The sequence below is a fragment of the Amblyomma mixtum genome, chromosome 4, assembly GCF_055824585.1.
Source record: "Amblyomma mixtum isolate Tamu chromosome 4, ASM5582458v1, whole genome shotgun sequence".
In the NCBI taxonomy this organism is placed as follows: domain Eukaryota; kingdom Metazoa; phylum Arthropoda; class Arachnida; order Ixodida; family Ixodidae; genus Amblyomma; species Amblyomma mixtum.
The window spans coordinates 124,270,123-124,413,944 of NC_143015.1; the positions used below are offsets into that span (position 1 = coordinate 124,270,123).

Here is a 143,822-nt window from a genome sequence, read left to right on the forward strand (position 1 = left end):
GCGTTGGCGTTCAACAGTTTATTGAAAGTTGTGAAAAATTTCGGTTAAAAATTTGTGAAAATATTTATCTAACGGCGATTCAGCGCTGTCAAAATTTTAGTGGTGACCTTTTTTTTTGCACTACTTCACAGTTTGCCGGAAAACAAGGCATGCAAGTGTACGTATAACGTCGCATCCGTGCACTGCGTCCATGTGCAATAGTACCTGTAACTAAAGGCATACTTAAAAAAAAAAGGCGTTGTCAAGATGACAGAGACGTTTCGACTTCCACACGGAAGCCTTGTTCACTCCGAGTGAACAAGGTTTCCGTGTGGAAGTCGAAACGTCTCTGTCATCTTGACAACACCTTTTTTGGTCGGCGCGCTTTTTTATTTATATTTCGCATGTATTCACCCGACCAGACGATATTTCGTCAAACCTTAGATTTCTTCAGGGAATACTTAATCTACGAAAAGTAAGCTGTAGGGAATAGAAAATCAATAATTACTGCAAATGCGGATTCCTAAAGGGCTTTCAAGAAGCATTGATTACATTCAACGGCATTGCGCAACACAAGCTGCCCACCAAGTATGTAGTCGGAAATCTTTTGCGGGAGGGGCCCAAGACGATTTTTTGTTCCGGTCCGAGGAGTCCTTGCCCCCCCCCCCCCCCCCCCACACACACACACACCTCTTGGATACGTACCTGCTGCCCGCGTTTATTATAAATCCTTAATTAAAAGAAAAGTTAGTAGAGTATAGAATGAAGGTTGTCTGAAGGCTCACAGACATCGGTGCTATCGTTCCACCCATTTACGTAACACTCTGACCAGTATACTATAGAAGTTGACTGGATGTCAACGTTGCTTTTAGCTATAGCAACGGCACAATATATACCTTCGTACCTCTCGGTCTAGTGCCTTTGCCCTCGCCTTTGTAGTGCCTTGCATCGACACTTTTTAGACAACTTTTTGGAGAAGTACTGCTAAACTGCTTTGCGTCGTTGCCTATTTGCCTTTACTGCTAGTGAGCGCCAGGGGCCTTTTACGGCAATCTTGCGCATGCAGTACGGGACCGCACAAATCGCGGTTACGAGAGAGCTAGCATAGACTTTAGTAACGGTATGCGGACAGAAAACCTCACCGACCGTAGTCTTTTTCTCTGAGACAGATGACTATTTACATTTTAGATTATGATGCTCGCTTTTTACAAACGCAAATAAACTTTAGAACTTGCTCTGTTGCTCGCGAGAAGCGAGTGAACGCACAAGAATTCTCTCGCTTGCATTGTGCAGGTCAACTCCTATCACTTCTGTGCAATAATTGAATGCCCGGCCATCATAATGCCAATAATATTTTCTCAAAAAAGAAAGAAAGGAACGAGTCAACAAACAATAAATTAAACAACGGGGCGAAACGTTTGTCAGCGTTTTCTTTTTCAGGCAGTACAATATGGACCATGCTTCGGGATTCTGACTTTTCCCCTGTGTTTCTTAACGAGAATAGGAAAAGGTTTGCTGCCTTTATGCCCTAGCGCACTAGTGGAATTTACTTGCTTAAGTATCAAACAGCGACGTAACGCGTCAGAAGAGCTGGACTGTCGAAAAGTGGTCCATATTCCTCGACTGTCACTTTTTTCGCTGCCATCAGGTGCAGCCATAGCTGTACGCTACTTCCTGCACGCCGTTTCCTGTACACCTTTTAGCATACAGTCTACCAAGTTACCGTTGCCGGAGTACTGGGACCCCGACAACCCCAGTGCGCACGGGTTGATTGGTCCCGACGCTGCAGCCTTGAGCGCAGCTGCCGGGTACGTGGCGCCACCTGGCGCCTTCAAGGCGATCTGCGCATGCGCGCTGATGGCGTGCTGGCTCCTGGTAACAGTACCGGTAGCACTCTACACGGTATGCTAAATGTGTCTATCAAGTTTATCCAACGGCTGTCTGTATTCTGGCTGATCATTAACTATGCTTAGTGTTAGGACTGAAAGATCAAACAGTATGGCGGGTGCCTTCAGGCAAGCGGTGACCGTTCTGGCGCAGAACACTCAGCATTTGTTCTGGGCCTGCACGGAAAGTATCACTTTTTTTTTGTCTTGGTACGAAAAGTGATGTCCTCGACGCCTTACTTCCCATCGATGTACTGCCCTGATGGATAATCGTAAAAGAGAGTACTAAAAATTCCTCGTATCCATTTGGAGAGTGTTTTGAGAGCGTTTTGGGGGGTTCATCTTAACGGGAGTACATTGGGAGTATTCGATACTAAAAGCCCTCTTTTTTTTGTCAAAGGGTGCTTGCAGATTCATAAATAACAAGGAGTCTGCGGCCGAAACTTTCTTCGTAAAATTTTTATCTTTAGTTTGGTTAAGTGCGTGTTCCCCGAAAGCGCTTGCTTATTCTCGCACTGCCTCTAGAAAGCTCGGCGTTTGAACTGAACAACAAACAAAAATAAACAGGTTTTTCCCACCACGCGACGTTTCGGCAGGGAAACTGTTCTCCGCCCTGCTTTCTAGACGTGTTATAAATTGTCCGTTCCAGGTGATCTGAGTATTATTAAGTCATCGTTGAACTCCAATTGTTCAGTGCCGACTATCCGTTTAATCCAAGAAAATCTGTATGGAGGTATTTCGATGTTGGTAACGAAAACGAAATGCCGCCCCTGTGTCGTGACACCACATCAGGTGGCATCACGGCGGCCACAAGCACACGCATGCGTCATGACGATGGACCTGGAGTCACATGATGTTTTGACGAAAGAGTACGTGGCATAAGGCTGGCGTAATGTGAAAACTATTGCGAGAGAATGGTGCAGCCGTTGTTTCTTTCTTCTTCGCCCACTGAGGGCGAAAGGGTGTGAAAATTTTTAAGGTCGTCTGCACTTGCCGGCTTTATGGCGAATAAAATGTTTTTCTTGCAAAATGCCTTGTTTTTTTTTTAGTGCGTTCATTCGCGCTCTGTAAACCGGGCGTCCTCCCACGAGTGTGTTAGAAATGTAGCTTGACGATGTTTTGAGAAGACATGTCGGTTTAGCAGAACCACAGCAGAGACAAGTGAGGATTAGAACAGAAAGACTGGATGCATACGTTACGTGAGAACTTTTGTCGACGGTAACGAAATCCGCCAGCCTCAGAAACTCTAGCTCGGAGGAGGGCTGAGAGATCTCACTGAGGTGTACAATAGTTTTGCGAATATATCGCATTATTTTTGTCTGGAAGCATAGTAGACACAGTGAGAAATTTGGTAGGTTACTATGTGGCCGAGGAATTGCACCCTGTGATTTATGTGCGCAGTCTTTTCCAGCATATTCTCTTTTCTGAAGGTGCAGAGCCTACCCCTATGGACTGCGGGACGGTCTCAGGTTAGTGACGCACAACCGTCTGCCCTGTGCACGGCACGACGGCTGTTCCAGCTAAAATCCTTGGAATTAAGACTCTGCGTACTTAGTAAAACACGTTGCGGGGCTAGTTAGTTATGCATTTTCTTTCGTTAAAATTTAAGCAGCGCTAACTTTTGGGACGAATACACAGAGGACATGACAGGACGGGCGCTGACTCCAACTATGTTTATTGAACACGTTTTTCGTAGAACATACAAGAAAAGACGACCGTGAGCGCATGCGCATCTGCTACAGACCACAGAAGGAAAGGCCAAGATGACAAAGATGACAGCAAAGGTAGATTAAAGTGAGCGGAACGCATTTCGTCCCTTATTTTCAAGCAATCTGAATTCGCTGGCATGCAGGGAAACAGAAGTGGTGCTGACACACATGTCGCCTCTTGCCTTGATGAAAAATGCTTCGGATAATTCCCGAGCTAATCTATCTTTGCTCCTGGTTAGAATTTTGATTTTGTCAAGCCGTGGCTCACAGTTCTGATCGTTTTGGTTCTTGCAAGAACAGCAATGAGCGGGTAGATTCAGGCATGCGTCTGATGCGTTTCACAAACTTCGTTCATGTTCCCTGGCACGTTCGTTAACACAACGCCCTGTCTGGCCAACGTACACTTTGCCACAAGAAAGGGGGATCTCATAGACCACACCCGTGGCACAAAGTTAGCGCTGCTTAAATTTGAACGAAAGAAAATAGGACTCTGCAAACAGCTCCGGGCGTGCATGTGAGCTGCTCCTGCCCATGCAACGAGTGCAAGCAGCCATTCTGGATCTTGACGCGGCTTGACTACTCAGGTATCAACCGCTGCGAGCACTACAGATGCTGCAAGCTTCTGATGGCGCATTTAGCGTGCGCGCGCTCACGGGCATTTTGAATTTTGTTACGGCTGCTGATGCAATTCCATCGCCGCTGTCACGAAAGCTCGAAAACGAAACTATGCCGCGAGAGAGAATGCGCGTTGTCTTGAGGCTTTTGTTTCTAGCGTCCAGTTTTTCCTCATCACGCGTACAGGGGCGGATTGACCCACGTGTTTCCTCGACCTTTTTTTCGTAGAAAAAAAAAATTGCCTGTGGCTTAGGTACGGTTAAGCCTGGATATCTCGAAGCGAAAAGCTCTTGCTGCTTTTCAGCCAACTACCAAGCTACCACTTCTGGATCGGTGTTTCTGATGATGATGATGATGTCCTCGGGCTGAATGGCACATATCCACGGCGGGGGATTGGCCAGGGTGCATAGCGGATACAAAGGCACTCATGTACAGGGAACGGAGTATATTTAAATCTAAAATTTTGGGACGCAGAGCTAGAATTTGTACAAAACAAAAAATACGGAGAAAGAAAAGTTGTGAATTCACATTCTAGCAGAGGAATCTACCAGATGAAATTATATAATCGTGAATAGAATCGAACACTGGTTTCAGGGCATATCCCTTGGCGCTTGCCCCGAAGGATAAGAGAATCGGAATAGATAGAGGAAGCCCAAGCCGAGCGCCGTCCGACTGTTGCTTCTTCTTCTCCTTCCATGGCGAGTGTCTGCGCCTGTTCTGTGGGCAAGCGCGCCTTATATACCCCTCCTTTTAAAGTCGAACTGCGCACGGCTAGAGTGTACTAGAACTCTAGCACGGCTGCGGCGAAAGGTCAAACGGTGGCGAGGAGGAGAAGCGGCGGCGCACATGCGCAGTAGCGCGCGGCGGCGGCGGAAGGTCAGGCGACGGATTCAGCGGCGACGGCGGCCACCTGCGCCGTGCGTGACGTCGTTCGGTTTCGCGCATGCGCAGCTGTGGCAAATCTGTAGTGTGGCTCACGCGAAGCGCGCTGTTGACGAGCCTAGTGAAGCTTTTCGCTTCAAAAAACGGGGTTCTGCATGATTTTCCTATGCAAAGTTTCTCACTTGGGGTGGGTAGTTCTGTTGCAGCTGTCGCCAGACAGGGAGGGCACTTTCAGTCGGCCGGTATCGCTGGGGATACCACTCGTCAAAGGGATTCGCTACTTGTTCATACTTGTTGAGGCACACTGGCTGCCACAGAGAGTAAGGCCTCATATATTCGGTATCAGTTTAATGGAAATCACAGTCTATTGAAAATGCAGTCTGCTGGAAAACTTCCTCTAGCGGTCCGAAACTTTACTAACGCTAATATCACCGAATAATTTAAGCAGCCAGCGCGTTACGGACTAGACTATTCGCAGACTTGTAAATACCGCGCCGATTCAACGCCGCTGCTCAACTCGAATATACTTACGGCGGTCCACTAATTACCATTCAACTTTCACCAGAGCATTCGCACAGCGGTACAGTTATTGTGCAGAAAATGCCACAGTACTAACCCTGATTTAAAGCCGATCTGAAGGTATGCCTAAGAAGCTGTTGGAAGTCATGTGCGATCGAAAACGCAACACTGTGAGCAGCATATTCTTCACTGAATACCTCGATCCTCCAGACGGCGTCACACGGGCCGCAGCGCCCTCTAACGAGCGGTGACAAGGCTTGCCGATAGTTTGAGTTACATCAAAGGAGCTGCGCGAACGTGTTCTGCCGACCAATCGTCCTAACCGAAATTCTGAAACGGTTTTCGTAAAATTCAAAGACCGGCTGAAGAAATTCACTTTGGCACACTTTTGGTAATTTTAATCAGGGTAGCGCGGCAAATCCCGTGGGCCGCAATTTTGGAGATGTTCATCAGGGCGGCGCAGAGTGGCGGAAGCACTGCCGGCGGGAGGGCAAAAGGTACGAAAGCCTCTGCCGGCGCGGGCTGGGCACTTATCTTTTTCTTGCCCTTCCCAATATATGTCACTGGCTCAAGCAACACCAGGTAGTTACAATCGCCAGGAACTGCCAGCTGGCATGGCGGATGCTAAGAATGGATGGAGTGGAAAGAATGGCTATATTACATTGGCCCAGTACTCACCTCGTGTAGTCTGCTGCATGTGGAGCAGGGAAAGTTGTACTGTTGCTGTGCCTGCTACTCGCTGGTACAGAATGCTCAATTTCTGCATTGTTTGTTGCAAGTTAAATAGCACGCAGGATAAAACATCCTGGACTCTGAATGGTGGCACTTGTTGCCTTTTAGTGGTCACAAAAATTTCAGCGCAAAATCTTGCCTCACTTTAATGTGGCAAAGGGCTGTGCAAAATCACTTCATGCTTGCACTGTATGACACTATGAGTGTATCGGATTCTGCAAAAGTATCGCTGCATTTCCGATCAAGTTTCTAGAAAAGCAAACAGACATCTGCAAAATTTTTTTTTTTTGCTGTTATGCAACTCTTTATTCTAGAAACAAACACAAGGTTCTTCAGCAACACTGCTATAAAGTACTTTGTGCAGGTACTATTATGCTACAGAAAATAGGGCAAACTAGACTCTTGACTAGAGAAAAAGGTGTGTGAACTAAATGGCCTGTGCACGGCAAGAAGCTTTGTGAAAAGGCACTTTCATGTTTCCTTGGAATGGTGCTTCCTGCAGGAACTTGTCTTGGCTTGTATTTTTGTTCTACGAGATTTCCACCTATAAGTGGTCATGACTATGTTCATGTGATTGTGCCCACTTGTAAAACACAATTTGTTCTACTCATCTGGATTGCTTGCCCACAGCATTAGTGCATTGTTTTAAATGTAGCCATTGCTGTACAGAACTCAAGCTTAACACTGCAAGTTTCACAGTATACAGCTTTGTTCAGAGTTATTTGGCTCAACAGGCATCTTAGAGATCAAGACAAAACCACAACTACGTCACATGAGAGGAAATGCTGACCCCACAATAACAGCTCAAAGCCTGTCACGGCGGGCAAAACCAAGATTTCACCTTCACACAGATTAAATTATTCTCAGACTATTGTGAGGACAAACTACATTAGAGGAAATGCTTATTATGCTGCAACAGTCATAAAAGTGATAGACCCGTGAGGAAAAAAGCATGGGCTGCAAACCTACGCATTTGAATGCCCGAGTTCACTTAACAGCCTCAGACAACATATCACAAACTGCACACGTCTGAGGAATAAATGCCTGAATGAGAGAAAACACTGTGGATTTCAAGACAGCCTCAAAACAGATAATGTGCTTCTTGGCAAAGATAACGGCTGACTCCTCAAAAGTCTTTGAAAACCATATCCTTAACAAGCTCTATACATGGCTGAAATGTCAGAAAGCTTGAAAGTAGGGGTTTTTAAATAGGAGGCCTAACTTTAGGACCCTTATTTCCATTGCATATGGCACCCTTACGGGAGGTGTAATAGCTAGACTTTTACGCGGTGGCTGGCTGCATGAAATTGCCACAATTTTCACTTAGCCCAGTGAGGATAAAGAAAGCATTCCAATACTTTTGCTTGGCCACAGTATTCCAGCTCTGGGAATGTACAACTTATTTCATAAGCCTCATGAACAGACAATGAGATCACTGTTTGGCAAAAATTTTCTGGCATCGAGGTAGCACACACGTTTGAAAATAACCACCCAGTGAATTTTACACAGTGGTGCCGCAAACTGGAAAAGTTGAAGAGCTGGTTCAGAAATGCAGTGCGATGAATATAAAGCACAGATTTTACCACAGCGAACGGCGAAACTGTCTTCCAGGCTCGCCGGACTTAAAAAACCTGCGTCACAGTCTCATATATGCACATAACACACACTGACGGCACATCCGACGTCCACTCCTTCGAAGGCCGTCGACTAGCGCCTGTGGCAAAATCCACTGAATGCGATCACGACGCCACCGGCGATGTCGGCAGAACCGCTGGCATGGCCGCACCCGCGTCACCGCCAGGTTTGTACTCTTCCTCAGAATCGCTGTCCGAATTGGGGCTCGTCGGGTCCCACAACAGCCGGTCGTAACTGGGCGGCCGGGTCGCCACGAACCGGCTCGCGGCCAACATGGCCAGTCCTCCGATGAGCCCCACCACGGCGGCCACGCCCAGCGTGGAGCGCACGCCGAGCCACGCGGCGACGCCGCCACCGGAGAGCGCACCGACACAGAAGCCGAGGCCGTTGTGGCAGCACCGCATGATGATCAGCAGACCACGCTTGGTGCTCAGTCTCGTCGAAGAGCGGCGCGCCCAGCGCTCACAGGCGACCCACATGAGCACGGTGGAAGGCGGCGACAGCAGCTGGGCCACGGCCGCCAACTCCCAGCCGGACTGCACGTAGCAGGCGCAGCGGGCCGACACGCAGATGATCCCGAAGGCCAGCCAGGCCAACAGACGGCTCGGCAAGCCGCCGGCGCAAAGGAGGAACATGGAAGCGACGTTCGAGACGGCCCTCGCCATAAGGACGACGCCCAGCTCGACCTTCTTGCCGGTCTCTTCGAGGTGCCACATGAAGAAGGTCTGCTCAAGGCCCGCCAGCGTTCCCAGGAAGAAGAGACCTCCGGTGACGAGACCTCCCTCCACGTTCTTGAGAGCGGTGCCGACCCCGCGAAACGCTCCCGACGTCGCCTGGCGACGCAGCGGCTGGTGCGGCTCGGGAAAGAAGGCCGCCAGTGGAAGCGATGCGAAGACGAGCGTACCGAACGCCGCCAGGTACACCTCCTGGTACCCCCACGTCGGGAGCGGAAGGCAGGGCGTCTGCGCCGCCAAGATGGCGACGGCGCCCAGGACCAGGGCCGTCACGACCGCCGCGTACGTCTCGTGACTCCGCGACTTCTCGGTGGCATCGATCTCGTCCAGGAAGCCGAAGTACGACTCGTCGGCCACAAACTTGGCCAGGGCGAATGTAGAACTCCCCAGGATGACGGCAGACGCGAGAAGCAGCAGCAGCGCGGTGTTCTCGAAGGGCGGGTCGATGCTCTGCGACCCGGCGTCGCCTTCATCCACGTGGCTCACCAAGCAGTCCGGGCTGGCCTGTTCTCCTTGGCAGTCCTGGTCCGCCGCTACGGGAGCAATGCCCTTCTTGTCCTTGATAGGTATGACCCCGGCGGGAAGCGTGGTTTCGTTCGAAAGGGTCCTGACTAGAGGAGACGACGCCGACGCATTCGCAGGAACCATAGCTGACTTTGCTGGCGTCGCAGGCACCACCGTCTCGCTTCCCTGAGGCACCGTCGCTTCCCTGCGTGCTCTCGAATTTCGTACTTCAGACATCGCATCTAAGGGCGCCAGATTGGCCAGAGGGGCGACTTGCGGCACCGCCGTCGGCAGCTGCTCGTACGTTGAAGACAGCATCGGTTGCGGCGTGCCGTTTTTCGCGCCCTCTTGACCCGCTTGAACGCGAGTTGGTACCGCGCCTGGAACGTCTTGACCGTCGACGTTTCCACCCGGTACGGGTTCGGGCGTGACATCACTGGACGGTTCGAAGACGTCAGCGTGCGACTCACGTGTGTCGGCCATGCACGGCGACACCCACTCACTTCCGCCGGAAGTCGGCGGTATCGCGAGCACCGACATGAAACAGACGATAGACACGATGCTGCTGGCGAGGAGCACGCTCCGCCAGCTGTTCCGACGCCATTTCGGGATCCACAGCGCGGCGGGAACGAACAGCCCGGACAAGATGGCGGCCACAGAGAGGACAGTGCCGGTCTGCAGGGCGTTCAAGCCGTGGTGTCGCATGAAGACGGGCACGAAAGGGTCCAGGCAGGCCCACGCGGCTGCATCCAGGCTGAAGAAAGCGGTGGCCACCGTCTGGGCCGACCGCACGTTGTAGACGCTCATGGCTTGCGCTGACGGGCGCCAGTATACTCTGACGCGTCTCCGATGAAGGTCTCTCTGCTACCAGGGCCCTCCCCGCTACAGCTGCAAAAGAGGAGTACATCGCAGCTATTGCATACGGCTGTACTTGTCAAACTCTCGCCCTGCCATGTTGAGCAACCAACACGTGTCACATGACGGGGTACACGCAGCGTCCGGCCGCTGTTTTCAGTAAAAATGCCTAACGCTGTTCGCTCTTATACTCCAGCAGTTGCCTATAGTGTGCTGTGCTCGAAAAGGGCGACCAATCATATTACTGAGCAGTTCTGAGATATAACCACGTGTCGGAGTTTGCGATTTACACAGAAAAAAGGATAAGCGCACGCGGAATTCATTTTTTTAATACTTGGTTCAGATCGAGAAAGCTCCGTCATAATCCGTCAAGTCGTACAGATACCTAGGTGTTCACATTTCACGTAACCTGTCATGGCATATGCACGTCGAGCATGTCACTAATAACGATAACCGGGCTCTTGGATACTTACGTCGAAATTTCTCTGCTGCGCCTCTGCCAATAAAATTAACACTTTACAAAACATTAGTGCGGCCGAAGCTAGAATATGCTTGCGCAGTATGGGATCCCAGTCAAATCACATTAATCAACACACTTGAATCCATTCAAAATCGCGCAGCACGTTTCATCTTATCTAACTATTCCCGTCACGCCAGCATTACTTCCATGAAAAACACCCTTACTCTGCCAGACCTTTCTTCACGCCGTAAATGTTTTCGACTCTGTCTTTTCCATAGGATGTATCATCACAACCCTGTATTAAAGGATCATCTTTTTGCTCGACCATCATACATATCGTCCCGTTATGACCACATGTTTAAAGTTGCTATTCCATTTTCCAGAACAAAAACGTGTCATAATTCATTGGCTATGGTGCTCGGCTGCTGGCCCGAAAGACGCGGGTTCGATCCCGGCCGCGGCGGCTGAATTTCTTTGGAGGAGAAATTCGAGGCCCGTGTACTGTGCGATGTCAGTGCACGTTAAAGAACCCCAGGTGGTCGAAATTTCCGGAGCCCTCCACTACGGCGTCTCTCATAGCCTTAGTCGCTTTGGGACGTTAAACCCTATAAACCAAACCAAACCATCATTTATTCCCAAAACGAGCGCAGACTGGAACGACCTTCCTCCCTCCATCGCTGCCATTTCTGACATCTGCAATTTCAAGACAACTGTATTTTCTGCCGTTTTGTAAATAATATTGTATAATATGCACTGTTCATTTTATGTACCTTACCACTCCTTTCTGTAATGCCTTCGGGCCTGAAAAGTATCCGAAATAAATAAATAAATAAAAGCTGAGCATCACGCCGATGTACGCAATTGCTAGCTGGTTGCTGGGTACTAATTACATTTGGTAAAAAGACAGAATTAACAAAGTGCGGAAGTCAATAGCGCGGTGAGCCAACGGGATCGTTGGATTAAGCAGTGCAGCTGTATGCTTCGAGGAACTGCTCCACTATCTCGTCAAGTTTCGTTTACAGCGTAGCGCTTTACTGCCATCGCTTTATCAGAGCCGTTATACTTGGTCAAGAAGTTTTCTGACGACGACAGGTAAGGACATACTGACAACGTTTGTAACCGCAACAACTACCGTCAACTCGAAACCATGCACAAGCGTCAGGAAAAAATGTCCTGTTGTACCAAACATAACAGCGAAAGGCGGTATACCGTAAAAACCCGCGTATAATACGAGGTTTTTTCCCATAATTAGCGTCCTAAATTTCCGCCTCGTACTATTTGCGGATCCGAACAAAAATTTTCGAAGTTGCTCGATGTTTTGGTTTCGTTTTTGCGGCGTGGCTATGGCTTCGCTTCGCTATTGGCGCGTGGCTACGGCTTGGCTTCGTTACTCTCGACAAACGACGTCACGACGTCGTTTCTTTGTTGATCCGTTGGGTGCGCCGGGGGGTCACGGTGTGCCGTGCGCCTGTTGACAACACACGTGCTAGCATGTAAGGCACGCTTCGTGAAGTGGATATTGTTTTAGAGAGCACGATGTCACGGTCTCGAAAACAGTACTCGGCTACTTTCAAGCGATTTTGGCTGCGGAGAACATCGGCAACGGTGCGGCCGGGAGGCAGTTTGGTGTCGTCGAAGGAAGCATTCGTGGATGGCCACAACAGAAAGAAGCCCTTTTCGCGTGCAGCGGAATGCGACAAAGCTTTCGCGGCCGTTTGATGGTTGTGTAAACAAACCGTTCAAGGACGCAGTCAGGCGGTGCTACGCAGAGTGGATGCGCTCAGGTGAGCCTGCAGTGACGCCAACCGGGCGGCTGAAGCGGGCTTAAGAAGTGCGGCATCTCGAACGCCCTCGATGGCACGGAAGATGAGTACATTTGGGATGATTTGTCGGACAAAGAAATGTTCGAAGAAAGCGCTACTGAAGAACAAAGTAATTGAAGTGAAGTGCGGGATGCGATTTGAATAAATGTCTTCTATGAGCTTGTGTTACTCGTATTATACGCGGGTGAAACTTTTTTTCCCATTTCGCGTCTCTAAATCTTAGCCCCGTATTATATTCGGGTTCGTATTATACGCGGGTTTTTACGGTAGTTGGTGACTAGTGTTAGAGTGCACCTTGAAACCGCGCAAAAAGACAAGGGACGAGGAAGAAACCAACAAGACAGAGCGCGGATTTCGTAGCTTCCGCGTAACTATTGTAACTTCGTGTTTTGTAACTTTTTCCCGTTTTTGTAGCTTCTGTAACTTCCTGTTGTAGCTTCCGCGACTGTTTAGCGGCTCCATCACTGCCGTCATCGTGCGGACTGCATGATCGGAGGCGCTGTGGCTCCTTGTGGATTCCTGCAGGATCCCTTTTTATGGTAATTTTCAGTATCAGTGCGAAACCTTGTTCTTCTGAAACGTTCGCTGCTTTCACAGTATCGTTCTATGAGTGAAAGAGTGAGCAGTACGTCGCGAGCAGCAAATACACAAGCATTGATCGCAACCAAATAACGTTATTCTGACATTAAGGCGACTAGACAGAAAGGCCTGATTCCAACTGCCTTAGTCGAATGCTTTCGCTTTTTTTCTTTCCTTATTTATTTGGGTTCTTGCGCAACCTAGCTCTCAGAAATAAACTTCTATTTGCGCATTTGTCTTACGGTTCGATCACTTAAACGACTGTAGATACCAAATTTTTATTGCGCATTTTCTAATTTAAAATGATGTGTTAGAAATCATTATACATGCATCACCGCGTGATATTCGCCTACGATCGCTGAATAATTTATAACTGAATTTCTTCTTAACGCAGTTTCAGTTTCATCAACCGAACGATCGCTGCGACGTGCAGGAAACAAACGGCAACATGCATAACTGCTGACACGTCGTTTGTTGTCACTCCCAACTCTTGAAGAAGGTTGTTTAAGTGTTGCAGTAAATTAAAATTGCGTATCATCATTTATGTTGCAAGTTTTTTCGAGCCATATGTGACCTAAGGGCCAGCTACACGTCACAGCCATCGTTTGGCTATGTAACCGAAACAGCGTGATGGAAGAAGTACAATAACAAATTATTTAGCCATCGCAGGCAAATACTACGCGGTGATCCATGTATTCTAATGTCTAATGCATCACTTGAAAGAAGAAAACATGTAACTAAAATTAGGCGTCTATAGTGTTTCATAATGGAACTGCTCTAAACATGACCATTTCTGCGCTAGTTACTGGTACATAAACTACACTTGATAACAAACAAGCAAGAATAAACTATGCGCGAATTTCGAGCGCACAGGGATGCCAATATATTACAGAAAAAAAACGGTATTTTATTTCGTGTATGCTCAAAAAGAAAACCGAAAACTGTGTAGTGAAACAAACACCGAAGAAAGTCCATCGAACTTTCAGAAAATAAAAACCGAAAAGTCCAACCCATAGACATAATATATACGAAGAGGACCACGCGCTAAGAAACTTGCAAAGTGATATGCTATGCTAAATTGAAATAAAAACTGTCAGGGCCGCGTGGCACTCAAACTCAGGAGGTGATTATTCACCAAGACAGTCTATGAACGTGTGATTATGCTAGATGTAGGTAATAGCTAGTTAATATGGCACTCTATACAGAAAAAGTAAAACATCAAACAATTAGGTTAGCCCTTTGACACGCCATTCTTTGTTTTCATCGAAACGAAATATTACTCGGCCTAAACACTATATTCCGACCAAAACAAAGAAAAACGGTAGGTTTTACAACGCAAAATACTAGTGGTTGATTTTTTGCAGGGACGAGCAAAATTTTGTACAAAGCGTTATAATTGATGGAAACGGCGACATCGAAATGGCGCGACTTACGAAGTACACACGCGAAGGACCGTGGAAATAATTTCTACTTTGAAGGCGCACATTACGCTTGAAATTGCGAAGAAATGAAGGACGTTATTACTGGTGGCAATATATGTCATCGCAAATATGACGACGTGCTAGCCCGCTCACTGTTTCGCGAAATATTATTTACTGCGTTCGCTATATCCTATTAAGGCATAAAAAGTAATATTATTTGCAGCATGGAGGTTTCGAAATTAACCTCAAAGAAAAATCACTGCCAGGTGCCGCCCACTCTCAGAAAATGCTTCGAGTTCGCTTTGTACACAATTGTGTACACGGCGCGTCAAACGGTTACACAAGGAAAACGTAACACAGACCATGGGCACATGCTGCAGACTAATCTCGTCACAGAGGCCATACACACAGACTTGGTTATAGGTTTGTTTATGGTTTATTAGGGTTCAACGTTCCAAAGCGACTCAGGCTATGAGGGACGCCGTAGTGAAGGGCTCCAGAAATTTCGGCCGCCTGGGGTTCATTAACGTGCACTGACATCGCACAATACGCGGGCCTCTAGCATACCCCCTAGATCGAAATTCGACCGCCGCGGCCGGGACTGAACCCGCGTCTTTAGAATCAGCAGCCGAATGCCATAACCACTGGGCCACCGCGGCGGCTAAAGAGTTTGTTATAGTTTTCGGAGATTGAACCCACCGGAAACAGTTTCTGCCAGATTGTTCAGCGGTTAAGGCGCTCGGCTACTAAGTCGGAGTTCCCGGGTTCGCACCTGGCCGCTGCGGCCGCGTTTCAATGAAGGTGAAACAAAAAGGCGACCGTGTGCTGTGAGATGTCAGTGCGCGTTAAACATACCCAGGTGGTCGAAATTATTGCCGATCCCTCCACTACGGCACCTCTTTCTCCCTTTATTCTCTCACTCCCACCTCCCTCCCTTACCTTACGGCGCGGTTCATGTGTCCACCGTGATACGTGAGACAGTTACTGCGCCATTTCCTTTCCTCAAAAACCAATCTTCATTTCCGACAATACCAGAAATTCCTTACCAGGAATCTTGGCGCGCCGCTGTCTCCATCAGAAACCGGAAGGGGGGGGGGGGGGGGGGGGGGGCAAACATCAAAACCGTCTGTAGGGGCCTTTCGCGGAGGTAAACGTTAACCATGCATGAGGAAGAAAAAAAAGCTGGAACAGCAACCTTTGGGGTTACGCCGTTTTGGCCTTTCCGTCTCTTATAACGACAAGCCCGCCTTTTTTCGTCCTCTACCGCCTCTTCCCATTGGAGGCAATAAAGCGTGCTATAGTGCCGCCAAGTACCATCGCCGCGTGGATTTAAAGAAAGAATGACAGGGCGATCATGAAACCTGATGCGGGAAAGGTTTCATGATCGCCCTGTCATTCTTTTCCCATTCCCATTCTGCAATGGGAGGAGGGGGCGGCGGAGGAAAAAAAAACAACAAGAAGGCGGGTTTGCCGTAAGAGACAGAAAGGACAAAACGGCCTAACCACAAAGGTTGTCGCCAGAGGCAATATACGGCTCTTGTCGTTATAGGCGCCACTTCTGACATTGCGCCGGCTCAGACGCGACCGCGCTTGAAGCCTCCCTCTTTCGCATATCTCCCTGAAATGCCGTGGGAATATTCCAAGCAGCAGTGTGAGGCACACACAGACATGCACACACTGCAGCTTTGCACGTTTTAGGGCACTTGAGCAATAAATGACCAACTGACCACGACGAGAGCAAACCTGCAGTCTCCTCTTTGGACACCTCAACCACGCCGAGGGAACGAATGAATCAGGGAGTGGAGGAAAGAAAAGGCGCCTTATCCAAGGGATCCGATTAATTTCTGCCATCTGAGGTTCATTAACGTCCTCTGACTTCGCAAAGCACTAGCTCACAGGCATCTTTTGTATTTCGCCTCCCCCCCCCCCCCCCCCCCCCCCCCCCACACACACACACACACACACACACACACACACACACACACACACACACACACACACACACACAAGAAAAAAGCAACCGCCGCGGGTGGGATCAGATCCCGAGTCCTGCATGTATGCAAACCCGACTACCCAATCTCCTTCATTCGTTAAGGCGGAGGAGGTTACGAAGCAAACTCGTCTCACACCTGTTGGACACATGAACCGCTTCGTGAGGGAAGATAGGAAGGGGGAAAAGAAGGAAAAAAATGCAACTACAGACGCGCATGAGCACCATATGAGGGAACAAAGTTTCAGCATTAATTTACTGATTATTTCATAATCATGCGTGACAAGCACAATTTCTTTTTCTCTCTTTTCTAAGTGTTGTCACTTTGGCGTATAACATTCAAACGTTCTTATCAAGTTTAGTAAAGAACCAGAAAAATCTAGCAAAAAGTTCTTTCCCCCTCACACTGCTCACGACGTCTATGCAGGAGGAAAGAGCCTTCCACAGCGGTTGTGCACGACGGCTCCTACCACGTTCGCATACATCGGCAGCGCAGGAAACGAGTGTCACTCAAAGCTAACACGCCAACATGACAGAACGCTAGCGAAGTCGCCGCCAACGGATGCAGCTGCCGCGAGGCGATATAGGTGTATATACTATTGCCAGAAGAGTCGGCAGCGCAAGTTATATTAGATTCCGGTGCCGTGTGTGTATAGCATATAGTTTTACAGACAAACTGCATGCTGATATGCGTTGGGCTCAGCGGCGCATAACCAGCAAAGGCTGCCAATAGTAGAATATAATAGTGCACACTAGTGTTTGGTTTTAACGCTACAGTTCATTTAAAACGTCTACCTCGTACATAAACTGTGAAACGAATGAGAAACTTACATCTTTCCAAAGAATCAACTGTAGTGTATGTTTTTCTAGACAAGATTGCCAGAAATAACTATTTCAAACCTTTATGTTTCGATAAATATATAATATAATGTGAACAAAGTTGTCTCCTCCTTCTACAGCTTCATATACTGGTTTTTACAAGCCTCCCGTCCGTCCTAGAGATGCGGTTGCAGCTCGCATGATATGACGTCATCACACAACCACATGACCGATCGTCATCGGTCACATGACATACTGGCCACATTAGACGCGTTTACACGAATTCGACAGCAACGTATAAACGCTCAGGCGTATCACACTCATGTAGGCGGGGATAATGGGAAAGCACAGAGCGTCGCGATCGAAAACGGCATGCAATAGACTACCGCGGTGCACCTCCTTGCCAACTGCTGTGGCCATAGTCCCTCGGCTTCTACTATCCGACTGCCGGATAGTAAACCCTTATAAGCGGCCGAATAACGATGGAGGCGGAATTATAGAGGCCCATGTACTGTGCGATGTCAGTGCACGTTAAATAACCCCTGGGGGCCCGCCGCGGTGGCTCAGTGGTTACAGCGCTCGGCTGCTGACCCGAAAGACGCGGGTTCGATCCCGGCCGCGGCGGCCGAAATTTTGATGAAGGCGAAATTCTAGAGGCCCGTCTGCTGTGCGATGTCAGTGCACGTTAAAAAACCCCAGGTGGTCGAAATTCCCGGAGCCCTTCACTACGGCGTCCCTCATAGCCCGAGTCACTTTGGGATGTTAAACTCCAATCAATCAAACCTAAAGAACCGCTGGTGGTCGAAATTTCCGGAGCCCTTCACTACGGCGTCCCTCATAGCCTGAGTTGCTTCGGGACGTTAAACCCCAGTAAAGAAACCAAAACCAAACCAGCAAACCCTTGTAAACCCGTTCTAAATGGATATCTCGCAGCAAAGTAGAAAAATATACCACATGTGTGTTCACGTTTAATTGCAGCCTGACTGTACTTCTCAGAATAAAAAAACTGGAGAAGGGCCGTTACGATTACGCAATGGACAACGAGCCGTTGAGAATTCAATGCATATATGCTATGCGATATTAGTCTCAAGAGTCCAGAGACCGAGCAGCCCACGACATTCCTCCTTACCACGTCTTTCCTTGCGAAACAAACTTTTGCCCGCGAACTTTTGCTACAGAGAATAAGCATGTAGCGATCAACACTGCATTTATGCATGAGCACGTACAGATGTCTCACGCGGGAGACTCGCAAACATGCGATGCCCGAAACCTTGCCGCTGCCTGGCATGGCAAACGGGAATTTCAAGTCAGCCTCGAGCCTGCTTTTACATAATCTGTCTGCGGCACAGTCGCACTTCTAACATTCCCCCTACACTGAAGATGTGGCCTGACAAGTGTATACTATATAACTACGGATCCGAGTCATCGGGATTTGCCGGCAAATGCAGAAGGAGACAAGCAGAATTCAAAACTGCGATTCCTTAGCGAAACATTTAGGATTAAGCGCGTTTTTTTTTAAATCGTAATCTCTGCACATTCGCGCTCTCATATCCTCACGCCAGCGAGTGATGGAAGGCGCAAAAACTCAATGATTTGAAGATAAAAAAGAAAAACAAGAAATTAGACCCTCTGCGCAGACGCCAAACGGGCACGAAAAGTGACTTTGTAAAATGCGATTATTTTCAGAGCTAGTCTCACACTTTCACCAAATAGGTGACTGTATGAAGTGGGACAGCGTCGAATAGGAACCCCCTTGAACGTGCCAGCTCATCCGTTGTAAAGAGAAGACACTTTCTTAACGCTGCCTGCAGCGAAAGTTCGTCAAAAACGAACTTTCAGAGCGGTGTCTAGCCCGTTTATTTTTGAAGAACACGCCGTTCACACTGCCCAGACAACGCAAAGACGTCCTGAGTATGACCTCGGGATGTCCGCGTCAGGATGTTCAAAAGTCCTCAGGTTGTCTCTAACCGGTCCTCAACCAGTCCAACTGGGATCCATATATCCATCCGTTGAGCATACTCAGGATGTCTTGAGGATAATGTTTGGGGGCGTTTTCAGTACTACTTCAGGGTTTGTATCAAGAGCTTTTTTTTTTTTTTCATGGGAGTGCCGCCGTATTCAAAGATAACGTAAGCGAAAGCATGGCGAAAGTAACCAGAAAAAAAAAAAGGAACAGCTCGGGATTACCATGGCCACAGAGAGCTGTACCTCTCTGGAGTTGAATTCTGCTGCCTGAATGGAAAAGATGAGTGGCCCAAAAATGTAAACAGTCCAATCCCATCAGAAGCATGCGATACAAAAGAACATGTGTAAAAGCACAATAAGGGCTTCCTTCAATAAATCACTATTGTAACACATCGCTTAATAAACCTGCACTTTTTAATTAATGAGAGGACATAGTAGTAGCGCTTAAAAACAAGGACCAGAGGGTAGAGAAAGACAGCACAGGCGCTAGTCCCAGCACAGGCACTAGAGCCCAGCACAGGCGCTAGAGCCCAGTGCAAGATATAAAGCTGGCTTTATCTCAGTTTGGTTCCACAGTATTATCCTGCCATAGGACAATTGTAGGACATTTGAGGAGTTTTCATCCTCGAGCAGTCCAGCAAAGTACAAACTGAGGACACCCTCATGAAGACATTTAGCCATCAATGCACTCAAAATGTACTCAGAATGTCCTGTTTTGGATGAGGACATTCTGATCATTTGAGGACGTCCTCAGGACGTTTGGCGTTGTCTGGGTTGCCACGTCTTTTTCACGTAGTTGTGCGTGTGTGCGAGCGTGCGCTAAAATACTTTTACATTAAAAAAGGCGTTTTTACAGCTTCAAAGGGTACACTGCGCGCCCGATATGCCAACACGAGGAAAGTTCTGCACATTTATTAAGAGTGCGTCTAAAAAAGCGGAGTCTCCATTCTTTTGAACACAGGTGCACTTATCTTTCGCGTCAGCTCTCGTTGCCCGACGCATATATACTGTGTATTTATTATTCCCCTCGTATGCACAAACCGCACACCTTATGCGCGACAGCAACAGCAAGCTGTAAGTACACAAGCTGAAGGCTCAGACATTTACAAACAGCTGCGAAACAGGCCGGATAAGCACGAAAGAAAAGAGACAGGCGGTAGACGAACAACCCAGTACACGTGTGTACGAGCATATGCCGCACTGGCTTCGGCGAATGCGACGACTGGAATGCTCAGGGCCAGCCCCCCATCAACGGTTCCGCTACCTAGCCTTTAGCTAGAGCAAAGGACACGGGCACACTGTATAACAGCTAAAAAATGCGCCGACTTGTACGTCGTTTCCGTGATCACCTCGAATCGCGGCACTTCGACAGCATGCGAAGAGGCCGCAGGGACGACCCAAGAGCAGAAAACCACTTGAGCTGAGATCAAGATAGCTCGCTCCGGTGCGGTTCCGTTCGGTGAACATATACAAATCACAGTCACTGAACACTACAAACGTACTCACCGCCGAAAGTGCGGTCGTTTCTTCGACGTTTCCCTCAGCAGGTGTGCCGCAACGGTGAAGTGCGTAGCAGCGGCGCGCAGTTCTGTCCAGCGGAACGAGTACCATGTTCGCGCAGTCTCCACAGAAACACGCGAAGCCGCGAGGAAAAAAACAAACAGAACGCCAGGCTGCGCTGAACACTAGACTGCTAGCAGTCACGATTTCACGAAGAGCTAGCGGTTTCGGCAAAAGCTAGACACAGCACGGCAAGTGCACCGAACAGTACTATACGCGCCCACCACAGCTGGCATCTCGGAGGGACGACATCGGCGTCTTGGGCGGTTGATTCGAGCGGAAATGTGAATGAAGGAATAAACGTTGAAAAAAAACAGCGACTGGCTCATGGCTCCGAAACAAAGATAGACGTGCCACTTGCTCCATCTCTCTTGGATTTCGTTTCCGAAAAGTTTCAATTACTTTGCATACTACCACTGAAATTTTGTCATTTCCTTTCTCGTTGCCGGCTTTGTTTTTGTGCATCTCAAATGCGAGTTTTTGAGCCCTTTTGTTCTTAGAATACAATTTATCGGTTAGATAATTTGCTCCAAGTAAGTTGGAGTGGGCGCACTACAACCCAAGCGAGTCCACCGTTTCCTGCATCGTCTCCATAGCAACGAACGCGACGGAAGTTGACATCGGAAGTGACGTCTCGGATGCCAGCGTGCCAGCGTGTCTCGGGGGTAGCAATGGCGGACAGCAGCGGCGATCGTGTCGTCGTAGCTTCTAACGTCGCTTCGGCCGACTCTCCTTCACGCGGCGGCACCCAAGACGCGACCAAGTCGCACGAGCCGGACATGGGAGACGTGAGTGAGACGTCTCCTTCGTTTGTGGGCTCGGCCTTCTCGCCCGAAAACGACACGCTTTGGGGCCCACGATCGTCGGTGGGTTGTCAGCGGCGTTCTATTCTACGCGTTCGAACGCGTCTTACGTTATCCCTTGAAAGAGTGACTTTTGCCCTGTTTGCTTCGAGCAGCGGACTCCGGCTCGGAGGACCGACGTATGGACAAGCGTCGCCGGTTTTAACTGATCGTTCGGGGCTTAGCTGCGTGTATTTATACGTTTTTTCTTCTCTCCTGGGTGATGCGCTTCCGCAAACGAACACGCCTCTTTCTGGTTTTGCGCGTGTCGTGGCGTGTGCAAACAGCGCGTCTGTGGGTTTCGCGTTGGTTTTTTCTCAGCTCGTCATGGGCCTCCGTAGTCCTGGATGGCCTTCGCCTGGTTTCGCACGCGTGCTCGCGCGCTCTCCCCCGCTTACAAAGTGATCGGCGTGGCGCGGTGTACCGTCAGAACGGAGGTGCCGGCATGCCTCTGTAGGTCAAGCAAAGCATGAGCTCCCTGTCGACCATCTACTCGTTCTTCTTGCCTCATGCCATAATTTATTGCAAAGGTTCGTGGCAGCTTGCGTTATTCGTGGCAGGCGCGTTATACAAGTCGTCTCGGAATGCTCACGCGGTACCTCCGTCGCGACCCTTTGGGGCGACGCGCAAGTTGGAGCCGCGAAAACGAAACCAGATCAATTTTTCCACGCCGCGTGTAGCTCGACCCCACGCTTGATATGCTTGATGCGCTTGCTGCAGTTGGCCGCGGAGTTTTCGCCTCAAGCATGATTTGTGTGACGTTCTCATCGTTTAATTTACAGGCAGTTGGATGGTTTCTTATTCGTGCATAAAAGGTTTCGGTTTTTCAGTCGCCAGCTGTAGCTGAGTGGAGCAGTTATTTCTCGAGGGCAGGTGGTTAGCGCAGACGTAACGTGACCGGATGGCCGTGTTTTTTTGTGACGCTTGTAAATTATGCGACTTACCCGCTCACCTTGCGAGCAGTCCGTGTGTCAAGTTGGGGGAAAAGATTTTGAAGCACAGATTGACGTCCTCTCCTTATGCAAGAGGTCCAGTGTACCATGCTGGTCTGAGCCCCAATCAATCAAAGCCATCAGATACTGGTATCTTGAATGCAGAGTGGTTGCATTTAAGGATTTGTTGCTGACTGGGTGCTGGAACACCGTGTGAACATGCCTTTAAGACTCTGTACACAGTTGTGTGAGCTTTGCCAAGGGTGCAGATTTCATGTGCAGCGTCTAGTTGCACGGAGAATTTCTTTCAGGTTAACAATCCAGGCAGATATTAGGTAAACAGCCCAAGTGTAAATCTAGCACAGCTGGCATGCAGTGTCAGTTGACTAGATGGCTTAGGAGATATCTTGTGTTCTTTCTTGTGTTGCTGGCATGAACCCAGTGACAACAATGACGTCCAAGGGACATTCGTGTGATATATTGTCAGGGCATGCGGATATTTTCAGCAGATCCCGAAATCATCTGGGGACATCCCCTAAACATCACTTTGGCCGGGGTTTCTGTATCCCACGGAGGTCCGTGGTATGTCCTTCGTGATCTACAGGGGACCAGATAGGGATGTGAAGGCCATGGTTAATTTTGCTCTTTTATAGGTATTTCGATGTTATAAAATAGCACACGACAGGGTAAAATGGACAACATTCTTACGCAACTGAAACTTTATTGGACATCTCTGAAAATCACATTTGCAGGCAGTCCTCTGCAATACGACCAGCCTGTTTAAAATTGTAAAGGCCGGCAATAATTTGGCACAAATCGGAGAAATTTGAATACGCAGCCTTCAACATCACTAGGTTACAGCACAAACAGGGATGACTACGAAGAAAACTCATGACAGCGTGCGTCCTGTGCTTTCTTGCCAGCCTTTGTTGTGCGGCTAGAATGTAATATGTCACTGACCGGGCGAACACTGTCCAAGCGTTGGTGAGCACCGCATACAAGCACGTTTTGAGCCCATATTGGGATGCACGTGCCACGAAAACGTATGCTAAAAGCGATGAAATGTTGAAAATATAGTGACGAAACTCCAGCATTTCTTCTGTGGAGTCCACATCAGACTCTGGTCCAGAGCTCATGGTACGACGCCGAAGAGGCGATTCCGAAATGACCACCCATGAATCGCCAAGATTGATGGACCCCGTGCCTGCATAGAACAGCCGTAACTTGAGACATGTCATGTAAAGGGGCTCTCTTTGGGTGTATGCACAAGATGTGGAGAAATGCTTACCTGTTGATGTACTCATTGTCACACTTCTACTTTTGCTACTCCCAACTGCATTCCACGACGACGCAGAAACATTCGGAGACAGCGTCAATGCTGTTTGTAAACTTGACAGTTAACTTGACCGGGAAGAAGTGACACCGACAACCAATGCACGTGCGAGTAAAAGGCGCTAAATGCTTTGAAAGGGCAAACGATAACGCCGTGAACAACACAGCGACACAACAGTACCATACAGTAAGGTAACAACGGCACACAAGAGTAGTTTGTGCAGCGGTTCTGCAGTAGATACGTACAATACAAACAAACGCCAATATGTACGTGAAATTTTCTTATCCAGGAGTGAAGGTATAACAAAAAAATGCCTTTCTTTTTAACTAGCTTTTAAAGAAGTCTAAAGGTAATTTAGGTTTAATTATTTTGAACCAATGGCAAGCATTGACAACTGAGTCACGGGAAGTTTGAAACTGTGGAGTGTCGATCGAGTCAGAGCTTGGGAACATTGGTGAACGTAGTGGCTAATCCTAGGCGCACTTTTTGGTAAATCGGCCATGAAGGTTGTGGGATTGGGTCCATAAGCACGCCGTAAGGCCACGTGCACTCTTTTCTTTTCACCTGAGATTGTGTGCATCGTTGCATAGCTTTTTGAGATGCGCATGTATAGCAGTGGGTGACTTGAAATTTTACCATTTTTAAATATAAAAGGTACTTTAGAAGCAGATATCATGCCTATATGTGCAGAGGTACAAGAAAAAATATATGATGTATAAGTGCCCATATTAAGACCAAACGGGATATCCGGCGGATAATCTATTAGAACGTCTAGATCAAGGACATCCCTAGGTCATCCCTTGGAAGTCCAAGCAGGGACAAGGATATGCGGCTATGATTCGGATGTCCCCGGGATTTGTGGCTTCACTGGGAACTGCCTTGGATGATACTTGTCTGAAAATTCAGTTAAGCATTTAGTTTGTGCCCGTTTTGGCTACAAAAATATGAGTTCGTCAGTTAAATAAATGAGCACCAGAGGTGTGCAGGACTTTTGTTCAGGCCCTGTTTCACCTCATTTCTACACTTCAAGCCCTGGTTAACTTACAACCCAGTGATCCCACTCCATCTTGCTTGATGCGGAGATTCATTGAAAAGAGTGTCTTGGTGTTCATGACACGTTCATCAGTATCATTAATATACTGTGACATGGCACTGGTTGATGCCTGTGCATCAGTGTTATCTCTGGAATGGAGTGCTGTCGCCACATTGTTACTTTATCTTCATGTGCTGGCAATATAATGACATATCAGTTCTAATATTGATTACCAAGCACTGTTATCGGCTCTGGCTAGCAGTGTTGCCACTTAATTTATTTATTTATTACCTCAAAGGTCCTGGTTGTGGGGCATTACATGAGGGATGGGCGGATTACATGCAGATTATATAAAGATTACAGAGTACATAAAGATCAGGATACATAAAGATTACAGGATACATAAAGATTACAGGATACATAAAGATTACTGATTACATAAGGATGGCCTCAATATTTTCCTTGAAGTCGGTACAGTTGACGATGAGTACTGCTTCCGGCGCTAGATCGTTCCAGTCCCGAGATGATATGACAAAAAAAGAACGGAAATGAGATGTAGTTCTTGCAGCGGGTGGGTATGCGGTCTTGATGTGGTTGTTGCAGCTAGAAGGACGATGAGCTGTTGATATGATAGATGATCCTAAAGGTGAATGATAGAATTTGTGGAATAAGCATAGTCGAGATATTTTTCTTCTAGTTTTAAGGTTAGGCAAGGATGCTCTGGATTTTAAAGAGGACACGCTAGTATAGTAAGAGTAGTCACAATAAATAAAACGGATAGCGCGGTTTTGAACTTTTTCAAGGATTATAGAAAGGTTAGATTGATGAGGATCCCATACTGCTGATGCGAATTCTAGTTTAGGTCGAACGAATGTTTTATAAGCTAATAATTTGATAGAAGGGGTAGCAAAACGAAGATTTCGACGTAGGAAGCTAAGGGTGTGGTTAGCGTCGTTAGCGATGTTCGTGATATGCGAAGACCATGTTAGGGTATGAGTTAAGGTGATGCCAAGATACTTACAGGAAAGCACAGATGATACTTCAGAACCGAAACGAACATATTTTGAGGGAATATGGGATTGCCTGCGATGAAAAGAAATCATACATGTTTTAGTAATATTAAGGGACATTAGCCAATGCTTGCACCAAGTTTCGATTTGGGTTAGATCAGTTTGGAGGGTGTCAGAGTCAGTTCTGCTGGTAATAGGGCGGTAGATTACACAGTCGTCGGCAAATTAATCCGATGTTCGAGTTGACGTTAGAGGGAAGATCGTTAATGTAGATTAGAAAAAGCAAGGGTCCAAGCACTGTGCCTTGTGGTACACCTGAAGTAGCGGGGGAAAGAGGTGACGATGATTTGTTAGCGTATGACGATGATTTGTTAGCGTATCAGTATAGACTGATATGACAACTTGCCATTTCCAGTATTGATCTGTAGGTGATGTTGTGTGTGGTTCACCTACAAGCATTGTTATGCTCCTGTAAAAACAGGCTGCAAGAATGGCCTTTGTTTTGTTGCTGTAGGCAGTACTGTTTTCTGTTGCAACCTTTGCATGGCAATATAGGTGACCATCTTCGTTGCATTTGCCGTGGAGGTGGTGCGGGCTTCACTGAAAAGCGCCATGCCTAATATCTGTATGCTCATCGCTTGGTTATATGTTGTCACAAAAAGTCTGGTCAGTTCCTAGTGGCAAGGCAGTGAGATAAGACTCGTTCTCATTTCCTCTCATCCTCCTCCTGTGATCATCAGGACCTGCGAGGTGGCAAGACTGATCTGGAAGGATGCAGCGATCCGGTGCAGGAGCTGCTGACTATGGCAGCTGGCAACGTCAATCAAATGGAAACCTCTCGCACGTAAGCCGCCTTCATCATTTTCTTTTTTGGGGTGGAAAAGCCATGCGATTAGGTTTGACAGAAGCCAACAGCCACAGAAACCAAGGGGCACAGGGGATTTTTTTAGAGCGCAGCTCTTTGGCGTCCGTTCCTGGGTTTCGCGTCGTAGTCGGCGTTGTCGTCGGCCTCGTAACCAGCTCCGCCCCCCTTTCATCCCCCCAGCGCTAGCAGCGACCGACTGATACCGCTGGATGCCGCTGACGCCGCTAGAGAGTCAAGATAACCTGACTGCATAGAACACCGTCGCCGCCATGCAGAAAGAGGAGGAAAGGGTCCCCCCCCCCCCCCTGTTCTTGTGTGGCGGATAGGGTGCTCTTCAGTTGCCGACGCGCCGGTTATTTCACGTAGGCCCCGGCACGTCGACGAATACGTGACCACCTTCCCACGGCTAGACCTGGTTCTTAGCGCTGCGGAAGCGAGGGTATCATATTGTTTGTGTCGGCATCGGCGGCGTTGTCCCTGAAACCAACTCCGCAGCTGGGGTTGACTCACTATCGAAAAGGTGAAACAGCTTATTTGCTGCGCTCAAATTTCGCATTAGGAAGTAACGTAATCGTCGGTAATTTTTTTAATTGATTTATTTTGTGGTGTTGATCAATTTAGAATATTACTGAATATGTCATCCCTTAAAGCTAATTGATTAGAAAAGCAGAAGAAAAAAACCACATGCCGCCGGTGGGATCCGAACCCACGACCTCCGAATTACGCGTCCGGTGCTCTACCTCTGAGCTACGGCGACTTTTTTTTTTCTTGATTATCTGAGCTACGGCGACGGCTGTCAATTCTTCTGCTTTCGGGGGTATTTATGTTTACAAGTAACCTAACCTTGAGAGTGTTCATCAGCGCCACCCACGTTCATAAGCGGCGGACGTCGTCGAAACAAAGGCTGTCACAAGCTTGCCCAGCTGTTTGGTTTTGCCAGTGGTGGAACATTTTTCGTGTGGAGCACCACAGACAAAAATGGCAACATGTGCATAATGTGCACAGGCCGCTGAGCTTGACGGGTTAAATTCAAAGCAAGCAGCTCAAGCTCCTAAGCATTGGATGAAAAATCGCAGCCAGTGGTTTCATGCGAGTTATGGAGTTACTTGCTTTTAGTGCTGTTATGCATTGAATGAAAAGTGCACTGAGATGCATGCTGAGTGCTATTCCATATGCTAAGTGCTATTCCATATGCTAAGTGCTATTCCATATGCTGAGTGTTATTCCATATGCTGAGTGTTATTCCATATGCTGATTTTCTAATCCTTACAGGTTTGTCGATGTAAAAGTACTGGAAGTGCTGCATGGTGCCTGAATTTCCTGTTCTGTAGGGTCTTTTGTAAGAATGTGGGCAGCCAAGCCATTGGGAGGAAAATGCTTGCACCACATTTGTGTCAGCAGGCTTTGAATGTTGTCTGGGACCATTTCCTTAGCATCGTAACAGATGCTGCACGTGATATTCCTTCTCAAAATTTCACTTTGAGGCTTGGTTTTTTGCTGGTGTGCCTGTTTGCTGAACCCTGTAATGTGCACACGTGAAAACATTTGATAAAAGCTATGAATTTCCAGTATTTCATCACTAAGGGTCCATTCATTGCAGAAATGGAAAAAAAAATATTTGCCAAGAAGGCTACTGCAGCAGAACGAAATTTACCTAATTTGAATGATTTCTTGGTGTCTGAGGACAGCAAAAATGTGTATAAATATGCAGCTGCATAGAGTAAATCAAGAGCGAAATTCATAACTGCTGCATCACCTGCCAAGGCAGCATTAGGGCCACAAAAATTTTAGGCTGCTTTCTTGTTGGGGTTAGCTATTACATGAATTTATCTTTCAGCAGGCCTTCTGCATCAGTGAAATCTCACACTTTGACCTCACTTTCGTCAGTATGTCCGAAAAAGACCAAGTATGTTAACAATTCATATCATTCTGCATGTAGAAGTGAAAATTCTCATTTTTACATGCTGAGTCGCAGGTTATACCCTGGGCATTACAATGTTAAAAGCTCACTGCACAGTATCCCTTTAGTTCTGTGCATTAATTCAGTGCGGATGCTTTTTAGAAGGCTGAAATGGTGCAGTTATGTTATGGATGGCTTTTAATTTTTGCACTATGATGGATGCTTGGCTCACAAAGTGGTTCTCTCGCAGATCTGTGGAAACCTAGTGCACTCAGTCAAAGACAGTGAAGGGGAACCTCTGGGCAATGCTTTTGCTTGTTTCATTGCACTGCATATCACAGCCATTACACCACTGCAAAGCTTATCACACAATGTGGACAACACCACAACATTGCAGCTCACATTGTGAGCACCTGTACAACTCCCTCAAGTATGAAAGGGCACAACTATTTTTCACAGGAAGACAAATTTTGTGGTTATTTCTTTACTAAAGTTGAAAATTATTTTTGGACATAATATGCCAAGAGGAAAAATAGTTAGAAAGCAGAAAAAAGTGTCCTTCTTGCACATAATTCTGCAGTAATTATTAAAGGGAAGCTGAAACGGTTTTTTCAGAATTCGAGGTTTTTCTAGAATTCGAATCTATCAAGCTTCTAGATAAAGCATGCAAAGTAGTTTTGCACTGGCATTCAAAATGGTGTCATAATCGTCGATTAAAACCACGACGATGTTCAGGCTTCTCCTCACTGAGTTGGAGGAGTGCGAGGAAATTCGGCGGTGACGTCATTATCGCTGAAACTTCAGATGTACACTGCTTACGCCTACATGCTGTTGTGTGTCGTTAAATGGCGCCAAACAATGCATTGTGAGCTTCACCTTCGATGGCGTTGGTTTTCTTCTGTGGAATAAACGTTTCTTCGCTGGAAACGTAGGGCCGTCATACGTGACGTCCTTATTGGGGCCTCTGCGCGTCGCTGTGCACTTCAGAGAAGCCTGAACGCTGATGACGACTTTATTCGGCGATTATGCCACCATTTCAAATTCTAGAGCAACACGATTTCGCAGGCTTTACCAGCACATTTCGCACATTCGGCAACCTTAAACTCATGGAATTCTAAAACCGCTTCAGTTGTCCTTTAAGTGCTCACACTTTGTTTGCTTTGGTACTGGAAGGACCTGTACATACAGTGGTGCCTTTTATATACTTGCAGAAAGCAGTGGCTGGGTGGTGGTGACGAGGCTGAAACCCGCAAGGATGCCCACAAGCACGTTCCTGGCCCACTTCAGGCTATGTAAGGGCATGCTCTTAACCTTGCTGTAGTTATGCTCCAGTTCTCTCGTTCATTTTGCTCTTGCAGACTCGGGATGAGTAGTTATGCTCCAGTTCTCTCGTTCATTTTGCTCTTGCTGACTGAACGAGATAAAGCTGTAGTGCCTAATTTATTTATTTATTTATTTATTTAGGACATACTGCAGGCCCAGTGAAGGGCCCTGGCAGGAGGGGCACAATAAACACAATACAAAAAAGCACAAAACAAAGTACAAGGCAAGTAAAAAAAAAATCAATGAACGGCCTGTTCGATGGCATCAATGTCAACTGTTGATGATGGTGGCAACTGATTCCACTCGTTAATAGTGCGGGGAAAAAAAGAGAATTTGAATATGTTAGTTCTGGCAAAGTAAGGTTTTAACGATTCAGTGTGCCTGTTTCTGGTTGACCTGGACGTTATCGGTTGGAGATACAAATCGGGGGCCATTGACAGTTTGTTAGTTTTCAATAGAAAGAGAAATCTTAACCTTAGTATTCTACGCCGAGTTTCAAGGGACTGTATATTATGTTGAAGCAACAGAGCAGATGGTGAGTCAGTGGTGCGATATTTAGAAAATATAAACCGAACTGCTTTGCGCTGAATTCTTTCAAGGGCATTAATGTTAGTCTTTGTGTGAGGATCCCAAACAGTGCATGCATACTCAAGTTTTGGTCTAATCATGGTGTAATATGCCAATTGCTTAACGTTAGGGGGAGCTTGTTTTAACTTGTGCCTAAGAAAACAGAGATTGCGAAACGAAGAAGAGCATACGGTTTCAATATGTTTATTCCAACTAAGATTATTCGTTAGTGTTACTCCTAGGTACTTGTATTCTTTGACTTCTGAAAGGTGCCGAGTGGGAAGATTATATGAAAAGGAATGACTGTTTCTTTTATTAGTGATCCGCATAAATACTGTCTTGTCAGCGTTTAGTTCCATCCCCCATTTAACGCACCATTCACTAACATTCTGTAGGTTATGATTAAGTAAAATTTGGTCGCCTGGAACTTTAACTTCATTAAACAAAACACAATCGTCGGCAAACAACCTAATTTGAACAGGATGAGAGATGATGTCTGTAATGTCATTAATATAGATTAGAAACAGTAATGGCCCAAGGACACTGCCCTGCGGGACACCAGAAGTGACTGGAAGTTTGTTAGAACAATGACCATCGATACTAACATATTGAAATCGGTTAGATAAATAAGCCGCAACCCAATTAACAATAAAAGAAGGAAGACCTACAGTTTCAAGTTTATGGATAAGTTTATTGTGCGGAACTAAATCAAAAGCTTTCTTAAAATCTAGAAATATGACATCTATTTGGCCGGAATTGTCCAGAACTTGAGCGAAATTATGAATTACGGATGTAAGTTGGGTGACCGTAGAAAAGCCTTTGCGAAAACCATGCTGAAAAGCCGATAATTTGTTGTTGTCATCGAGAAATGTTTTAATGTAATTGGCTACGATATGTTCAAGAAGTTTGCAGCATGAAGAGGTCAACGATATGGGACGGTAATTATTAAACAATGCGGCATCACCTGTTTTGTGTATGGGAACGACACGGGCCACCCTCCAATCGGGTGGTAGACTTGAAGACAAAAGAGAAGCACGAAAAATGATAGCAAGAAAGTGCGAAACCATCTCAGCATAACGATGTAAAAATGAATTAGGTATTTCGTCAGGCCCAGGAGTTGCTTTTGTTTTAAGATTCAAAAGCATTGCAAAAATACCAGGTTGAGATACGAGATCGTGCACAGGCTGGGAACAAGAATCACGAGTTGTGAAATTATTTGCAGGTTGGGAAAACACACTGTGAAAATATGAATTGAACTTGTCAGCAATATATTTTTTGTTGGTGAGCAACGTGCCCTCATGCATCATCGCAGGCAGAGATTTTTTTTCTTTGCTTAAAAAATTCCAAAATTTCTGAGGAGCGTTACGAATAAAATTTGGCAAAATGTTTTGAAAGTAATGTCGCTTAGCAGCCGCAACAGCTTTGGTCAAAGAAGCCTGCTTCATTTGAATGATGTTGTGAGGGACACGGGCTCTCCTTAAGCGTTTAAGTTTTCTTTTGAGATGCAAGATTTCTCGCGTAATCCAGGGATTAGATTTGCCACTTTTTTTAGCTCTTGATGGAATAAATTGGTTGATACAATATGTGCATATGTCTTTAAACTTGGTCCAGAGATCAGATGTGTCAGTTCCGACAAAGGTGCTGAGACACAGATCTAAACAATCTAATACACTCTCATCCCTGGCACGCGAGAAATCTTTTACAAACACAGTTTTGGACGGTACGGCACATTTATCAGCGACGAAATCGCAAGTGAAATACACCAACTCATGATCAGATAGTCCTTGATGGATCGAAACAGAAAACATTTCAAAAGAGCGGTTCACAAAAATCAAGTCAAGAATGGAAGCAGATGAGCCTTGAATACGTGTAGGTTGTCCGACTACCTGTGTCAAATTGTGACACAGCATAATATCAAATAAGTGTTCAGCATTTGCGCAGTGTCGTGAATTAGATGAGGCCAACTCCCAATTAGTGTTAGGTAAGTTAAAATCACCGACAAGAACTACGTTTTTATGTTTGAATGATGACATGTGTTCCGACAAATCGCGTAGAAACTGAGGAGGGGAATCTGGAGCTCGGTAAACAGCAAATAGAAAAATAGAACGGCCCCTAAAAGATAGCTTTAGGGAAATGCTTTCATGGTCATCAATTTGCCGAGTTAAAGTCGCATGAATATTGTTTTTAACCAAAACAGCCACTCCACCACCTCTTGATAATCTGTCACGCCGATAGATTTGATAAGTTGGAGGGAAAACGTCTTTGTTATCTATTTCATCGCGAAGCCATGTCTCCGTAATGATGACGATATGTGGATTGTACCCAAGAAGAAGTGCCTCAAGCTGTTCGCTTTTGTTGATTATACTCCGCGCATTAAGGTTTATAAGTCTTAATTCCTTCTTGATCCGCGTACTACGTCATTCACTTTTTCGTGTGTTCCGCGATGGCAGTTTCACCCTTGTGCTAGTGGTATCATCCCACGAAAACATCTGGCCAGCAACGAGCAACTTATCATTGATTAAGGTCACCTTCATTTTCTTGTCTCTCTCAGTTTTAGTACTATCCCATAATAGTTTTCGTTTCCTGAGGGTTTCCTTTGAGTAGTCATTCTGAATAGATACTTTTTTTCCTTTGAGCTTGTGAGCGTTTTTAAGGACTTTTTGCTTTTCATTGTAATCCTGAAAAAATATGATCACAGGCCTGTTGACAGTGTTCTTTCCTAAACGATGAATTCTACCGACAGAAGTACAATGGACATCAAGTGTTTCCGAGAAAATTTCAGTCAGAACCTTCTGTTTTAGATCAGATTCAGTCTCATCTGGTTCCTCGCTTACACCAAAAACGACTAAATTGGAACGTCTACTGTAATCTTCCATATAGACCAGTTTCGACTGCAAGGCGTGAATTGTGCGTTCCATATTATCAATACGTTCTGTTTGTTTTTCAAAGTCCGCAAAGCGAGAGTTTAAGTCAGATATTGTTTTTTCCAAATCTTCTTGTTGTGTTCTGAGGGCTACAATCTCTGCTGTTAACTTGGAATGAGCTGTAAGCAACTGCTTTAATAGTTCTGTACTGTCCTCATTTGAATTATCAGGCCCAGGGTTACATTCAATGTCACCACATAAAAGCAGCGCGCAAACACAAAACACGTCTTGGGCAATGATAACACAGCGTTGTGGGCACGGCAGGACCAAAAGACCGCGGCAATCACTTCTAATTGTAGTAGAATAACAACCAACCTGTGCAAAGCAGAACAACGAAGCGTAAGGCAACATGCCTATGTGCGGTCCGCAGTGCCCACTGAAGTTGAAGCCTGGCTGTCGGTCTTTTAAACGAAGGTCCGGGCAGGTCACATGGAACGGGGGCGGTGCTTGAAGAAGGTAATCATTCCGCCAGGAAATGAAATCTCCCGCATCTGTTGCCAAATATTCTTGAAGGCACGTGTCGACTGTAGCGGTATCCTGATGAAGAAGCAGTTTGGACGGACCGAGCAGAAAAACCTGTGCAAAGCAGAACAACGAAGCGTAAGGCAACATGCCTATGTGCGGTCCGCAGTGCCCACTGAAGTTGAAGCCTGGCTGTCGGTCTTTTAAACGAAGGTCCGGGCAGGTCACATGGAACGGGGGCGGTGCTTGAAGAAGGTAATCATTCCGCCAGGAAATGAAATCTCCCGCATCTGTTGCCAAATATTCTTGAAGGCACGTGTCGACTGTAGCGGTATCCTGATGAAGAAGCAGTTTGGACGGACCGAGCAGAAAAACCTGTGCAAAGCAGAACAACGAAGCGTAAGGCAACATGCCTATGTGCGGTCCGCAGTGGCTGTTTGTGTGTTGACTATGTGGTTGCTCTTGATGCGACAGCACCATCGAGCAGATAAATCATGATATTAACAAAACTCAAAGGCTCTTTGCCACCTCCGGTGAGAAAAGGGTCAGGAGTAGCTGGTACTGCACCCCTTACAGGAGCGCCCACATCAGGGCTACCTGGGCCATGTTAGTGTAAACGGCACATTCTTGAGACCACGCAGCCTGAGCTGTGTAACCCTTTCATTTTCATTAATTTGCCTCCAGGCTTAGGCCCACCTAGATACTGGCCAGTAGATGAAAGTGTGGATTTTCTTTTCTTTCATGCTGCCATTAGACACTACACTGCCAAAAAACCTTTTGTGTGAAAGTAAAGTTTATTTGGTGAAAACCTGGGCAGTGGTTGTGACCTTTTAAGGTGAAAACTGTGCGTCAGCTATGATTTCTCGCAGTTCCGTCAAGCAAAGCACCTTAATTTATGTACATTATCGGGACTGTCTTAATCGGAACTGGTGCATAATAGTGGAGTAGAGGTTTCCGCGCTTTATTTCAGCGTGCGACACGGTAGCGCTGGAGCTTCTTTTGCGTGTGGCCTCGCACGTGAGGAGGCGTCACCGCACAAAGAGCGAACAGCACAGGATGAGGACGGAACTATACGGAAGAACGGAGGACGGAAAAAAAAGCGAACTTAAGCGAAGGAAGTGCATTGGCGTCGGAGCGGCAAGGCGTCTTGGAAAAAAATTTCCAGCAACAAGGCAATTATCCTTCTAAATGGTGACCTTGGCTGGCTGGCTGATATGCGCGGCCGAAGGATGCTGTTGCAAGGGGCTGACGGCGAAGCGAAAACGAAACTATGTACGCGGCCGCGCACTCGTCCTGTCGACAAATGCCCGCCCATCGTCATTTCTCCTGCGGTTGCACGCACATCAGGCAAGCGCTGGACGCGATGTACAGTAGAACCTCAATTATACGACTTCCGGGGGACCACGTGAAACCGTCCTATAATCCTGGCGTCATATAATTGAGAATCTCACACAAGTGAAGCGTTCGCGTATTAAGCCTGTCTGCTGCCCCGGCTTTCAGAACTTAAATTTTTTTTCCCCGCGTGTTGTAAAAGCGTCCGCTTTCGTTCTGGGAGGATTAGTTCTGAGACCGCGTGCAGCCAGGCTTTTCAGCTGCGAAGGGGTGGCTTTAAACCAGGCAGGCATGCGATCCCGTTCCTGCGGATTAAGTTGACGTCACATGCACCTCGAAGACGATGGTATAGACGAATTGCCAGTAATATGGTTGCTCTAACCCTTTGAAGATGTTTTGCAGCAAGCAGTTTGACCGTGCCAGCGACGTGTCTTTTTGTTCAGGCTTTCTCTAGAATCGCTTTCACTCCGCGGCAGCAGTGTCTATGCCAGGAATTCGCACATAAAGGAAAAAAAGAAAGCACGATGTTCTCCTGTGACACACATGTGCCGGCAGCATGCTTTCTGCAGCGAGGTGCGGCCGCCGGATGACAGCGTGCCATTCACTCCTGGCTTGCCTAGTGTTGCTAGGCCTAACGTGCTCCGCACTGAAAATGCAACGGTATGTGCTTTCGAACTAGCCACCGATGATCATAGAAATGGCGAATCTTGTTACCGCCTCTACAATAACTTCATACTGGTATGAATGTACAGTTGATTTCCCTATGCCTTCGCCAGAGAAGCGCGCGGAAAAACCGCCTCACACAGACGGCCACGGGTCACATGCGTGGAGTCCGAACCGTCGACGGGAGTGTCATTACAGGCCGTTGTGCGCTCGATCGCATTGTTGCGCGCACGCCTCTGCCTTGATTCCGATCTGGAACTTGACACGGAACTTGACTCATGACACGGCGCCACAGTGGGAGCCATCCGAATTAACTGGTGCCACCCGTGCGGCATCCGATTTAACAAGCTTCCGACGCCATGGACTTACACTGGTGTTGGGCGGTACTCCGGCGGCAGTCTAATATTAAACTGTACTTTTGGTTTTTGGTTTTACCGTATACCGGTCCTGAATGTGTGGCGGGCATGCTTGTACCAAGAGATGCTCTACCATCGCATCTTCCTTGTGCCGGTTGTACAGGCCCCTGTCGCTGGACGACATCCGAGCCAGCCTGGAGAACATTGTGCAGCAGCACTGCCTGGCGCAGTCAACTCACGTGAGGGCCTTCTCTGGGTGAGTGCCAGATACATCCTTGACCACGCTCTTCATCAAGAGCAGTGTTCCGCAGGTGCTACCCCGGAAGCACTGTTGCTGCAGGCACGAGATGCCGTGGTAGTGCATGGAATGGACAGTTTAATGCATTCTAGAACCAGACATGTCAGGTGCAAACAAGGTGCATAGGCAATGAATATAGTATTCTGTTTCATGTGTGTGTTTCCTGGTTATGCTTGTCTGCCCTTGGAATGCATTAGAGAGCTTTCAAGAGCAGAATAGTTTTGTTTCACACTGCTTCTCATGGCTAATCTGGAAATTGTAGTTGAATCCAGATGGGGCTGTTGACACATCAAGGAGCCGGGAAAAATTCAGAAGTCACTGAGGACATTGATAGAAAGTCTACTGGCTAAGGGAGCTTTGCGAGGCTGAAGGCGACTCATAGAAATAAAAAATGACGATCTGTTTGCGTAGTTAGGCCAAATGCGAATTAGGTGCACTAGCAGTTCGGTTTTCACTCCAGTTGCAGTGTTTCTATCTGTTGTACTAAGATAGAAGTTACTCAGATAGCAATAATGGGTTAATGCCCATATACTATGTGAAATTGGTTATTATCTACCTAACTTTTCTAGATCCCTGGGAGTCCTCTTATCACTCCTGACACCCATACGAAGACAAGTCCTCTTGCAGAAACGTTGTCAAGCATGCTGAGGTTCTTGCCTCCCTCGTTCACTTTGTGATTGTCAGGAACCACCTGACCAATCTCTCTCTACCATGCACTCCCAGCACAGTGGTGCAACGGTTAAGTGATGCCCCACTGCCCTGCGATGGCAGGTGCTGCTGCCATCCGTGGGACTTGAGAGCAACTTCGTGTGACCAATCATTTATTGATCTCAGTCTTCTCACAAAGGGCACGTCCCAGGTGCATATTGCACTGCAGAGAAGTTGTCGCGACAGCTCTCTTGTGTAGCGTTCTTGTTCTTCATGCCATATTCCCTAGACCCAGTCCGCTCGTATGTATGCGTATCAGTATAGTTCTGATAGGCTTCGCTCCCTTTCCCTTATGAATTGCAAAGGAGTGGCTGCATTTCCTTTATTCTCTTGTCATTTATTTTTTTTATGCTTCACCCCTTTGCACCGAAGCACTGCAGAGAAGCCACTATGACGTGCAACTCCCTGCTATATTTCAGCTCCTCATGTCATGTGAACTCCGGTTTGGCTCACTCTTAAAATTCGCATATGCGCGGTTGCTCGCTAAAGGTATGATAAGACTGGAATTTGTTCAAATTTTGAAGGTACTGGCTGGAAGGTTGTGTTATCTGGGTACATATTAAATGGAGCGATGTAGTGTAACTCTGTAGGACATTTTTATTGCCCGTGATTTTGAGTGCACGCATGAATCGGGGGCTTATTAGGAAGGTTTTATTGATTATTGGCACTCTTATTTATTACTTTCTTGTTCAGTTGATGTTGATTTTGGTATTGTGTATTGAGCAAACTGAAAATTGCTTGCCAAATGGTGCAGTCTGGCTTGAGATGTTTCTGGCTAGTAGGTGTCTGGCCAGTACATTTTCTTGCCAAACATTGCTAATGCTTCATGCTACCTTCGTCTTCTTGCAAAAGTGTTGCATGGTCAAAGCAATTGTGCAGACGTTGCTAGAAGTTAGTACTGCAGCAAATTGCTTCTGACACCGATGTCTGATTTCACTGGCACAACCCATTTCATTTTCATCTGCAACCAGAGTTCTGTTAACATTGCTGTCAAAGGCGGTGTGCTTAACAGTGGTTCGCTAATTCCAGGGATATGCTGCGGCGACTGGATGACGCTGGCAAGGCGGTGGTTGCCTCGCATGCCCTGGCAGCATACCTCTCCACGCTGGAGGGCGCGGCACTACGCAAGGTGACGGCACGCATAGTCTCGGACACTGGCCTCTGGGTTTCCCGTCTCTTTAGGTGAGTAGCCAGGTTATGGCTCCTCTGTCCTTGCAAAGTAAAAAAAAAAAATTTTCTGATTATGCCTGAAGGGACCGGCAACTGACCAAAATTTGATCCGAGGTTATGGCGGAAATGAAAAGATCTTGTTTGACGTTATAAGAATTGAGCACCGTAAGATCAAATGGACAAAGATTTATGAATCTGTCTTGGAGTTGAAAGTCACATAAAACAGACCGATGGAGCGTTTTGCAGTGAAATGCTGCTGTTATTGGTATATCCCCGCTGTGCGACCACATCTCTTTAAAACGTTACAAGTTTTCAAGTCTCTTTTTTTTTTTTTCTGAAGTCGTGATATTTTATTATAGTTTACTGTCTCTCGAGGGCATCCTTCGATGAATTATGTTCCCATTACGCCACCGATGGAGTGCTTTGAGATTTCGTTACTACGTAGATGGTGTTGATTGGGAGTTTAGGCATTGACAAGGCTCTCAAGATGCTCGCAACAGTTGCACTGTCTGTGGCACCAGGGTTGCCGCCATGCAAGTGCCCTTCTCTTGGTAGTTAGTGTGACTAGGGCGGTTGCGACATTGCAGGAAAGTGAACCCAAGGGGACAGAGCTTGGTGAGTCTCCACAAGAGATACGGAGACAAAATCGTGGTCTGAGCTAGTTGGTACATCTCCACAACTTCACCAGCGCTGCGACGAGGAACAAAGACAGAGAAGGAAGAACAGGGACAAGCGCTTGTCCCTGTCCTTCCTTCTCTGTCTTTGTTCCTCGTCGCAGCGCTGGTGGAGTTGTGGAGATACGGAGAAGTGGTGACCTTTTACAATATGTATTGATCTGCTGATGGGAGGGTTTCTCTGTGCAGTCTTGTGTCAGCATTTGTGAGCGCTCTTTTGTGGGTGGGTGGGTGGGTGCAGGTTCTTTGACTCGTCGGTGTTCTTCCACGAGGAGTCCCGGGAGGGCCTGGTGCGTGTCTGCCGGCTGGCCCTGCATGCCAAGTACCCCCGCCTCTCCCAGGGGGAGGGGTACCACGCCCTGGCCGCCCGGCCCCCCGTGCTCTACATCGGGGCCCACACCCGCACCAGCCTGGGACACCACCTCTGCTCACAGGTTGGTGGCACACTCACTCATCTCACCTCGCTCACAGTCAGTCACACTCTCATCAGTTGAGGTAAGCAGCTGAAGTGGTGGATCCCTGCCAGTGTAGTGCAGGGTATCAGAGGCTTGTGGAAAGGTTCATGGTCCTTTTATAAGATAAGATAAGATAAGAATTTATTGGGTATATATTGGTTGCATAAATTCACTATACAGTCCCTTGGTTGCGCAGCCTACATCTTCACAACCCTGCCAGTGTAGTGCAGGGTATCAGAGTCTTAGGGAAAGGTTCATGGTCCTTTTATAAGATAAGAATTTATTGGGTATATATTGGTTGCATAAATTCAGTATACAGTCCCTTGGTTGCGCAGCCTACACCTTCACAACCCTGCCAGTGTAGTGCAGGGTATCAGAGTCTTAGGGAAAGGTTCATGGTCCTTTTATAAGATAAGATAAGAATTTATTGGGTATATATTGGTTGCATAAATTCAGTATACAGTCCCTTGGTTGCGCAGCCTACACCTTCACAACCCTGCCAGTGTAGTGCAGGGTATCAGAGTCTTGTGGAAAGGTTCATGGTCCTTTTATAAGATAACATAAGATAAGAATTTATTGGGTATATATTGGTTGCATAAATTCAGTATACAGTCCCTTGGTTGCGCAGCCTACACCTTCACAACCCTGCCAGTGTAGTGCAGGGTATCAGAGTCTTATGGAAACGTGCATGACCTTTTATAAGATAAGATAAGAATTTATTGGGTACATATTGGTTACATAAATTCAGTATATACAGGCGAGGGTCCCAAAGTCAAGCGACTGTCACGGGACCCCCCCCGGTAGATTAATACTATAACTTGAATAAAAAACAAGCAGCATCACAGACAGGTACAATTAGCAGTAATAACAATGGTAATTTAAATGAGTAATATTTATATAATGAGAATGAATTAGATTAGCATGGCAAAACAGACAAGCAAAACAAGAATAACAACCCACTATAAATAATATTGTGCAAAATACAGCGTTGTGAAATGGCATATAAAGAAACAATTGAGAATGCAAGGATACAGTTGTCAAACCACAAAAAAAAAAAAAAAGTAGAAATTTCTAGCAAATACTTAAGGACGAATTTTATAAGGTGAATAGAAGCAGTTCACTCCACATTTTGCTAGTTCTTGCTCTTCGCACTGGACAGTGCTGTTTGAAGGGGCAGACTAACGGGTGACCTTTGGAGGAGGCAGTCGCGGGAGGGAGTCCTATTATAGCAATGCATTCCTAAGACCTTCTTCATTGAAAAAAATTTTTTTCTGGTTTCCTCACAAAAAATTTTGCTGCCGATGGTAGAGGGAGCCCTTCTCTTGCCTAGATCCACCCCTAACTGTATGACACTGGAAGTTGCATCTGAGTACTTTGCAAGGGCTGCTTTGCTTTTATGGCCTCCAAGTGGGCATTGTTTGCATTATCGTTGTTAGTGTCTGTGTGATACCCCTGAGACTGTGGTGTACATGAAAAAATTTTGCGCAGCCTTTTCTTTTGCTTTTTTTTTTGGCGCTGCAGCAACAAAAAGATTTGGTTGGTTTGCACAGCCTATCTCGTTTCTTGTGGTTTTAACACAAGTGCTGTCTGTTATTAGCTGAAAAACTGCTTTATGACCATTGTTTGGCTGAGTCATGACATTGTGCGTGGATTCAGTGGGCGATGTTCAACCGCTGGTCACATGTGCTCGTTGTTCTGTGTAGCTGGGACTCCCCGTGTCCTGCCTGAGGATGATACCCCTGACTGGGACGCCTGGCTCCCTTTACCAAACAGTGAGTATCTGTCGATCTCTTACAGTACTAATAGTTGCCCAGAAGGCTTTGTCCACAGCCACAGTGTTGACATCGTTGACACCATTGTCTTTAAACGAAACACACCTGTCTTGACTGCTTGGTTGTTTAGAGTGCTATCCAAGCAAGCCAGGCAAGCCTTCTCACAAAAGTGCTCCTTTTTAATGTCTGCCAGGTAGCCCCTCTTCCCAAGCATGTGGGGCAGTGAAGGAAACTACGTGGAGTGGTCATCCATGTAGGGTGTAGCCACTCTGGAGAATGTGCTGTGCAGGGTCGGTCACTTGTAGTGGGAACACTTAAGCATATGGCTTTTCGGCTTGCACAGCGCTTTCTGCAGGCATCTTGCGGGGAGAATGTCGCTATACGAGGTAACAGTGCATCAGCTCTATGATGCTCCAACAGATGCAGCAGCCTGAACTGCCGAGCCTACGCTGAAGTATTCTATGAATGATTGACCCTGTAGAGTGTTGTGGCCCTGCAGTGGATGCTGTTCATTTTTGCAGTAACGCTGTTAAAGGTGCACTGAAGAGGAATCTGAACTTTTTTTTTTTTTGCCGCGGAAACTCGATCTACACGTTCCTAGCTTTCTTAGAAACTTCGATTGATTGCCCTGTGTGGCCGGTTTTCCTAATTAAATCGAATTAACGTCCGGCTCTCGCCTTTTTTTTTCGAATTCTCCCCCGTACGGTGGGCAGAGTCGACCAATGCGTGGAGTGCCTTTCACCCAGTCCCGTGGCGGCTTGCCGCTCTGCCATTGGCGGAGTAATACGTAGTAGTGCGTAGCAGCAAATAGTCACGCGCATATTTTTATTTCTGAGAGCTTATTTTGTGGCTATATTATCTGCGAATGAAACTTTATTCACGGAAACCTAAAAAAACAAAATAAAGCGAAAGCAAAGCCTCCACGGAGCTGGCTGAAAGGAACTTCATGCGTTGGTCGACTCCGCCCACCGTACGGGGAGAATTCAAAAAATAAAGGCGGGAGCCGGTCGTTAATTCGATTTAATTAGGGAAATTGGCCACACAGGGCAATAAGTCGCAGTTTCTAAGAATGCTAGGAACGTGTAGATCGAGTTCCCGCGGCAAAAAGACAAGTTCAGAATCCTCTTCAGTGCACCTTTAAGCGCCCATTCCTCGAGTTGAGCATCAGTGTTGCCTTTGCTGTAACTGGAGGATTGTTACCATGGAAACCACTATACGCGTGGACAAATTCTTTTGGCAGTGCAGTAGAGGCTAGGCAGGAAGGGAAAGAGAGGGCCTTTTGTACCCGTGTTGTGGTGGTGGATCTTTTCGGGCTAGAAAGGCAGAGGGGTGAAAGGGGGGAATCTATGGAGCTGAGTAACGAACAACACGGCAGAGGTACAAAACCCTTCTCCTCTCTTTTCCTGCCTAGTGCCTACTGCATTGCCAAAAAAAGTTGTCCACGAGTGTAGGAGTTTTGGTTACCGTGGAAGGAGGGGACTAGCTCTGTAACCGCCAAGGAGGGTGGTAATGGGCGGTACCCACGGTAACCACCTGGGGTTGCTATTGAAGGAGGTTGGTGCCACGAGAGGGGTGCTCGCAAAATGAAAGCACTTCTATGGCTTTGTAGAACATTCCCCTTGCGGAGTATTCAGTTGTCCAGTGAGTTTTTCTGTTTGTGTTTTTAGGGAGCTGATCTGCTACAGTCCAACCTCATTATATAATGAAACGGTTTATAATGAAATAATGGATGCGACGAAGCAGTGACGATTCCTCTTGGAAGCTCAGTCAGCATGGGCAATAGCGAATCTATGGCTATAACGAAGTAATTGTCGAGCCCCTTCAGCTTCGTTATAATGAGGTTCAACTGTTCTTTTAATGCATTAGCATTACTGCTGTCATCTTTGCAAGTTCTGTGTGGTAGTGTCAGGTTGAAGTCACGGAGTGGAATATGGACAGAGGGGTGGGGGAGAGTGGCCAATCAGAATTAGTGGTAGAAGTCTCATGGAGAGGAGGATGCACTGGACCAGTCAGATGGGGAGTGGGTGGGAGGGCACAAGAAGTTAGTAGTGGTGCCCACTTGAGTCCCGTACTTCAGAATGGTTGGAGCTATACTGAGAGTTCTCCTGTCTCTGAAGCCATTGGGCTTGTATGCAGCGAATGCTGCCAGTTGTAACAGCATCGACAGGTAGGAGACTAGTAATGGATTTTAAGGCATAGCCTTTAATGACATGGCCTTTAATGCCTCATCGCTGTAAGCAGGAGTTGTCGACAGAAGTGTCACGCTTTTCGATTGGTAGAAATGGTCGTGACGTCACAGTGCGCGAATTTCAAACGGGGCCAATTGTACTTTGGCTAGTAATCACGCAACCAATTAAAGGGATCGTATAGTGATGCTCCAAGTAAATGGGACTGAGTTTAGTTAATTGCTTAATTAACCAAGCAGCCTAACTTTTGTAGTCAGACCAAATAAATAAATAAAACTGAGTGCGAAATTGGTCGAGTTGGGAATCGAGCCAGGGCCTCTGGAGTGGGAGACCAGCACGCTAACCGCTCCGCCATGCCAGCTCGATGGTTTGGAATGAACAAAGGCGCGTCTAGTGAATACGGTGTCTTCCTTCACTCCCATCTTCCTCCCTTCCCTTAGGGTGAGGTTTAGGTGTCCACAGAGATATGGGCGACAGATACTTTTCCTTTCCTCAAAAACCAATTTACCATCGAGCAAGACATAGAGCCGAACGAGCGATGGCGTTCTGTGGACTCCCTGGCAGCGTTGCAAGAGGCTGTTGCGTTCCACTCTTAGAGGTGAAGCTTAACATCTTAACCACACATCAGTGACACAGGCAGCAACACCGCGCTTAAGGCTTCCGCCCCTCCGCACTTTAGGTCAGCAAAGTGCCCCCCTGAATTTTTTTGCTCCGTTCAGTCGGTGGCGCAGAAGCCTGCATGAGCTTCTATGGCTAAGAAGAGTGCAGCAGTGGGTAGCTGGGGATCCCAACATTCAGTGCAGCAGAGATGTCACTGTGGAGGCAAAGCGTCTGAAGTGACAAATGGAGAGCTAGTGTCGGCAATTTCAGTCCATCCACACAAATTGGTTGCATAATGCAGTCACTAAGGCTAACGCGTACACCACCGCATTGTCTGTGAATTTTTCCATACCGAGGGGGAGTGGAAGGTTTGGAAAACTTTCATGTTTCGTTGACATGGTTTTGCCCAGTTTGTGCATCCCTCCTGTATTTTCATCCTTGGGTTGCTGTTCCTTGTTTATTCACATAGTTGATTGCTCAGTCCCGTAGCAGGGGGGTTAGAAATGTGACAGTCTGAGCATGAATGAATTAATTATTTAAAGCATCGAAATGAATTGTTGGATGAGGTATGAACAATCTTAATGGCAAGCTGTTTGAGTTTCAAGAGGGTCTGAACAAGACAATAAATAACTATCGCGTGTTGCGCAAATAAACGCATGCGGTAGAATGCTTCTCCCAGCTAAACGGGCGCATTGTTCGAGCTAAAATTTCGCACAGAAATGGCATTTGGTCGGCAGTATTGTTTTATACCACGTTTGCTTGGGGTACTCACCTGATTCAAACAGAATAAGTTGGATATTCACATCGTCTGCGGCAACGACGAAGGAAATTAAGCCGCTCTGTCAACGATCGCACCGGTGGCGCCATCTCGTTTGTTGGCTGTGAAGATTCAGCAGAGCAGAGAGGTTCGGAAGGTTTGAAGACGCTCTTTCGACTGTTTTTTTAATGGTCACAGAAAACTTAATGTGCTGAAAACTTGGCTTGGCCAAGCTAAGTTTTCTGTGACCATTAAGAAACCGGTTGAAAGAGCGTCTGCAAATCTTCCGAATCGCCCTTCTTTGCTGAATCTTCACGACCAACAAACGAGATGGCGCCACCGGTGCGATCGTTGACAGAGCGGCTTACTTTCCTTCGTCGTCGTCGCAGATGATGTGAATATCCGACTTATTCTGTTCGAATCAGGTAAGTACCCCAAGCAAACATGGTATAAAACAATTCTGCCGACCAAATGCCATTTCTGTGCGAAATTTTAGCTCGAACAATGCGCCCGCTTAGCTGAGAGAAGCATTTTATGGCATGCGTTTATTTACGCAACACGCGATATGTAGCTGTTGGGTGTGAGAGGAGAGGAGCCAGACTAGCCCCAAGAGAAATCACTGTGGAGCTCTTCCTGGTGCCTCTTCTTTCCCTCAGGACCTGGTGGCCCTGGAGCAGTGCATGGATGAGGATGTGGCCCAGGGGCGTGTGCCGACGCTGGTGGTGGTGAGTGCGGGCTCCCCGGCCGTCGGACTGGTGGATCCCCTGCAGGGCCTGCAGGACCTGTGCAAGCGGCACGAGGCCTGGCTGCACGTGGAGGGCCACGCCCTGGCCGCCCTGTGCCTCGTCTCGGTGCCCAACCTGGTGGGTCCTTCTTTCTCCCTCTCTTCACCGTGACGCACAGTGCTTCTTTTACAGTGAAAGCTCTCTTGTAGCTTTTGTTTAGCCATGTAACCTCGCATTCTGTAGACAGCGCAATCCACAGCTTCAACTGTAAGACCTTTAATAATTTTGTGATTAAGGGGGGACGAGGGTCTTAAAGCTGACCTTTTTATTTGTGGCTAGAATCTCATGAAATTTTGCACACAGATGCGTATCTCTCTTCTTATTCCAAAAATGTAGTCATAATTGAGCTGGTGGTCATAGATCAAAAGTTATCTTAAATTCTACAGTGTAGTTAGGTAATTTCTTACGCAGCTTTAATGAACTTTCTCACTGCATTTTGTTTCATTTAATTACATGAATTGATAGCCAGTGAGTTCCCATACCCGATGACATTCTTACTTTTTTCGTTTAGGCCATGTATAAACAGCAATTTACAATTAGCTTAACGAGCTGCAGTGTCAGATACTGCGACCTTTTACTCTTGACACAGTATATGAGGATGACATGCTTTTAGAGAAAAACGAAGAATGTCATCGGGTTTGGGAATTCGCTGGCTATCAATTCATGTAAATAAAAGCAACAAAATGCAATGAGAAAGTTCATTAAAGCTGCGTAAGAAATTACCTAATTACATTCTACACTTTGTAAGATTTAAGAGCACCAGCTCAATTATGATTGCATATTTGGAACCAGAAGAGAAAAACGCATCTGTGTGCAAAATCTCATGAGATTCTAGACACAAATAAAAAAGTTAGTTTTAAGACCCTCATCCCCCCTTAAATTAATTTAGGTTACTTCAGTTCAGTTCAGTTGTCACCTTTTGCAGTTGGCAGGTAGCAAAGTGGATAGAGGGAAGTCTCCCTCTCCACACTTGGGGTAAGAGGGAGAGGGAAAGTGCTAGAGTAAAGAGAAAGAGGTAGGGAGGGAACGGGAGGTCAGATCAGATTTTACCGATTTGCAAGAGCACCACCAGGCTTTCTCCTAGGGCTGGTGACGTAGATTTCATGGCCAAATTCCTCTGATTGGTGCACTAAGCTCATGAACTTAGCTCTACATATTTTAATCTTCTTGCTGTCAGATGGCGTTGTAGGTGCTGATTGCTTTTTTGCGCATTTGCAGAGCTGGGCTGAGGGCCCATAGTGGGAATGCCACTACTACTCGCATAATAGATGCACTCTTTCTTTTCCCTAATAAAGGTCATGAGAAGTGGGCGCATGCATCAATCATACGGTGCTGTATATTAGCGAAAATTTGTTTTGACAGTCAGAACAGCAGGCCCATTCATTATGAAAGTGGATTTTTCAGTATTCTGGAAAATGCGCTATTTCCATAAAGGCACTGGGCCCTCTGCTGTGGTGCAATATCATTAGACACTTTGAGCAGTTTGGTGTGAAGTGCCATTTGTCAAGATAACTTGTGACCGTGGGCAGTCTACGTGTGCACATGTAAAGCGTGGCAAAACCCACTGGGTAGGAATGCATCAATTGTAACATGAAACTTTGCACTGGAAATTCAGCTCTTTCTTTTTTTGTTCTGCAGCCTGCCCGCACGGGAGACAGTGTGTCACTTCCACTTGGCACCTGGCTGGGCCTGCCATCCGTGCCGTACGTTGTATCCTACGACGAGTCTTGCGCGTTACTTTGGTGGCATGGGTTTGGAAAACAAAGTGTTGTGGCAAACCTGCTTTGATGCTTGAAGTAAACATCTGTTGAGCCAGACAAACACCACCTTCTTTCCTGTCGAGTCTAATATGCCTCGCTTCTATCTGGCTGGGCTGCATTGCACTTGTGGTTCTTGTAAATATGACACTTCTTTACTGCTGCATTATCAGCTCATGCAGTTTACAACAAAAGAGCATAAAACTGTGCCCTTTCAGACTCCAGGTCCCATCAGGACCCATTAGAGCCATGGCTTAGTGCTGTAATTTATTGCAGCCGCCCATGACTGCTAAATCTCTGGTTAGGTCTGTGGTTCGGACTCCTCGCTTAGCAGGGGTACAATAATTTTATTTTCAGTGACTGCATATTGTTTTTGCGCCTGTTGACTAAAAGTGTATGATGGTAAACTGCGTCAGGGCACTTGGTGTTCTTACTAACCTTTAGGTTAGCTTGAATATTCAGCTGAAACAGTAAGCTTGTTAGGCCAGTTGGTGACCCGTACTTGGGAAATAGAGAGCATATAACATGATACAAGGCACGAAGAACGTGATGGTGATACAATGAACGTACAGTCTTTGTCAAAAGTAACCAGGCTGCATGGTTTACCTCTAGCTCGTGCAGTGGAGCCCTTACAGCTTCCCTGAAGCTGTAAGGGTTGTTAAAGGTAAGGACTGGGGGTCTTCTCACCTTCCAGCACCTTCTGATCTTTAGGAAAGCCACAAGGGCTCCACTGTGCAAGCTAGAAGCAAACCATGCAGCCTGGTTACCTTTGACAAAGACGGTACATGAGTGCTTGTCCTGTCTTCTTTTGTACCTTGCATTTTGAGCTGTTTTTTTTATGTGCCAAACTGAGTAGGCACAGTATGAGAAAGTGTTGGGATAATACAGCTCTAGCGAAGTGTTCTCCTTGACGAGGGCCCCTCCTCCTCAAGACGCTGTACAAGACGAGCGAGGCAGCCCTGGCCCATGCGGCCGGCCTGAGCTCGTTCAGCGTCCACACCAAGCTGCAGTGCCTGCCCCTCTGGGTGGGCCTGCAGAGCCTGGGGCACCAGGGGCTGCTGCAGCGGGTGCTCCACTGCCTGCGGCTGGTGGGTGCTCCTGCTCCTCTTCTCTTTTTCCTCCTCCTCTCTTTTGAGGAGGAAGCCTTTAATGCCTCGTTGTTGTAAGCAGGGGTTGTCGACAGAAATGTCACGCTTTTCAATTGGTCGAAACGGTCGTGACGTCACGGTGCGCGAATTTCAAACGGAGCCAATTGTACTTTGGCTAGTAACCATGGCATCAATTAAAGAGATGGTGTAGTGATGCTCCTAGTTAGTGGGAATGAGTTTACTTAACGGCTTAATCACCCAATTAGCCTAATTAACCTTTCTAGTGAGGTCAGGTAAATAAATAAAACCGAGTACGAAATTGGTCGAGTTGGGGAATTGAACCCCGGTCTCCGGAGTGGGAGACCAGCATGCCAACCACTCCGCCATGCCAGCTCCATGGTTTGGAATGAACAAAGGCGCGTCTAGTGAATATGGTGTCTTTGTCTTTGGCTTCGTTCACTCCCATCTTCCTCCCTTTTACTGGGAGGTTCAGGTGTCCACTGAGGTATGCAAGGTTCAGGTGTCCAGGGAGGCATGCCAGACCAATATACATTTCCTTTCCTCAAAAACCAATTTACCGAGGAGCAAGGGGTAAAACCGAACGGGCGATGGCATTCTGTGGACTCCCTGGCAGCGTTGCAAGACGCTGTCGCTTTTCACTCTTAGAGGCGAAGCTTAACATCTTAACAACGCATCAGTGACACAAGCAGCAACACTGCGCTTAAGGCTTTCGCCTCACCGCACTTTAGGTCAACAAAGTGCCCCCCTGATTTTTTTGAGGTGCCTTGGTGGACCCAGTTTGGTGCCTGTTTTTCACGGGAGCACTTTTTCATATGCTAAACCCCGTATATGATGTATTCATGCTCTGTAGTATATGCACTGGAAGGCTTCTGCTGCAGGAGGAACGGTTGTTCGGATATGCTGGCTTCCATGCGGCCGTCACTGTCACTTCAGTGCACGTGGTGGCTGAGGCACACACTCTGATATTTCTCTTTTCTTTTAACTTGCTCTTGCTTGCTGCATTTTGTATCTGGACACCCAATTACAGCTGTTTCTATAAAACTGGGGCGCAATCCTGAAAGATAGAACTCGTTTCTTGATTTTAGTTGTGAGCTACTCTGCTCCTGTATAGTGGGGAGATTGTAGTGTGCCCTACAGCTTAGCCCACTCTTCATTATGCAGATAAGGAGGGAGGGAGAGAGACTTTGATGAATACAGGAGAGGTCCATTCAGATAAGGTGTTCTATAGCGAGTGATGTCAGGCAGCAGTGTCCTCGGTGTTTGTGCTTCTGTGTTTTGTTCAGTGTTTCTTTTCTTTTCTTGTGCAGAGTGAGATGCTGCGAGAACGCCTGGACCAGGTTGCAGAAATCGAAGTAGTGGTAAGCTGCTGTTTCCATCTCATGACTAGCACGGCTCAGGTCAGGCTGCAGTATTATTAGCATGCGCAGCGTGTGCAGCTGTTGCAGCCAGGGTTGTAATGCAGTTCTGGGGGTCGGCAAGCATGCGGCTGACTTCACTTGACCAACAAGTTGGGCAGTCAGTACAGCATCCAGAACATTCACCTCACGTTTGTAGCAGATTTGCAGGGAAGCATGTAGGAAACAGTAGAGGCAAATGCTTCTACTCTGCCCAAATCTGTTTTATTTCTGAAACTGCTCACGGTGCACCTCCTTTTTGTGGCCGCCACGGTGGCTCAGTGGTTATGGTGCTCGGCTGCTGGCCCGAAAGACGCGGGTTCGATCCCGGCCGCGGCGGCTAGAATTTCTTTGGAGGAGCAATTCTAGAGGCCCGTGTACTGTGCGATGTCAGTGCACGTTAAAGAACCCCAGGTGGTCGAAATTTCCGGAGCCCTCCACTACGGCGTCTCTCATAGCCTGAGTCGCTTTGGGACGTTAAACACCATAAACCAAACCATCCTTTTTGTGTCTTACAGGGTAGGCCCCGAGCAGTGTCCAAAGAAGGCCAAGTGCTGTCCCTGGCTGATGTTGTGACCAAGTCCGTCGGAACTTTGGTGAGAGCCAGTGGGTCTTTAAATTCCTGGCTTTGTGTTGTATTTGGGTGATTAATTTCTCGGTTTGTTAGTACTGTCACTGCACATCCTAAAGAAATGCATTTGGTAGTGGAGCGAAATTGGCATTGGCAATGAAAAAGCTGGGTCAGTGGACACCTAAATTGCGCGCTCAGGTACATGGCGATGGTGTCCACCAGCAAAAAACTGTGCCTTTGCACAATATTTCAGGCTTAGCAATGCTAAACTTCCAGCCATTCATTTTCAGCAGTATATTTTTTAATTGTTCGAGAGCTGGTAACGAAGCGATTCAGTGTCTCCATTTCTTTTTACTCACTGCTTGGCACTGAGATGGTTCTTTAATGTGATCATGCCACTTTGAAATGCTGCTGTTTTGTTAATGTTTGGTTTTGTATGCTCAAAATTGTGATATTTCTTTCTACTGCAGGCATGCAAGGTTGCAAATCTGGCATTGTGGAATGTTTAGAAGTGGCATTGTGAGAGGGGAATTCCAGTTTACGTATCGTAGAATCTCTGTGATATGATTACGGTTGACACGAATTCGTGGAAGTTCCTGTACAAAGTGTATTGTGTACAATGTGTGAAATATCGGTTATTCCGAACACAATCCCGTGGCACTACGGATGACGCGAATGCACGAGACATGGCTGCAGCCTTGAGCACTGAGTGCTGCCTTTCGGAATGCCAACGTCATGATCATCAGTCATGTGGTGCGCACTATGAGCAGTGAACGGTGGCCTTGCAGCTGTAAATAATCTTGTCAGCTGTGCACAGATCGGCATGAATGCATTTCGGGTGTATCTACATACGGTATTAAAGCGAAAGCCTTTAATGCCTCATACTGTCGTTAGCAGACGCGTCGGCAGTCGTGCCGACAGACGCGTCAGCAGGAATGTCGACAGACGCGTCGGCAGCCGTGTCAACAGATGCGCCGGCAGGAATGTCGACAGACGCGTCGGCAGCCGTGTTGACAGACGCGTCGGCAGCTGTGTCGACAGACGCGTCGGCAGCTGTGTCGACAGACGCGTCGGCAGGAATGTCGACAGACGCGTCGGCAGCCGTGTCGACAGATGCGTCGGCAGCTGTGTCGACAGACGCGTCGGCAGATTTGTCCACCTTTCGGCGTCACTGCTTAAAAAGAAACCGCGCCGAGGGTGGGAATCGAACCAGGGCCTTTGGCATTTGAAGAGCAGACGCTACCACTCCGCCACGAAGGCTCAAGGTTACAGCAAGAATAAAGGCGCATCTAGTGAATGCATAGGTTTCATATATCAAAATAAAAGGGATAAAGTCAAGAAAAGGAAAATAAAAATAATAAAATAAGCAAAAATAAAAACAAAATAAAATAGGGTATGAAAATAAAAATAAAAAACAATGAAAGGAGCAAAAATAAAAAAATAAAAATAAAGAAGTAAAGAATAACAAACAGTGTGCCAGGAAACGCTTTCGCCTTGCAGCACTTGAGCCAAAGTGCCCCCTGAATTTTTTCATTAATTTTGGATGATACTACAAGTTCCAGATCATACGAATATTTTTGGCGGCCCCGTGAGATTCGTATCATTGAAATTCTACTGTATTCTCTTTGTTTTTTTACCTGGTCATTTCACCTTGTGCCGCGTTGCGCCGCTCGGCGACAACGCTGTCGCAGCTGCTGTTTGACGTGGTCGTACCAGTCGTGACGTTCCGGTACCTTCCGGAAGAGGCCCTCGTGGAGGAAGAAGTGGAGGAAGAAACTCAGGAGGAAGAGTCGACGACGGAAGTTGCGTCGGAGACCGAGTCCAAGCGTGACACGCCGGACGAGTCGGACGGCAGCAGGGAGAAGACGGAGGAGGAGACGGAGGCTGCAGCCCCTGACGAGGAGCCCGTCCTGCACGACACTTCCTACCGCAACAACCTCAACTCTTGGGTGAGCCCTGTGTTACTGTTTGTTTGTGTTGGATACTGCTTATGTGATGCTCTTTATTGTGGAGAACTTCTCGTGTACTGAAAAAAAAAAAAAAAAAAGAAACCGTTGTGACTGCAAGCTTTCTCACCCCCTGTTGCAGCTGGCCCAAGTTCTGAATCGCGACATTCCCCGTGCAGCTCTGGACCTGCTTGACTTGGACCCGTATGGTGCTTGCTTGCGTTTCTGCCCACTCGAGAGTGGTCATGGTGAGCGCGTTTGGTTTCGCTTATGTGTTGGAGCAAAATTGTGGTTTGAGCTAGTTGGTACATCTTCAAAATTTCACCAGCGCTGCGACGAGGAACAAAGACAGAGTAGGAAGGACAAGGACAAGCGCTACTAACAACTGAAAGTTTATTTGAAAAAACCCAGATTATATGCACACAACTGACAACCCAAAGCGCCTGCGCTTCCCGCAAAAAGAACGCAAAAGAAAGTTATGAATCTAGATACAAAATTTCACACTCATGTGAAATTTCACACTTACATGAGTGTGAAATTTTGTATCTAGATTCGTAACTTTCTTTTGCGTGCTTTTTGCGGGAAGCGCAGGCGCTTTGGGTTGTCAGTTGTGTGCATATAATCTGTGTTTTTTCAAATAAACGTTCAGTTGTTAGTAGCGCTTGTCCTTGTCCTTCCTTCTCTGTCTTTGTTCCTCGTTGCAGCGCTGGTGAAATTTTGAATTTTGCTCATGTGTTATGGTGTTAAAAGGCAACTCTGGTGTTTTTTCGACTTCTACGGAGTTTATCGAAACTTTCAGAGTACATTCTCTGTGGTCTTCCGATCTTGTGTGCCAAGTTTCACAGCCGAGCAGTGTTTTGTTTCAGTGCAAACTAATTTTCAATTTTCCTGTTTCGTGGCAACCTTGCATGTGTGATGTCACAAGCTGCATGCTCGTTAATATTCACTCTGCATTTATTGAAGGACAGAATTTTGAGCTTGTGTTTGGTCATTTCGGACAAATATTGACCAGGTTGTCACTTCCAGTTGCCAGTATAGTGTATCAATGCACACACGTTAGGTTTTATCATAGGTTTTATCATGTCATAAATTGCTCTGTTGTGATGCCTTACGTTGGTTGAAACCCAGTCTCGGTTCCCTGGTTTTATTGCATCGGCACTAAGGCTTCCACTCAGCCAAAAAAGTGTTAGCCAGTCAGTCATTGTGTGTTGTCCCGCATTGTGGGCAACTTGCTCACCGTGGCAGTTCAGTGAGTGATTGGTTGTGATAGGTTGCTCGGGAAGAGCAACCTTGGTCTCACAAGCCTCATAGATGGCAGCACCTGCCATCACAGGGCAGTGGGGCATCGCTTAACCTCCGTAGCACTGCACCAGGAGTGGTATCAATACCCTCAGAGATATATGAATGTACAGAAAATAATGACTAATTCCACATATATGGAGAGTAATCCATTAACGCTACCACATGATACCCATAGAGCGGAGCTTAAGTCAGATTTGGCCCATGTTTGTCTGAAGCCTGCTGGATCTTGAAAACTGAGCCTCGAACCAGAACCGAAGTGCTAGCTCACCAATTGGCATTCGGCCTAACAACGCTAAATCACCCACCATTTTTTCGCTGTTTAAAAATACTTCCAATCTGTTTTGAAAAATGTTTTATTTTCTTTTGTGCAAGGAATGGGATGTGGCTATCTACTCAATACCGTAAAAACCCGCATATAATACGAACCCAAATATAATACGAGGCTAAGTTTTAGAGACACGAAATGGGAAAAAAAAGTTTTTCCCACATGTAATACGAGTGACGCAAGCTCATAGAAGGCATTTATTCAAATCGCATCCTGAACTTCACTTCAATTACTTTCTTCTTCAGTAGCGCTTTCTTCGGACATTTCTTTGTCCGACAAATCATCCCAAATGTACTCATCTTCCGTGCCATCGAGGGCGTTCGAGATGCCCCGCTTCTTAAGCCCACTTCAGTCGCCCGGTTGGCGTCACTGCAGGCTCACCTGAGCGCATCCACTCTGCGTAGCACCGCTTGACTGCGTCCTTGAACGGTTTGTGTACACAACCATCAAGCGGCCGCGAAAAGGGCTTCTTTCTGTCGTGGTCATCCACGAATGCTTCCTTCGACGACACCAAGCTGCCTCCCGGCCGCACCGTTGCCGATGTTCTCCGCAGCTAAAATCGCTTGAAAGTAGCCGAGTACTGTTTTCGAGACCGTGACATCGTGCTCCCTAAAACAATATCCACTTCACGAAGCGTGCCTTACATGCGAGCATGTGCGTTGTCAACAGGCGCACGGCACACCGCGACCCCCCCCCCCCGGCACACCCAATGGATCAACAAAGAAACGATGTCGTGACCGAAGCCAAGCCGTAGCCACGTGCCAATAGCAAAGCCAAGCTGTAGCCACTCTGCAGAAACGAAACCAAAACTTCGAGCAACTTCGAAAATTTTTGTTCGGATCCGCAAACAGTATGAGGCGGAAATTTAGGACGCTAATTACGGGAAAAAAACCTCGTATTATACGTGGGTTTTTACGGTATATTAAAAAAAAAAAATAAACAGGAATTGGCTTTCAAGGCCCTTACTCCATGCATGCTGCTTATAATAGGTCGAGCAGTGCATAACTTGCCTGTTTTGCCTGTTGTTTTCTAGTCTACGGCACGACAACCCAAGATGTGGAGGAACTTTACAACTGCCTCTTAAAGCATCTGGTAAGCGAATAGCGATATGAAAGGTTTTCTTCTTTTTTCATGAGGCTAGCAGTTAGCTATAGGTTGTTAGTAAGCAGTGCCAGTGCTGCAGGCTTCTTTTGTTAATTTTTACGGTTTTGGTTATTTGATGAGCATCCGCTGATTCTAGTAGACAATGCTGTCAAGATAACACTGACATGTGAAGAGTGTTATATACCGTATAAATGCGTGTAAGGGCCGCACTTTTTTTTCCAGATTCGGGAGCCAATTTTCGGGGTGCGGCCCATACACGCGATTTAGAAAAAAAAAAAATTTTTTTAAAGCAAAAACACAGCAATCAGAGAATGAACAGCATTTATTCTACGTTCATTCGACACTCGCGGAGTATTTCGACTCTGAGCTGGTGTTGTGCTCTGGTGCACGCTCATCCCAAAGAAGCCGCGCACCATGTCCGCTGTCAACGCGTAGCCGTTGTTCCGCATTTCCATCACTAGCAGAGCAGTTCGGGAAACTCACACAGCTCACCTCGGAAAGCGCGTTTTTTGCAGCTTGTTTCTCAATGCACCCTTTTGATTGCACGGTCATCGGACGCACTTCTCGGCCACGTCGAGTTTCCTGTCCGCCGCACGCTTGCCGTGTTCGAGAGCTAACTCCCAGCCGTGTAGCTGATAAGGTGCTTGCCCGTCGGGCTAAAACTGCATTACTCGGCGGCAGCACGCGAAAGCCACAACTACGGCGAACGCGCTAATCCGCCATAAAAGGCTGGAGCTAGCGATACTGAAGCCAATTAGATAGCGGGAAGTCGCGGGGGAGAAAAAGTTGACGATGATGATGATGGCTGCGGCCTCGGGCGCCATCCATGGACGGTTTTTGGAAGCTCTTGTGCGTGTGCTTGGCCTCCGCGATCAAGCGCTCTGCGATCGAGCGCACCGTTGTTCGCAGCCAGAGCCGATCGCGGAGGCCACGGCGCGTGCATTTAGAAGGCTATTCCCGCCTGGGTCATGGAAAGTTCGGGTGCGGCCCTTACACGAATTTATTTTTTTTAAAACATTTTCTTCGGGAAAACGGGGTGCGGCCCATACACGGGTGCGGCCCTTACACGCGTTTATACGGTATACACCTGAGCACCAGATGGCCAGTGACAAATACTAATCAGCTTCAAAGCCTCTAACATAAGGATCATGGTTGCATCCTTTGGATTGAGAGCCACATGTTTCACTGTGGAGAATTTGATTATTTGCTTGTTTTATGCAGTGGTATCAGAACACTGATTGTGGCAAATTCAGAAGAGAATCTATTCGAATGTAGTGCTTCATTTTGCTTATTTCCATGGCGACCATACATGGAGTCATCATTGCTTGAACTGAGTTTATGTGCTAGTTGTGTTCTAGGAGCACATCTCATGCCCTCTAATGGCTTCACATCATGGAAAATCGAGATCAGTTTTTTTTAAACAACTGTATTTTATGGCAGACATTATATGCCACTGACAAAATAACACACGGTGAAAGCCTGACTGACTGTTAACATTTTTACGCTTTTAATTTGTCTTTTTTACTTCAGTAAACCTAACAGTGAGTTGTTCCAGCAAACATGATCTGATCGCGCCAAAGCCACATGTAATGGGTAACAGAGTGGCAGTCTGGTAAAAGCAGATGAAACCTCATAGATTAATACAAGGTCAGTAGTGCCTACAGTCCTTGCTTTCACCTTGTCACAGCATGTTAAAGAGCCCCAGGCGGTTGAAATTATCCGGAGCCCTTCACTACGGGGTTCCTCAAGCGTCAGTCACTTTGTGAACTTAAAACTCTATAAGACCAAAACCATCTTGCTCTGAGAGAAAGGTTGTTTAACACTGTATGTTTTTGGGCAGAAAACATTAAAAATAAGTTTTGCTGTATCAATTCATTAATGTGGCTGCGGCGGTCGAATTTTTTTGGAGGAGAAATTCTAGAGGCCCATGTACTGTGCTACGTCAGTGCATGTTAAAGAACCCCAGGTGGTCGAAATTTCCGGAGCCCTCCACTACGGCGTCCCTCATAGCCTGAGTCGCTTCGGGACGTTAAACCCCATAAAACCAAACCAAACCAATTCATTAATGCGCTTAATTGTCATTGCCTTTGGCAAAGAATGCAAACAGTGGCAAACACAAAAACAAGACATCGCTAGCCTTTTAACTGGCAAAGTACGTTGACATCAAATACATTTGCCATGCAGATGTCTGAGGCTACACCCCAATACTGTCAACTTCTAGCCATCAGTCGTGGAGTCCCTAATGCTCCTTAGGACTTCATCATTGCCACAAGTTAGAATAGGTGGAGAAAGGCGTTTCTTTCTTATTTCCAAATTTCACAGGAGTGAATGTGTTCTTTGTATCCGCACAGACATCAACCTAGCCACATACTATTGCTAAATCATTTTTTTAATGACAACGAAAATTGGATTGATGTGTCTTTTTAAGGGGGGATGTGGGGATCAGATCGCAAAAATCACGAAAAAAGTTGATTTTTGAAAAGTACACTTTTTGGCATCTGCAGCACCGTTTCTATGTTGTACTGAAATATTTCACCCAAAAATAAACTTTGAGCGCTCCAAATAAATATAACTGTCGGCATCTACTCATAGACAGTGTGTGCTAGCTTAGAACTTTCAGGCTTGTTTTCTCGAAAGTTTGTTTTGAGCTTAATACCCTGTTCGTGGAAAGCATAGCACAGCAATGGGTGCATGGATTTTTACCCCGTTTGTTTTGTTGTGATCACTGGAATGTGGTCTGCGTCGAGACAGTCTCAGATTTACCATTTAGGCTCACATGTTTTTATTACATGGTAATTAGAGCATGATACATTCTAAACATAAAAGAAGGTGCCTATTGTGTCCTTCGTAAAAAAGAGCAGAGAAATTAAAAAAAAAAAATTAAGAGAGTCTTGACTTACACCACACTTCTTAGTAAATATTAAAAGTATTTACAGACCTGTAGCTTGTTTTATGCGAAGCATACTACTTTAGCTACCACTTCAGCCCTTCACCGTGGTTATGCGCCTCCAAATCACGTGATACATGACGTCACACCACGTGACACGGTGACGTCACGACAGTGGAGAAACGGGGGCCCACCTCGCGCTGTCGCTGTGGTTGTGCGCCTCCAAATTACGCGACACGATGATGCTTCGCATTCTCCAGGCTTAACCAAGTTAAGCCTCAGCCCTTTTTTTTTGTCATGCTAGGCTTTCCACAAGCTAGCAAGATGGGGGACAACATACAAACAATGATAAAAGGGAAACTACTGAAGCTGTCATTGTACTTTATACCTGGTTGTCTGATGCTGTTTTAAGCCAGTCTGCCAAATTTCATCACTGTAAGTCGAAAAATAGAAAAGTTGCCTTCGATCCCCTCATCCCCCCTTAAACATTATCTTTCCATGTTGCCTCCCTTGCTGGGTGTGCTCACTGTTGCGCTTGCCAGGCAATCCTGAACGCGACGGTTCGGCAGAAGCGCAAGTTCCGCGACGCCCTCGCCAAGCATGCCAACCTGGAGCTTGTGGAGGTGTGCCACTGGGCTGGCCTGGGGGGCGTGCGGTTTGTGCCGGATGCGTTTGTCGGCCACATGGACTCGCTGGACGAGAAGGCCAAGGCCCAACTCAACCAGCTCAATTCGGAGCTGGTGCTCAAGCTGAAGAGCACAGACTCAGCCTTCTCCCTTGGTGAGTTGTTTGGCACGAAGATTTACAGTGCCACTGTGTAGCTCTGTCTCGAATGCTGTCTTACTGCTGTGTGCAAAGCTTGTGTCGTGTTGGTAATGGTGTGTTATCTTAGGTAAGCATCAGAGAACTGAACCTTTCATTTGATCAAATGTTTTTTAGGGGAATCCCCCATGGTGGAGTAGATTTGTAATAAGGGAGTAATTACTCATTGACATCCACCCGAGCGCAGCCATATGGCTGCAAAGGAAAGCTATAGAGCGGCTGCAAAGGAAAGCTACACAGCTTTCTCAGAAACTTCGTAGTTAAAGAAAAATTCGTCCTGGTCCGGGGTTCGAACCCGGGACCACCGCTTCACCGGAGCAGTCGCTCTACCAATTGAGCTAACCAGGACGGCAAGCTTATGGTAGGGCGAGAGCGAATTGATCAATAACTTGAAGTGGGAACAGTGTTGTACTGTTCCCAGGTTCCTGGGTTCGAACCCCGGACCAGGACGAATTTTTCTTTAACTACGAAGTTTCTGAGAAAGCTGTATAGCTTTCCTTTGTAGCCATATGACTGCGCTTGGGTGGATGTCAATGAGTAATTACTCCCTTATTACAAACCTTTCATTTGCTGTCAACTTCTTTGTGCTAAACATTAGCACTAAGGTGAATTAGTTGTTAACATTGCTATTTCTTGATACAGTTTGTAAGAAGGGTCTTCTCAATGACTGACATTTAACACCGTATTTGTGTGAATGTAACGTGAGCATAATTAAATTATGAGGAACCCGTTTGGATATTTGTTGACACATATGCAAGACGTTTCTTTTTTACTTGTTTTGACTGTTTTTTGTCATTACATATGGTTGGAGGCATTTTCTAGTGCCAGATTTGTGTACATGTAGCGGCCTGCAGACGCTGCCTTTGCTGAAGACATGCTCAAAAAAGACTTCATCACTGAAGACATGCTCAAAAAAGACTTCATCACGTTTGTTTCCATGATGTTTGACCTAACAGTGTGCTGCCTCATGTTTTGTAGGCGAGAGTGAGGACGGCCTCTCGTGCGTGCGCTTTGGCATGGTGACTGACGACCTTGACATCGAGGAGCTCGTGGGACTTGTTCTTGGAGCTGGCATAGAACTTGAGGAGTCAACCAAGGTGAGCCTGTGCCCTCTTTGCATCGTCTTCCTGTCTCCTCTCATGGTGTTTTTTCCTTTTTCATGTGAGGCACTTCAAATCAAATCAAATCAAATCACCTTTATTTTCAACATTTTTACAATGTTGACGGTCTCCCAGGCAAAAAGCTGTAGTAGCAGCTTGACGAGGCCTGGAAGCCGGCGGCAGACAGCAGTGACAGCGGAACAAAAAAAAAATACACAAGATATCAATTGCTATTACACACGGTCACACACATTTTATCACTGATTTTGCAAAAATAAGAGGTGAAGTAAATTAATCAAAAAAAAAAGATATTGAGATGTTATACAAAAGCCAGGGTTAACATGCACATAAAACTGCAAAAAAAAGTGATAATTGCACATATGAGAGGTTAAACTACCAAGTGTATGTTTTTATTGAGCAAGTTGAGGAACTGCATTGAGGAACTGTCAACCGTCAAATATTTCTTACCTGTCCAGTTGTTGCTGCTCTCAGTTCTTTCTTCTCTAGCAGTCTGCACCTGAAGCGACATACTGATTTGATTTGCTCCTCTGCTGTTGCTGTCTGCACACACACATGTATAACTGACGAATTTCCCTCTGCGCTTGTGCCACCCCCCCCTTTTTGTACCAGGCCCTGGAGTCCATGTCTGAGCTTGTGAAGCAGGGCATCCAGGAGGCCAGCAAGGGTCTGCAGCAAGAGAACGAGGAGAAGATCCTCCAGGAGGTGAGAGCTGCCAGTTCTGAGGAGGAAGAGGTGAAAGGATCTACTAATGTGGTCAGGGAACTGCCCAGTAGCAGAGTGGTTCTGTCATGAAAAAATAATTGCTATTAACCCTTTCACTGCCACTCCCGAGATAACTCGGGCTACCACATATGCACACCCCTGCCTCACCCGAGTTAACTCATTTTGGCTTTTTAACTCACCCCCCCTGCCGCTCCCGCTAATAATCGTGTAAAAAAATAACGATGCAAACATGTAGCGCCATCTATGGAGAGACCCCATAAATTCAAAGATCTTGTAAGGCAAATTTTACACAACAGATGGCGTGCATGTTTCCACATCCGAGTCACTTCGTTTTGGTCTCCGCACAGCAGCCATGTGAGGCAATGTGCCACAGTCGTCCGCGCTTTGACGGACGAGGAAATTTAAAACTGCTTGTGAATTTGATGTCCAGTGATAATGAGAACGAGGAAGGAGCCCACCTAAGTGCCTTGTCGAGTGATGTCAGCGATGAAGTCCCCCTGCCACCGAAAAATCCGCGTAAGAAGAGTAAATCCGACAGGCATAATTGGTGCTGCAAGATTTGATTTAGTACAACTAATTTCTATAAGATTATCCTGAATAAACATGTCTACATGTCCTGCAGAGCATTTTAGTGCGTTGCTAGCAAAACATTTCCAGGAAACTAACATACAAAAAAAACCCGGCAGGGTGTATGCAGCTGTGAGTAAGAAAACCTGGCAGTGAAAGGGTTAATGCCGGAGTGTAGCCTCATATGCATTGTGACAACCTGTATAGCTGTTAAGTGTGAGTGGCCAAAGGGAAATTCTTCAGCGTTGCATGGTGGGGTAGTTATCGTCACTGAGGCTGCTTAGCCAGTCACTGGGGAAGGCAGTCACCTGGAGTAATAGGGTGCATCAAGGCTGGGGTGTACCTGTGTATTGCCAAACAAACAATAAAGAAAAAATACATACGATGGATATTGCGCAAGACTGGCTTTCGCAGCTATGGATTTATACTGGGCCAATAGACTGAGTGAGTAAAATTGTGGTTACTGTCAAAAGCACAGTAATTTTCTTTCAGTTTTGTTTTACTGGATGAGGACGTCACGAATTGACAGGAGTGGGTGCAGGGAGGGTAGATCAGCTAATTGTTATTTTTCGGAAGTGTATTTGTTGACAATGTGCTTTCGAAGCCCTGACCGCGTCTACCACACAGGGAGCCATGTATCTCAGCATGTTGACTGTGGGACGCAAAACAGGCAGGGACACAATGTGCCATTGATTAATGAGCTTGCTCCAGGCATGTGATATGCTGTTAGGAGTTTTTATGTACACCGCATTTGTGGAGCTTGCTTGTTGTATCCGCAAGTTCGGGGAACTCTCCAGGCAAGGGTGGGTTTCTAGCAGAAGTGTTCATATCAGTGTTCCTTTCGCTGCTAACTAGCTGCTCTGTATGTCATGTGGATTGATCAGTCATCTTGTTAATTAATGAGTCAGTCAGTTGATCAGCCTATCACCTTGTGAGTTCTTATTTGGGCCAGTGTTTCTCCAATGTAGGGAGTCGGGTAATGAATTTGTTTTACGGTTATTGTTTTATTTTTTCCCAGGGACTCCTGAGGCATGTCCCCATTGTGGGCTCTCTCTTCAACTGGTGGTCACCAACCAACAAGGAGTCTGGAATCCGTGGGCGCAGCTTCAACATCACATCTGGTGAGAGAGAATTGAAGCAGAACTCTGAGAGGGGGTAGTTATGAGTTGCCAGCCTGAGGATCATATTGAGGAGCTTATGTATGAGGCTGTGACATTATAACTAGCACACCCTTTCATCGTTGTAAGCACTGGGTAAGCACTTTTGCCAGCACTTGCGGTATGCACATTTTTTCTGTGCCTTGCTGTCTGTAGGCAACAGTTCAGCATGCAGTGTGTCCATGAGGGGAAGGGGGGCAGTTCTTGTGAAGTTAGTAAGTAGCATCTGCTCTGCGTGTTTGGAAGGACAGGTCTCGGTATAAATCATTGGAAACTTGCTGAAACGCACATGAGTGTAATGACACTGAGCTGTGAAATGATGCCACACAGCATACATGATCGTGCAGCTTCTTGCCCTGTGTGATTTGCGAGACTTCAGAAGGGACGAGGGTCTTAAAACTAAACTTTTTTATTTATGGCTAGAATCTCATGAAATTTTGCACACAGATGCATTTTTCTCTTCTGATTCCAAATATGTAATCATAATTGAGCTGGTGGTCTTAAATCTTACAAAGTCTGGAATGTAATTAGGTAATTTCTTATGCAGCTTTAATTAACTTTCTCATTGCATTTTGTTGCTTTTAATTACATGAATTGATAGCCAGAGAGTTCCCATACCCGGTGACATTCTTCGTTTTTCTCTAAGGGCATGTCATCGTGATATTACTACATCGAGAGTAACAGGTCGCAGTATTTGACGCTGCAATTCGTTAAGCTAATTGTAAATTGCTACTTATATGGGGCCTAAACAAAAAAAGTAAGAATGTCATTGGGTATGGGAATTCGCTGGCTATCAATTCATGTAATTAAAAGCAACAAAATGCAATGAAAAAGTTCATTAAAGCTGCGTTAGAAATTACCTAATTACACTCAAGAATTTGAGATAACTCTTGATCTAAGACCACCAGCTCAGTTATAACTACATTTTTGAAATCAGAAGACAAAAACACATCTGTGTGCGAAATTTCATGAGATTCTAGCCACAAATAAAAAGGTCCGTTTTAAGACCCTCGTCCCCCCTTCACATTGCCTGTGAATGATTTGAAGGGACGTTGAAACTGAAAATCCAGCGTGGTGGCTCTACTATGCCTACTATGCCTACCCTACTATACCTACCAAGAGCCTGCTGCTCTTGCAGCTAAAAGCAGTAAAACAGGGAGGCAAAGACAGGAAAGTATGCTGACATGAACATCTTGTTAGTACCTTCTCTGAGGAACTCTCTTAGGTTCTGGTAATACAGTCAAGCCCACTTATAACAATATTCAAGTGCCATGGAAATGCCATTGTTATATCCAATAATTGTTATAACAGGGTTGTGCCGAAAAAAAGGAAAGATGACAAACTTCACCGCATTTATTGACAGTAAATACCTGGAGGGGTTTGATTGTTCTAATGCCTGTAAAAGTTCGTTAATTCGAACTTCAGGGAACCGGAACAATGTTCACCATTCACTGATGACCAAAGCACCGCCATCACTGCGCCACCGGGAGCTTCGCGCACCTCCACGTCACAGGAATCAAGCCGTCTTTCCGGAAGTGATTCTTATGGGAAATTCAAGAAGCATGCAGAACTAAGGGTGCGGTGACAGCTGACAAGAGAAAAACCGCGCTGGCTGCATGCGCGCGCACTGCACCGACTGATTGGGGGTACGCATGGCGCGCATAGCCAATACAGCAATGCAGCAGCTCTCGTGACGCGATGATGCCTGCCTCTCTTGCTTTCGTGGCGTTGCTGCGCCAGCTTAGTCCATTGGTCGGCCCCCCTTTGTGTGCGCTTTTGTGTTGCAAGCATGGTTTTGCTGGTGTGGTTGTAGCATTTCCTTCTTTTTTTTTCTATAATGGTTGACACTCATTACCAGATTTAATTGTTATAACCAATAATGTGCCCTGACAGCATTGCTATAAGCAGTTTATTTTACCATAGAACACGTGGCAAAGCTGTTGGTGCCATGACTGACCATTGTTATATCCGATATATTGTTATAACCAGTATTGTTATAAATGGGCTTGACTGTAAAGGGAAAAGCCTCCCAGCTGCTTCACTCTGTGCCCCTCATCTCTCCTCCCCCCCCACCCCAGGGCTTGTGGAGAGCACGGAAAACATCTACAAGTACCACATGCAGATTCAGCAGGGTGACACGCCGGCCCTGACCAACATGCCTCCGCAAGCCCAAGTGGTGGTGCAGGCCGCCAACGCCCTCGAGACCAAAGCGCAGCAATGAGCACAACCATCAAAAGAAAACGAGAAATGCAAGGGGCAGGGGACTGGGTAGCGACAGCCAGGTGCCGCGGGTTCGGGCACCAGCGCACAAAGAAGGAGGTACCAGCGCACAGGGAACAGCTATTGGTGTCAGTAGGACCACCAGCTCTTGACTGACAGTGTGTTGTTGTTGTTTGATGGCTGAGGGAAGCATGGCACAAGTGACGTACTATGCAAGTGAGCCTGTCCAGTGCATCTTGTGTTAATGATGGAGGTTGGTATCGGGGGCGGGGCTTTCTGGTGTTGCTGGTATTAGTCTAACTAGTGCCAGTTCAGTGTAAAGGAAAGATTTGGAATGCTCCTGCAGAACTTGTTTCGCTAGCACTCTCGGATATTGCATGCTTGCAGCAAGGAAGACGAGGTCGTAGTGTGATCGGCAGTGCCTTGTGCCAGTCAAGCTTTCAAGCACCACCACTAGTGATACCTGACCAGAATGCATTTTCTAGTGTACCAGCTCGGTGATTTTTGTAGGGTGGACTCTCTAACTGGTGTGTGTTGCTAAGCAATATTGACCTGTATGTCACTAGCCATAGGTTCGGTTCTTCCAATTGTGCCGGTGACGCAGCTGAGGTGCTGGCCTAGTGTGTGTGTGCTTTTTTGCATTTGACTGGTACCGGTGATGCTGCTGAGGTGCTGGCCTAGTGTCCGTGTGCTTTTTTGCATTTGACTGGTACCGGTGATGCTGCTGAGGTGCTGGCCTAGTGTGTGTGCTTTTTTGCATTTGACTGGTACAAGTGGTACCACTGGTAGCATGGGTATTACCGGTGTACCGTTAGGGGCTGGTGTCGCAGAGTTGCTTGAAAGGGTGCACAAACCGCTAGCTGCCTGTAGCAGGCTTCGTGGTTTCATGTTTGGCATAGCGAGGCTGTAGCGCAGCACCTTGTAAAGCGGGGAGGGGTTCACGTTAATGTATTGCTGAGTAGTGCAAGGATATGAGCTCATGTTTTACGGCTAAAACTTTAGGGTTGCTTTACAAGTCAGGCGAGAAGAAAATGAGGAAACCCAACATCTTGTCAGAAAAAGCTGGTGGTTTTTTTTTTTTTTGAACCAAAGGCCCTGTGCTGTTGGTACCTTGACACTTGTGAAGTAACACACTCCATCACACAACATATCATTTCTGAGGAATCTGGGTGTGGTGCCCAACCTTTCTTTGTCTTTATTATTATCTTTTTTTTCTGGGACCACGTGCCACGGCTTCTTCCATTTAGTCATGGGCTGCTCTTTCTTCCAGTTTGCTCACTTCCTTACTGTGGACTCTCTCTTTTTTCATAGGTTTCTCTCGTCACCCATATTTTATTTTTCCTAATTTTTTTTTGGGAAGGTGAGCTTTTTACAATGTTTGGTGTGTTGTGTTTGCCCTCAGTCACTCTCTCTATCCCATTTGTTTTTTCTTTTTGTTGTAAGGGGTTGTGCTTCTTCGGTTATATTTAAGAGCTTTAATTACAACCATGTACTCCAGAATGTGAGCAAAAAGTTCCTGCTTTTTCATTATTTTCTCCATCTTGTGCAGACTGTCTGCATACGTCGCCTTAAAAAAACTGTTGTGATACATCTAGTCAGAAACACTTTTTGCAAATAAATTGACAGCTTTTCAATACCGTCTTTGCCTCCTCTCATTTGATGCAAGTATGATGCCTGTCTATACACTGCCGAGTAGGATTTTATTTGTGGGCGTGGTAATTTGTCTGACAGAGTAATCTGAATGTCAGAACAAACTCAAGTTAGTGTTATCCTAACTGAATTCAAGATCAAGAAAGACTTGGGTGCATTATACAGGAAGGCAAATGGATAACTTAAGGCCTTTTGAGAAAATTCATAGGATTCCCAAGGGAACGATAACATACCAATCACCGGCAGCTGGAAGTTACAAGAGATGAGCTAGAGATTGTGAAATTTGCTGGGATATATACCGCCTGTTCCGTATTTATCTGTCCCTGTTAGAAAGAATTCTCCCGCGCAAACTAATGGACTATATGGGCTCAAAGGCCGACTACAAGGTACCTTATGATGGTCTTCATCTTTCGATAAATAATTTAACATCTAAACTTGCCTGCATTTTCAGGAATCGGCGAAAAACTGCATTAGGCTGCGGCAGAACTTTTCGTGCAGGCGAGCAAAGAAGCCAGCTTGACAGGCTGTGCCATCTGGTGAGGAGCAGACGACACGCACATTCCAAGAAACAGTGCGAGGTGCGCATTCCCGCCCCAAGCCGTGACATCGGTTGCCTCACCGCTCGCCAGATGGCGCAGCCTGACAAACTTGCTTCTTTGCTCGCCTGGACGAAAAGTTCTGCCGCAGACGAATGAAGTTTTTCGCCGATTCCTGAAAATGCAGGCAAGTTTAGATGTTAAGTTACTTATCGAAAGACTAAGACTATCGTAAGCTACCTTGTAGGTCTGTGGAAGTGGCCTTTGCCCTGAAGTACATGTAACTGCTGGATGACCATGGTGAACTAGATTCAGTGTGCTCGGCACTGGAGTGCATTTTTATTTCCATTAGTCAGTACCAATGTGTGAGTATCGCTTTTTCAAGCACTGCATGCACAATTGTGGGTGTGAACTAGCACTATCGATTTCTTCCTCTACAAGCTGCAGTGTCCTCTCATCCAAATACAGTTCAACACACTGAGACCCAGTCATCAGCGTCACCATCATCAACCTGACTACTCTCACTGCAGGGAAAAGGCCTGTCACTACTCTGTCCAATTAACCCTGTCCTTTGGTAGTTGCAGCCACCATAGAAGTCTTAGAAATGCATGAAGCCGCAGATAATTGTTTTCAAAACGGATAGCTTTGTGTTTTGCTGTAGCTCTGGTGTGGATCTAGTGAGGGTGTTTTCATTTGCTTTCTTTGCAAGCATGAGTACTGTTAAGTGTTGAAAATGTGCTGGTTTGTTTCTGTAATAGCTTCGTATGACAGAAATCGATAAAATAAAATATAACTTGGATTTTTACAGCAGTTGTTAATCCCAACAATAGACAGATGAGGACCCGGCAGAAATTATTAAATTATCTAAGGAGGTGGGAATTTCTTGTGGCAATTCTTGGCAGGCTGCTTGTAAAAATTTTAAAATTTTGCCCCCATTCGATAATATGCAGTAATCCCTTGAAGCAGACAAGGCAACTCTATGTATCTTGTTTAAATCAGAGCTGTGCACAGTGCAAAATTAACAATACAGTAGCCTCCCTTTAAGATGAAAAGACCATCAAAATTTGTTGTCTTATCTGAAGTTCATTTTATCAGAAGTACCTCCCAACGGAGGGTATGGAGCACACTGTGTAAAAATATGTTGCATATGAAGAATTGATAAAATTGCCTTTAGTGGTAATGTGATGGCAAAGAGAGCATACATATACAAAGCGACCAGAAAAGTCAGGGAAGCTAATGTCATCCTGCTTGAAAATGGTATTGGTCTAGTTCATTCTTCTTTTGTCTTTTTCTCTCCCTTGCACAGTGATCCATATTTTTTTCCCCGTTTTTTTGCTTTCCCAATGCTTTTAATCGCACCGCAGCTGCCCAGCTTGCTGGTCATGCGATACAGGCTCTGAAGGCGTGTGTTGTGTTGTGCTTAATGGCACATAGGCAGCTAAGGCCATCATGCGCCAAGCACAAGGTATAGAAAAGTGTTATGCGAAATTTTATAAAGTGAAAAGCGACCGGTGGTGTAGAGGGCCTAGAATGTTACTTATTACTGTCTAGTGATGATGAAGGAAGGGCATTTTGAGAGCATCCACTAGTAAAAGCTTTGTAAAGGGTTGGGTAACCTCAGTGACCATCGTTGGCTGGGCAAGGATCTCGAGGCTCCCAACCAATAAAATAAAGACCTCAGCCTTTTTCTTAGGAGTGTGGAAGTGGCTGAGGTGTATTTTAAAATCAAGCGGATCATATGACTATATCTTTCTCTCTGTAATAAGGGAGTAGCTATACATTGGCATCCACCCAAGCGCAGCCATACGGCTACAAAGGAATTCTGTGCAGCTTCCACAGTAACATCGCAGTTAACAAAAATTTGTCCTGGTCCGGGATTTGAACCTGGGACCACCGTTTCACCGGAGAAGTTGCTCTAAAACGTTTCACCAACACAGTTCCCACTTCGAGTGTTTTAGTATAGTGTTTGCGTTTTTTGCGTACGCAACACGCAAGATGTTTGCGTACGCTAAATTCAAAGCGCGAACAACACCTTTAGGTGAGCGTTTGCGGACCGTTCCGCAATAGGCGCTAAGTAGACATACAACATCCAGGTTCAGCCCCGTTTGGGTAAGTACCTGGCGCCACCACACGTCGAAAAAAAAAAAATTGAGGTCGTTTTGAGAAGTGCTAAAAATGGCCGTTGCCATGACGACAGTGTACACAACCTGTCGTTAGGCTTACGGGCTTGAAAACAGACTGCTATCTCAAGAGTACCGGCAAGTTATCGCACATAACATTGCGTCCCAGTGGAACGACAGAAAGCGGAAGCGAATACCACCATTTATTGCCAGTTGAGCGCCGAATAACTCAATGACGAGGTATTTTAGAACCGAAGCGGGCAAACAGGGCGCCGCCATGTTGTCTCCGCAAGCCCCGCAAAGACGCTACGCTATTTTATTGCGTGCGTACGCTAAACGCTAAGCTTCTTTTAGCGGTCTGCGCATGCGCATTCTACATGCGCTATTTTATTGTCTAATTGATCAATTCGCTCTTGCCCTGCCGCAAGCTAGCTGTGCCGATTAGCTCGGATGGCGGCGCTTGGGTGGACGCCAACGAGTAATTATGCCCTTATTACCAATCTACTCCACCTTGGGGATTCCCCTAAAGTATTTGACCATTTCTCTCTCTTTCTCTCTCTCTTATACCCTACTACTCCTGTAGCATGGTTGCTAACAAGTGTGTACGTAGGATCAGATACAGCCAGACTGAAATGAAACGCGAACAGCGCCTGAGAACAAAAAATATCTCGCCTCTCTACTTTCAGCTACAGTTATCTATAACCTTCTTGTGTCTGGTCGTAAGGTCTACCGAAGTAAATTTTCAGAAACCGGTTGTAAAGAAATACCTCGCTGCAAAGTAGAAAAGTACGGCACATGCGTGTTCGCCTTTCATTCCGGCCTGACTGTACCTCATGTCTTACCGCCCGCTACAGGCGACGGGGACTGGGGCTAATATGTGGCCGTGTCCGGTCTGTGCGCCACAAAAATGCATGTAGTAACGCTCCGTCAGTTTTAAATTCGGCTATTCTGCGCCCACGCTCTTTACAGTTTTCCGGAGGCAACGCCTGGACAAGTAACAATATCCCTTCCCGTGCCCGCAAGGATGCTTTTCCGCACATTCGCACAAAGGCGCGGTGAAGCTACCTTGCTGGAATGAGCCAAAGTTGAGGAGAAGCTCTCTTGCCGGGGCGAATGAATGAATGAATGAATGAATGAATGAATGAATGAATGAATGAATGAATGAATGAAATCATTTCCGTAAAGAAAGCGTTTTTTAAATTTTTTTTTTCTAGTTTGCCTCGAGGACGCACCGCGAGTACCGTTGCGTGTAGTCGCCGTGGGTCATAATTGCTGTGAAAGTTCGTTATAACCGAAGTTCGTCTTAAGCGGATTTTTTGCTGGAGGAAGGCGACCTCACCAGATCCAATAGTGACGTCACTTCCGCTAAATGCACCACCAGCTGCTAATGTTTGCCAGAACATAATAGGATTGGGTGTCCCTCTGTGTTTTTTGTTCACCTTATCCGAAAATTAATCAACCAAGTTCGTCTTGACGCAAGTCTACTGTTTTTATTCTCACGTGGTGGCGACAGTGCCGTGAACAACGGAGGAGCAGTCAGCGTGGCGGTTAAACGAATTCTCTATTGGGCTGACTTGCGCCCACAAAGAACTGAACAACTCGGCGGCGGCGATAGCAACAAACGTGCTCTGCGGTCGTAGAAGAACAGCTAAGAACCTTCAAGACAAGGCGAGATAAGACAACGCTGTAGACTCCGTTGATTTTGTGGGAAGGAAAGGTGCATCACTGGCTCCCTTGTCAGTGGACACCTCAATCGCGCTTTGACGTATGTGGCGGCGGTGCTTGCCTCCAGAAAACTGTGCTCTCGCACAGTATTTCGTGCTTAGCAATGCTACGTACACCGCCATTCATTTTTTATGTTTTGACAAATCGTCGACAATAGCGCAAAGTCGTCCAAAGAATCTGCGCGCAGCTTTCTATTTGGACGGCAGCGCGGAAACTGTTTTATGCGCGTCTGGGCGAATTATATCCTTGCTTACGATCTGACCCAGAAACAGTGGCACCTGTGATGTGTGCATGCCCAACCGCCAAGGAAAACTTGGGGGACCAGCAGCGAGTCAAGTGGGAATACGGCATTAGCAAACATGGGGGGGGGGGGGGGGGGGGGGGGGGAGGGGGGGGCAGGGTGGCTATAGCTGGGTCGGACAAAGCTAATCGAAATGAATGGGAAATTCCTTTGTCCGCCAGTGGACGCAGCCAAGTCGATGATGATGATGACGATGACTGGTGCAACTGAAGCATATCCTTGCGCATTTGTCTCCCTGCACTTGATAATGGATCGGCGAATGCGAGCAGACAGATTTTGTGCATCCGATGTGATCTCCCTCTGTTCAATTTCGCTGAATGCCAGGGATATTGCTTGCGTGCTCTCATTAATGTGATATGGTTCACCAAGCTAGTGTATTTGAAGGATTCATGGTTTGGCTCGCAAACCTAAATTGACAGGTTCCTTTAGTGACATTTTTAAATGGAAGGGAATTATGGAAAATACATTTGTTGGTCAGGTTATATATTTATAGGAAAATGAGGGACTCGTTATGACATGCATATCTTTATCATAACGAGGCCCTCAATTCCCTTCCATTGTCTATTTAATAGCTTAATGGGGGCCTGAGGGTCCATAAGGGGTTCTTGGTATTCCTCCCCCCATCCCGGTTATTCCCCCAACCCGGCTATTCCTCCCATCCCCAACCCAACCCGGGAGGACTGGGAGGCGACCCTGCTCGGCTTCCACGACTTACAGGCCCAACAAGCCTTAGTCGGGCGCGCCCGGGCGGCGGCCACCGCCACTGGGGCCCCAACCTAGGGACCTTAAGGATCGATCCCTTACGGGCTGATCCAAGCATACGTCCCGTCCGTTCCTAATAAATGTTTTCACCACCACCACCCGCACAGTTTCTGCCCTCACCGTTCGATGACGTTCCGCGTCACACTCGCGCTAATACAGGACGTATTGCGTCCGTCGCTTGGACGAGGATGGCGCTGGTGAATTCTCTCAAGTAGAGTCACTTATCCAGTGACTCTATTCTCAAGGCTAGGTTACGCGCTAACACATAAATTCCCCCGAAAGCAGAGGACTGAAGAGCCATCGCCACTCAGCTGGTAGAGCACCGGACGCGATATTCGGAGGTCGTGGGTTCGGATCCCACCAAAAGAGAAACATTCCCCTATGCTTCTTGGTATCGGTGGCGGTTGATTTCCTTCAAAATATTTAATGGGGAATTCGTGCTTGCAGTCTCCTGTCAGGAGTGGGGTCAATAGAGAGCAGGTGTAGGATGAATATGAGTGTGTGTGGAACCTTGATTAACCTAGCGATGGCCACATTGTGTAGCACTGATTGGAGACACATTACTGCTCATTTGCCAATTATTCGCAGACGCCTATTAAGACATGAGATGTCTCATTTGTGGCAGTTTGACGCACTTTGCACCTGCCCATTGCCACAAAAGGAATCACTTGGAGAAGTCACAAGTTGCAGTGCAACAGTTAGACTTGATGCTACAAATTCTCCTGTTGCCGCGCTGCAACAAATAAGGGCAGCTTCAAATTGAGCAGCAAAAAAAAACGTATACAATCACACGCATTTTTGCACTAACCCAGTGCAAAAATGCGAGAAGCAGCCCAGCCGAGCAGCATAGTTGCTGCAACTGAGTCCAGCACACGTACACAAATGCGTAAAACCAGGTCAGATGCACCTAATGGCAACAACTGCAGTCAGATTGCTTTTGCACTACGAAGCACACTTTCGTAGCATGAAGGAAAGTAAAGGCAGTATCCCCGGGAGAGACATTTCTTATTCTGCATCACTTTTTTTCGCCCTCCTTCCGCTGCACCAGCCCGGCGGCGGCGTCGACTCTCGAGTCGTTTCAAAGCGCGCAGCGCGTGGCCTAGATAGGGCGGTAACCCCGTTTCCAGGCCAGCGTGTGTGCGTTCGTCTCCGTTCGTGCGCAGCCTATCTCCAGCGTTCCGTTGCGTCCGGAACGGCACCGGCGCGGTCAACTCTGACGTCACAATGACGCCAAGAGTGACGTCACGGGTCGGGTCACGTGGGGTCCCGCATCGACCGGCCCGCGCGATCCGGACCCTTTTCGCGATCGTCGGCTGTTACCGTGCACTGCGTGTGTGTCTATTGCTCTGTGTGTTGGTGTGTTGCTCCGTGAACGCGCGTGTATCAGTGTGTGAAAGAGGGAAAGGGGGAAGTCGGGAGGAAGGGGAAAAGAGGGCGCGCGCGGAAAATAGCAAGCATGCGAGCAACCCACGCGACAGACCTACACATCCTTTCCACTCTCGACATCCCGCTGCATTATAGCTGTGCTGGAGGGACGAGTTTTTATGGGAAGCTGGCGTGGTTCCCTTTTTTGCTCTGACATTTTCTGTGTCTTTTGTTTTCTCATCTTGCCTTTCACCTTTCGTGCAGTGGAGGCGGTGCTAGCGTGCGGGTCTATGCGTGCGAGTCGCCCAAGCACTGTTGTCTATCCCCTGCGAGTTCCGCTGGGGTTCGCTTGCGCGTGCTCGTTTGGTGTAAGAGGCACGTCAGCGATGCGTCGACTGCTGGGGCCTAAAGGGGGAGGTGGCGGGGGGAGGAGGGGTGCTGGAGTTTTGGGATTCGGTCGTCGCGTGTTTGGCAACTGCTTTCAAATTGCCTGGCACGCCCTCGACAGGAGCCGAATATATTGTTTTGGAGAAGGCGGTATTGCATACGTTTGCGCACCGACAGCAGTCTTTGAAAGTTCTTTTCCTTTTTCTGTCCGGAGAAGTAGAATTACTACTGCCCCACATTTTGGCCCTTTTAACTTCACGACTTGACTTTGCCCTTTCCCTCCCTCCCTCCCACTTCCCCCTCGCCGTTTTTGCTCATACGTCTTTTTTATTTTAAGCTGCGCGTGCGCGATATCACCATCGTTTCGTTTAGGCACCCATTTCGAATGCTGTGTACATTTTAACGCTTCAAGCCGGTTGCACTAGTCAACCACCAATAAGCAGTGAAAATTTAGAAAGGACATCTCTACTGGACATCAGATACATCCGCTGGGCATTCACAACTGACCATCTGATGCGGAATCTGCCCGCTGTGCTCTGCAAGATGACCATGCAAATAATAAAAGTATATAACCTCGTATGTAAGCTGACGGTGGACATTGAGGATGTTCGGTGAAGGTTTGAAACATCCACACCACAGCACACCTGTTCAGAATGTAACGTTTGTAGCGCTTTGGAGAATAATTTGTTTCCTTTCATGAATAACTAGGTGCCTTCGTGCGCACTTTGTTTCTAAAAAAAGCGATTGATACCAATTTCGTGACTGTACTAGGTGTTTCAGAGAAGACTAAGTAATTTTCAAAAATAAGCTTCTTGAGATAAAAATATGGCTCTTTCGACATAGTATTACCAATGTTGGCGGACAGCAGAAAACCGGTGACTCGTCGTTAAGGTGCGCTAAAGAGGATTCTGAGCTTGTATTTTTACCGCGGGAACTCGATCTGGACGCCCTGAGCATTCTTAGAAACACCGAATTATTGTCCTGCGCGGTCGATTTCTCTGTCAAATCGAATTAAACGTTCCGGCTCTCGCCTTTCTTTCTTTAACTCGCCTACAAAAAGGGGAGGAGTCAGCCAACGCATGGGGTGCCTTTCAGCCAGTCACATGCTCTGCCATGGGCAGAGTGGCAATGTCTTTGCCAAAAGTAACCGAGCAGCCGTGACGGCAGCGGGCTGCCAGCCGAGCAGCGGCGCTGCTGTTCCCGACGCTGTGCCCGGCTACGGGTGTAAACTTGGTGACGTAAGACCCTGTGCTTGCCCTCCTTCTTTGCTCGATAAGAAGTAAGCAGGCACTATGTGCGGCGAGCGATTTCGTGCCTTTGTAGTGCTGTCATACTGGGCGAGGGCGCAGGCTTACGTCAGCTGCCAGTTTGCACCCGCAGCCGTGAAGCAGCGGCCAGCGCCGGGAACCGCAGCAACGCTGCTCGGTTGACAGCCCGTTCCTGCTTCCGGCGCGGCTGCTCGGTTACTTTGGGCAAAGACCTGCGCTTAGTACGCCTCAAAGGCACCATCTGCAGTGTTTTTGAAGGCCGTGCCCAAACAGTAAAAAAAAAAAGCAGCAACCATTCTTAAAGGACATTCATGCTTGAACACCACAACTAACGATGGCACTATTTGAAGGCTGCTTTAGTTTCCGTTTGGACATTATCATAGTCAGTTAGAATGGTCTTCCTGGTCTGGCAGTGCTGCCCCTAATTTCGGCTGCAGGAAAAACTGCACGCCTTCTGTTGTAATTTTCGTCTTAATTTGTGAAGATTATTTAACACCAACCTTAATGAACGTATGCAATACGTGCGTGGCACGTGCATTCATCTGACTTATGCTTTATACCTGGGATGTGCTTTTTATGCATGCGTGCTTAATTTCTTATCTTATTATCGGTGAAACCCGCCCCCCGGAGTCCCGGATTTCAAGTGCACACCCTCCCATGTCCCCTTTTTTTTGGCAGTGGTCAGCCAGCTGCAGTCTTTACGCTAAAGGGAAAGTGCTCAACCCTACAGTTGCTGCTTTAAGTAAGGGGAGAAGTGTGCTATCTCAGTTTTTGATTTGCGTTACGGAGAAATTTAAGAGTAAGGGAATGCTTGCAATTTATGGTTGATTTGTGCAGTGGGGGAGTTTTCCTTGAATAGGCATACAAAAATGTCTAGTAAGCAAGCTTTCGCCTTAAACCACGTAGTTTTTGTATTACAGAGAAGTACAAAGTGTTCCGGTCCTTGCTTTTCATTTTGGAGAAAGTGTAATGTTTGGATATTCTTGATTTATATTAGGGAGTATGTAGGTTTTTCTTTTTCACAAGAGAGGAGATGTAGTCTGGCAGTCTTCTTCGCATTACTCGAAGAAGGGCTTTCTGCTTTCCTCAAGTGATTTGGTCGCTACAGATCACGATGCTCTCATCGTGAAGGAACCTTGAGGCTGTGTTCTGTATCCGCTAGCTTATGGGACCACGGCATCTCTTCGGGGCCTTCTTGGCAGTCGAGGCTTTGGTGGGCCGTCACAGGCCGGACACTTGATAGCAACGTTAGGCCAAGAGGAAAAGGTCCGGCCCCACACAACTGCTGTATGATGAGAATACCGTCTCTCATAATGGAAACACAAGTATGATGCAGCCCAGTACAGCGAACCGAGTGCATTTCAGGGTTCGCTATGAATACGGCTCGCTGCAGACCAGTTCTAGTTTGGCGTTCTCGTTTTAAGAAATTTATTCGACTTCTGGTCCCCGGCACTTAACAGCTATAGCAGCCCGCACTTCAACTTGTTCTCTGTTCTACTTCTTTTGAGAGCGGAAGGAAAATGTGGTAGAAAGCTGTCACTTGTTCACGCCAGGCAGTTTGTCAACGCCCGCAGCACGAAAGATTTGCTTTTAAATAATAGGTATAGGCATCTTCATAGTACGTACAGTCGTAAGCAAAAGCTTACTGGACGGGCATGCTTGGAAACTAAGTTATTGCAACGTTGCCTTACAACCCGTCGACATGGTGTTGACACCAGCGGATGAATCATGCTCTTCCTATCATACTTTCATGTTCAGGGTTTTGACTTGTAAAAGTGCACTGAAATACTTTTCCGCGCGCCCTCGTCCCGTAAACTTTTGCTGTCGTCCCTTCGTCGTAACCGACCACGCTCGCGTTCACCCCGGGCAAAGGATGGTGTCCGGGTGTGCCACAGGGGTTTTCTGGGCACTGCATTCGTTGCGCGCCCTCGTGGGTGTGCCATCTGCGGTCCCGTGGCCCAAGTAGGCTTAGGATCTCATAGGCGGTCTGGTACGGGAGAAATGAAGTTCACTGCAGCGATGTCTGCAGTGGGCACCTCGCGCTAGCACGGTGGAAGCGGCGAAACACCTCCTCTCTGGACTGCTGGAAACCGGTTCCGCCGCCGCTTCCACCGTGCTAGCGCAGTGCCCACTCCAGTCCAGGGAACAATATGGCAGCGCCCAGGTTGGAAAGGTGTATGCCGTGTGTTTCAGCGAGCACTTATAAAATTTATAAACGTGGGATGGTTGGAAAGGGAAATCTTAGGAGAACAGAATATCAGCCGTGGCTGATATTGAAAAAAAAAAAATCTTTCGAAGAACATAATATCAGCCGTGGCTGATATTGAAAAAAAAAAAATCTTTCGAAGAACATAATATCAGCCGTGGCTGATATTATGTTCTTGGCTTTGTGGTTGATGCCAATGCCGAGTTTGTTGCCACGGGCAAGACAAGGTCACACCAGTTTTTTCTAAACCCCGCAGCGCGAGGAAATAAGATGATTGTCTGTTCATCATTTGATCACATTGTGTTTTGCTATCAAATACTGACATCCATTGCGTAATTATGTCGTTTACGACGGTCTTTTTGAACATGTATTATGTTTCAGTATATTATATACAAAGTCAGTTTTTATATTGTAACACTAACCGTGTTTTCTTTGCATATAATATTGCATATAATATTGTTTCTTCTTTTGTTATATTTCAATCATGTATCGGCACTGCTCTACCTTGTTACGGTCTCTTGGGCCTCGTCAAGCTGTTCCGAGCAGCTTTTTGCCCAAGAGCTCCAACCATTTGTAATGTGGTGAAATAAATGAAATGAATTGAATTTTTGCCGCACGAAGCTGTGTGCAAACTCAACGTCCGCTGGTGACGTATTTCAATGATTACGGAGCCAGATTCGAACTGCCCTCTCCAGCGTACTTCGGCATGCACTTTTTTTTTATTCCTCGCTATAAAAAAATAAAGGCCTCGAAGCTGGCGGTAACTATCCTTTCTCTCGGAGCAAGCGACGAAGCAAGAAAGGCAATCTTAATTAACTAGCTGCGCTAATTAATGTGGCTTTCATAATAACTTGCGCCTGCAGTGGTTGACAGTTTGTTCCTGAAAGGATTTTCTATATCTACTTTCCAATTTCAGGAATTTTAAAGTGTATACGGTAATGCACTCGGAAATGCATGCGTACAAAGATGCCGTCTCTGGTCCACATATACCCGATGACCACTTCGCCCTGGAGTTCACCCACCGGGAAAGGCCAACTTGGGTAACCCAATTCGGACCTATAGGCCCTGGACCAGACCGTGACGCAGAGTACACTGCCAGTTAGCCACGAGTCCTCTCAGTCATTACTGGGGACACACCGGCTATTAGTGTTAGATCAGTGACAGTTCAGTGGAAGTGGCAGTCGTGCATGGCGCCATCGCTGTGCTAATCATTCCCCGAACCAGCTAGAGCTCACAACTCGTCGTACCCTGAAGGTAAGCGGCTGTAATTTTTCTCGCTTTTTCTCCGTACCACTTGTTACTAAATGCAGTTGTTTAAGGCAAAGTGGATTGAGTTACAGCTGCCAAGCGACATGTACCGTCTTTGTCAAAAGTGGCTGCATGGTTTGCTTCTAGCATCTATAGTGAAGCCCTTGTGGCTTTCCTAAAGATCAAAACGTGTTAGAAGGTAAGAAGACCACGACTCCTTATCTTTAACGACCATTTCAGCTTCAGGGAAGCTGTAAGGGCTCCACTGTACCAGCTAGAAGCAAACCATGCAGCCTGGTTACTTTTGACAAAGACTGTACCAGCAAGTCTCCCTTGTAATCCGACGCTATAGTGGCTCCTGTTGAACCAAACGTGGGCGCTAGTTACTCGACGGCCAAGGCACGTATACGCTACGCAGCAGCGGGCAGCAGCTTGCTCGGTAGGCGCGTAGACGCCGCGTATCAGGGCCGGCGGATACCGTCAATTATTAGGCGACACGAGCTTCGTAAATTGGGCAACCACGCGTCTCATGTAGGCGAGGACAAGCGGCTCCAGCAGCGGACGCGGTCGCCGTCAGCAAAGCGGTGGTGAAACGTCCACACAACGAGCGTTCTACTGCTCCACTGTTGGGCTTATATTGAGTGCTTCGGTTAATATCCAGCATCAGGCGAAGTTTTTTTACCTTTGCTTCCTTTCAGACTCGAATACCTGTAATCGTGTGAACTGACAAACTGCCTGTACGCACCATGTGTCGAAAAGAACTAGGTATATTGGTTAAAATACACCCAATCAACTCAGCTTCAACCGGATATATGGGAAGACCCTGTCATTTAATTCCTCTGCATTACCTAGAGCAATAAAACTCTGGAATGATCTTCCTGACAACATAATCCCTGTTATTTTAACTCCGTTTTGTATAAATTTCGTGTTCCTTTCATGTATTTGACTCGTACCGCGTTCTTGTACCGATGTCATGGTTTCTTTTCCTTCTGTATATTCCTTTTTTCGATTTGCCACCCTCACCCAATGCTCTCCGGGGCCTGTGAGGTACTAATAAATAAATAAATAAATAAATAAATAAATAAATAAATATTACTCAGGACACTTAAGATTGCTTACGTTGTTTTTATCTTAATTATTTTATTCATTTTAATTTTCATTCCTTTCCGATGACACACCTACTCAATAGCATACAGTCGCAAGGCAACGCTTCTTATACTACTTTTTTAGAAATAATTGCGCACAAACACAAGTCAGGACATGAAAAGAGAGATAACATGCTTTTCATCTCCTGTCTTGTGTGTGTGTGCAGTTCCAAAAAAGTATGAGTAACAATTCGCCCAAAATGCAACGCTTCTAATCTGAGTATACTACGTCCACCTTTTCTGGCCGTGACGCAACGCGGTTTTGTGGTCTGTGTGTTGCTTGCTCTTCTTGCAATCTGAAAGTACTGCAATCGAAAGTTGCAATCGAAGGTCCCCGCGCCTTCGTAAGAAATTTTAAGGCGAAAGCCTTTAATGCCTCATACTGTCGTTAGCAGACGCGTCGGCAGCCGTGTCGACAGACGCGTCGGCAGCCGTGTCGGCAGATTTGTCCGCCTTTCGGCGAAACTGCGCCGAGGGTAAGAATCGAACCAGGGCCTTTGGGCCGCCGCGGTGGCTCAGTGGTTATGGTGCTCGGCTGCTGACCCGAAAGACGCGGGTTCGATCCCGGCTGCGGCGGCTGGAATTTCTTTGGAGGAGAAATTCTAGAGGCCCGTGTACTGTGCGATGTCAGTGCACGTTAAAGAACCCCAGGTGGTCGAAATTTCCGGAGCCCTTCACTACGGCGTCTCTCATAGCCTTAGTTGCTTTGGGACGTTAAACCCCATAAACCAAACCAAACCAAACCAAACCAGGGCCTCTGGCATTTGAAGCGGAGACGCTACCACTCCGCTACGAAGGCTCAAGGTTCGAGCATGAATAAAGGCGCATCTAGTGAATGCATGGGTTTCATAAATAAAATAAAAGGAATAAAGTAAAGAAACGGAAAAATAAAAATTAAAAATAAGAAAATAAACAAAGATAAAAACAAAATAAAGATAATATATGACAATAAAAATAAAATCAAATAAAAACAAAATATGAAAAATAAAAGAGTAAGTAAAAACAAACTGCGCCAGGAAACGCTTTCGCCTTGCAGCAGTTTGGAGAGCCAAAGTGCCCCCTGAATTTTTATTTTAGTACTCGAGCACTAATACTTCGAATCTCGAAAAAACCGTTGTCTCAGTCTCTGAAGTCAGCTAGACTCGCAGAAATAAAATAGATATGGCCTCGACTGCAGCGCGCCTACGTTTCCTACCCGCAGCGGCGCAAACAGATGAGCATCGCTGGCCACTGCACGAGAGGGTACTATACGCTGTCGCCGCAGCTTTTTTCTTTATTGCATGGAAAAACTGCCGAAAAGAAAAATCTGAATTCGCTCATGCCACAAAACACCTGGTTGCATAATACGAGCCCGCCATTCGCCCGCACGTCCCCACCTTCGGAAACACCATTATTCTGGGAGGCACACACATGCATCTACAGAGGGGAGCCGGCTAAGCGGCTTTTGCAGGGCAGCATGTATACACACTCCCCGCACCAGAGCGCACTCCTCACGGAAACAAGACATCGGTTTGGTTTGGTTTGGTTTATGGGGTTTAACGTCCAAAAGCGACTAAGGCTTTGAGAGACGCCGTAGTGGAGGGCTCCGGAAATTTCGACCACCTGGGGTTCTTCAACGTGCACTGACATCGCACAGTATACGGGCCTCTAGAATTTCTCCTCCAAAGAAATTCAACCGCCGCGGCCGGGATCGAACCCGCGTCTTTCGGGTCAGCAGCCGTGCGCCGTAACCACTGAGCCACCGCGGCGGCTCCCAAGACATCGATGGCCGCGGTGATCCCGCGTGGCGGTCCATCATACGGCTCTTCCGGAGACTGAATAGACCCGTCAACGTAAAGAGATCACAAGGTACAACACAGTTTTTCTCAACAGGTAAAAAACTGATACTGTAGGGTGTGATTTCAATGTCCTTCCAATTGTCCGTTGTAATAAGTCCCAGAAGAACACAGCATCAGTGCACAGCATAAAACAATGGTCGATTGTCTCTGGTGTACTGTACAGGCGGCAGTTCACCATCCATGGTGCAAGCATCTCCTTAGTATGAAGTCATGCCTTCACAGGCAGCGTAGATGTGTGCGGTTAAAAGAAGAATGTTTTTTCAGCAGAAGAAATGCACATTCCCCTAACATGTTTTAAAACACTGGTGTCGAGGAACTCTAGAAAAGGTTGCCGATACAACGGTACAGGAAACAAATGCTCAGTAAGAACCTGCGGCATCTGCCTTCTGGAGAGGCTATACAGGTGATCTGTACAGCCTGGAGCCTCAGACGAAATATGCATAGTGCAACCCCTTCAATGAAATGTCTGGTTTTTAAGAACTTGATAAGACCCATCCTCGAATATGGAAAAATTGTTTGGGACCCCCCTACTGCATTCAATTGATCTAAGCTGGAAATAATTCAGCGTCTCGGTGCTAGGTTTATATTTAATAGGTACCGACATTCTGATTCCCCAACGTCTTTGTGTAAACGTGCTGATTTGGAAACGCTCGATTTTAGAACCAAATGTGACAGGCTCAAGTTTCTTTTTCAGATTATTAATCGCAGCTTGAAAATAAACCATTCAAAGTACTTTGAAATTTAAACTGGAGAAATATCACGCCATCGTCACAGCTTGTACATACCAATGCCCACAGTCCGAAATGATTGCTTTAAATTTAGTTTTTTCCCAAGAACCATTAAGGAATGGAATATGCTACCAAACTCTGTTGTCACCTCACAATCACAAGTCTTCCAGTTGGTGCGGATAGAAAAGGCAATTCAGCACTAAGACTCCTAATAAGGAAAGCTACTAAAAACGAGTAATTTGCCGATTTTTGAAGAAAAAAAAAACCGCGAAACAAGCTGATTCACGAATAAGTGTACCAGGCCTATTCCACCAGAGTCTAGAGGAAGAAACAGGTTGTCACAAAAGCACGGGCTCTCATTGGTAGAGCCATACAAAGTAGCGAATATTCTATTCATCACATGCACTTTTTTATTTCGCGCAATGTAGAACCTGCAGGACGTAGACAAGTTTTGTAAATAAGAAAATGTTGCAGACTTGAGCCCAAGCAAACACTGACAGTTCCCTGCCCTTGGATGCCTGGGTTTGTCGCCTCATGGACATTATCTGTGAATCCCATCACGTTCCATTTGGTGCAGAGGAACCCATAGGTGCTGAAGGTCGCCGCAGTCCCAGCTCATGCCACCAAAATGACTTGGCCTCGCAAACCAGTGACCCAACCAAAACCCTTTGGATATATCCTAATTAAGAGCCGCACCTGATACCTCGCAAAACTGTTCAGTCAAATGCAATGCCTCAAGCACACTTTTTTTGTCAGAACAGAAGATGGAGGCATCAGCAGCAAAGGCTAAAATTTTAATTTCACATTGAGCCAGGGAAAAACCACTTATAGTTGCGCTGTTAATAATACTGAAGCAAAGGGGTTGAAGATATAGGTCGAACAACAAAGGCGATAATGGACAAGCTTGGCGAAAATGGTATAGGTTTGGTTAGCCAGCCTGAAGCCTGACCTTGGAATACTTAGCCTCGAACCGAACGCGAATAAAACGCGATGTGCTAGCGCACGTACTTCACATTTGGCCCAGTAAGCTAAATCGGTTGTATTTTTTTACGCCGACGCTGGGATTCGTTGCCGATGAGTCATATGAAGCTTTCGCATTACAATCAGTCGCCGCGGTGGTTCAGTGGTTATTGCGTTCGGCTGCTGACCCGAAAGACGCCGGCTCGATCCCGGCCGCGGCGGTCGAATTTCGATGAAGGCGGAATTCTAGAGGCCCGTGTGCTGTGCGATGTCAGCAGTGCACGTTATAGAACTCCAGGTGGTCGAAATTGTCCGGAGCCCTTCATTACGGCGTCCCTCACAGCCTGAGTCGCTTTGGGACGTTAAAACCTCATAAAGGCAAAAAAGCATTAAAATCAGTGCACGTATTCCGAGCCCTCCACTCTGACGCCTTTTTTCTCTCCTTTCACTTCCTCCTTCGTCGTTTCCGCCCAAGGTGTGGTTAAGGTGTCCATCGAAAGTGAAACAGCTGGTGCACCTTTCTTTTCCTCACTACCATTTTATTACTATGCGATAGCACAATCACAGTATTGTCTTCTGCGCAACCTGGTCGTTTTCTTTTGTAGGCGATAATTGGGCTCAGATGAATGTTGATGCATGTTTATGAATTTTCCATTTATAAATAGTCTTAGTTGTGCACGCCACTTGTCGGCTCGCAAACTTCTCACACGGGGAGGTGGTTCGTACTGCGCTCTATGGCAAAACAGCTAGGCGTGTCCAGAAACAGGACACGGGAAACAACTTGAGCTCTGTGTCTGTGCACTTCTCAAACAAATAATATATTTTGCTGATTAGTAGATTGGCTGAGCCATATATAATTACAATTGGGCACATGCGATGCATTCTTGCTACTATTTTAATTTTTGTTGCCCGCGGTGATGTATGTCTTGTAGTTTCGTTTTGCCCTGCATATTTATAATTGTGTTTAATTTTTGCCTTGTATCACGTGTTGTTTTTAATTTATTTTTCCTATTTGCTTAATCTATTGTTTTTGCCCCCCTTACTCAATGCCCTTCTGGGCCCTGTAAGGTATTTTGAATAAATAAATAAATAAATACTTCTGGGTCCCGCCAGCATGCATTCATTCCTAAATTCGCGGGAGCTTTTAAAAGAAATTTTAAGGGTTCGTTGCCATTGCTTGCAGTTGCCTATTAATTACTAATGATATAATTACTAAGTATTAATGATATAACTGTGTACATCTGTGCTCGTTTGCCGGATGGTGTCGTCGGTCTTGTGTGACAGACTGGTTCCTCTGCGACAGAATCTGCCGGCAGTCCAAATACCACTGAGTCGTCGTCGCGTCGTTGTACCACTCAAAATCAGCGAAAGGACAAAAACAAGGCTCGACGGCAGCAGCTTAGCGAGCGAATGGGTTTGGAATGCTTCCGAACGCGTTTAGAAATTGTTGCGAATTGTTGTGACCGTTGGGTCCGAATGCCATCCGAAGTGTCGAATATCATTTGACTCAAATGCCGCTTAAAAGTCCGCGTAGCACGGGTTTTATGATAAAATTGCAGCAGTAGAGAAGTAGCACAGCTCCGCGACTCTAAACTACTGCTCATATGTTTTAATGCATTCCAGGTACATTTGTTTTGATATGAAGGGTTAACGCAAATGATCTACTTTGGCACCTTATTACATGGCAATTATACTTGAACTCAGATGAGACAGGCCTATACAAGTCTCACACCTCTTATAGAGAAATCAAGTCAGTTTTTGGCAGTTCGAAAAATTATAAACTGTCAAGATGATGCTCATAATAGTAAAATTAATTTTCTATATCTGATGTCGCATTATTGAATGTTGGCAGGTCATTTTAACAGACGGCGCAACGTTGAGCAACATTTGCCAGTATACTTTTAACACTGTGTGAGTGATGACAAACCTAGGGTAATGTAGCCAGCTGTCTAGAATGATAAAACAAATTGTGGCAGAGTGGCGTGGCTAACATGGCCCATTCTTGCCAGGATCCTAGGATGTCACAGCAAACAGGGAATTGGGAATCTGGCAAACCTGGCCCATGATTTCCAGGATTTCATGATAGCTCTTTCAATACTGGGCAAGCGACGGACAACCAGGGCCATCATTGGTAGTACTAATGAGTGGTACAGGCAATATGAGATACACACTGTCAACTTTAATACCCGTGCCACTCGGCCAGACCTAATGCCATGAAGCGCTTACTGCCTTAAGTTTTAATGGCATTCGTGCGGTGCCGCACGCATAAATTTAATGGCATTAGCCTTACTGCCATTCGCGACCTACTGAGTTCACCACGCCTGTGCAATGCGTACTCTCGTTCCCATTCCACACGCAGAAAAGCATGAGTAGCAACTTCCTAGCCAGTAGCAAATGGGTAATTCGTAACTTACAGCCAGAAGAGGCATCTATATATATCAGGAAATTAAAGGCGCAGTAACTCTCACTTTTTGGTGGGCAACTCAACCGCGAAGTACGGGAAGGGAAGGAGGTGGGAGTAAAAGAAGAAAGAGGTGTCGTAGTGGAGGGCTCCGGAACAATTACCACAAACTGAGGATCTTTGGCATGTACCTAAATCTCACAGCACACGGGCGTTTTTTTTTTTGTTTCCTCCTGCGTCGAAACGCGGCCGCCGTGATCGGGCTCGAATTCGGGTCCTCCAGCTCAGTAGCCGAGCGCGCTAACCACTGAGTCACCGCGCCTTCAGTACTGCCTTTAGGTATTATACGAACAGAAAAGGTGTATCGTGTCCTGCTGTTTCTCGTCTTTTGTGTGTCAAATGCTCAAGACAACTCAAGTCCTCTGTGTTTACTCCAAGACTGACAGCTGTAAACGAAAGCGCAAGGCTCAACCCAATCGAAACTCCCCTGGACGTCCCATGGACATCCAAAACGTCCACAGGACATCCAAGGGAGCTTATTGCCCACTGGGAATAACAGGCTGGTGGCAGCGATGACGTCACTGAAACGACACACAAAAAAGTCAAATCTGTCATTGAGAGTCGAGCAGAAGACGCTCGGCGACGGCTTCATGGCAGGCCAAACTCTCGTCAGCCAACAAACAGCGTGCCAACGTTCTGAGCCGTCGCACAAGCTGGACCGCCAGCAGGGACGCAGCGAGGCGTGTGCTATGTGGCATTATAAGCACGCAAAAAACGAAAAAAAAAGAAAGAAAAACGCGGACAGGCAGGCAGTCGCCGGCGTTCCTTCGAGGAGGTGTCAGAGAGTTCCTCTCGTGGAACAAATGTTGCGCGTGGCGTGCTCTCAGGGGAACGGGCGCCAACAGCTGTTTTTCTGCCCTCGGACTCCCTTGAGTGGATGCGAGCCAAGCCTCCGCTTCGCGTCGCGTGCATTCAGCGAGCGGGTCCCGGGCGAATCGTGACGACGACGAACCACGATCGGCCGTACCCGCGGAGGCAAGAGTAACGAACCAACGAAAACGCGAGAATAATCAACCCATGTGTAGAAAAACAAAAGTATATAAAGTGAAGGCAGGCGGGCAAAAGCGAACAACAAACGAAGCCGGCGGAATAATAAACAAGCGCGCACTACTTTCAAGCGCGGACTACTTTCTGGCGCATGCGCGGAGGGACACGTCGATAGCAGACGATTCCCGGCGCGGCGCCGTATAAAGCCCTGGGCCGCGGCGCCAGTCGTTTTGAGCCGGGTGCGAGCTAGCGCGGCTAGCCGGCGCGTGGGACATTCATCGCCCCGCGCAAGCAAAACACACATCGCCGTCGACGCTGCCCAACACGGCTTTTTCTACTCCGCCGCTGTGCTCTTTTCCTCAACATCGGTGGTTTGTGCGGGTGCACCTGTATTCTTTCCTAACAGACTCTCTCCGTTCGTTCTTTTCCTACGTTTGCATTTTTTACGACCCGTCTCTATTTTCCAGTGGGACGCTCGCAGCGTCCGCGTCAAGAAGAAGTCGTTCTTCTGTATACTAAGTGTAGCCCAGTTGTATACATTATATACATATATATAGTCGGTCTCCAGCGCCTTTTTTAATTCTGCTCAACGTCTTGCAAGCATCGCTGCGCTGCCACCAGCTGTGTTTCTCCTTCTCTGACCGAGAAAAAGCTGCCGGACTCTCGTGACACACTTCGTCTTTGGATGCATTCCGGTGAGTCCTCGGCGCTTATTTTTATTCGATTTGTTTATTTTTTTAGTTTTAGGGCCTGTCCGGTTATCGATGTTTGTAAACAATGTGTTGTGACAACAGTACACCCCCCCCCCCCCCCCGCCTCCCGCTCTCAACCTCCAAACCCGGTCCTACCTATTCATATCTGTGCGCATGCGCGAGCGCCTGCGACCTTGAACTTCGCTCTCGGGTGTCGGTCAGGCCTGTAACATCGATAGATTGGATCTGGCAAAGCGGCTTTGGAGTGCATTGTGTCGTCAGGGTTTATTTTCGGGCAATGCGTACCGCAGCTAATGACAATGCTGAAAACAACATCGCTAGTGGCGCCACCTCATGGTAGCTCGCTTCTCCTTCATTGGGGGTTGCGTAGGTTTATAGTGTGTCCTTACGCTAACATACTTGTGTTCTTGACTGTATTTATGGTGTACCGAATTTAGAGAAAAAGAAACCGAATCGATCATGACACCTCTTTCACATTACTGACCACAATCCAGCCCCTCCTTGTCATAAAAATGTCGGAAACCCACGTACTTATGTGTACACCACGTTCTATATCCGATGGTCTCTTACTGGAGGTTTACTGTTCCGAATATAGATTAAGAAAGACAACAATCGAAAAAGAATGAAGGGACGTCGAACATTTCTTAGTGCTTGACGCAGTCAGTGCAAGGGATCGTTAGGACTCGGCGACTTTTTTTAGGTTCTCGTCCCGGACGCGCAGAAGGTAGTTTCCCTACGTGGGGAAAAAAAGGGAACGAATAAGGAGACCTTGAAAACCGGGAGACGCGCGCGCCAGCCTTTTTTTGTCTTTTCTCGGCACAGTGGCTCCAGCGCTCTCGTCCGTAAATCGATCGATGTCTCGGAGCGCTCTCCCAGTGGCAGCGCTCGCCTGGGATAAAAACAGAGCTGCCCAGTTTGGGACACGGGAGCGCGGAACGAAAAAAAGAGACGTGCGTTATATCGTCTTATCTTGTCTCTGCATAGAGATGATATAGTATTCTGCGAATGACGCGCGTCGATTGGAGGGATGCTTTTTAGCTAGAGCGGCTGTTTACTATGGTCACATCATTAAGCCTTGCTATACGGCTGTCTAGGGGCTGACTGTTTATAGTCAGGTTATTAAGTCTTGTTATACGCCCCTCGCTTCCCAAGCGAAGAGACCTTTTTTTGTGTGCGTACGTGTGCGCCGGGACATTGATCGGTTGGCTGCGTTATAGACCTCCCCTTAGGGCGGTGTACTACCGCACTTTTCGGGATGCAACAGTTAGCTGGTCGACGACGCAATCTATAGGGCAGCTAGAAACCAGAGACGGCGCATTGGTGCTTGCATAGAAGTTATCGATATTTTGCTCTGCGCGTGTACTGAACAAAAACGTGCACTTTTCAAGGCACAGTGCAGAATACAAAATAGGACCAAGGAAAGGCAACTGATTGGAATCAGATTACACGACTCTAAATGACACAACAGAAAATAAAAGAAGGGTGAAAAAGATCCTCGACATCGAACAGATGGTGTCGGACACACAGCCCTGACAAGAATGCTTGTTGAAAGGCGGTGGATATTTATAATACGAAGGTTGAAGTTGTTGCTAACTGCTATCAAGGTAAGCAGTGCGATTACAGCTGGCCATTACGGCGGCCTCCTAGAACTTCAGATAAAAAGAAAAGATATAGCTGTATTAAATAACAGACTTGGTATACATATGCACAGAAGGTCGAATAATGTTTATTTATTCATTTAAAAAGGCTGCAGCCCCGTCAGAGGATAAGCAGGAGTCGGATATATGCCAAAACGAATATTAACAGTGAGTACAATGGGAAATTTCGTAGCACGGGCAAAGCGCCGCGTTCGGAGCAAGCAGCGGTGGCTGGAATATGTGCCACGTCCTCCGCTCCGCACTCTAGGAGGGGATAGCACGCACAGCTATAGCTGCCTCAAGCTTGCAGCCTCCTCTTGTTGTTGTCAACCGGGGTCTATTGCGGCCCGCGCTATAAATACGAGAGAAAGGAGCGAGAGAGTGGTGTCGGATGTTCCAACCTTCTTCCCCCCCCCCCCCCCCCCCCCCCTGTTCTCCCATCTGAGCTTCGGAACGACGCTCAGCTTAAGAAAGGCTCGTGCCCGAGCACAGCTGTTCGCCGCTCGGTCTGCAGAACGAACCGCCCGCCATGCATCTTTTCTTTCGCTTTCTCCCGTCGCCGTCAGCTGTCTCGAGTGCAGGTCGAGCAGTTCTGCCGAAACGAATAGGATATACCCACCGCAGTTGCGTACTCGCCGAGCGCGGCGTGAGTGGCGTCATCGTCGCACCGGCGGCAGCTTGCCTCATTTATGAAAGACGTGCTTAACCCACGGGCCTAATCCTCAGAGGGCGGTGTTATTGTTTAGTTTCTGAAGAGCTCGTTAGAAGCCCCGCTGTATACCGCGGTTTCCTTCCTGTATTTCCGGTTGCGCGCATGGCGCTGTCGTTGTGCCAGAAAGAACTAGAGTAGTTGAGGTTTTGCGTTCCTAGAGAAAAATGTTTGATATCGCTTCATAAAAATCAGATCGTCTTCCAGTTCGGTGTCGTTCGGGCTGCCTGCAAGACTGGTGTCGTCTGCTGAGCATACGGGCTGCCTGCAAGACTGGTGTTGTATTCTAGGCATTCAGGCTGCTTGCAATGCGGATGTCGTCTGCAGAGCATTCAGACCACCTTCAAGACTTGTGTCGTCTGCTAAGCATTCAGGCTGCACGACTGGCGTCGTCTTCTAGGCATTCAGGCTACCTGCAAGCTTGTTGTCGTCTGCTCCGCATTCGGGCTGCCTACAGGACTGAAGTCGTTTACTAAGCATTCGGGCTGCCTGCGAGATTGGTGTCGTCTTCTAGGCATTCAGGCTACCTGCAAGACTGGTTGGTGTCGTCTGTTGAGCATTCGGGCTGCCTACAGGACTGGCGTAATCTGTTCAGCATTCAGGCTCCCTGCAATGATGGTGTCGTCTGTTGTGCCTTCAGTCTTCCCGCACGACTGGTGTCGTTTTATAAGCAGTCAGGCCACCTTTACAACTGGTATCGTTTGCTAAACATTCCGGCTGCCTGCAGGACTGGTGTCGTTTACTAGGCATTCGAGCTGGCTGAAAGACTGGCGTCTTCTGTTAGGCATTTGGGCTGGCTGCAAGATTGGCGCTGATGGCTAAACATTCCAGTTGCCTGCTGGGTTGGTGTCGTCAGCTAAGCATTTAGGCTGCTCTCAAGTCTGGTGTGGTCTTCTAAACACTGAAGCTGCCTGCAATACAGGTGTCGTCTGTAAGCATTAGGACTGCCTTCAAGATTGGTGTCTACAAACATTGGTGTTCTCATCAGCAGTCATGCAGGCATTACGGAATCAGGGTGTAGAAGAGCCTCATATAAAAGTTCTAAAAGTTATCTATAATGGCTGCACCGCCACCATACTCTTTCGTAATGACAACAATAAAATTCTTATAAATAATGGTGGCGAGCAGGGAGGCACGATATCTCCATTGCTAATCACCGCCTGTTCACAGGAGGTATCCGGTGACCTGGATTAGGAATAGTTGGGGATAAGAGTCAATGGAGGACACCTTAGTGATCTGTGATTCGCTGATTACATTTGCAAAGTCACTCAGGGGATGAACTGCAAAATATGATCAATGACTTATACAGGAAAATCCGAACGATGCAGAAAACTAAAGTAATGTTCAACAGTCTCGGAAGGGAACAGGAGTTTGCGGTTGTTAGCGATGCACTGGAAGCGATAAAGGATTACGTCTGCTTAGGGCAGCTAGCGGCCGCAGATCCGAACCACCAGAGTGAAATCACTAGAAGAATAAGAATGGAGTGGAGCGCATATAGCAGGTTCTCTCAGATCATGAATGACAGTTTACCAATATCCCTCAAGAGAAACGTACAATCCAGCTGTATCTTGCAGGTACTCACCTATGGGGCAGAAACGTGGAGGCTAACGAAAAGGATGCAACTTAAACTGAGGACAACGCAGTCAGCTATCGGAAGGAAAATGATAGGTGTAAGCAACGTTAACAGAAAGGGAAAGAACAGAGTGGGCCAGGGAAGAAAGGTGTGTTAATTGCAGCCTAGTCGAAATCAAGAAGAAATGGAAGAAAAGACGAGGTAACCGATGGTCGTTAAGGCTAAATGACTGGATTCCAAGAGCAAACGTAGCACAGGGGGCGGGCGAAAGGTTGGTGGGCAGATTAGATTAATCAGTTTGAGGGTATAGGGTGGCCGTAGCGGGCACAGGACAGGGTTAATTGCAGAGATATGGGAGAGGCCTTCGCCCTGGAGTGGGCGTAGTCAGGCTGATGGTGATGCTGATGCTAACCATTCAGGCTGCCTGCATGACTGATGTTGTCTACTAAACATTGGGGCTGTGTGCAGATTCCGTGTCGTCTCTTTATCGTTCGGGGCACCTGAAAGCTTGTCTCTAAAAAATCGGCGGCGGCCTCCTAGCTTGGTGCCATCTACTAAAGAATCAGGCTGTCTGCTTTATGAATTTGCGAGATCTTCGAGCCTCTGAATGAAGGGAGCTGGCAGAATCGACCATATATGTGCAAGAACGCGCACGCGAGCAACACAAGTTTATCGAATTGCTGATGCCGCAAGCCTTGGTAGAGGGAAGGAAGGGGCTGTAGCCTGGAAATCGCTACTCAAAGCAGATCATGGAGGATTGAAGCGCGCAAGCTATTCGCTTTTCTCTTTTCTTCCCATCTCCTCAACTCGGCAGTTGTCATGTTTGGATCAGTGCAGTTCTAGTAACAGCGCGGAATAGTCGAGCTTGAACCCCCTAACGAGCTTGACGGGACGGACAAGACTAGATTTTGTTTGTTTGGCCATTATTCGCGCAGACGCACAATACGGGGCATTCACAGCCTGTTTCAAGATGGCGTCTATTTCCTTTTATTGTTTTTAATCACTCACGTTCTGATGACAGCTTCTGTGCCGCTGTGATAATGAAGCTTTTTGTTTTACGAACCCCAGGCAGCTTCTGTTTTTTTTTTTCCTTCATTAAATTCGGAGAAAAAGACTGGGCTTGCGCCAGTGAGAAGTAAAGTGAAAGACACCAACTGGAGCTGCTTCTTCCGTGAGTCTTGAGTCAGCCAGTACGAGGAATAGAGAAACACCTGCTCTGCTGAGGCATCGTAAAACTCGTCGAAAGGAAAAAAGTCGTGACGGTTTTCCAACGCTACGGCGAGGAGGTAGCACGCGCTTAGAAGAGCCTACCGTGCGCTGCCTGGCGTGCGTAACGTTAGTAGAGTTTTATCATAGCGTTTCCAGATACCACTACAACGCACGCGCTGCTGCCAGTGGCGGCATACAGTAACACTATGTTAAATTCTGGAATGCGAGTGGACGCATACTGCTACCAGGATTTATTTTTTGTGTTGCGTCCAGGATATAGTTTTTTTTTCTCCACACTTGCTGCAAGTATACGCCGAGAAGATGCGAACAAGAACGCGAATGAAACATAAAAAAATGGCTGCAATACTATTGACCTGCATACGCAAGCCCCTGTTTTTGTTTTAAGTAGACGTGGGGAACTTATTTAGTTGTCTTTTTACTTCCGCATCCTGTTTCACTCTTTCCTAATATGAACAGACAAGTGTATCGCCTCTTGTAATTGTCATCCTGATCTTTTTCTTATATCGGTCTTCATGTAATCACACGAAATAATAATAATTTTCCTAGAGGGCGTAGTCGCAAGCTATGACCTTTTATTCGCGATTGGCGTTCCTTACGGTGAGATTGCAAGAAGCATCAACTCGAACAAGTCTCTGTTTCCTGTTCTCATTGTGCTTCAGTACAGCGCCTCTCAGCTACAAACCGCTTCCTTCCTTTTTCTTTTTAAACGCGTGAGCAGCTTAATATCGAGACTCAAGAAAGACAAAACAGAGCGGCTTTGAAACAACTGCAAGAACGGAGAAGCACACATGCTCTCTAATTAGGGACGTCGGAAGGGCGTTCGATCAGCACATGAATGCGGCGCGGCGGCTTTCGGAGTGCAGTCGGCTAGCACCACTGCAGCTGCTTTCAATCAACAAGCCGTCGGTGTCCAATAAAAGGGTCCCGCAGCAGACGATACCGCGTATAGCGTACCACAGCAGACGGCCCCTAGCTACAGGAACATAAGCAGACGACAACGAGTGGGTGGAAAACGCGATGGGGACGTATGGTGGCGCTGCGAGGCTGCTGAGTATTAAAGAGAGAGAGAGAGAGACAGATAGAGAGGAAAAGGTCAGGTGGGAGAGAGGGGAGGAGGAATGAAAGCGCAAGATGGATGCAGAGAGGAGGAAAAGCGTACCAGCGCGAGCCCAGCGCCCCGAAACTGGGGCAAATCGATGCCGGGCGCTGTGTGGAACAAGGTCGCATGGAGGTCGGGCCGCTGCTTGGCGTTGGCCCGAGGGGGGCTCCGCTGTGTACTGTCAACATTGTTCCAATCAGCGCCCACCGCCCAACGCTGTGCTACGTCAGCACCGCGCGCCGGCGCCGCGCGGGCTACGGGCGCTCCCTCTTGGCCCAGCGCTTTTGGCAGCGCGTTGCCCACCGAGTTTGGGGAAGAACGAATCGAAACAAGCCACGTGAATTAGGTCCGGATGTTTCGTCTTTGGTCGCGGCCATGCACGGAATAGAGCCTGGCATTGCCAGTAATAGTGCAGGGAGGAGGGTATCCCGTAGACACTTCGGCAGTCTTGGCGAAGATCTGAGGAGAGGCTTACTTTGGAGTATGCAGCGGTCGAAGACTTAGTATGTTCATTCTGTTCTGCAGGAGCAATCCAGGACATATACCACGTGTGTAGAGGGATTGAACGGAACAATTGTCGGTATTATCATCGGAGTCGTTTGAGATGAAAAGGAAGGGTCAGGGACTCGTTCTCCTTTTCCGGGCGAAAGAAAAAAGTGGAAAGAACGTCTCTACCGTAACCCTCTGCCCCACCCCCAACATACAGCTTTATGGCCCGGCACTTATGATCCAGGCTCTCACGGACAGAAACAGTATCAAGAAAATTCAAGGAGGTAACAAGGGAATGCCCGGCATTCTACCCTACAGACGCAGGGAGGGGATGATTAAGAGATACAATGAGATAAGAGGAATGAAAGATCATAGCACAGTATGGAACGCGTCTATGGGGACTTGGATATCCTCTTCGGCTTTGAGTCTTAACGCTGCCATTTTCCTGTCGCGACATACGACACCGATGTCTGCGCCGTTTGCCCCGAATAATGTCCGCTATGCGGCTATCGTTGTGAAATATCGTGCATTCAAGGGGGCCCCCTAGAACCTAAGGGATAGTCTTTTAAACGCCGGCTAAATTCTCTGTATTTCATTAAACAGTCTCTCTCTCTCTCTCTCTCTAAGGGATAGTCGCAGGCAGCAACCATGGAAGGACGATAGGTGGCTGTACAAGCTCTCATCACTTCATAAAGCCCAGTGTTATATCTGCGAGGTTGATGGCAGGTAGATTAATGACTGGTCGCGAGAGGTTGCTCGGTAAGAGCAACCTGGGTCGCACTAGCCCCACCGGTGGTAGCACCAGCCATCTCAATGCAGTGGCGCATCGCTTAACCGCTGCACCACTGCGCCAGGAGGGGTATGAGGACTCACAGGGATCTATGAAGGTTTAGTAGATAATGTCCAATTCCGTACATGTGAGAATTAACCCATTAATGCTATCGCGTCATGCCATTAAGGCGGAGGTTATAAGTGTCCCCTCCGATATTTGATCAAAATGGTAGTGATCAAATGAAAGCACTATTCCGATGGGCAAACACGAGCAAGGTCTTACGATGTTTGCGGGTTTGTGCCGAGGGTAATAAATAAATAAAAATAAATCAAATCAATATCCTCGAATGGGATTCGTCCCCGCAGCGGCGCGAACACACTGCACGTCAACAGTAGGCTGTTGCCGCAGCCGAACACGCCTCATGTTAAATAGCAACACACTCTGACGCCGTGCATCGCACATCGTCTTCTTCGTCAAGTAATAATACTACCGAACTAGTATTCGCTCTTTGAGCTATATGGCGGTAGTGCGCTGCATGCGTTGGCGTGGACAAGGCTGCGGCAGAAACGAGCAGTACGCCTTTGCGTTGGCAACATTGCTGCAGAAACGCGGCACTGGAGCAGAGGCCGCCGGTGTACATTGGGTAAATTGGCATTGATCATGAAAAAGTTGAAGACGCGCATAACTCGCTCCCTGGGTCAGTGGACACCTCAATCGCGCTTTCAGGCACGTGGCGGTGGTGTCCACCACCCAAAAAATGTGATTTAGCACAATATTTAGTGCTTAGCAATCCTAAACCTCAGAGATTTTTTCTCAAGCACACCACATGGAAGATTTGGCGCCCACCCTTACTCACAAAAGTTTCTTTAGACAGTGTACATATTGGTTTGGTTTGGTTTATTGAGGTTTAACGTCCCAAAGTGACTAAGGCTATGAGAGACGCCGTAGTGAAGGGCTTCGGAAATTTCACCACCTGGGGTTCTTTAACGTGTACTGACATCGCACAGCACAAGGGCCTCTAGAATTTCGCCTTCATCGAAATTCGGCCGCCGCAGCCGGGATCGAACCCGCGCCTTTTGGGTCAGTGGCCGAGTGCCTTAACCACTGAGTCACCGCGGCGGGGCAGTGTACATATTGTTCATAGACTTAAGTCAATAAAATCTATAGACATTATATAGATAAATCCTATTGAGTAGTCTATAAACAATACAAATCCTATGGACAGTCTATAGAGAATCTAGAGAGTTGTGGCCATACACTTTCAGTAGACTTTTTTCCAGGCACAGTTTATAGACTATGAATAGACAAAAGGAAATTCTAGTAGAGCACTTTTATAAGGACAGGGCGGCGTTGCACAAGAGTTCCGCCTTGCTGTGTGCTGATGCGCGGCCCAAAGCAGGGAGCGTTTAAGCTCCCTTGGCACGCGCATAGCTCTTTCCTCATTCGAAGGCGCAATATAAGCGGCAGCAGCATAGCAGGCAAAACCGCCCTAACGACTTTGGGTTCGCTCTGCAGCGCTCTCGCCGTAAACAGCTTGCGACACCACTGGTCTCCCAGGAGTTGCGACACGAGTCCGGGATTACAGCCTAAGACCTTTCGCTTCAACTTAATGCGCGTAATGTCGTCCGGCTGGCTTTGCAGCTCTTTCCCGCCTCGACTAGCGCGTGCTGCATTTATGGCGACTCATCGGCACTTGCGTTTGGGGCTTTTGTGCTTAGAACATTCATCCCGCAGCAACTGCGCCGGCGGGGCGAAGTTTTCTGACTTACACTGTAAGCCAGGAATAGGTCGAATAGGAGTAATGGCGCCAATTAGTCAAAATTCCGCAAGTGCGCTTTCCCACATAACTATGTTGCCCCAAACAAGATGGCCGACTTCGCTGTAAAGGAACTACGTGGGCTACAGGACAGGCGCTAAAGGTGTGGATGGAATGTAAGAAACGTATTTTGGAGTAATCAAACAAAAAACCAGTCTTTCTTGCTTTGTTTCAGCTGGAAACTCATGGTCAGCCATCTTGTTTGGGACAACATTGTACATTGTTATGCGAGATAGCGCGCTTGCGGAAAATAGGGGATATTCAAAATTCCGCAAGTGCGCTTTCCCACATAACTGTGTTGCCATAAACAAGATGGCCGACTTCGCAATAAAGAAACTGCGTGGGCTACAGGACAGGCGCTTAAGGTGCGTGTGGATAGAATTTAAGAAACGTATTTTGGCAGAATAAAACAAAAAACCAGTCTTTCTTGCTTTGTTTCAGCTGGAAACCCATGGTCAGCCATCTTGTTTTGGGCAACATTGTTATGCGGGAAAGCGCACTTGCGGAATTTTGAATATCCCCTATTGAATTCAGGGATTCGAATGTATGAAGCCTGTAGGCGAAGCTTGATAAGTTTTTTTTTTCGCTAGCATTCAGAGAGACTGTGAGGACAACTTCATGCAATTGTAGTGAAATAAATATTGATTCTTTGCCTTTTTCCGGGTATGTTGACATTTTTCCGGCAGCAAGAGGCGCATTTATCGCCGATAAAATTGAATTAAAAAATCTTTGCGCCAGTTGATTCAAACTCGTGACGTCCTTGCCGAAAAGGACGGGCTGCCACCATTTTGAATTGAATAGCAGTTTAGCATAGCCTCTGGGATCCGCGCCACAAATTGGTGTCGACGCACGCACTTTACTTCCGAAATCGGCCGGGGATGGCGACACCTGTATTTTGCTTGAACGCGATAGCGTTAAAGGCCCCGTTTCCCAGAAAATCCGGTGTTGGCGTTGTCGGCGTTGTGAGCGAAAAATCATGAACATGACTCTGGTAGGCGGTCCCCAGAGCGACCTAGGAGGCAGGTGGGCATCATCACAACCTGCCCATCGGATAGAGAGCAAACTGCCCGCAGTGGCAGGTGGCAGTTATATTAATGACTGGTCGTTCGGGAAGAGCAATCTAGGCCGCAGAAGGCACACCGATGGGAGCACCTACCATCGCAGGGCCGCGGCGCATCATTTAACCGCTGCGCCACTGCGCCATGAGCGGCATGAGGACTCCCAGGGATCTAGCAGAGAATGACCTTCTGCATGTGTTGGAATAACCAATTAAGGCTATCGCGTCACACCTTCATGGCATCCCCTCCAATTTTTTGGCCTTTCTAGGTAATAGAGCAGCGTTTTCGGAGAGTGAGGTCTCTTTCTGATTAGAACGCGGTATCGTATCGGTATAGCCGATCAATTTGTCTTGAGTGTTCCTTTGAAATGGCGAAGTAATCGTCGAATAAAGCCATGCCCGGTATTCGGGGTTCTCCTCAAAACTTCAGAGAAGTGCCGAAACGCTAAGTAAGGACGTCATCTATGGTGAAATTTCACATTTCCGACGCCTTCGCCCATACCCTGTCGTGCGTCGTCGGATGCCGCCAAACAACACTCGGCAGGCTTTGCCTTCGGCGTCGTTGCTTTTTTCCCTCCGAGCAAGCGTTTATGCGCTGACAGTGTACCACCGTCGTAGATGACGTCATAATCGGGCCCCTGCCTAGCTGCTTGCACTGCAGAGAAGCCTGCGCGCCATCGCAGATTTATTCGCCATTGCGTCGCCATTTCAGATGCGGCCACAGAAGTGCTTCGCAGGCTGTACCTGCAAGCTCCACGCATTCGATCCTTTTAATCTAGTCGAATTCTGAAACCGTTTCAGGTAGCCATGGTTAAGTCAACGGCGGCGATCGTTAATGACGCTAATGGTGGTTAAGCATAGCTTTACGGTGAATTGAACTGCGGGTGATTCGCTAAACACGGTTTTTATTTTTATTTTATTTACATATACTGCAGGCCAATGTTTTGGCCCAAGCAGGAAGGGCATACAAATTTAGAACACAACAAGAAGAACATAAACAATGCGGTTATACAGCAACGTGTACGGCCTCTCTTAATTCCTTTTTTACGCAGGCAGCAAACCGTGGTCGCACTTAACCGCGGTTATCCTGCCCTATGTAACAAAGGTACAACTGTGGCTGCGGTGCTTTTTTTATTTATTTATAGTACCCTCAATGCACAGACATTATAGAGGGAAGGGGCTAAACAGCATTAAAAAAAAGTTGCCATTGCAAGAAGATACATGAAGATAAACTCAAAAATTTAAATCTAATAGAAGAGTAGAATACTATAGAACGCGTACAATAAAATACATAAAGCATAAATAACTTTAACACTTAGTTTGTAAATGAGAATAACAGTTCCTCTCGCAGGGACTAATCCCCACGGGCCTTTCAATCCTTTCGGGCTTACACTGCTGTAGGAGTCATTTTGGGCATTGGGCAGAAAAGTGCACAGTGCTGGATAGGAGAGCTAAGGGGGCGGGAGAAAAAGATAGACTTACTTACAAAGGAGGGTAGAGAGGTCGGCTTGGGTCATCGCTCTCTGGCCTTCCACTCTGCACCGGGGGGGGGGGGGGGGGGGGGGGGGGGGAGTGGAGAGGGGAAGGAAGATGGTCATGATGAATGACGATGTGGAGAGAAAAGAGGTGCGAGCAGTGTGCGCGAAGTACCGAAGCGGGTTTTCTTTATGCCTTCCGACTTTTAGCATCTCGGAGTAAAGAGTATATGCGGAGCCGACCAGAAAAATGAAACTTGGGCGCAAGAGAATGAACGCAGGCGAATGAAGTATTTTTTTTCTTTGCGTAGGCCGGCTGGAAGAGAACATTCGCGCAAGCAGTAACGCTCGTGAAGTACGACAAGATCGCTTTAAATTTTGCTGGGTCCGAGGGCTTAAATATTGTAGCATAAGGCGACACTTATTAGCGACCGCTCCTTGTATTTTTTTTTCTACATTCATGTGCGCAAGTCATGGCCAGCGTTACCTGCATTGAACGTGGCTCGTCTACTATAGCGAACTCCGGAAGCGAGTGTTAAAACTTGGAGGACACTTAAGTTCACCTTGCGTGAATGAGCAATAGCGTTAAAGTGTCTCTAAGGCAGCGTTGGGATCCCCTGGGGCATCATTTCGTAGACGTCGACAAGCTTGTTGATATCACGTCATCATCATCATCATCGTCAGCCCGACTACACCCACTGCAGGGCAAAGGCCTCTCCCATGTCTCTCCAATTAACCCTGTCCTTTGTCAGTTGCCGCCACTGTATCCCCGCAAACTTCTCAATCTCATCCGCCCACCTAACTTTCTGCCGTCCCCTGCTACGTTTGCTTTCTCTTGGAATTCACTCCGTTACCCTGATGGGCCAGCGGTTATCTTGCCTTCGCATTACATGCCCTGCCAAAGCCAATTTCTTCCTCTTGATTTGAACTAAGATGTCATTAACCCGCGTTTGATATCACGTACTGCCTCATTACATAGCATCGTCCGTATTAATTGTTGACGCTAATTAGTGAAACTAATTAACTAAGTTCTCCTGTAATGTAATCTGAGCGTTTTGAGACGCCCGTACAAGGCCTCCAGTGGTATGGAGGTAGCGTGCCAGCTCCCGTCCCGAAGGACAGCGGTTCGATACCGCTTCGGCACCTTTCTGTTTTGAGGGAAACTGCCTGGCCACGTCACTAGCCTCTCACCCAATCATGATTTTCCGGCCACGGTGACGCCGGGGTTTCCGGTGAACGACACGTTTAACGCTATCCCTCCAAAAGTCGCCGACACGAGGAGCCCAACGCCAACGCAGCTCCGCAGGGTTTACGTTGCACTATCACTTTTCCATTCTGTGCCGAATGACGTCATTCGCCATCTTGTGCTTGAGCTTTCTGCGAGATCGCCTATCGAGCGCAGTATAGATCGCTCTGCTCGTTCAGAACGAGGCCTTAATTTTTTTTTTATCTGCCGCACTGCCGTCGAAACGAGATTGCATTGAAAGTCAAATTACCCCCAGAGCCTTTTGTAACGGAAGTTTTTAGTTTTTATATTGTGCAGCAGCTGCTGTGTGCCAGCGAAAAATGGTTTCCTTGAAGTGTTCCACTTTAAAGAAGGGTTGTATTCACCTCAAAGGGAAAAATTGCGAGCTTTAGAAGAAACGAAAAAACTGCGAGACGGTACAGCACTTTGGAGGCTTTAATCTTATGAGGCCTGTTATGCGCGTTCACCATGCCGTGAATAATTGCAAAGAATCCTGAAAGAATCGTCCTGAGGAAATGCAGTGGATATTGAAAACTCGATAAAGGCTGAACAAGATGCTCCGCTTACATTTGCTGCCTCCCCCACGGAATGCGTCGCTACTGATGACGTCAAAAGATGCATTAAAGCCGGGATAATTTCGACCACCTGGGAAACTTTAACGTGCACTGACATGGCACAGCACACGGGCGCCTTTTGCGTTTCGCCTTCATCGAAACGCGACCGCCGCGGTCGGGTTCGAACCCGGGAACTCGGACACATCGTTAAGGAAGGGATGAAGGAGGCTACGATGGAAGAGAGAAAGAGGCGCCGTAGGGGAGGGTTCCGGGATAACTTCGTCCATCTGGGGATCGTCAACGTTCACTTAACTCGCACAGCACACACATCGCACTGAACATTTCACCTCCAACGAAACGTGGCGGCCGCGTCAAGGATCTCATCCTGCGGACTTTGGCTCAGGCTCCGAGCTCCATCACCACTGCGCCACCGTGGCTGGCCGCGCTCTGCTTACTGTATACACACTGCCCGTTGTGTCGTATGACGGTGCGGGCAGGGCACTTTTTTCTTGTTTATTTTTTTAAAGCCCACACTAATATCTGTATACACACTGTAGCCCGTTGTGCGTTTAGCGGTGCGGGCGGGCATTATTATTTTTTATTCTTTTTAATCGCCCACTCTAACTTTTGTATACACCCTGCTGATTTACACAGCGCTAAAGACGGGGGCATGAAACGTAAACACAAGCGCTGCTTCATGTATCTGTCTTTCGCGCTGTCTAAAGCTGCAATGCAACGCCTTACCAACTCGCTTAGATATCTCTTCTTCTGCATTACAGGACATGCTACCCGTAACGTTAGTCCGTGATATGACGTCGAATGTTTGGAGCAGCTTAGACACTAAAGCAAAAGGAGAGCAGTGACGCCACCATTCAAAACGTCTTGGAACGCTGACGGAAAGTAGCGAAGGAGTGCCGTAGGCGTTTCATTCTGAGAAAAGGTTTCTGTCTCATCACTCTGATTGCTCCGCGGATCGATTCAGGAGTGCGCACAGGAGGGGGTTGCCAGATCCCGATGTGAAACAGGAGGTCTTCTTTGCTGTTGAACTAAACACCTACAGGTATTCCTTTTTCTAAAGGACCATGGCCAGTAGATCGGCGATGGCCGCCTACGTCACCCCCTGTGGGGAGGAGGAAGCTAAGATTTCACGACGAGTGGGGACAGGAGAAAATGATGCGCTGCACATTTGCATATGGAGGGGGAAGTTGGAGGGATTATAGAGGCAATTTTAGACGTGTAGATTGTGCTGGACTGATTAAGGGTTTCAGCTGGTTGTCCCAGAGCACTTGTGCGGTGGTGAGGATCAGGAATGGTTTGGTTTGGTTTATGGGGTTTAACGTCCCAAAGCGACTAAGGCTATGAGAGACGCCGTAGTGGAGGGCTCCGGAAATTTCGACCACCTGGGGTTCTTTAACGTGCACTGACATCGTACAGTACACGGGCCTCTAGAATTTCTCCTCCAAAGAAATTCAACCGCCGCGGCCGGGATCGAACCCGCGTCTTTCGGGTCAGCAGCCGAGCACCATAACCGCTGAGCCACCGCGGCGGCTGGATCAGGAATGGGAAGGGTCCATAGGGAGGCTGGAGGGTCTTCTAATATTTGTGTTTCTGCATTATTTCCGGTTGCAGTGTGAGCAGGGTCTTGCGAAGCGCGACCATCAACAGGCGCTTCCGCGTTCTAAAGAATGCTCTTGCTGTACAAAGAGAGAGAAAACTCGACAAAATGAGTCACATAGCCCACTCGAATATTTAAGTGAAAAATGGGCGCAAACCAAGTTCTTGTAAGGAAACACCGCATTTCGCAACCTACGCGGTTTCTTCATCAGGGTGCGACTGCAGGCGAGTTGAAGCTTGTTTTTTTTTTATGTTTAAAAGCCAAGATTAAACTTGCTCGCAGTCATACCCTGATGAGGAAACCGAGTAGGCTTCGAAACGTTGTGTTTTTCCTAGAAGAACTTCATTGGCTTTAATTTCCTACTTTAATTTGCATCGCCAACTAGCCAAACCTCCGTCGGACGTTTTCGTTGGGGCCCATTTGAATAATGTATGCGACTTAACCGTACGTTGTTCGTTGAAACTACGTCAGCCCTTCGCGTGATACCTGTGCCGCCAGAGGTCAGCACAGGTCACCTCTTACGTTGATATTTTGGAGCCCCAGAAGCACCCGGCAAAGTGTTACATCACACCCTCCTTCGCTCCCAACTTCTTTTCCTGGTCTGAATGTTTTTGTTTTACCTTGTTATGTGTCTGCGTCCCACTCGAGTAGCGATGTTTGCATTTAATCATATCCCAACTCGCCGTGTTTCAGCAATGCGGCTGCCATATATGACCATAACGAAAACTGTTGGTATTTTGTGCTGGTCTCCTTTGTCAGTGCTCAGTGTGGTTTTTCTATATGCCTACCACACAATGCTGTCTTAATTCTGTGGCGGCTTCGTACGTTGTTGCTTTTCCTATAGCGTAGCATTTTAGCCTTTGACGTGTGCATGACCTCTTGATGGCGCCTGTGTGTCCCCGCAGTGGCCGACTCGGAGGCCGGCGCGGGTCCCAGCAGGATGCAGGTGGAGATCCAGGTGGCGCTCAACTTCCTCGTCTCCTTCCTCTACAACAAGCTGCCCCGGAGGCGCGTCAACCAGTTCGCCGAGGAGCTGGACCGGGCGCTGAGGCGCAAGTTCCGAGGACACTGGTGCGTTCTCCCCTCGTGTCACGTGACGAGAATGCGTAGGCGTGACAATGTGGTCTTGCTTGTGAGGTCGTCATTTCGTTCGACCGGCGACCACGAGATCTTTGCAGAGGGTTTCGTGTTATCTCGCGTGTTTTTATTTTTGATCTCGTAAATGAATTTGCATCCACGAGTAGGGCTATAGCGGCCCTCCTCTGCTGTGACGCGGTTGTTAGATGCTAGCTCTCATCACCGTCTTGAACCAGAAAGACCGAGTAGTTTAGTTTGCGCATCTACGTTCACAGAATATCAGACAACATTGCGTCGACGCCGAAAACCTTCCTTCATTCGGCGTATCGCTGCTTGACGCATGTAACCATGATGGAGCTTCGCAGGCAATAATAGAAGGACATGATTCGACTGGATGATACAGTTTCCACCTCTGCGGCACCGTATTGCTGTAAATATTTGCCAGAAAAGAAAAAAAAAACCTTTTAGGATGTTGACCCACTAGGGAATCGAATCGTGTCTTCGCGTGGGACTCCTATATTGAGCTGTTCTCGCCGCCAGTATTGCAAGAGTACGAATACCTGTCTTCACTGCCTGCGCGATCGTATTGTCGTGCGCGTCGCAGGATCGTTACAGTGCGACCGGTGACTACTTCAGTTTATGTACGCGGAAATCGATTGAAAGCACGTCTCAGGATCTTCTTATACAGCGACTCTCTGGAGCCGTGTCATTCACCACTGCGTGGCAGCGAAGTTGATCGATCTCTCATGGCAGTCAAGAGCTTTGTTCTGCATTCAAATCTTCTTCCGTCGCGCGACGTGCCGCTGCATTGCGGCATTTTCCTCGAGTCTTCCTTTCCGGATCGATGCTTGCGTCCCCGCCTCGGGCTGTCACGTCCTTTCTACTTCGTGCGACCTTGGACACGTGCGAGACAGCTACGCAACCCTATTTCTTTCATTCGCTCTTTTATTGCGAAAGCAATACTACTTGCACTTTCACGCCTTTGCCGTGCCGCGGCGGTGACCACCATCGTGCCGCGGCGGTGACCACCATTGACCTTCATTTCACCTTGATTGCATTAGATTAAATTTGATTGGACTGGATTGAATTGGATTAGATTAGGTTAGATTACATTGCATTGGATTGGATATGAGTGCATTAGATTGGATTGAAGTGGATTGGATTGGATTGGATGGGATTGGTTTGGATTAGGTTAGATTACATTGCATTGGATTGGATAGGAGTGCATTGGATTGGGTTGGAGTGGATTGGATTGGTTTGGATTGGATTGTATAACCGATGCATCACCACAAGTCTAACCACAAGCACCACCACCAGCTACACTACCAGCTGTACCATGGCGTAGGTACGGATATTGCTTTCGCAATTACCGGGCTTAACCAAGCTAAGCCACAGCGAATTTTTCTGGCCATGAATGGTTAGGCGGATGTTTTTTTTCGCTCTCGTTGCCTCCCGAGAACGTGGAAGAGGACTTCCACACCTGTGCGTTCTTTCTCAAACAGGAGGCGTAGTCTAGAGATAGCTCCACTGCCGTCGTCTCCGGGGTTTCTTTTTTTTCGCGCCGGTTGTCGTTCAGGCGTCCGCAAGCGCCATCCCATTACCGCGTCTCATTACAGAAGTGACGGCCGGGGGGGGGGGGGGGGATCTTCGTTGAGCTGAGTGCGTACAGCCGAGGGCTTACATAATGAAACACGCCACGTCGACGCTTGTTGTGACCGCTCTCCTCCCCACCCTTCCACTATACCTTTATGTAAGCGGTCTGAAACGGCATACACATTATCGTATGCACATACGCACACTAACCTCGCAGGCCTGCACGCTTCTCAAGTATACTAAATGAAGTTAGTCATGTTCATTTACTGCGCGTGGTAACAAGTGCTGATGCAAAACTCTCGGTTACAAAACCCCTTTAAAGTGAATGCAGGAATATGTACAGTCGCCACAAAAAGTTCATGGGACACAGATGCTCGGGAACAAATTTGCTGCAGCGCCACCTCGCGACAAGCCCTCTTGGTATTGGTACCAGCGGGTGGACTATGCACGTTACCTCGGACATGCAGGCATTTCACGCAGTTGTCTTCCGCAGCTGAGCTCAATTTTTTTTTTTCACACGCCTGCATACCACAAACTTGTGTTGCCGTCTGTACTTAACGGGTAAATCAACACGGAAGGTAACGCTGCGTTGCTGGCTACATCCAGTGAGTAGTTCCCTCAGGGCTGAGTGGCTGAGTGAGAAGATCATGTTATTTTTTAGTTTTTCTAAAACTCTGTTAGCTAGTGGCAGCGTCTCTTTAGCGCATTTTTGAATGAGATACAGGTGCACATGTAAATATCGCCGTTAAGAGAGCTTGATATGTTAGAGCTCGTTACAGCTGCAGCCGCAAATGCAAAATTCAGTTCATAGTACATCTTTACCTGTCCCCGTATTTTTATGCTCGTCTTAGATTGGATTTGGGCGCACCAGAATACATTTGTTTTTCCTGTTACTGGCATGAAGTGTTTCATGCACTGAGATGAATAAAAAAAAGTACCTTAGATATTAAGGCTTACTGTAGCTTCTGGTTTAAAACAAACCCAGTTTTTCCTACCGAGGTCCTATATGTCCGAACGCAATTTTCCCGGCTGTTTAATCTGAAGTCGAGTTTTAAACTCCTCCTAAGAAAAAAAAACTACCCTGTGCTTACCAGTTGCTCGACTCGTTTGTTCTTGACACGAAAGTCGGAGATATAAAGCTGCAAGACAGTGCTTAGCAATACGAGCAACTAGACTGGGTGGCCCCTTCTGCATCAGGGTGCACTAATTATGTACGTACGACATGCATCGCGCAAGAACTGCCTGGTTTTCCTTGACGCACCGTAATACATGGCATCGTGATGTAGCGTCCTTGGGCTTACATTGATGATTGAACTGAGCTGCTACCGTATGATATGTTCCTGGTGAAACGTTCAGCATAGTGATTCCCATAAATAGAAAAGTTTTCTGTATGGCTCTTATTGAAAATGCATACGGATTCATACGGCAACATACGGATTCTATATCTGTGGTGCATGCAGAACTGTCGAGATTCAAACGGAATCCACATAACATCTTGCACATGGTGTGAACGTTATCTGGAAACCATAGGAAAGACATATGGATGCTTAAGGATTTCCGTATATATTTTTCAATGACGTCTTGACTTTGCATTCCTATAACTCCATATGTGCGGCTTATACGGAACGTTTCCATACGGATGGTATATTGCAGCTGGTATTAAAGGCGAAAGCCTTTAATGCTTCATACTGTCGTTAGCAGCCGTGTCGGCAGCCGTGTCGGCAGATGTGTCCGCGTTTTGACGGGTGTCCACCGAGATATGCGAGACAGTTACTGCGTAATTTCCTTTCCTCAAATACAATTTTCAGTTTCTTCATTACGGCCCCTCTTTGTCTTTCTTCTTTCACTCCCACTTCCTCCCTTCCTGTACGGTGCGGTTCGGGGTCACCGTTTATAAAGATCTATAAACGATGGTTCGGGTGTCCACCGAGATGACAGAGAATTACTGCGCCATTTCCTTTCCTCAAAAAGCGTTGCGTTCTAAGGGCAAGGCATCGCGCCGAACGGATGGTGGCGTTCCATGGACTCCCTGGCAGCGCTACAACACGCTGTCGCGTTCCACTCCTAAAGGCGAAGCTTAAGCGTTGTTCATTACCAGTTAATTAGTAGTTTGTAATTAATCAGTAATTAGCTCCTAATTAGTAATTTGTCATTACTTCGTCATCAATTATGTGTGACGTAATCCAGTGGTGACGTCACCAGTGGCACAGAGGCAGTCAAAGTGGTGCGGAAAACGCTTTCGCCTCTACGCTCTTTAGACAGTCAAAGTGCCCCCCCCCCCCCCCCTGAATTTCTCTACACTGCAGTGCAGTCACTGAGCGCTTGCTATAACTTGTGCGCGCACGTGCACGCAGGTACCCAGAGAAGCCGTACCGGGGCTCGGCGTTCCGCTGTGTGAAGACGTCGCCGCCGCTAGACCCAGTGTTCCAGATAGCGGCGCGGGAAAGTGGCGTCGACCTGCGGGACGTGCGTGAGAACCTGCCTCCGGACCTGAGCATCTGGATAGACCCCGGCGAAGTCTCCTACCGAATCGGGGAGAAGGGCGCCGCTCAGGTGTGTGTGCGAGACTCTGTGCGTGTAGAAGGGCAGCGGCAGCTTTCTTGCGGAACTCCTGTCCACAGGCTGAATGGTCAAGTTTGTACAGTCGGGGACAAAAGTCTCCGGGCCACGTGTTCCTCTAACGAAGCCGATAGCTCTGCTATTAGCCGGCGGCTGGAGACCACACTTGTGGAGGTAAAAGTTAAATTTTTGTTCTTTCATCTCCACAAGTGCGGTCTCCAGTCGCTGTCTGATAGTAGAGCTATAAGCTTCGTTTGAGGAACACGTGGTCCGGAGACTTTTGTCCCCGACTGTACGAGGACAACTCAATAGGTTTCGCCATCTTGGTTGTAACGTCTTCAGTGATTGAATATGCAGAAGTTGGTTTCAATGATCACTTAAAATTTTGTTTTCACTAAGAGCGCATCACTGTTTATTTATTTATTTAGAGATACTGTCAATCCACTGAGGATTTTAACAGGAAGGGCGCTGGAATAAGGCATATCAAAGTATAAACTACAACAACGTCAATGAATAATGGACACAAAGAGTGAACAAGAAGAAGGATTGAAGGGCAATATAAAACGACTACAGTGTCGCACTTAATTAAGGTCCAATACATAAAAGTCATGAGTACAGCAATAGGATCGTCGGATTGTACAGTTAGTTGACGACAAGATAACTATCAATACATGGGATATATGTGAGATTAGAAACGAACAAGCACTGGTAAGAAAAATAGCAAGGCAATAAAAAGGAAGTTGCCAACAAAGGTTCAGAATTCAAGTGTGTTTACGAGTGAAGATAATTTTCTACCGACTGAGTGAAGATATCTAGTGATGTGCTGCGGGTAATGGAGTGTAGTTCGATGCAGTTCCCACCAGCGGCGAGGCACTTCTGCCACCGGTATGCCACTAGTCCCTGCAGGCATGCCACTGGTCCTGGCTTTGTGCCACTAGCGCCTGCTGGTGTGCCACTAGTCCCTACCGATGCGCTACTAGTTCCTTCTGATGCCCCACAAGTCCCTGCCGGTGTTTCACCAGAAGAGCGTGCCATTGGTTCCTAGAAGAATGAGGGCGGCTGGTTGGCTTACTCACATCACAGCCCGGACCTCACTCTGTGGTACCCCGCCGTTTGCCTACATGCATCTGAATGTTGTGCACTTCGCGTCCGATGAAGAGGTTACCAGAGCAATGCGCCCCTGGTGTGGTCAACCGTTGCCCTAATTCACCTACGACGACTTGCAGGGACTATAGAGACACAATGGTGACAGAAGGGCATTGCCAGTGGTGGAGACAGTAATGGAAAGTGCTGAGCTCCGGAGAAGAAGGCATTTCGAACTTTGATTTTTGGCAGCGCATCTAAGTTCCATCACTCAGTAAATACCATAGCTCAGGAGTTACAACTTTACAGCCCTGGTAAAAAAACATGACGGACCGTGACGCATGGAAGGGAAGGTGCGCAAAACAGCATTGTTGTTTTTTGTGTGCCCTTGCTGCCTTTGTGAGAACTCGCATTGTCGCTCTACCAGAAGGTATGCACCGCATGCAGAGCTGAGAAAAAAGGTCAGATCTGCCACATCACCCAGGGTCTTGTATACAGGTTGTTGGCCTTTGAACAAATTTATGTTCCTGGTAAATGGGTGTATTAAAAAGTAATAATACGCCATGGCGTGCACCAGCGTCATAAATAACCGATCATGAAGTTACACATGTATTCCTTCACAATGATCTGAGTTATAGCTTGTCTGGCTGTCGTAATCTTATAGTCGCGTTCCATTCCTTGGGGGTATTTTTAGTCCTCTTCGAAGCGAGGAAGTTTGTTTGTTTGTTTATTGTGCTTAAGACAGTACAGAAGTAGTGCCAAGGGGCAGAGGCAAAAGGCGATAGCAATGAACGCCTGACTGGGCCAATGTCCCTACAAAACTTGCAGCACAAACAGCACACACATAGGAATGAAAATGAAGCAAACTTGCACATGAACAGAGGCAATCTGTCGATTACAGAGGAAATTAAAAAGAGCAGGATTGAAGCCAGCACTAAGTAGTCAAATTATACAATTGTGTAAACTAAGCACAAGTGATAGAACCTTCTAAGTGATAGAGAATTGCGCCCCGCGCCCCAAAGTGCTTCTGTAACTAGCTGCGTAAACCTAGATCACGGTCATGTGAGCAAGAAATCGAAAATTACAATGTCTGCTTATTGCTGCTTGAGTATTATTGCCACATGCAAGTACCTCCTGGTTGCTGTCTTTGTGGCACAGAAAGTATCTCAACTTACAAAAAGCGTGGTTGTGATTTTTACCGCTTTCAGCGCCGCTTTTACTTTCTCGACGCGGAAGGAAGGAAGGGAAAACTTTATTTACACTAATGGTTTTTCCTGCGGTTTGGGGGCATCTTCAGAGACGTCTTGGTTCTACCCCCAGGAGCCTTCTCTGTCGAAGTCGTCCGCCTCTAATCAGTGGTCGGTTGCCCTCAGTCCAGGGCTCCGCTGGCCACTGCCGCCCGTTGAGCTCGCTGTACCAGACCTTGTTGGTCTTCGCAGCGGTCGCTGGACAGCAGAGTCTCCCACTGCTTCGCACTCGGGTTTTGTATTTTGGGGACCACGTCTATGTTTTGGCAGGCCCATGTGATGTGGTATAGTGTAGGTTTTTCGTCGCACCAGGGACATTTGTTCGTGTATATCGTAGGGTGCATTTTGTTTAGTATATGTAGGTTTGGGAAAGAGCCTGTTTGTAATTGTCTCCAAGTGACAGCTTCCTCTCTGCTGAGAGATTTGTGCGGTGGGGGATATCGCATTCTTCTGCCTCTATAGTTTTGTAGTATGGCCGAGTATTCCCTGGGTGCTGGCGCGAGTTCCGCGGTCTCGTCGGAAGCTCGGAAAGTAATGTATCCTCGAGCTATCCTGTCGGCCTCTCGGTTCCCTGCCACCCCCGTGTGCCCCTGTACAAACACAATTTTGTGTCGGATCTTGTCGTTTTGTTCTTCCCGGTTTTTAATTCTGTCACTCGCTGCGAGGAGTATACGGAGCGCGTGACGACCTATCCTGCCATTCATGTAATTTCGGCAGGCTGTTTGAGAGTCCGTAAGTATTGTTAGTGACCGCCCGGTTCTATAGCCCTCCGCCACCGCTAGAGCAACGGCTACTTCCTCGGACTCTGCAGCTGTGCAGCCTCGGAGAGACACGCTGGTCATTTCGCGTAAAGACGAATCGACCACCGCCGCTACAGCGATTTTGGTATCTCCTCCTCTCCAAGACGCGTCTGTATACACGGTCGTGGCTTGAGGAGCGTATGTTTTCTCGATGAATTCGGCCCTCGCTTCTCTTCTGCCTCGATGGAGTTTGGGATCCATGTTTTTTGGTATTGGCGCTACCTTGAGGGTCTTGCGAAGCTCGTCGGGGATCGTTGCCGTCCTCGACATTTCTCGCATCTGCTCGCGGTATCCGAGCCTCTGCAGGAGCGCTCTTCCTGTCGTTGTTTGCAACAGCCTGAGTTTTTGCGACTCAAGCTGCGCCTCTCGTAGCTCCTCAAAGGTGTTGTGTAATCCCAGGGCCATGAGTTTTTCTGTAGACGTGTTGCGTGGTAGTCGGAGCGCTGTCTTATACGCTTTGCGTAGCAGGGCATCCGCTTGGTGTATTTCATTTTTGTTGAGGCACTGGTAGGGTAGGCTGTACGTGATTCGACTAACTACTAGGCTTCTGACTAGTTTTAGTGTGTCTTCTTCACGCATGCCATGTCGCCTGTTGGTGATGCGGGTGATCATGCGTGCGACTTGTAGCGTTGTTGCTTTCGGTAGGGTAAAAGTGTGAGTACTGCGCTGGTTGGATTGAACCCACATGCCCAAAATTCTTATTGTTGTCTTTTCGGGTATGGGCGTCCCTTCTATGTAGACGTTGAGTTTTAGGTCCTCGTTGGTTGGGACGGTCCGGTTTTGCTTGCCTCTCCAGACGCGGAGAAAAATTTCGGAATGCGCGGAAGTTCCGAACTTGTCATTCTCATACAACCGCAGATGCTTTCGAGTAAAAGATAGAAATACGAGTTCGCGAAACGGCAGACAAAAGTTTCCTTTAGAGAGCGACGGGTCTTTTTGATATTGTTCCTACTTATTCTGTTCCTCTGTCCTTCTGCAGGCCAAATTAATATATATACACACATATATATATATATATATATATATATATATATATATATATATATATATATATATATATATATATATATATATATATATATATATATATATATATATATATATATATATATATATATATATATATATATATATATATGTGCGGGAATTTAGCCATACCCGAAGCAGCCTGGCTCCTTCATGGGTGACTGGGGCTGGGGCTAGCGTCTTTAAGTGCACATGGGGCTGCCCTACCGTGTTTACTTATAGACACTGGTCACATCCCCTAGTCACCCTTGAAGAAGTAGTCGGGCCGGCTAGGAAACGTTGCGTTTCAAACTAAAAAGTTTTGGTTGGAGACTTGTCGTAGTTCATTATAACTTATGAAATCCAACCAGACAAGCAGTACTGTCAAAATGTTTAGTTTTCGGAAACATTGTGTACGTTGCAGGCTTTTTCAGGAGACCGTATGAAATAGTTTTGAGAAGGCTTGCATGCATCAGAAAGGTAGTTAGGAAAGACTAATTGAATGTAATGGGTTAATCAAATGTTCTCAGCCAAGCAGGTTTGCTGCTGTACCTAAGAACAGCTACTATTACACCTACAGGGGTTCAGATGCGTAAAGGGAGGCATTTGTCAAAGTTCCAAAACTTAGATCCGCCAAGGGTAATAAATGGTGCGAAAGAAGACGAGGTGGCTCCGGAACATTTCACCGATACTGTGTCCAATGCCAATTGCAATTTTCGTACGAGGAAAGTATCAGGGGCGACTCTCCGTTTCCTTCTGTCTTCCCTCCACGCAGGTGCTCTTAGGCGGACCCCCGTCGTCGGCCTCCGAGTCCCGCTGCTGCTCGACGAGCCCAGGTTCTCCCGACGACGCCTTAGTCGCCCAGCTCGTCGGTCTAGGCCTCGGTCCCGGTGCCGCCATGACACCCCTGTCCCCCGGCCCCGGAACTCAGCCCGCCGCCGCTACCCCCGTGCTTGCCGCGGCCGCCGCAGCAGCAGCCGCTGTCGGCCACCACGGCAGCCCGTGTGGCAACGGCGTCACTCCACCGACGCCCGTCGTGAACGGGGCCACACGATCCCTCACCTTCACCACGGCCAGCTTCGCGCAGACAAAGTTCGGCTCGACCAAGCTCAAGACAAGCTCCAAGCGCGCCCAGAGGCTGTCCCCCACCGAACTGGGCCTGCGACGAGAGCAGCAGCAACAACATCAGCAGCAGCAGCAGCAACAGCAGCAGCAACACCAGCAGCCGCAGCCGCCGCCGCACACCAGGGCGGCGCCACAGTCGAGTGGCGCGGGCGCGCCGGGCAACCCACTGTCTCCGCACGTGGACCTGTACGGGACTGCGCTGCCCGTGGACGGGTTCGGCGATGCGGCGGCTGCGGCCGTGGTGGCGTCGCAGGTGGCGGCAGCCGCGGCTGCCTCGTGCCCACCGCCCACGTCGCGGTTCGCCGCGTCACCCTTCTTGGCGGCGGCAGCCGGTGGTGGCGGGTCGCTGCAGGGACACCACCACGGCCACCACCATCACCACCACCACCCGGCCGTGTCCGGAGCCGCGGCGGAGCTCGGGGCAGCCCTGCAGCAGCACCTGCTGCTCGCAAACTAGTCGTCGTCGTCGTGGTCGTTGTATCTTTTTTTTTTCTTCGTAGGGCCCACACCTCGAGTATTGAGGATAAAACGCGCACCTGCCTGGTATTGTGGGAGCCGACGGGATGACACTGGTTATGACGTGTCCGTGGTCGAGGGGCTCGCGGAACAAGACAAAAACGAAAGAAAGAACCTCCAGACATCCTGACGGCGAAGAACGGAGCTTCGTTAGCATGGCGTACGTTCGTTGGCGAGGCTGTTCGACGGTTATCGAACGAGGAACCACTGGAAGAACGTGGAGACCAAGCATAGTCGACAAGACAGAACAGTCCTATTTTCTGTATTCTTGAGAGGCCGTCGTAGAGACAGTTTTCTAAATCAATTTATGCGGCTAGGTGCACCTGTTGATCTAAGATTCAAGTTTAAAGTAGCCGTGGCAATAGCGGTCTTCTGTAAATCTGCGAAATGTTACTCGAGCATTATCCACTGGCCCGCCATGTGCATGTAAGCTCCGGCAGTTGCCTAAAGCTTGTCAGTGGACAAAATTTAGTTACGCTGAACGAAAGTATGATGAAAGGCCCGAAATTCTTTCGCTTTCGTAGGTCTAGATTGCTGGTGCAACTCCCAAAATATTGTAGTTCTAGCTCCGACGACATGTTAAGACTGTACTTGAATTAATTACGGTCGTTTCGCTCTGCAATAGGTATTTGATTTGAATGCACAAAGCGCTCGTGGATAATACAGGAAAACTAAGCCATCAATTAAACATTTGACACAACGGAGCCAAACAATAGCTCGCTTGCCATCGTCCATATGGAGCACATTTGCCGTAGTTGCATGAACCCTCAACAAGACCGAGCAACAGTCTATAACTCCCATGATGGACAGCTGCTTGAGAAACATTGCGGGACGATTTCACACATTCTTGCTGGTATCTAAGAACACAGAATTAGGCCTTTTTTCTGCCTGACTGTTTGACACAAATATTAACTTTCATTCAAGTATTGGAGAAGCCGTGTGAGCTCCTTTTCTTTAAGGTTACTCCGATACTCCACTAGTGTTAGACGTGAAGGAAAATGAATAGGAACAATTACCTATTTTGCTTGGTATGTAAATGCAACTTCTTACCATGACTGAGTAGAAGGCCGCGATCGTGGACTGTGCATGATGGACAGCCTGTAGGGCGTCTGGAGGTTCTTCCACGGAACACAAGAAACGGGGCCATCTGAAGTTGTCGACGCCTGGATGTCTCAGCTGCCATACTTCGCAAGTGGTACACTGGTGCCAGAATGCGAGAATTCTGAAATCATTGAAAAAAAAAACGAACAAAAAGCGGAATAAGATTAAAATGGTGTTAGGGACCTGCCCGCATAGGTGTCATAAGTTTAGGATGAAGCGATGAGTCTTCGCAACTATAAAACGGCGTCGGCAAACAGATGACAATGGTTTCGCCAGTGTGCAGCCAGCCGTGGTCGGGTCGCAGAGTTGTGGGTGCTCATCTCGTGGGACCTTCGTTGTAATCTAGACGCAGCCTGTATGAACCGGAGCTTTCGCGCCCTGCGTGATTAGGTTGAATCTGGGGTGACTGCAAGAGGTAGTTAACCATTGTTCCGACGGCGCGACAGGAAGACGTGCACCTGAACTCAGGGATGCAAGCAGAGGCCTGCCTATTGCATGCTGAGGATCGCGGGCGACTGAGCTGCTTTTGTCTCGGACATAGATCCTTGGAAGGACGTGCATAATGTGCTAGCTGCACACGTCTTTAGCTAACGTAATGCTGTTCGCTGCTTTTTGGAAGCTCTATTTTCTTGCGCAGTGAAATATTACGGGAGACCTCTTTTTCTAGGATGACAAGAAAGAGAAAGGAACCAGAGATTAGCACCCATTCAGACTAGCGAGCCAGCTAGGCCTAGTCGTCTGCGCTAACCTTCGTTCAACATATTCCGGTGGCTTGGCGTTCAAGAAGTGAGCCAGTGATCCTGATTTTTTTAAATCGTAAAGTAGCAGACGGTAGCGGCACCCATGGGACTGAAACAAAGTCTGCGCACGCCATTTCAGACGTCATGCATTGCCTCTTAGGCGGGGACGACATGTATTGCAATGAGTGTTCGAAATCGATGCGACGAAACACTGTCGTTGCTGCGAATGGCTTTGGCTGCTTCGACATCGTCCCGTGTGAGTCGGGGAAGCCATTAAAGAGATGGAGCGCTGTGACCTCGTGTCTCAGTGGCCGGAACCGCAGGAGGCAACGCTTTCCTGACGTTTTTAAGGTCTAGTTAAGTGCAAAGCTAGGACTCGTTATTACTGCCGTGACGTCACTCCACTTGGCCCAGCAGAGCCGATGACGCAACGTTTTTGCTGCGTTTCTAGTCAACCTCGCTTGACCAGTGCAGCCAGCATGGCGCGCGCTGGGGCCATAACCGGATGTGACGTAGGTGTGCAGGCCTTGTTTCACTCGAATGGGTCTAGCGATGCTACCGTGGCCCCTATCCCTTTCCCTTTTTTTATTTGAGACATCTATTGTGAAAGACCTTTTCTCACTTTGCCTTTTTCCGTGTCGTTTTTTCTGTACACGTTTTTTCTACTACGAGGTGTGTCGGTGTGTTTGATACAGAATGATCGCGTGATGACCGGGTTGTATGTACCTCTCTACAAGCAATGCCGCTAGGACACTGCAGAGTGCGCTGCCCTCAGTTTGTCCGTTGCATCGGACAATCCTTATACTCGATATGTGGCCAGAGACGCAATTGCAAGTTGCTATAGCACACTGAAAATTTACGGCGGAAAACTATCCCGCCCGATATGTACCAGTATCAGTGGAACAGACGAATATGCGAAACTTTCGCGTCCATCAGCCGCGCAGACGATGGCGACAGCGCTACGCCATTATCGTCTGCTGCTGCTGCTTAATGCACAACGTGTATTATCGCTCAACTATGTCTTGATCTGCATTCTTATGCATATCCAGCATATCTTGAGCGCTAAAACTGACGTCAGCTAGACCAGAAAAACGCGCGTATTTCGTATGTTAAAACAAGAACAAGGAACGAAATAAACTTAGCCGCAGGACATCCGCACAGGAAGCGGAAGGCACGCAGACGAGAAAAGAAAAAGTTCGAGGCCACTCTCTCCAGACGAGATTTCCCGATACCTGAAGCGCTCTTTACAGACACCGAAGCGGCATTGCACGTAGTATCGTCGTTGTCGTCAGCTTCGTCGTTGTAATCGTCATATTTTTTATATCTAAGACAGACAGAAGAAAAAAAAAGTTTTTAGGTTGTCATTTTTTAGTTCGGGTCTGCATTTTTCGGGCAGAGGGCGTCAGTACAAAGGTCGGATTTCGTCGGCTGCAGACGCGACGCACGTGCTTGTTTTGGCGAAGCACGAGCGAGCCTGTTTTTGTCACAAGAACGAGCGCAGGACCGTAAAAAAGAGAGTGTCGAGTGGGGTAGTAGAAGTGAGAGACAGAGGAAAAGGAGAGATCTATTTTGTGCGGCGCAATAATAAGACAGGGGGCGCTCTCTCCACCCCCGCCCTCCCTACACTTTGCTTTATGGGTCCGTAAATATATACACTCACGCATAAATATATATACATATATATATATCTTCTATATCTATCTACGCTCCATCGTAATATATGAAGGACTCACCCTCCAGCCCCGGTCTCCCGAACCTTTCGACGCGAAAAGAGAGAAAGGAAATAAAAAAAAAGGAAGGAATATAAATAGAGCCTCCCCGCTTCCTTAAGAATCCGATATGACCGGAGGCCCGTCCGCATGAACTGCCCCGCCGAGTTGGCAGGCGACACATTTTTGGCAGACGACACTCGTCGAGCTTGGCAGACGACGTAGAAGCGACACACTTTGGCAGCGCTGTTCGTGCGAGGGGTCTGCAAGTTTCTAAGCCTTTTTATTTTGCGTTGCTTCATTGCGAAGAAAAGGGGCAGGCCTCGTTGTGCAAGCTATTTTCGTACAACCAGCGCGGAAGGCTTAGGCTCTGAAGTGGGCTCGACGGGGACCGTTTATTAGGGGAAAACCGCGGAAAAAAAAAGGGAAAGTTTGGTCGCTGGTTGTGTTGTGGTGGGTTTAGTTGTTGTTGTTGCTGTTGCTGCTGTTGTTGCGCGTGTTGGGTGACGGGTGGCGCGCGACATGTTGCAGCGGGGGAAAAGAGAGAGATGATGATGGGTATTGAGGGAGGGAAGCGTCTGTGTGTGTGAGAGAGAGAGACTGAAGGAAGCGCAGTGATATCCACGTCCTAAGATTCCAGAGGAAACAAAAAGAGATGCATATAATACAACAGGAAGTCCCTTTTATCTTTTGTACTTTGACTTAGTGCAGACGACGCGCGCTACGTCGGCGTCGTCTGCAGACGAGGCAGCCACACACTGTCTGCACTGTTTCTTCACATCTTGTTACATTTTAATAAGTTTTTAATAAATGTTGGACAAAAGCATCACGACGTGTCCTGGTGTTCTTGCAAAGGGGAATCACGCTATCCACCCTCTCCTGAAACGGAGGGAAGATGCGTTCGAAATACTGGCAACCCTGGAAGAAAGCAGAAGTGGGTGGTATTGGCAAAGAACACCAGAATTTTCTGTTGAGTCTTGATGGTAGACCATAAAGGCTTCGTTCTTCCAGCACGGCAGTTGATATTCATCCGCGAAACGATATATTTGGAGTTTGTGGTTGACCTTGCAACTGAAGACAGCAATGGCAACCAAAAGAGCAGTTGTAACTTGAAGTAGCTGCGGAATGTGTCCAGATTTCTTCCAACTAATCTTCCTTTTCTAGTTAAGTACACTTGAGACGCTCAGTAAACGTGCCGCAGCTGAAAGAGCCCTCATATCCAGCTTTATGAAGCGCTTGACGCACTCAATTGTCGCTTAGAAATGCTACCATTTGCTGCTTCATCGATATCTCATGGTAAGGTCACGACACGGCATCACTTGAAGGTATTATCCTTCCAAACTGCGCTTCCGTGCAAACTGTGCAGGCGAAGCCTCCATACTGTGCGTTCTTTTAGCATAAGTACTAGCACCTAAAACCAACAGAGAAAGGTTGTTCTGCTAGTTAAATTATTTTTTCAACTACAAACGTAGAAAGCGGGCCCCACCCGATTGCTCGATAATTAAATTTTCGAAGCTCCGCCTGCACCATGTAGTAAAAAAAAAAAAAAAACAGCGAACACATATCGAGAAAGGACTACGCACTGCTTATAAGCAAAGAGGGGCTACAGGCTCTGTGTTGCTGCAAATAAATAATTTCATCAAGCGCTAAGGTGAGTGTTTTGCCCCAAAATTACGGTTTTTGTTGCTTCGATGGGAGAGTAAGCCAGTTCACTCTTTTCATTACAATGTACAAGTGAAGGCGTGGAAATGTGCAGCTGCCATAAAATTGCACAGTGTGTTCTGTAAGCGAAAGTCTGTAATGTCATTTTTCAATGAAGTACGCAGCTTTTCTAGATAGAAGCCACCGGAGCGGTGCACTGCCGCCAGAAGTACAGTAGTCTGGTCAGGGCTGTTGTAGAAGATTAAAGGTGGCCTTTGGCGACACTACACCGGCCGCCGTGCTACGCTGGCCGCTTCGCTGGATGTGGTATGCATGCCGCCTTCGTATTCACCTTGGCAGACGGCCGGAAGTATGACGACGTGAGACTGGGGTTATAAGGTGGCTTAGACAGAACAGCAGCCTTCATCTTGCAGGTACTACTGGCCCACCGACAAGCACTAGTGGCACCCCGGTGACGGGAGCGCATCAGAACTGGACTAGCGGGGAGTATATCGAATTGTTACGCGTTTCTGGAAAGACGCACGTCAGAAGCCTTTGTTGTGAAGTGCTCATGTTCGGATTCCATCCTGCTATACGAAATGTTACTCTCCAGAAAACAAAACTTACCGAACACCCCTCGCGAATTAGTAATTAAAAATATCTAGAGGCCGCATTCTGTGCGGTCGCTTTTAGCGGATCTTTGTTTTGCTGCCATGCTAACGGTCAGCCCGGCTTTCGGCACCGGAGCCGGCAAATGACATTGGTTGTACAACTGTTAGTCATGGCGTATTAAGTCGCAACCATCAATGGCGAAAATGCGAAAGAAAAAATGAATTGAGGAAAATAGTCTGAATAAAGGCTCCCTGCCATCACTCCGCCAATATATTAAGCGCATCCGTAGAAGGTAAGACGATGGGTATCCTCAGGAGAGGGCAAGTATTGTTATTGATGAAACCTCCCTTGTCGGGTGTTCCTCTGTGCTTCGTTCCTCGCATAGTTCGCAATTCACCACACTCTACTCATGCGTCAGCACCCTTACACGCACGTATCCGTGCCACGTGCGACGCAAGAATCGGCATTACTTAATGCAGTTTATGAATTGAGCACTCATTAAGGCGGTTTATTGGTTCCAGTGTACTGCGTCGACGCCAACGCCGTATACGCTACAGGAAGTCCTTCATTCGAATACATGTGTAAAAATAATGTACCGCCTTGCTTCAAGTCTCATGGTTGGCTTTTGAGGGGCACAGTGGGGCACTTACGACATCCTTAATACGGGAGTAATTACTCACTGATATCCACCCAAGCGTAGCCATACGGCTACAAAGGAAAGCTATACCGCTTTCTCAGAAACTTCGCAGTTAAAGAAAAATTCGCCCTGGTCCGGGGTTCGAACCTGGGACCACCGCTTCACCGGAGCAGTCGCTCTACCGACTGAGCTAACCGGGACGGCAAGCCTAAGGTAGGGCGAGAGCGAAATGATCAATAACTCGAAGTGGGAACGGTGTTGGTCAAATGTTTAGGGGAATCCCCCAAGGTGGAGTAGATTTGTAATAAGGGAGTAATTACGCATTGACATCCACCCAAGCGTAGCCATACAGCTACAAAGGAAAGCTATACCGCTTTCTCAGAAACTTCGCAGTTAAAGAAAAATTCGCCCTGGTCCGGGGTTCGAACCTGGAACCATCACTTCACCGGAGCAGTGGGTCTACCAATTGAGCTAACCGGGACGGCAAGCTTATGGTACGGCTTATTATTGGTTGCGCTTGAGTGGATGTCAATGAGTAATTACTCCCTTAGTACAAATCTACTCCACCTTGCGGGATTCCCCTAAACATTTGACTTACGACATCGTTAAAACCAAAAGGTTTTGAAACGTGAGCGTGAAAGTTATCCCTGTCGTAGATACATTTAGAACTACAAGAATGCGAGGAGTGCCCGACAACATCACCGGAAAGAAAATCAATGCGTCCCGAATACGTTTGGCCAAAAATGTACTCGCACAGAAACATCGCTCGCCTCTTATGCTTATAATAAAGTGATAGGCGAGCTTTTTGTTGCCTCATTCTGGGTAATAATCTCTGGCGACATTAAATACTGCTCTTGTGTGCAAGAAGAAAAGAAAAATTTAGGAAAGGGGAAGAAAAAAGGTTTCCTTATAATAAAAAAAAGCGCCCCATATTTGCTGAAGAAGAACACGAAAGTTGTTTCGACCCCTGGTAGAGAATCGTTGATTCCTAAAAAATAGCATTTGACGTTTTTAGCTGTTTTATGTAGAACATCTAGACAGAGTTCCATTCTCAGTCATGTTAAATCTCCATCTTTTGTTTATATATTTCACTGGAGAGTTCAGCATCGCAGGCGTTACCTTTTAATCTTTTTGCGTCATCCAAGTTCATACGCATATAACAGTCTGACACTGGCAGTTTCTCTGCATAGGGAGAATTGAGTAACCCAGTGCTTCCTTAACGCTTCCCCGAGTCGGCAGATCACACGCCTGTAACAATAAAAAATAAAAGTTATTCTCCCACGAGCGTGAAATGAATAGCATTTTTGTTAAAATATCTTGGTAATAGACTGGTCCACCTATGCTCATAGTGTGGGAGCTCAAATCCTGGTTTATTTAAAAAAAAATCCTTTCCACCGTGCGTACACACTTGTTACTTAGGAGCAGCCTGATATGCGACTAGCTATTGGATTATCATCGGTGGCAGGAAAGAAACAAAATCGTGGATGACAAAAAAAAAACGGTAGAAATAGTACATCTTCAAACGTGGAACGCTGAATTCATCTCCTGCAAGCATAAAAGCGAAAAGAAAACGCACGTTTTCTGCGAAGAGTGGAGGTGTACATTAGATATATTTGAACATCAGCAAAGGCTGTCAAAAGCGATGAACTACGATTACTCAAACTGCTCTCACGCCGGGCTAAATTGACACCTACATAGCCGGTTTTCGACGAAGACAGCGCGGTATTTACGGAATAAGCTGTTTGCACTACAAAGGGCAGCACTTATGGGAGCGACGTTACGGCCAATATTGCGTAATGCGTAGGCGCAGGCTTAAATGTCAAACGAACAGTTTAGTCGCTTTTTTTTCTCCTATACCTTCCCATGAACGACACACATCGATGACAAACTCTCCGATGCTTCGCTACTCGTGGCGTTGCAACAAGAAAGTGAGCACTGTTCACGCTGCAAGCTGCTTATCCAATTTAACGGATTATCGATAGCCAACATCGAACTTGTGGGCAGGAGAAAAAGAATCAAATAAACTATCAGAAGAGTGATAAAGACGAAGAGAGGTACAGTCTGCAGTAACGACTGGAGCGGTTAGCCGCGATCAAGATTAAGTAGGCTTACCATCCGTGTTCATGCAGTAAAAGAAAGGCACTAGAGACGAGGTCTCCTCGTCTCTCGTTCCTCGAGAGGCTGGAAATGTCGTCGATGATCAATCTACCGGAGTGCAATCGGAGCGCCAGCGAGGTGACGTTGATCGATATGGCCAGACGAAGCGCAGGGCGGGAGATCTCCACGCTACAGGAGTCACGTTATCTTGTGTTACTTAAGACTCCCCTGGCGGCCGTCTCAGGGTAAAAAGAAAAAATACGTATAAGCTAAAAGGTCGCTCAGCTGCCACGTACGTTCGGTATCGCATAGGCCTATTATCGTGATCAACATCGCCGCAGTGATGGGAAGTGGCCCTGCAAGAAAATCGAACGTACTTGGCGTGAGCGGCGAGCACAGGGTGCACATCACTTTGCCACCGTTAAATACGTCTCACGACGGCAGTTCGTTTCGCGTGGTCGGGCTAGTTTTATGAACATCACGAAATTTTTACAGATTCTGTGCCTGTTCCAGAGAATAGCGACAAAATATAGCCAGTCATTTCAGTCCCTTAGCTTGGGACCTATTCTGTACGTTTTCGTAATTTTTCGTGTACCTCCCTTCCTGTGATATTAACAAATAAGATTGATTGATTGATTGGCTGGCTATATGTCTGATTAAGTGAAAAGACAGTGCTAAGGGGAGAGGCTTGGCTTGTGGTTTGAACTGCAGTGCTTTAAATAACAGACCACCTTTTATGTATAGTGGCACCATATGTCCTATCTAACCTTGTCGGTGGTCATTAAAAAAAGAAGCCTATGGATTAGGTCTTCATAACAAAACCTTGTGTCTTGCGCTCTTTGGCCTTAGATGCCCGTGCGCCAAAAAAATATAGCATCATCAGGTCTTCATAACGACTCACGGACGATGTTCCGGTCACCTGCTACTTTTGAACTGGGAGATATAAGCCATTTAAGGGCCGTGATAAAAAGAACTTACAAAACAGAATCGACGGCTGCCAACAGGCAACAATCAATTCGTCCGGATTGTCGAAAGAACGGAGAGTATGGTCCTGAGATTGGCTCGCTGCTCCACTAGAAGCGCAAAGATAAACCGTATAGCGCGGGAAAAAGTAAAAAAAATGAAGCCAAGCTCGATTGATCAAGACCGCCAGAAAGCAGGGTGTTCGCGAAGAGCAAAACTTAACGACCATAATCGGAGGACGGTGGGGAAGAACGGGCGCTGTTGAAACCACGTTCGTTCCTCTTTTTATCAGCGTCGTTATAATAAGCCAGAAGTAACGTTTCCTCAGGCCAGATATGACGCAATATGTGAACGGATAAAAACGGATGTGGAGAGGAGGGCAGAATAAGGAGAGGGAGGTGAGGATATCAAACCTTACTTAACTACTGTTTACCAACAGAATATCGCAAGGGGCTGACACGAATCGCTTAGGATTCCTTGCATCGTCTTCGTCGCTTGCCGAGCCGGACAGCCTGTCTGATGATTCTTTTAAATGAAGTCAAGGTGTAAACTCAAGTCGGCGCGGATATTTACTAATGACAGCCAGCCTGCCATTTCGCTCCCACCTTCGTCTTTCCTATTTCTCAGCTCGTTACGACCATCGGTAATAAACATCCCCGGGCTGTACCAGACTCAGCAAAGTCGGAACGAATAAAAAAGAATTATTAAAGAAATAACCGCACTGCGAAGCCTGGCCTAGAGAGGGAAGTCGGTGGAGAGGAGAAAGTAAGGAAGAATGTCGTTAATCCCGGCCCTAGACAAGCGCCGTTGCGCAAAACTGTATCACAATTCCAAAACAACCCATCTCGCCTAGAGCTAGCGAGGCAAGCGCGAGCGCCTGAGAAAGAAAGAGAGAGAAAGGGAAATAGATACACATACAAACGTTACAAAAAAAGAGTTGGAGAAAAAAACGTACTCCTTTAGGCTAAACGCGGCTCCACGCCTGGCACCCTTTTTCCCGTCCCGGCCCGGCCGCGCCGAGGAGGTCGACGAGACTGCGCATGCGCCGAAGGGGCGGTGGGGACGCCCGGCGCGCATGCGCATAGGAGCCAACCTTGACCCCGCCGCGGCACTGCTTCGAGCGGATCGATAGCCGGTCCGCATTGGCGACCCCTGGCATTTCGGGCGACCCACTGCCCCTCGGCGATGGGCTTCTCTGCGCACAGACCCTTTATGCGACGAAGCCCGCCCCAGTACTTCTCCCTTTTGGGCGGCGACGGTGGGGAGCATTTTCGAGAATGGATGGTCGCCGTGGCATTGTAAGAAGGAGCGTTGGGCCGGGTGTTAGGCGGAGGCGGGGGAAGAAGGGGGGGGGGGGGGGGGTAAGAGAGCGGGTGGTTGGCTTGGAAGGTGTGGGACGCTGATCATCCCTGCAGGATATATCGGGGCGTTTGTTCACTCCTAAATGTCACGTCCGGATAAAAGGAGCTTGGGAGGCGACAACCGGGAAAGGCGGCTGTTGTGCCTTATTCGTAAGCGCAAACGGGTAGCAACCAGGAGGACCAAGCGAGGCTATGCGGCGGACTAATTGATTGATTTCGGTGATAACTGAGTACATATGTCCCAAATAAGAGCCACAAGGGGTATTTTGAAACTACTTCTGAATCACTATTAACACCGAATGTAATAACGAGCTGAAGTTTAAGCGGCATCGTTTGGCGAAAAAAGTGATCATTTCGAAGCTTCAGCACTGAGCGCAATATTTTCCGCAGGAAACACTGTAAGGGTACTGACTACGGCGAAACAAAAGAGGGTATACAAGTGAGTGTCTTGGCAGCGTTCCCACTTTCGGCAGTGTGAATTCTCAAGCCCGAAAAGCGTAAAGAAAAGAGATGTTGCGAAATTCACCCGCTCCGTCCTGCGTTTGACAGCTCGATAAAGAAAAAAAAAAGACATGCGTGCTGGCTGAATTGAAGATACATCGGGAAATAATTCGGTTCTGGTCCATATTTTTACTATCTTCTTTCTTTCTTCAGCGAACAACGACGAAAAAATGCCACGCGTCCGTATTTTTTCTCCCCACAAAGGCGCCTGTACGAATAGCCTCTCCGCACGGCATAAAAAGCCATCGACGTGCTCGGCACGGTCAAAAATAGCCTTACGCGACGCCCTGTCTGCTTCGGCATTCGAGTCGCTACGCCATCTGTGGAACGACTCGAGAAGCTCGCAAACCCGGGAGCCTGCGGGAGCCTCCCAGTGCGAGCGTTTTGTACTGTGTATCAGCTTTTAGATCATTTCTTTCCCGTTCTCGCCGGCTGCACAATAGGCGCCTGTTTTTTGTCTCGAAAGCCACTCGAAGTTGTAGTGGCCGCCGTGCTTTATGTTCAGCTCTGATTCAGTCCATTCTTTGCACGAGGAACAATGCAGGTGGAAAAGAATCTTTGCACTGCAGATGGACGCATAAAAACGACGACTAACGTGATTATTCTTTAGTTGTGCGTGCAGCAGACGGCGCACTGAAGGTGATGAAGAATAAGCGTTCCGTCAGTAAATTATTCCAAAGCAGTAGACATTTACCGAGGTCTAGGAATACAGTAATGATTAATAATGGTGCAAACCTGCAACTAAGAATACTCATATCCGTGAAATGGTGTGCGGTTGCGCAAGCCTGTGATGAATGGCGAGCTACCACCATCGGGCTGCCTGTTGCTACACTCGCTCCTACGTAGATAAGGGACGGAAATCTGAAGAAACAAAATAAAAGAACGACAGGTAATGCAATGTAAAAACTAGTTACCGGTTAAGCGATGCACTGGAAGAGAAGGTAAAGTTATTGTTAGAACGCAGTGCTCTCCAGGAATGAGGAAAGTTGCGCTCTCGTAAGGGCTGCGCTTACTTTGTTAGGTTCTTGATTCTTGGGTTTTATACAGAAACAGAAATGCTTCCTGCTTCCGCCATTATGCTTTTGGGAAGATTTAATGAAAGAGGCTACTTTAAATATCGTTCCCAGAAATTCTGGACAAGCGTTTTTCTTTTTTTAACAGTAAATTGTTTATGAACGTACAGCCTTTGTCAAAAGTAACCAGGCTGCACGTTTTTCTTCTCAGTCGTATATTAAAGCTATTATGCCAGCCCGCAAGGTCTAAATCTCTGGTATGGTAAGAAGAACCCCTGTTCTCACCTTCAAATAACTTTTTGATCTTTAGGGAAGTCGTGAGGGCTCTGTTATACGAGCTAGAAGCAAACCATGGAGCCTGATTACTTTTGACAAAGACTGTACATTTTTCGCGTACCGTAAGACTGCACCATAATGATCAATATATCGACAGATCCCCCCTCGAGACGCCTGTCGTTTTCAGCTATTTATTTTTAAAGACGCACCCTATTAGTTTTCTATGGGAGTCTTATCTACTCGACGTGAGCGCAGACCAAACTACAAAGGAAGATTTTGCTACGTATCGTAAGGTTGCATCCTTCACATTGATATGTTCATAACAGCGTCTTACATTATTCCCCAACTGGCTCACAATTAAAATTGATGTCCAAGAAAACCTGACTTTCATTATCAAGGAAGCTAATTTACCGTTAAGGAGCGCAGAAAACGAATACGCTGGAAAGGCAGCCTTCCGAAAACGGTTGGTTCGCTCGCGCTAATGCTTAAAATTAGACGTACTTACAGAACACACGCAGAAGAACTAAAAATGCACTACCAATTGGAAGCCCATAATCAGTGGTACGGCGAAGTTATCGAACATGAAGGAGTTGATAAAAAGTACTGGAAGTGGGACGGTGCTGCTACGAATGCAAGGGACGAGATTTTACTTTGACATAGTAAACAAGCCGGGCTGAAAGGTTTCTTTTGGTTCTCTACAATTGGTCACAGATTCCCGGTGACATAGGCGGTGGCAGACGAGGCCAATGAGAAAGGATCGATAGAAAGGAAAACAAGCGAAATATTTCGATATTTTTTGTCCCAGGTGTGTTGTCACTAGCATTAGCGAATGAAAACATGCTTAGCTTTCTTGCGCCTTCTTTCTATTTCTTTTCTGTTTTTGCGAAGTAGTGTTGACGCTCTGACTTCATTTGTTTCAACATCCATTTCGTGCGCCCCCCCCCCCCTCCCCCCTTCTCCCCCTTATTTCTTTTCTTTCCCTTTTTGTTCTCATGTTATCTTGCAAAGTGCCCCTTGTGGCTTTCAATCCCCGCAGCTGCAACGTTAAGCGGGGAGCCAATCATTTCAGTACGACAAGGGAGCTATGTGGCACGCCAGTGAACTCGGCGAACAGAAATAAAGATTGCGCAATGACGGGCGATTTGTCTGCAGCGGACGGCTTGGCGGTGGATGGATCATTCTGAGTCGAAAGAACACTTACACAACACGCGCACTCACGCAGGAAAACTGGTCGCTTCCGGTTTAGGGAAAAAAAAAGAATAAAAGCTCCGCCAACAGAAGAACCACTCAAAAGCGATGCTTTCTATTCTATGCGGGAAAAAAAGGGCAAAGAAAGAGGGAAGCATGTGTGTCCCATACAGACCATCAATCGGCCCAGCTTGCGTGTCACGGCCAGTTTGTCGTTCATTAAGGAATTTGTTACGTTGTACCTGATTTGGAGGTCGCTGTTGTCAGACGTTTTGCCTGCCGGAGTATACTGTACAGATAATGCTTTTGTATTTTTTTTAAATGATGTCGAAAAAAGTACTTCTGCGTTCATAGTACACAAGGACGTTTACATTTGAACGATTCCTTCGGCGAATTTCAAGAAATGGAAACTTATTTAGAGCGAAGCATAAAAGCTACCACGTGGATTTTGAAAGTATTCCAGTGGTTGGCGCGGTACCTTTGTTAAATTTGGGCAGCTTAGCGATTTTTTTCTGTTATTTTTCTCAGCACATGCTGAAGTCGCACTGAACGGGCGTGTTTGCATTGGCTCCCCTAAATACGCAGCTGCTGAGGACAGGCAGTTGGCCACAGTTGAGAGCAACGCAAAGAGTAGAGAGAAAAATAGGAGAAGGATGGACAGTTGGGCACGTTGGTAACAGTTCATATTGGAAGGTAAAGCGCAAAAGAGACGCAAGAGAGAGCGGACACAGCGGCTGTCTGTCTCTATTGCGCTGTATCTTCCAATATGAAGAAAAATAGGCATGACAAAACTGCCAGTGCAGTGTGAAATATGGTTCATTCGTTTGTCAAGTGGGGTCGTGGCAAGTGCGGGCTGAAATTGCCAGAAATGACTTGCAGTGTACATTCACAGACGAAATCAAATTCATAGATGCAATAGGAAGGTGATCAACGTAAAAGTGAAACGCACAACCAGTACTACTAACGCAAATTTGTCGTATCACGCCGCATATGCTACCCTGTGCATTTTTTTCCTTACCTCAGTGGTGGGCCAAGTTGTCAAGCATAGAAAATTCGCCAGACAAAATGATCACAAATCCAAAAGTGCGCGCCCGATTACCATTGTGCCTGCTCGTCCCGCTGTTTTTCGTTATGGTTGCCTCTTGATTGAAACTGTACAGGATGTTTTCGTCTCCTCTTCCTGTTTTTTCCTCTTACGACTTGGCGATTTTAGTCGCGAGCAATAAACGCCATTACTGTGCGAGTGGCTGTCGCCCACCGGAATTCCGAAATGACTTTTCTCCTCTGTTACTTTTCCTGCTTCAGCGAAGTCGCCTGACGGAAGCTTTTGTAATGGCAGTTTCAGTAGATTGTTCTCCGCCCACAACTGCCACCTGCAGCATTTATTACTATTATTCTACAGCTGGCCGAGCAGCAGTTCTGGCTTCTGGGTCACGTACTGTATCATACAAAGGGCCCGTTAGACATCCTAGGAGCAAAGTTCGTCCAAAACGCGAAAGCTGGAAAGAAAAGTTCAGTCCGTTTGTCCATGTAAGCCCCCTATTTTCTTTCTTCTTGCGAAAATCCTTAAAGTGGGAAGCATCATCATCGCCGTCATCATCATCATCATCGTCATCACCACCACCAACAGCAGCAGCAGCAGCCTGACTACGCCTACTGCAGGGCAAAAGCCTCTCCCATATCTCCCCAATTAACTCGATGCTAGTGTAACGCATACGGGGCACAAAATGGTGCTCTTGAGAGAAAGGCTCTAGCACAACTCCAGCTTTGCTCATTTTCAAGCTGATCCAGTTCTCATAAGGCGACTGCCGGGTTGATTTTGGTCAAGTGTAAAAACCATCTTACAAGAGGGGTCAAAATATACTGACTTCTGGGGAACATCAACTTAAAGTTAAATATTTTGACAGAACTGCCGGTTTGGTTCGGTTTAATAATATAATGAACCCTGACCGGTCTCCAACAAAAACTTCACAACTTGGAAACATTGGGTTCCAAATTATAACAAAAAAGTTTTGGCTGGAGGCGTGTCACAGTTTATTATAACATGAACTAAGGCCGTGAATAATACACAAAAACTGCTAAATATTTCAGAGGTTAGCAATGTTAAAATTAACTTTTGCAGCTCCGTAAACGCCCCCATAAAAGTTAGTGGGAAAGATGGGACTTAATCCTCCTTGCTCTCTCTTTAACCGCGACAGCTGCATTTGGAACGTTCGGCAAAATGACGTCGTCGTCAGCGATGTTCTAACTTTCCCCCTCTTACTACTTCTGCTCTCCCTTTGCCACATCCTCATCCTTCTCGCCCGTTTCTTTCGCTCCGCCTGTAACGCCGGTCCTAGGGGAGGAAATAAGTGCATGGTTGGATGGATGGAAGCACAGATGTGTCACCGCGGAGGTGTTAAGTCATGACGCTGATGGCCGGGGGGCCGTTAGGTCGAAGACCTAAGCCTCTACTGGCTGACCACATCACACATACTTCCGGTGTCTGAAAAACCGCGAAAAGCACTCGGCGGTGAGTAGCCGGCTGGTTGGAAAAGCCTCCTAGTGTGGTGGAGGGGCCCCAGGTAGCTGCTGACCCTGTGTTAGGCTTTCCTGTCTCCGGCGGTCGGAGCCCGCTGCGTATGGTGGGTGGTCGGGCATCCCGTGAGTGGGGCCGCACCATTGGGCAATCTCGATGCTCTCCCTGCCCTGGCCAGGCAGGCCAGCAATGGAGTCGATAAAATTGAAGGATCAGAGCGAACAACTCGCTGTCCCCATTCCTGTCCTTAATACCATAACCCATTCCTGACAACCCATCCCTTTTACACATCCTTTCCGCTACTTCCCAGGGGAGATCAGGGGAGTCGCCCCGGGCCGCTCCCCCGGCTGTGGGTCGCTAAAGTAGCTTTTTCACCTTTTCTTTTTACTTTTCCACCTACGGGTGGCAAAATTACAAGTTGCCTACGGGCCTATTCTTTTATTTTCGAATTGGGTTAAGCCTGCTGTACGCATGTGGTGCAGGCAGGGGCTTATTTTTATTTCCTTTTAGGTCGCCCCAACCTAATCATTGTCAATATATTGTCAATGTAACGCCGGTGATGGAGGGCTTATTGGTAGATGAGGCGGGCGTCCGATGTGAAAGGTAGGCGGTGGAGAAGCAGTAGAATGGTCCTCGCTGCATTTTTAGGAGCTAAAACGTGCTGACTGAGGTAATCGAGACGCGGGTGTCGTTAAACTCGATGCGGATGAAGACCAAGAAAGAGATAGAGACTTTATTGAAAGGCCAAGATAAGACTTTATGTATACTCTTAAGCCAAAAGAACAAGTGCTAACCGAACGACGTGCGCCGCTGAGGCCGGCCACGCTTACTACAGGCAAGGAGGAAGTTTGGTATTGTGTTCCACGTTGTCGTAGGGGCAGGGGTAGTTTGGGCAGCAGTGATATGATCGAAAATGGTATAGGAATAGTCGGGTCGGAGTGATGAGTGTATTAAGCTGTATGGCTTTCAGCATGTGAGCCTGCGAGGTGGTAAGATGAGGGTCTGGTAGACGTATGTCTGAAGTGAGTGTGTCTAATGTCGCTTCAGGGCCTTAAAGTAAAAGCGTGCCTCGCCCGCCATGGGTGGGGGTGTCCAGGGGGAGACCGGCGCCCGGACAACAGTGTGGCGGGCAAGATGATGGACCAGATCGTTACCGGCAATCCCTGCGTGGCCTGGATCCAACACCACAGCGACTGAGGCAGCTGAAAGTTGCGACACGGCGCAAGCGAGGTCCTCGCGCAAGTCCTTGGGAAGGTGACATTGCGCGGATTGCCCGAATGGCTTCCACAGAATGTCTGAAAATACGGTAACGTGGAGAAGAGGAAAGGGAAGCGAGTTCGTGAGTTGCATGCACGATGCCAGCAATCTCTAGAGGGAGTGAAGTTGGATTACAGAAGGGTCCAGCGATGGATGCAAGGGCATGGTTACGGAGGGCGTCTCGTTGGCACTGGCTGTATCACCGAAATGAGGGGGATGGTAAGCATCGACGCAACACGTGGTGGTATCAGCCGGAAAGGGATTGGGGTGCAGCTGCTCACGCAGCAGCTCTTGCCTAGTGATGGGTTTTTCTTTGCAACACCGCACATGCACCAGTGCGATACAGAACAATGACGACGGCAGTCGTAAGCATCACCGTTTAATACCCATGTCACATGGGCACTTTCATCATAATTGAGCAGAATCTGCATCGAGGGCGTCTTGAATGTTCACTGAGAAGTTGCCCCCAAATGCATAGGGTGGTGCGGAATGTTCCGCTGACATCCGTAGCAGGCGAATGTCCGCCAACTCTGTGCAGGCAAGCCAGCGGTCTCTGTGTTAGGGTGCGAGGGGACGGTTGCGGTTCATCAAAATTCCTTTTCATCACCGACATACTTTTTCCAATGGCGCGAGAAGGCACAGCGGAAGCGGTCGCAGCGTCAGTCGGCGAACAGGACGGCGCTATCATTGTTTACACCGACGGTAGAGCCCGATGTTGAGATTATTTAAAGATGTGCCTTTGTATAGCAGGCAGGGTGCCGTAAAATGGTCGTGTGTTTTAATCAGTTTCAACCAGTTACGTGCACTAGAGAGGTTGATTCGCCTCCAAGCTTCTGAAAACCGCATGTAATTTGGCGCAATGCAGTCAAATTTGATTGGCCACAGCGCCGAGGGTACCCGCATTTTCGAAATTCTAAAAACTGATATGGATATTACTTAAGGCGGGATAAATGGCTCTCTGCAATTGAAGGAGCCTAACAGTAATAGTTAAAAAGTTGATAATTTAATTTTAATGTACTACGCCACTGGCACTGCTATGCCGAAATAGCGCTCTTCTAACTCAAACACCTATTTTTAAAAATTGTGGAAAGTCTTAGGTGACACACCCTGTATATAACCTCGATAGATTACGAGAAAGCATTTGACTCAGTTGAAAAATGCTGGCTTTAAAGGCAGTTGCTTCCCATACCTGTCAAGACTAGGCGGTTGATTTTGTTCCTCTCTGTAATTTGCAACAGTTTTTGGCGACGAACGCCAGCGAAATCCCCGTTTGGCCCATCTGATCAGCACTTATGGACCAGCTTCGATGTCGCCGAGGGTTCATGCGTTCCCTTATAACGAAGGACATGGCCTCCCTCGAAGGCCTCGTGGAGGATCCGCCCTGGACCCTGCTCGACCTCCAGATGCATCTTGACCTCGTCTTGGGGAAACATCGAGAGCTCACAGATTTGAACACATTGTCGAGAGCGTTGGTGACGAAGAGCTCGACGCCGAGATGGCTTCCACGTTAGAATACGACCGAGGGGTCAGTTTTGTCCAGACCCGCGTTCGTCTCGCCACCCAGACTGTCGCCCCATCGGCTCCAGGGGAGTGCCGCTCTGACGGCCTCAGGGCACCCATTCACTTCTCCCTGGGCCCCATTGGCGCTGCCGAAACTCCAGATACCAGCGTTCTCTGGGGACTACCGAGAATGGCAAGGATTATGGGACCATTACCAGGCCGAGATTCACAACAGTGCCACCTTACCGAAGATTCAAAAGCTAAAATATTTGCTTTCTAACTTATCTGCAAGAGCAAGCCGACAGTTGAAGGCATCAGGCTCACCGACGGCAACTACTACTCTGTGGTACAAATCCTCACAGATCGATTCGGATGTCTGATTCCAGTGCGCTGCTCGGAGAATGTGGTCTCGTTTAGGGTTCTCTACAACGACATCTGCAAGAGCAAGTCGGCAGTTGAAGGCATCAGGCTCACCGACGGCAACTACTACTCTGCGGTACAAATCCTCACAGATCGATTCGGATGTCGCGACCTCCTGGTGGATGAACACCTGGATAACCTACTGTCTCTGATTCCAGTGCGCTGCTCGGAGGATGTGGTCTCGTTTAGGGTTCTCTACAACGACAACTAATTGCGCATCAACGCCTTGAAGGGGCTCGGAGTTTCTGTGGACCGCTACTCAGTAGTCCTTCATCGCGTCCTAATGACGGCTCTACCGTGCGAGCTCGGCATCCTCTGCCGTCAAAAGCTCAAACAGTTTGCACCAGGGTTCGATGCGGCACCAGATCCAGCTGCCCGCAGCAGCCAAGTTCAGGATATCCTTGATTTTCTCCGAATCCAAGGGGGGATTCGGGATGTAAAGGTAAATGGATGTAAAGGAGTAAAGGTGCCTTTACCAGCTGCCTTGAAGTAGCGATGACCACTTGCCATAAGAGTTACCTAAATACCCACTAAGAGATCTAGCACCACCTGGTAGCCGCGTATATTATTTTCAGCTGGCCTGTTTCGCTACGCTGGAGCTCTTGAAACTAAAGCGAGCATCCACTTATGTTGCTGAGAGACCCAGTTTATGGTACACCTTGTTCTTTTCGGCACGCTACCACAGTTCGTTCGCCTCCAATAAGTCAACTCATTTCCTCGCCACCCGAATCGTTCCGAACACGGCCAAAACAAGAAAACAAAACACGGGGAACGATTGGAAAGAAAACGAGAGCCATGCGGCTGCTCCCAATACCGAGAGAAAAACGGAGCGCGAGCTTGTAAGAGCAGCAGCAGAGCGCCCGGCCCGAGACTCAACAATATCCATCAAAGATGGCGGCGCGCGCCTTTTCTCAAGGTCAGCGTCGCTTTCTCCGCTGCTCCCTCCTCTCTCGAACTGCCGCCTCTCCGTTTCCTCCTCACCACTCCACTCGCGCTCCTTCGGATTTCTCGTGTTTTAGCGCGTTCCTCCGCGCCAATTCCACGCAGCTGCCTGGATGGCTTGGTTGCGCTGAAGGTGCGCGCGCGCCACACTGTAGCCGCGGAGCGCCCCGTTCTTCCGCGAAGGTAAAGTAGTTCGGAGCCCAAACGTGTATCAACACAGCCACACAGCGGCGTTGCAATCTCTGTCAGTGCCACGCCCGCTGCTTCGAGGCACTCGATGGATGTCGTAACGGAGCATCCCCTCCCCTTCGGGGCACCCCTTGCGGCTTCGGAAATACGTGCAGTAACTAAACGTAGCTATTCAATTCATTGTAATTCAACCTTTAAGTGCGAGTTAGTTAGCCGTTATGTCGCGAAGATGTCGAAATTAGAATTGGCGCCGGAAACGATGACGGGAACATCTCTGAGACCGCACGGAAGTACGCAACACCTCTTCTTCAGAACGCCTCTCGCGGCTGTCGGAAAGGAGTGGAGTGGCCTATCTAAACCTAGACATAGAGAGCGGTGTAATACAACATTCCACTCGGTGGCAATCTCCTGGCCGTCCTTACACATGGGTTGGCTGCCACAGAGCACTGCTGAGACCACTACTGCAGCTTCTGCACCGAACTGGGTCGTGCTGTTTGCAAGGTGGCGCTCGGGTGACGGAGGGAAAAGGCGTGAGAGGAGGAATAAGCTCGACGTGTCGCGCGTGCGTGTGTGTATGTGCGCGCCTCGGATTGCATCGCTGTCTTCCGCCCACCATCTTCAGCGTACCTCCTCTCTTCTCCTATCGCGCGCCCACGCCGCAGGTTGCGCCACTGCCGCCGCGCTTGCTCCGTCTATGGGTAGAAGTTTGTTTACTCTCGCGCCCTGCGCGGGAAGGAAATAGCCCGCTCGCGGACCGGCGGACGGCGGCTCCCGTGTCTGCCTGCCGGCGGTGCGGCTCGCTCTGAGTCGCCGTACGATCGATAGACGACGTGTACGGCGTGGCCAGTGCGAACTGAAAAAAATAAATAGATAAATGCTCTTTGGCGGCGCTAGTGGCCGTCAACAAAGGCGCGCAGAAACACGCGTTTCACGTCTCTCGTTTCAACAGCGCTCCGTTTCTGTCCCTCTCCCCTCTCCTCTCACTTGCGTATCGGGAGAGAAAGGTTGCGCACGCGAGGTCGTGCCGCGAGTGTAGTGACGGAGGAAAGTTCCACTAGCGGCGGTGATGTGATGCAGGTACGGTGTAATACTCCCGGCTGGAGCTCTCGAAGTCTTGGGGGGAGGGGAGTGTTGCGGTCGTTCGAAACGGTGGGGATGTTCTCGCGTGTCCTGCGCCTGGCACACATCAGGCGAAGTGCTCCGCGTCGACGTCATCGCTTTTGTCGAAGGGAGAGGGAAGTTCTCCGCGTCGACGTCATCGCTTTTGTCGAAGGGAGAGGGAAGTGTGGCGTCAGCGCTGCGCAAAAAAAAAAAAAAACACGGGCACCGTTTTTTTTGACAGTTGACAGTTATTTTATTTTCTTTTCTCACTATACAGTGAAAAAAAGGAACCAAGGGAAAAGCCGTTCAGGCACGGCTTGAGTTGTCCTTGGCCCCGCAACAAGCACTGGCAGCAGTGAGAACAGCGCGAAAACAAAGCAAAATACGCAACAATAAAAATGGAACTATACCAAGTGCTACAAACATGCAACTTCTTAAAACAAACTACATACACCAATTTAGCGCATATCACATGGTACACAAAATAGAGTAAGATTCAGTAGTTTCAACAGGTGAACATGGCAATGAAATCAGAAAGTGTCAGTTTAGTAATGTCGATACCCTGATTTATATAGTCATTTAGCATCCGTGGTAACTGATCGCGTAGCATTTGTCGACCGTAATTAGTCCGGCAGGTAGATATTTGCCAAAATGGAGCAGACCTGGTGGTGTATACTGGATCGGCTAAGCATAGTCTGGCAATGTCAGTTTGGACTTTTCGGTTCGTTTTTTGGGGGGATTGGAAGTTTCGGTGATGGATCCGGCCGCACTGGGCGGAGACGACAAGTGACGCGGTGAAGCGGTCTGGGATGTTCATGTTACATGCATTTTGCAGCGATGGAATTGCTATTTCACGGTAGTTATGCTGTGTTTAAGCGCCACTGCCATCGCTAACCAAACGCTCTGCGACACCGCAGTGGCACAGAACCAAGGTATGGCCATTGACGGTCGGTTTCCCTCCATCTAATGAGCCTTAGCTATGTGACGTCAAAAACCCATGTGACAGAGCTGTTTGATGACATCAGTTGCGAAACTGCTCAGAGGCCCCATATATTGAAATCCGGCGGTCGGACTGGGACAAAAATCGGATCTTAGCAGACTAATGTAGCGAAGCGTGCTTCCGGGCCGGGACGAGAGCTCCACCGCATCGAAGAAGGGGACCAGCAGGCGTCGATTAAGATGCATTCATCAATTTATTAAAGATTGATGCGAATCACTGGTTAAACTTAGAAACTGAGGCAAAAATATAACAGGTCACATAGTAAACAGTCAGTCATACCCCGGGGCTTGCAGCATCTTTGGAGCGGAGGTCCCGAGCAGCAGCCAGGAGGCAGCCGTTCCTCTCTGGAGTCTCCTTCTTGTTGAGAAACCCGCTCTTAAATACACTTCACCAGCATTCTGGCGACCCTTTTCTCGACCAATAAAAAAAAGCCGTTACCGGAGCCAACCAGAGGAGCTCCGGCAGCATTCTGAGGACCCTTTTTGGGACCAATTAGATCAATCAGGAAAGCCGTTACCGGAACTAATCAGAACACATCCTTTCAATACATGCCGACAGCAGACACGTGCACTTTCTCAGACTAAAATACACAAAACCACCCAGTGTGCGCCAGCTCGCACCCTTGTACGAGTAGGGGCGGAATGTACGTGCGTTTGTGTACATGTGTTGTGCGCGAACCAGGCGACGACGGACACAACTGCCCAAAAGCATACCGCGGAACGCGGGCCAGAGGGCCCACCGCGGCAAGACCCGTGAAACGGTGGTAGAAAGCGGTCGGGAATCCACAGTAAAACACCGACTCCGTAACCTTATCCGACCGCGCCGAGCGAAAGGAAATGGGGGACGCACACGGGACCGCTCCACAGGGGAGCTTACGAAAACCGATGGCAGCAAGAACGCACTCTTCTCGTCGGCTCCCGGCTCCAGCAATTGGTGCGAAAAACTCGAAAACTCGCTATGCGACACTAAGATCCTTAGCAAAGACATTGCAAAATGCGCCTCCGGGCCACAAAAGAACTTGTGGGAACGCTTAAGTCACCCAAACAGTACAACGCCATAGTGGTGTGTTCTGAATTCATTATGAAGACCATTGGCTGGATCTCTCGGACGCATGTCGTTACTAGACCAGCAGTAGCTGCCAACTGTCGCGGGGGCCGCCGCGACTTGATTTCCCCTTCGCTATTCTTCTGCGATGAACAGCGCTGGCAGAAGGACACACAACTACGCTACAAGACCTACAAGACTAAACAACTACAAGAAGGACACACAACTACGCTAACAGCCTTATATCCGAATGCAGCCGATCCGCACCTTATCTGCAGCCACAAAAAGAAGGGAATGATACGCTTGCGGAAAGATCATCAAAGCTGAAACATGGTAAAAACCAAGAGATACGCCATCATTTCAAATATGATTTCAAACGCTTTCCAACTAGCCCAAGTTTCCGCCTTAATAAGTGCCATCATTTACAAAAGTCATCCACAAAAAGTAACGCAGCCGGCTACTGTACCGTTCAAAGCGGGCACGCGTTCGAATTTTGTGCTGGCGCGTGCAGGATGCCCGCGTGCTCTTGGTTTCGGACTGACTTGCGCAAGAATAGAAGTTGAGGACGACGGCGACGCCTAAAGTACAGCGCGAGAGACTCAAAGCTAAACATGTGGGTACGTTCGGCTGCAGCGATGATGGTGATGAAAATTTTATTCGTCTCAGGGGCGCGTGACACCTTGTCTGGTCGCTGCCCTCACTCCGGGATATAGTAGGCTTCCCAGATTGCTCTAGCCCGTTGGATCAGCCAAAGCTGTTCCTTCGGCTCCCAGCTGACTCGGGTTGGTTTTGGGATGGGTGGTATAGTACCTCGCTTTGCGTTTTTCATGAAGTGGCCTAACGCAGTGGCCAGCCCAACATGTCAGTTCGCCCCGTCGCGGGTTCGAATGCCGCTCGTGGCCATAAAGTGTTCTTAGTGCGAAAGCGCCACTTAACGGGGTCGAACCCAACCAAGAAAATCTTGTGTGAAGCCTCGGAGTAACTTGGGTCAGAACGGGTTAGTTCGGAGCAGTGCCGCGCCAGCTGCAGCCAGTGGGACGAAGGCGTCGCGCCAGCTGCCACCAAGTGGAGAGAAGATGTGAAGACGAAAAGCAAGAAACAGGGTTGTGTGCACAGGCAGATGCCAGAAAGAAGAGGCGGAGAATGAACACATGGTTTCGCACGTCTACTCGGTTTAACTACCTTCAAACCCTGCCACTTTTTTCTTGTTTAATAGTCACCCATTAACCTGGCACTTTAACGCTCTGTGCAATGCTTGCCCTCTCCTGCCGAGAGATGTTGATACTCTCACAGCCTACCAGTTCCTCCGGCGGTGATGGATTTTGAAATTTGGCGGAGCGCTATAATTGGTGTTTGTCGTCCCGTGACACCTGCGACGTCATCATTGTCATGATCGATAAGGGAATTTCGTCTCGGTCGTCGGCGGGATTTTGTTTGACAACTCTAGTGATATCACATTAAAATCAGATATTCATTGATGTAGGTGGTAAGAACGGGGCGGATACATCTCCCGCTTACGAGCGCTGATGCCAGCCTAGTTCTATGAGAAGCGCCGATGTCCCTTCTGAGCGGCCAATCGAAGCACCGCTATTTTCACGTTCTCAGCTGCGTTACCTAACGCACATTTGACCGACTGGCGACGTTGTAAGTATGTAACCTCTACGGGTTGGGAGTGTTAGCGCTAATCCTGATTATAGCAGCAGGTGTGACACTTCTGGCGGAACGTACCGTTATCGTTCAAATGTCATTCGGAATATTGCGTGTGACTGCGCGTGCAGTGCGAGGCTTAGAAGGCAGTTCCAACTAAGCAGCGCGGCCAGAAGGCCGGGCCCGTGGCCTTGACACCGGCTATTCAGCGCTCACGTCCACGCTTCACCCGCGTCACGATCCTCTCAGTGCAGGCTGACGAGACTGCACGACTTTGCGAGCTATTCATGTGCGTGCGTGTGTATGTGCGGCGGGGAGGGTGGACGAGTTTCTGACGTGAAACTACTGACGGCGAAAAAGAAAAAAAGAAAAGCAGGCGGAAGTCGCGACTGGGAGTGGCGTCGAGCGAGGGGGCAGAGCAAGCCAAGGGCATGGACGCCAGCGAAGACGTGACTGGCACGCAACATCAACTGTCCGCACGACCGGACCCCCTTTCTACGTTCGTCTTTGTGCTTTCTTGTCTTTGCTTTCTAGCCAGAGGCTGCAACGAGTAGACCGTGGCGACCATACCGTGGCGACACGCGATAGCGAGTTAGTTGAAATTAGAGATCTCCATTTAATATTTTATTTGTTTGCACAACCAAAAAGCCGACCTGGACATCGTTGACCTTGGCAAACGATGATCAAGGGTGCCAAAGAATTAATGAGGCATTAGGCACTAAGCACCGGAACACGTGCAAAGAAAGAATAATTGCAGTCAATGAAATATATGACAATAACAAGGACAATATGTACGGTATGCGTCACCCTTATGTAGATCGCTTGAGTCACACAGTTCACTGCCTCGAGATCGACTTCTCATCGCAGCTTCTAGCATTTAGAGGCACCGCTTGTGCTGAAGCAGAGCCACATAGACCTGCCAGCAAAGTGGGTGCGAGCCCCTTGCCCGAATACGGTGGCCTACTTTCTAATTCGAGTTTTTATTGCACGATGCGCACTGCCGGAGCGTTCTACACAAGGGTGACGCAGACTGCGCATGCCACTTATTTGAGAGCGGCTTTGAGTGATCGTCTTTTCTCGCATTTTTGATGCATATACGACTTGACTTCCCTCTCTGTAGGTGCTTGTGATCTTCTTTATTGCCGCTGAACCTGGTGATAAGTTAATCTCTATGGTTCAATGGTTCAATGGTTCAGGTCTACGTCCAATACCCATCACATGGCCGGTAGTTGTCGGCTTTCTCCTCTTGCGGCAGCAGAGCCGTGAATGTTCCTCTGGTGGTCCAGCTTACTGACTTTCATTGCCACAGGACCACACATTCTATACCAGACATGTTTTCAACGACTGCCTTAGTTAAGGCCTCGTGGAGCTTTCACAGTCTTGATGAACCGCAACCGCTTTTCACATGAAAGTACTTTTCATTCTTTTTTATTTACACCAAAAAGATGTGCGTAGGCACCGGCAAAAAGCGAAAAAATTTTCGCTTGAAATGCGCCGGCGCCCCCCTGTACATGGCATACAGCGAAACAGCACACAAAGTAATCACATATCAATTCATACTCTGTTAGTTTGTAGATGAAAAAACTATTAAGAAAACAAAAACAAAAATATACACATGGTACAGATCACTCTTCCACCATTCATTTACATTGACAAGTTATGAGAGGAACCTGGTTTTGATGGAACGCAAGCTGCATTTTTCCAATTGTGTGTTGCTGGTACAAAAGTTATTTAGAAGTCATGGCATAGTGGAACACAACATCTGGCAACCGAATTGAGTTCTAGAACTTGGAACGTGCCAGAATTCTTGGTGCCGAAGTGTGTAAGTTGGTATATTGGCCTTAAGATCAGCTAGCTGCAGAAACACGTGCTGGTTATTATTGACATATTTCTTGTACTTAACACATAAACAGTAGTCATATAAATCATGTACAGGAACAATATTGTAACGTTTAAATAGTCCTTTAGTATGAGAATAATAGTTTATGTTTGCAATATAACGGATTGACCTTTTTTGCAAAAGGTATACTCTGCTAACATTCTTCTGAGTAGAATTTCCCCATACCAAAAAACAGTAATTAAGATAAGAAAGAAACAAAGCGTTATAGATCAAAATCTTAACAGAAATAGGAAGAAAATAGCGAAATCTAGCGAGTATCCCGGCACTTTTTGAAAGTTGTACTTCGACATGTTCAAAGTGGGCATCCCATGACATGTTTGCGTTAAAGTAAACACCTAAAGTTTTTATTGTCTCAACAAATGTTATTCGGCAATTTCCAAGGTATAATTCATAGTTTGTAGGCATCACACGTTGCCGTGGATGAAAACAGACAGCTTTTGTTTTTGAGGTATTAATAAGTAGTGAGTATAGTTCACTCCATTTATTTAATGCTAACAAGGTGTCATTAACTGTGTGCACCAAAGACTGCATATCACTACCTTGAAATAATAACGTAGTATCGTCTGCATAGATAACATATTTAGGGTCATTGCTTATGGAAGTAATGTCATTAATATACAAAATGAAAAGCAATGGCCCCAGAATACTTCCTTGGGGTACACCTGTAGAAATATCCTCCAAGGAGGATGTAGCGTTTCCAATGCTAACGCACTGGACACGATGCTGCAGATAGGACTTAAGCAGAAGTAAGGATGTCCCACGAATTCCGTACAATTCCAGCTTTTTAAACAGAGTTTCGTGATTGAGGCGGTCAAAAGCCTTTGAAAAATCAACGTAAATCCCTGTGCAAAATAGCTTAAGTTCAAAGGCTTTGAGAATAATTTCCTTCTGCGTCAGCAGAGCCGTTTCAGTGGACTTGCCGTGGAGGAATCCATGCTGTGACGGGCTGATAACATGAAACTTCTGACAAAAATTGGATACTCTTTTATAAATTATTTTTTCCAGACCTTTCGAAAAAATGGGAAAAATAGAAATGGGCCTGTAATTTCGTAAATCATTTCTGTCGCCACTTTTAAATAAAACTATAATTTTGGAAACTTGCATCAGCTTAGGGAAGCAACCCGTTGATAACGCAAGGTTGTAGATATGAGCAAGCAGCGGGGCAATGACATCGAGCACATATTTTACCGGTTCTATTTGAATGTCATCGATATCCCGTGCTTTGGTATTGTTTAACGATGTATATATATCACGCACTTCAAATTCATCGGTAGGTTCTAAATATATGGCGTGACTATTTCTCTTAATGTCGCATGCTGTGGTTAAGGCGTGCTGCGCCTTACTGGCAACGTCCTTAAAGAATTTGTTGAATTTTTCAGCCAAGTCTCTACCATGTATATGACGACCTTCCAGAATAAGATCATTAACGCCCAAATACCCTTGTGAACGATTCAACAATCCGTTAAGTTTCCTCCAAACATCAGCCGTTCCCTTGCAGCAATCACTACTAAACTGGTTATGTCACTCCTCAAAAATGAGTTTAACTCATTTTGAGTTTAACTCACTTGACTTTGCCCAGCTCATGCTCGGCGACCGCAGACTTCCTCTTGGCGATAGTGCCATCATTGTTCACCACGGACGCATCTTCAGAACGTGTCTGATAGCAGGACAGTCCTACGGGGTATAAGGCCTTACGTAAGATGAGTTTTCATGGTACCAGGCATTCCACGTCGCTTTTCGTGCACACGCTTTGAATCCAACAACAAGACGATTTGTTATATGCTGCCGCTGCTGGGTCGCTGTGCAAGACAAAAGCGTGCGGCGTTCCTCCATACGCAGCGCTGGCAAGACGACAGCGCGCGTTGAATCAAGTGAACCATCCTCGGCGTACTGCCTTGGAGTCCAGCAACCACTTCGGGTTATGGTCGTCGAGGAATATTTGCCTGCCATATAAGCATAGGCTATGACTCTTCCACTTGGCATTTTAGATAACGCGTAGAGGAAAGACGAAAACTCGGGCACGAAAGAGCAGGACCATGTCGATTCGCAGCTAAAATGCATTTCAGCCGACCAGAGTACGTACTAGCAGCAACGAATGAAATGCTAACAAGACAATTTTAACACGAACAGCAAAATGAGAAGATTTTGCCTGGGCGAAACTCAATACTAGCGCAGGTTAATTCCACTTCTAAGGCTCGAAGACTGTTCTTTAGAAAGGTTAGTCAAGTCGCTTGTATTCCTTCTCCAGGAGATAATATGTTTGTGTTTGTGTGATGGCATTTCAATTTTCTTGTTCGCGCTTCATTTCTTGCTGATGGTATCTTCTGGTAGCATAGACACAACGATGGACCCTTAAAGACGATTCTAGATTAAAGAAGGCATTGAATAAAGATGTAATATCCCTCTATTTTGCGCCGAATACAAGAACCTATAAAACATCAAACTTCATCATACGTCAAGACGACGGGTGGCTAGTCGACGCAGCTATCATGATTGCGTGTGGTTTGAAAGGCTTCGGTTATCTCACGGTATTGTTGCTTTGTGCGGCGCGCCAGAATTACAGCGTTACTAAAAGAAGTTGGCTTACATTCACACTCTTCGTGAAGCACCGCTAGGTAGGGCAGGGCATGTAATGCGAAGGCAAGATAACCGCTGGTCCTTAAGGGTAACGGAGTGGATTCCAAGAGAAACCAAACTTAGCAGGGGACGGCAGAAAGTTAGGTGGGCAGATGAAATTAAGAAGTTTGCGGGGATACGGTGGCCGAAACTGGCAAAGGACAGGGTTAATTGGAGAGACATGGGAGAGGCCTTTGCCCTGCAGTGGGCGTAGTCAGGCTGATGATGATGAAGTAGGAGGCCCTATCAGTTTTTAAGGACTGCCTATGCTCTCGTAGACGCAAACTGCTACACGGGCGAGTTTAGCCTAGGAAAGTGTTCTCACACGAAAAGGGCGGCTACAGACCGCGGTCGCAGTTCGAGACAAGAAAAAGGAAGAAGCCGGTGCAGAATCCTTTCTGGCCACGAGGCGTTGTATTCATTAAAGGGGCACTGAGGAGAGCTCCATTCAATTACTGTTCTCGGTAAAAGTCGATTCTTTCGCTCTTTCTGGGTTCGTTGACGTTAGTCCGGCAGCAAAAGACGCATTTGTTGGGGAGAAAATTGGATTTAA

The 143,822-nt window shown here is 47.5% G+C and overlaps 3 protein-coding genes and 1 non-coding gene across 5 annotated transcripts; 2 read left to right on the forward strand and 2 right to left on the reverse strand.

The window, feature by feature from the left end:
* Positions 1-6,587: 6,587 nt before the first annotated feature.
* LOC149348154 (major facilitator superfamily domain-containing protein 6-like protein B) lies at positions 6,588-21,128 on the reverse strand. Its single transcript, XM_089587964.1, has 2 exons — positions 20,614-21,128; positions 6,588-10,083 (listed from the first exon to the last, which is right to left on the reverse strand). Exon 2 carries the CDS (start codon positions 10,000-10,002, stop codon positions 8,062-8,064), a length of 1,941 nt encoding a protein of 646 aa, XP_089444090.1. The 5' UTR covers positions 10,003-10,083; positions 20,614-21,128; the 3' UTR covers positions 6,588-8,061.
* A 187-nt stretch (positions 21,129-21,315) lies between these two features.
* LOC149348155 (pyridoxal-dependent decarboxylase domain-containing protein 1) lies at positions 21,316-64,634 on the forward strand. Of its 2 annotated transcripts, none has more exons than XM_089587962.1 (20): positions 21,316-21,533; positions 26,558-26,661; positions 29,794-29,874; positions 36,373-36,465; positions 38,245-38,397; positions 39,301-39,493; positions 41,218-41,286; positions 45,486-45,692; positions 47,253-47,324; positions 48,304-48,459; positions 49,788-49,838; positions 50,393-50,470; positions 52,137-52,394; positions 52,534-52,639; positions 55,052-55,110; positions 58,552-58,789; positions 59,810-59,928; positions 60,562-60,654; positions 62,261-62,363; positions 64,478-64,634. In XM_089587962.1, exons 1-20 carry the CDS (start codon positions 21,339-21,341, stop codon positions 64,618-64,620), a joined length of 2,571 nt encoding a protein of 856 aa, XP_089444088.1. In that variant the 5' UTR covers positions 21,316-21,338; the 3' UTR covers positions 64,621-64,634. The 2 variants fall into 2 exon arrangements, with proteins under 2 accessions (XP_089444088.1, XP_089444089.1); XM_089587963.1 differs by having other exon boundaries at positions 21,316-21,455.
* TRNAT-GGU (transfer RNA threonine (anticodon GGU)) lies at positions 59,106-59,179 on the reverse strand. Its single transcript has one exon. It is a non-coding gene; the product is annotated as a tRNA-Thr (tRNA).
* Positions 64,635-86,526: 21,892 nt separating the features above from the next.
* LOC149348157 (protein Tob1-like) lies at positions 86,527-117,672 on the forward strand. The gene is made up of 4 exons (XM_089587965.1): positions 86,527-87,001; positions 103,197-103,362; positions 107,316-107,514; positions 112,431-117,672. The coding sequence occupies exons 1-4, from the start codon at positions 86,992-86,994 to the stop codon at positions 113,235-113,237; spliced, it is 1,182 nt and encodes a 393-aa protein (XP_089444091.1). The 5' UTR covers positions 86,527-86,991; the 3' UTR covers positions 113,238-117,672.
* Positions 117,673-143,822: the final 26,150 nt, after the last annotated feature.

Bases quoted from the DNA above. Each gene is read 5' to 3' on its own strand.
- LOC149348154 (XM_089587964.1), bottom strand. From the start codon at position 10,002: ATGAGCGTCTACAACGTGCGGTCGGCCCAGACGGTGGCCACCGCTTTC.
- LOC149348157 (XM_089587965.1), top strand. The intron at 103,363-107,315 runs GTGCGTTCTCCC...ACGTGCACGCAG, and splicing joins CGCAAGTTCCGAGGACACTG to GTACCCAGAGAAGCCGTACC. The intron at 107,515-112,430 runs GTGTGTGTGCGA...CCCTCCACGCAG, and splicing joins GGGAGAAGGGCGCCGCTCAG to GTGCTCTTAGGCGGACCCCC.
- LOC149348155 (XM_089587962.1), top strand. From the start codon at position 21,339: ATGGCGGACAGCAGCGGCGATCGTGTCGTCGTAGCTTCTAACGTCGCT. The intron at 38,398-39,300 runs GTGAGTAGCCAG...GGGTGGGTGCAG, and splicing joins TGGGTTTCCCGTCTCTTTAG to GTTCTTTGACTCGTCGGTGT. The intron at 39,494-41,217 runs GTTGGTGGCACA...TGTTCTGTGTAG, and splicing joins GACACCACCTCTGCTCACAG to CTGGGACTCCCCGTGTCCTG.